This window comes from Pelodiscus sinensis, chromosome 5 (genome assembly GCF_052426305.1).
Source record: "Pelodiscus sinensis isolate ZL-2025 chromosome 5, ASM5242630v1, whole genome shotgun sequence".
In the NCBI taxonomy this organism is placed as follows: Eukaryota; Metazoa; Chordata; order Testudines; family Trionychidae; genus Pelodiscus; species Pelodiscus sinensis.
The window spans coordinates 125,945,424-126,067,319 of record NC_143056.1 but is presented as its reverse complement, the minus strand read 5'-3'; the positions used below and the strand labels follow the sequence as shown (position 1 = coordinate 126,067,319).

Genomic DNA, 121,896 nt, shown 5'->3' with positions numbered 1-121,896 from the left:
CTGCTGGCTTGGTTTTCATGTGATCGGTAGAGCTGGATTCATGGGGCAGATCCCCAACAGAGGTAAATCAACAAGCCCAGCCTGTCCTGCTAAAAGTGAAATGAGAGAGGAGCTCCAGGGCGTAGAGACGATTGTACGGAAGTTAGGGCCCAAGCCTGAGAAAGTTGGGGTTTCGTTGGCTTAAAAGTTAATGCGGCAACCAACGTATGTCAGGATCAGGCCCGGAGAGCATTCAACAATGAGGTGTTGTTAGCGCCCGGCGCAGGCAGCACGGTGGTGCTGAAGCTGTTCCCCCAATGGCTGAAGGGAGCACGTCACGCCACGGACCCCAAAGGACTTTGCAGCAGCATCATGCATCAGGGATGCTGCTGTTTTTGCAAGCCTGGGGTGGGGGGGTGGGAGTGCGGGTATCGATTCTTTGTAGCAGCAACTGCTCTGCCGCAGGAAGTGGCTCATGACAAACCCAATCTGCAAGAGGTTTGTAGCGATGCAAAGCCTGCAGAATTGGGGAGAGGTTTCCCCCCGCCCACGCTTGCTCCCCCTTCCCCTCGTGCTTGCTTCAAGCACGGCCGAGTGACGGAGCCACAGAGACGGGGAATTGATCCTCTTGCACATTTTGGCTGCCCCTTGGAGTCAATGGGTTTGTTCCCACTTGGCCAGTGCTTTGGCGGGTCTAGGATGAAAGGACGCTGAAAGGGAAAGTATTGGCTGGAGCGAGAAAACAAATAGATCCTCAGATGTATTCACAGCAAGGCTGGTTCAACCCTAGGCTACGCCAGGGAACGCTACCTAAATCAGTGGGGTTACACCCACTTATGCCAGCCAGGGTTCTGGCCCACTGACTCCAATGGGCTTATGACAATTTGCACCAGCTGAAGATCTGCCCCTAAATCTACCAGGGCTTTGTAAGGAGTCTGTTTCCAAGAACGCTGCTGTATCCAAGTGCTCCTCAGAGCTTGAGCCGCACAACAAAACAGATGTGCACCCAATCAAGACCGTACTCATTTTTCTCTTGCCTACTTTGGTGTAAAATGGTAGCAACAGAGGTAAAGCCGGAGGAATTTGCAGCACCGAGAAGCTGGTGCCAGTGAGTGATGGTCCAGGGCCTGGTTGTGATCTCTGTCCTCGCACGTTTACACTGGGGTCAGAGCATGGAATCCGGTGTGAAACTGGAACCAGACTCACAAGGTATCTAGCTGCCCGTGGGATGCTCGGCTAGCAGCCCTTACTCATGGGAGCAGTCCCAGTAAGTTGGACTCTGCTCACACTTATAGCAGGGCAGCTCAGGAGGGCCTCATTCTGAGCTCAGCTGGTGTCAAGCCAGATTGGCACGATGGGGATCAACTCTTCAGCTGGTGTAAATTGGCAGCACCCCCATTTAAGTCAACAGAGCTACAGTGGCATACACCAGCGGGGGATCCGGCTCATTGATGCCAGCAATCTCTAGCTTAATACCAGCGTCACTGAGCTCTCGTGTTTGCACGATGGGATTGCATGGGTGTAAAACTTGTGTGAATGGAGGCAAGTCGAACCCTTTGACTTCAACTGTACTGAGTCCTGAAAAAGGCTTTGATTCTTGTTTTGACAGATTAACCCTCCTCGCCCTCATCGATTTTCAGGTGGGCTAGTCTGAGCAGCTAACAGGCAACACTAATTCACCAATGCTGCTTTGTGAATTTTTACTGGGTTTAGTAAAAGCTTAGTCATGAGCCTGGGAGCTTAGTGTCATAATTTTGCTGGAGGCTGAAAACATGGGCACAACCAAAACACTGGGTTTTTGGCTCATTCTAAAAATCTGTATGCTGCTTGGTCCTGCAGAGGGGTTACCTGCCCACCTCACCTTGAGCTGTCTCTCACAAGCTGTGTTAACTCCCTGAGCTGAACAATCCTTGTATTTAGCTGTGACACGCTGACTGCCTCTCTCAGCTCTGCAGAAGAGCTCAGCATCACCTCAAAAGTGTGTCTTTTTCCCCAGGAAAAGACATGAGTTTACCCACCGGGTCTCTTGCTAGGTTTACATCATTTGATCATCTTAAGCCAGTGGTTTTCAAAGTACAGGTCGCGACCCAGAAGGTCAGGCACTGGGTCACATTGCAGGAGGGTGACCGCGCAGACGAGGCCAGCGACAAGTCCAGTTCCTGGTTAGGGGGTTCTGGAGATCCAAACGCTGCCCCTGTTGGCTAGTTCCTGGCCAATATGAGCTGGTCTTGGGCATGGGAGGGGCATGGGCAGTGCCTGCTGGTGAGAACAGCGCACAGAGCTGTTTGCAAACCTCTGCCTAGAAGCTGAACTGTCTGCTGGCTGTTTCTGGGGCACATCATGGTCTGTGGTGCAAAGACAAGCAGGAAACCTGCCTTCGCACCCCTGCCGCACTGCTGACGGGGAACTGCTGGAAGTAAGCCTGCGCCCCCAAACCTCTGCGTCAGCTTTCTCCCTCATTCCTGGCCCCACCCCACAGCCCGCATCTACTCAAAAAGATACGATTATGTTGGGTCGTGGGCATCAATGTTCTTCAACTGGGGTGCAAGAAAAAAGTTTGCAAAACCACTGTCTTAGAGTGTGTCTATCCTGGCGCTTTCGTCGCTAGAAGTTTTGTCACTCAGGGGTGTGAAAAAACACTCCCTTGAACGACAAAGGTAGCGATGACAGTACTTTGCAGGTGGGAGACGTGGTGCCCTCGATGAGGCTACAGCCCTTCCTTAGAGGTGGTTTTAGTTTGTCCCCTGAAGAGCTCTGGCCTGGCGATAAAGAGCAGACATGCCTGGCCTCTTACAACAGCGTGGCTACAACAGCGTGGCTACAACAGTGTGGCTGCAGCAGCACAGCTGCACCATTCAGACACAGCCGTACTCTGGTTGAGCTGTTCCCATCAGAATTTTGCACTGAATTGGGTACCAGCCCTTCAAAGTCAGTGGGAGTTTTGCCTGAGTGAAAACAGCACAAGTACATCTTCTTTCAGATTCCTTTGCTTATTTATGCATTAAGGCTATATTGGCCCAGATGAGAGCCAGGTGAATATGAATAACACATTCCTCAAGGATTGTTGCCTATTTTCCTGTTCACAATTTTTCTACAGACAGATGGTGAAATTCCCAGAGGTGTTTGATAGCTGGAATCTCCTTCCCGGGTGTCTTCAGCAAACAAGTCTCAGCCTGTAGATTGCAGATGAAATGCACATTGCAAAGATTCACGAGGAGTACTGTTTGCCCCGCTAAAATATAGGCATCACCCATGTGAGAGAAAATTAACCCTTTAGCATAAGGTTTATACATAAGTGTCCTACTTCAACCCTGCATAAAGGTGAATTTTACAAATTCTGTGCTTACCTGACCAAAATGTTTCATCTGCATTTCCTCCCCCCCATCTGAAACTACGGTCATGTTGAAATTAACATCTTCCGTGGGAAGATGTCAGTTCTGATGTGATTTTTTTAAAAATATTTTCTGATAGAGAAAATCAGAATGAAAGAATTCATTTTGATTCATCATTTCAAGATGAAATTACATTTTCATTTTGATATGTTGATTCAAACTTGAAAATATCATTTTGAAATGTTAATTTGACCCAAAATTAGCTGCAGTTCAATATGTAGTTTTGCTTTAGTTTTTGTAAACAATTTTTGTTGAGAGGGTTATTTTCAATTCTGGGGTTTTTCAGAGTTATTTTCTCCTCTTTGCTCCTTCTTTTTATTACAGCCCCCACTGTAAAAAGAGGTAAAGCGTAAGCATGTATGTGAACAAGAGGAAAAGTTATTTTTCACACTTTCTCTTTTTTATTATCTTCTACCTGGAAAAAATGGGAACACATTATGAAAATAGTTTTCCCCTACTTTTCACGCTGTTACTATTTTACATTTTCCCAATCAGATAAAAGGGTGAAAAAACAAAAAAGGAAAAGAAAGGGGGAAATATACCCCAAATTTGAAATGGAAATCAAACTCTATTTCCATAAACAGCAGTTAAAGTCAAAATGAAATGGAAATTTTTCATTTTGAGTCTAAATGTAAATTCCCATGCACTATCCAAAATGTTTTCATTTGAAATAAATGTAAATGGTGACTTGTCCTGAGGAATTTACCATCAGGAAATTGTTCAGATTTCTAGTTACATAATTAATCATGTTTATCCTTATTGGTTAGTTCAGGGTACACTATTAATGACAAAATCCGAATTGCATATTGCAGTAATTCACAATTTGCATTGTTACTGGATACTTATATATATTTGGAGTGGATACTTGAGAATTGAAATGAAATGTTTCTTTTGGAACTATTTGAGCTAGCAAAGCTCCAACATTTTAATGTTGGATCATATCTCAGTCAGGGGACTTTCATAAATAGTTGATAAAGGATTAAATAATGAATAGATCCTATAAGCACATTACAGATATGAGTAGCATGTGTTAGAGATGGTCATAAGTACATCAGTCACTTTTTATATTAAGAATATAAGCAACCTAGTGAGGTAGAGTGAGCAAATGTTTGTATTAAAAGGTCAAATCGAAATGTCCTTTCAAAGTCATTAATAATTTTTTATGCTAGTCACATGTAGCGTGCCTAGACCAAAAGAACTGCTTGCTTTTTTTCTTGTGTTCCTGTCTGCGTCAGTGACTGCTGAATTATTGGTTTGCCTTAACATCTAGCAATGTTGGAAACACACATTTTCTGTATGTGTACCCTCTAGCTATGGCACAGCCTTTTAATGGACTGTCTGAAAGCTGATCTGTTACAGTTTTCAAGCCAACACTAAAAAGGTTCATATTCTGTCAGGCAGAGCACATAGTTTAAGACCAAAATTCAGCTTGAGTTCAAAACAGAGTGTTTTGCAAACCTCTGTATTAATAGCACTGTTCTCACGAGAAAAAAAGCACCCCAGACAAATCACTTCAGTGAAAACAGGATATTTTTGCCTAAATTTTCCCCAGCTATGTTGGCCACTAACCCAAAAAATGTGGTGCTAACTATGCCAAATGCATGGTGAAATTGATGTAAAATTGACCTCTTTTCATTATACAAAAGAGTGAAAAGCAAAAATTAAACCAACAGACTAAAAGGTGAATAATGAAATGAATATTTTCAATTTCTGTAGCTGGAATAATATAAGATCCTAGTTAGGAAATGGGCCAGATTTTCAGATGATGTAACAGTCCAATTCCATTGATTTCTATAAAGCTTTACCAGTTTACACCTTCTTGGGCTCTGGAATCATTTAAACAGCTAATTCTGTAAGTGTCTGAGAGGAGCAATCTTTTTTCCATCCATGTGAGGAATAAATGTTATGTGCACCAAGCATACGCAAATGGGCACCACGAGGGGAAACACAAAACTAGCTATGGGCACTCGGCTAATCAGCTGGGTGGCACTGGAATCTCTCCTGAGCAGTGGCACAAGTGCACAGCTCACAGGGAACACTGGAAGGGACCGTTGAAACCTGGAATATCTGGAGTTCAGGGCTCAGCCCCACAAACTACTGGAAGTTAGGCGTTTAAAAGCGTTTGTGGCCCTGGACCCAGGTGAACAAAATTCACTTTTGATATGAATTTCAGCATCGGTGCGGTAATACAACATTAGGCTAAGGGTTTTACCTTATATGGGCTTGAATGTTACAGTGTCATGTTCAATTAGGTTTGAAATGCAGATGAGCTTAGCGGTTTATTTCCTCAGGTGAGTGGCGTATTTATGCATTATTGAGCCTGATTCTATTTTATACTGAAGATACTTTATACTGCTCTTGCCACATAAAGAGGCCTTAAACTGAGGGAAGAGCAACTACAGTGTAAATAGGAATGAGGCCCATTCGTTGTCATCGCTCCATTTCTTTCGGTAAAATAGCTTTTTTGGCCTTGATGTCTCTCTTTCAGAACCTGACATTGACATGGGTTCGAAGAGCCACGCAGACTGAAGGAGCTGGTGAGCCGATTCCAGTCACCTCAGAATTTGGATTTCCTCAACAAAGGGTAGACTGAGACCAGATCCTCACCTGGTACAAACTGATGTCGCTCTGGTAAAGTCAATGGTGGTATCTGGGTTTACCCCAGCTGGATATCTGGCCCAGTATTTAGGTTTGATGATGTTTTTTCAGTGCTTCTCTGAAATGGGGACTTAACAGATGCTAGCGCTAACAGATGCCCGTGCAGTTTTTATGCTTGCAAGGATTTGATTTTTATTGGTAAATGTCAGTAGACATTGATTTCACTTTGCGCACAACCCCCTCTCTCCCCGATAAAAAAATATTTTCATTGATAATAACTGAAACGGGCACAGGCAAAGTAAGAAAATGCTTCTTAGTTTCAGAGTGGAAACCATGTTAGTCTGTTTCAACAAAAACAATGAGGAATCCTGTGGCACCTTAAAAATTAACAAATTTATTTGGGCATAACTTTCATGGGCTAGAGCCCACTTCGTCAGATGCATGAACTGCTGCTTGAAAACTTAGTAGAAGCATATTTCGTTTATAACTTATGACAAAGAGTCAAGGTGGAGCAGGTACTATTTTTATTGGACCAACGTCTGTTGGTGCAAGAGACAAATATTTGCACTGAAAAAAGAAAATAATTTTTCAATTCACTTCATATAAGTATTGTAGTGCAATCTCTATTGTGCAACTTAGAAATGCAGAATTAGTTTTGTTATATAACTGCACTCAAAACCAAAATAATGTAAAATTTAGCAGCTTCAGGACTGCTCAGTCCTACTTCCTGTTCAGCCAATTGCGAAGACAGACAAGTTTGTGTACATTTATGGGAGATAATGCTTATTTACAATGTCACCTGAAAGTGAGAACAGGCATTTGCCTGAGATTGTTGTAATATAAATTCAGCACTTTACACTTACATTCTGTGTTGTAATTGAAATCAAGATACTTGAAAACGTAGAAAAGCATCCAAAATATGTATTATACATTTAACTAGGTGAGCTGTTATGGTTCAATACTGAAAGTAATTGTGACCTTTTTAATCTAGTTAATTTGTTTTGCATGAATTGCTTAACTGTAAATACCTTTAGCTTTTTGAATCTCAACATCTACTGTCATTAATTATTGCATAATCCCCCCATAATTTCCTGCAAGTGTGAACATTTAAATAGATAAGTTAGAGAAAAGGTATCAGTGAACAATGTTAAAGAAATGGAATGCATCCTACTTTTTCATCCCCTACACCCCTTCTTTCTTTCTTTCTTTCTTTCTTTCTTTCTTTCTTTCTTTCTTTCTTTCTTTCTTTCTTTCTTTCTTTCTTTCTTTCTTTCTTTCTTTCTTTCTTTCTTTCTTTCTTTCTTTCTTTCTTTCTTTCTTTCTTTCTTTCTTCACTACAAGCTGCTTCAGCTTTGTTGCTATTTTGGTGCTTCCTCTAGCTTTGCGGTGTAGGGCAAAACCTCTTTTGTTCTGGGGCTGCCAGACCCTCTCCGATTTGGTAAACAGCTGAAGGATGTGGCAAAGAGTGAATTTTCCACTGAGGCTGGTTTGAACTAGTCCCATCAAGGTAGGTCTCCCTCTCCCACCCCAATGCCCCCCCAAACCTGGGTCTGCAGAGCAACCCCAGTGAGCATCAGGACTTCAAAACAGCTTGATGGGGAGCAGGGTCTAAGCAGGAGGAAACAAACCCCTCTCCCTGCACACACAACAGGGGATGGTATCACAGGGGAGGGAAATGGAAACCCACAGATGGAGCTGATAAAAGAGCGGAGGGCATGGAGAGGGGAGATGTGTATCAGAGCTTAGGTTTCCAATGGAAACAGTTCCCCTGACCTACTGTGTTGGGATGTGCCCTGCCGGGTGGTGTCGTATCGTGTACTCAGATGTCACGGGGGTGGGGCTGGTGGAAAATCCTGGACAGCGAGCAAACAGGCCATTGATTCTAATGCAGTGCATGGTGCTTGGCTATATTGCACGTGGCTACCAAGTATTGCATTAGCATGCACCGCCTTGAGGTAAATACAGCAGTGCATGGAGCATTGTGTGCCACCCGCCCTAGTTAAGGTGGCACAACAGTTTCCATTCTAACCCCTCATCAATCCTGTACAGTAGATGTCGTCTCTCACTGGTGTCAAGTGATCTTAGCGTATATGCTTATAAAGGGAGCAGCAAGTGATATCCATTCCCCTTAACAGAAGAGAAGCAGAGAAAGGTATAACATGATCCAATGTCTTCCAGCTGAACCTAGACAAATTCAGATGGTGATAAAGGATTGAACATTCAAGTGGGTGCAATTAGCCACTGGAACAATTCACCAAGGGTCATGGTCGCTTCTCCATCACTGACAATTTTTAAATCAAAATGGGATGTGTGTTTAAAAGATCTGCTCTAGGGGTTATTTTGAGGAAGGTGTGTGTTATTCAGGAGGTCAGACTAAGTATTCACAACCGGCCTTAGAAGCTATGTAACTCCACAGTTGCACGGTGTCAACCTGTAGGGAACTTTTTGGCAGGAGAAGCACAAGTTGCAGGAGGGAAGAATTTGGAAGAGACACCAGGAAGTTGCTCTACCCGCACATGGCTGGAAGGCTAGCTGCAGTCGCCACATTTCTGGAAGTAGTTCTCTTAATAAAGAATCTCTTTAGTTTAGAGACAATGAGTTCTCTCCTGCTATCGTGCAGTGCACAGGACATGAAACACCCAGGACTGCTTCACTCAGGATATCACAGAACTGGGTTGGTGATCCTTGTCCATTTTTCATCATACGGCCTAGGTTAGGAGTTCTCGAGGTTAGGAGTTCTCGAGATTAGGATCACCCCACACAATCTGAGAAAAAGAGGTATGTCTACACTACTCTCCTAGTTCGAACTAGGAGGGTAATGTAGGCATACCGCACTTGCAAATGAAGCCCGGGATTTGAATTTCCCGGGCTTCATTTGCATAAGCGGGGAGCCGCCATTTTTAAAACCCCGCTGGTTCGAACCCCGTGCAGCGTGGAACGAGGTGTACCGGTAGTTTGGAATAGGAATCCTAGTCCAAACTACCTAGTTCGAGCCCCGTGTAGCCGCGCTGCACGGGGTTCGAACCAGCGGGGTTTTAAAAATGGCGGCTCCCCGCTTATGCAAATGAAGCCCGGGAAATTCAAATCCCGGGCTTCATTTGCAAGTGCGGTATGCCTACATTACCCCGCTAGTTCGAACTAGCGGGGTAGTGTAGACATACCCATGTCTATTATCCTGGAAATACAGACCATGTTCTAATGTGGGAGATGCACTGAGGGGCAGAATTAAGGTTACATTCTCAACCTTAATGTTGGCATCTCTTTGCCATGTAACCGTAGCCATCTGGAAATGCAGTTTTCTGCACTAGATCCTGTATTACAGGACAGTGTCTTGTAGTTCAGTGCATTTGATGGTGTGTATGGGAAAACCTGCCCTGGATTAGAATATTAGAAGGTAGTACAATAGAACACATTACTGTGCAATGTATCCTGGGCCTAGCACTACCACAGTGCTTTTCATTGTAGCCCATTATGATGCAGTGCACTGGCTGATGTTAAAGTGTATTGTGACAGGCTGCAGTGCACTGCATTCTGCTTTCTTCCCCAGTTAATAAAAGCATCAAAAGAATGAGATCCAACTGCTACTTCTCGGCAAGGATGGCTTTTAAATTGCATAGCTATAAGCAGAAGACTCAGGCATATTTCTCACAGCTTCTTCTACTATCAGTGCAACCCCTTTGCCGAAGCTAGTGTTGCCAGCTGCTGGCTGTTTCCCCGCCATGGCTTTCCACCTCACTTGGGGCAGAGAGAAACACCAGGGGGTTACAGCGCTGGCAGTGAGGGAGGGAGCAGAGCACTCTCACCTCGCAGGGCTGCAGCGATGGGAGGCGAAGGTGAACATGCCAGCCCTGGCTCGGCCTGAACGAATGTTGTTCTCAACGTGGCCTGTAGATGGCAGGAACAGCAGAGGGAATTTCCAGCTATGCGGCTTCTGAGACGCCCTGATCCAAAGCCCATTGAGATGAATCCTTGAGTTGGCAATGCCACAAATGGGTAGCGAGATCCTTTAGGAGCTGCCCGCCCCCGCAACCCAGGCAGGGTTAGTCATGGCAGAGCCAGAGCAATGCCAATGGGGGATTAACTCTTCAAAGTGCTGAGTGCCCTCCATTCACACAGGTCCCAGGAAGAAATGAGAGGACTCAACAGCCCATGCAACTTAGATGGGACCTGGGAGGAGCTGCAATGATCTGTCCGCTGGTCGACATGAGAGTCTGGTCCTCCTTATTCCCGCCAGTCAGACAGAGACTCAAGCCAGCTGCTGCATGGCAGCGCAGCTATTACACAGGCTGGCCGGCTGGCAGGGAGAGAGCAGGGCGACAGTGAAAGGGGAAACCGCATCCTGTGACAGTTGCATAATGACGGGGGGTTGGGGGCGGGGGGTTGTGAGTCTACATGGATGGGGACAGAGACAAGGTAAAAAAGTGCGCATTCCATCACCGCTGGTAAAGGTGACTCTGCGGTCCCCTGGCCCGTGCTTTCCCTTGGAGTATGGCACCTACACTTTTCATGTAATACAGAGAATGGCTAGAAATGGATCTGTCTGTTGGCAAGGCCTCCTTGTTTGTTGAATCAGGCCCCGTCTTGGTCCCTCGCTATTTAACACTCATTTTGCCATTTTGCTTCCATGGGATGGGAGGGATGAAATTTGAGGAAAAAGAAAAGCAGGTAAAAGAGTATAAGCAGACAGCAGCGGTAGATGCGTGGGGACAACCTGAGTCCTGCCAAATAAATTGAGCAACAGCTCTGTCCTTAACCATGGTATCCTTAACTCGGGCAACCTTTGCTGTCCACATTCTAGACCAGCTCTCTGGTGATGGCTGAGCTATGGGCAGCACTACTCGGGGAGGAGAAAGGTGGCTCAGAGCCATCTTTCTGCTTCAGTGACCTGGGGACCAGATGCTGGCAGGGGCTGTTTAAGCCACTTGTGTAATTTAGAGCAGCCTAAGGGCTGCTCTAAATGACACCAGTAAAAACAGTACTCTACAGAGACTACTGGCCCCACTCCCTCCCATCCCTATCAATACCACTCTGTATCTCTGACATGGGTAGCAAGTGGGGAAGAGCTGACATGGCTGATGGTTTGCCATCTGGGGCTTCCCATACACTGCAGGAATTTCCTAGCTCCTTCTTTAAGGCAGGTTTCTGGCTTCTTCGCCTTGCCTTGATCAGCACAGAGGGATATGGCTCACAGCATTCCGAATGGCTTTAGAAAATGGTGCCTCCATAAACCAAAACTGTCCAGTAGGAAGGAGAGAGGTTATTTCACCTCCTCGTTTGACACTGGGAAGCTGCTGCTAGAATAATGGGAGCAGTTCTGGTGCCAACCACTCAGGATGGATATTGTTAAGCTGGGTTACATCTTGGAATGAGGAGTAAGGGTAGGATCTTTAATTCGAACTACCTACTCCGTGCCGCATGTAGCCGTGGGCACGGAGTTCGGACTAAGGGGGATTTAAAAATGGCGGCGCCCAGGAACATGCAAATGAAGCCCGGGATATTTAAATCTTGGGCTTCATTTGCAACTCTGCTTGCCCTCATTACCCTACCTAGCTCGAACTAATGAGCTAGTGTAGACGCACCCTTGGAGAGGCTGCAGGGACAAGCCGTGAGGTGGATTAAGGAATTAGAAAGCTCGCCCCATAGTGATTGAGCTCCTTGAGTCAATTAGCTTCATTAGCTTAACAAAGAGGTAAGGTAATGACTTGATTACAGTCTACAATGATTTCCACGGGGAACTAATATTTAATAATGGCCTCTTCAGTCTAGCAGGATCCTATGGCTGGGAGCTACAGCTGAACGCATTCAGGCTAGCAATATGATGTACAGAAATTAACCACTGGAACAATATAGCCCCGGTAGTGGGGGGGCGGAGTCTCCATCCCTGACAACTTTTAAATCAAGGTGGCACTTTTTCTAACAGATCTGCCCTAGAGATCACTTTGGGGATGTCCTATGGCCTATGTTATCCAAGAGGTTAGTCTAGATCCGTGTTTCCCAGCCAGTGGTCCGAGTACCCTTTGGGGTACTTGAGAGAAGTCTGTGGGGTACGCCAACACATCTGAAATCTGGAGAAAACTGAATATTTAAGTTTTACAGCGCTTTATTATTTTTGTACTTTTTACACCCAAAAATTTCATCACCCGCCCGGCTACGAGTGAATTCCTTAAATAAATGTGTTGCAATGGTAGAAAAAAATTGTGTGTGTCTGAAAACTATAGGTACTGGGGGGATGTATAATTTTTTTTAACGAGGTACTTTATAAAAAAAAAGGTTGAGAAACTGGTCTAGATGACCACAAAGGTCTTTTCTGGCCTTGGGAGCTATGAAAATGCCTCTAGCACCCTCAGAACTTGAAAGCGGCTGATTTTCTCCTAACTTGGATTGTTTTCCTTTCTCCGGTGAGACCTCTAAAGCAAGCCAAGTTTGAAGCTGGACTAAATCATGTTTTTATTTTTCTAGTAGGAGCATCTCAGGAAAAGTGACATCTCCCTCCCTCCCTGTCAGATAATTTAACACCCGCACACCAATTTTTCCAGAAATAACCTTTGGCCAAGCAAACAAAAGGCCAGCCCCCAGGAAATCTGAGTGTGAATGTTTGCAAGCATCTCACTGCTTCCTTCCTCTATGGGGGTGAGGAGGGAAAATCCAGCCCTGCCCAGCTTCATCTGCATATTGATCATCTTACCCAGAATTCCACCTGCTGAATGTTGGTTTTGTTGGCCGTTGTCTCGGTTTTGACATGTAAATGTGGTAATAGACTATCGGCATCATGCTCTTACCTTTCTGCTGTTTATTAGTCTTGCACAGACTGCAGGCTCCACTGCTCCTGCTCTGAAGCCGTCTCCTCATGCACTTCAGGCAGTTCTTAGCTCAAAGCCCCTCCAACCCTTGAGCTAGAGCTGGGTTCTCCCTGGCTCTGTCTAGACTGGCATGATTTTCCAGAAATGCTTTTAACGGAAAAGTTTTCTGTTAAAAGCATTTTTGGAACAGAGCGTCTAGATTGGCATGGACGCTTTTCCGCAAAAGCACTTTTTGCGGAAAAGCGTCCGTGCCAATCTAGACGCGCGTTTCCACAAAAAAGCCCCGATCGCCATTTTCGCGATCGGGGCTTTTTTGCAGAAAACAAATCTGAGCCGTCTACACTGGCCCTTTTGTGCAAAAGTTTTGCGCAAAAGGGACTTTTGCTTGAACAGGAGCAGAATAGTATTTCCGCAAGAACACTGACAATCTTACATGAGATCGTCAGTGTTCTTTCAGAAATTCAAGCGGCCAGTGTAGACAGCTGGCAAGTTTTTCCGGAAAAGCGGCTAATTTTCCGGAAAAACTGGCCAGTCTAGACACAGCCCCTGAGTTCTGGTGCCGGTCCTCAGCCAGCTTCTCCTGCAGCTGCCCCTTCCAGTTTGCAAGGTCCAGCACACCACCCCTCTCCTGCCAGTGTCTCCCCTGCTATATAAGGAAAGAGCCAGCATCCATGCAGGTCTCCTTCCCAAAGTTCATTCCAATTGGCTGGGAGAGAGGGGTGTCTTGCCTCGCCCACTGTAGACCCTTAAAGATACGGTAAAATGATTTTCTCCTGGTTGCCTCCTGGGCAGTTTTTGACCAGCCTGGCTGTTTTTACTACTGCCTTGATGGTTTCTGGCTACAACAGAATGTTCCCCTGTGCCCAGACCCTACCTACATTTGGTTGGAATAACCTTGGTACAAAGTATGGCTTGTGAGAGATCATTTGAAAACTCACAAGTTGCTGGTCATTTTAGCCCTCGTCAACTGCATGTGGCAACATTACATGTGAAGTTACAGGATTCCACTCTATGGCGCACTTAACACAGGATCCAAACTGAGGTTTGGCAAACCGACTGGTCTCAAACAGTGTGCTCGGCTTAATTTGAATGTAAGCAGTCAACAGAGTCATCAAGCAAGAAGGGAAATAAAAGATGCTCCAGCAGGTGAGGAAAAGCAGCAGGGAACATCCGTCTCTGTAGACTGTCTCTTATCAGCTGGAAGTGTTTTTCAAGAGCAGGCCAGACACTATAAAAAGGAGGGACAAATACCACAAGATACCCCTCTCTCTCCCTTCCTGCCCATTGTGTTCATGGTGCCAGATGTGACACAGAAAGCAGCCACTGAACCGATCCTGAGAAGTTTGGTCAGTATGCTGAAAGCATATGGTTCATGTATTATGTTTGGCACCAGTTGTCTTTCTGACGTTTACTTGTTACTCATTTAAAGTCACTCATTGTAGTTTTATTGTTTTCTCTAATCCAGTGCATTTGAACTGAAGTCTCTGGGAGTGGGAAACTGTTGGGGGTAAGATGATGTGTAGGGTTACCAGGTGGCTTCAAAAAAAATACCGGAGACATTTGATCTCAGAAGGGAAGTGGGGAGGGGGGGGGGGGAGACTGGCTGGGAGGGGATTGGGGTTGGCTGGGAGGAGGAGGTGGGGGGGAAACAGTCCGTCCGTTCGCAAACAGGGCTGATGGAGGGTGGGGTGAGGGTCGGGGGCAGCGAGGCTGGCCGGCAGGGATGACACAGGCTGGCGGGAAGCAGGGCTGGCCAGGAGGGGGTCGGGGGGAGCGGGGATGGCCGGGGGGGGGGAGAGGGGGGGAATCAGCCGGCGGGGAGCAGGACTGACCCAGGCGCACGCAGATCCTGGGGTGCTGTCCGTCCCGTGCACGGTCTTGGCGAAGCACGAGCGAGTCCGGCCCCAAGGATTCCCTCCCGCCCCGGCCCCACCTTCGCATAGTTGCGTACTGCCTGGCTGGTAGAGCCACTCACACAGCGTGAGCATGTCTACCAGCCAGGCAGTTCGCAACTACGTACTGATACTCCTAATAATAAAACTTACCTAATTACAAAATACCGGACATTTTATATGCCTGGTATTTTCTCAGTTTGTTTCCCGGTCTCAAATACCAGACTGTCTGGTTCAAAATGGACCCTAACGATGTAAGAATATTATTTCCATTACAGCAAGGAACATTTTGGACCCTGAAAAATGCATATTTTGTCTGTGGGGAAAAAAAACAATGTAAAGCCCCCCCACCTACACATTGCTGGAGTTCATTCTGAATAGGAGAGCTTCAGGGCCTGCTCTCACATCAGCTGAACACATGCAGCTAGTGGACAGCCCCCTGGACTGACTGAGTCCTACAAGCGAGAGTCGTACAAGTACAATATCGGACAGAACCCCTATGCAAAGGTGACAGGCCTAGAAATGTGATCCTGAGTAAATTTGGGAGGAGCATGAAGGCCTGGGGCATGGTGAGGCCCCTGTGGTATCACAGGCTGACAAGAGGCCTAGCTGCAAATCAGGTCTCTCTCTCACAGCTCCTCGGGGCGGGCACTCAGATTGTCAGCCCCACTGATTCCAATGGGGAAGCACTGGTTTACACCATGTGGCCTTGAGTTTTACTGACCCCCAAAGCTACCATTCTTAAAAGCTTAAATAAAGAGAGTCTCCTACCAGTCCTCTAGTCAAAGCCTTTTAATCTCACAACATGCCTTGCAGTGGGGCTGCCGCTTGGAGCGCGCGGGAGCAGCCGAGTGCAGAAGCCGCACGTTGCTCCGCTATGGGCACAGAGCTTGTGCTCCCAGACTCTGGAAGATACATTCATTATTGTGTCCTTTCCTGCAGCTCTCCTCTCCCCCCTGCTCCAGGCCTGCAGGGGAAAGTCCCAGGTCCATGCTGCAGGGGATTGATAGCTAAATAAAATGCCCACTGAGCAAACCACAGGAGCAATGTCCCAGGGGGCTGGAGGAACAAACCCAGGGCTAGGAGCTGAAACTGGCTCGGCAGGTAGCCTTGATCACGTTGTTTCAACTGGCCGTGCCTCACTTTCCCCTGTGCAGGAGGGGGATTGGAATGTGCAGCCACCTGCCCGGGCCATGGGGGAGACCAACAAGTGTCTGTAGGGAAATGTGGTTGCGCGGTGGTCCCCGTGAGAGCAGCCCAGGCCTCTCAGTCTCACTCCTAGAGCTGCTTGGAAATCTCTGTCGCCACATTTCTTCTGGTGCCAAAAGGGCTCTGAGGGAAACCTTCCCCCCCGGAGGTTCCATTGAAAGGTTTGGGGGTTTCGTGAGTGTGTGTGTGTGGGGGGGGGGGGGGGGGGGAATGATTCTGTTTGTTCAATACAAATCCAGAAAGATCTCAGAGAAAAATCTCAACTAAATAATTTTTCCCTCCATTTTCATCTACATTTTCCAAGGGGAAAAAGTCCACTTAAATTCCATTTAAGCCTCAGTGGAAGGTTGCAGCCACTTGTCTCCAGTGTAGGCTTGGGAGATGGGTACAGCATGGGCAGCAGCTCTGAATCCCTCGGCACTGCCACCAGCCCTCAGCCATGCTCTCCTTGCCTGGGGGTGGGAGGGGGGGGAGACGTGCTATCCTCCATGGCCATCCATCACCCACAGTTCTTCACAGCTCCTCTTCTGTCTCAGGATCTCATTGTCGTTCAGTTCATGCAGGCTCACATGGGGCACCACAATCCCCATCTCCAACAGGGAAACCGAGGCACGGAGGGGGTGAGTCCAACAGCGAGGTGGCAGCAAGGCTGGGGATGCAACCCAATGGAACAGACCCTCCCTCCCAGCTGCTTCTGCCCACTGGGGATGAAGCTGGAGGCCTGGTGGAGGAGCTACCCCCTGTGGACTGACTCTGATTAGTCCTGTCTGCAGGCTAATCACAGGACTGGTGATTGCCGCCAGGAATCTACATCCCCAGGACCGAAGCCAGCTCCCCAGCACTCTGGCTGTTCCCCATGGCCATCGAATGTCTTGCTTACCAGCCGTAGGCTCCAGCTAGATCTCGGGTCTGCTCCCATCACCATATGTCCAAGCACCTTTCCCGGCTGGGAACAGAGCCCAGCCTCTGTCCTGAGCACTGAGAATGGAGTCCTGGACACCCTCCAGCTGCTGTGGGGAGGTCACTTATGGGCCTGACAGGTCAGGGCTGGCTGGGCACCGGCTCCTGGGAAGGGGATGTTCTTGAGTGAGGCTCTGAGGGTTTCCGTGGTAGAGGCATGCAGCACCTTCCGGAGCCTCTGGGGCTGCATTGGGAAATGCTGGTCCACTCGGGGCAGCTTCTGCAACCTGCTGACCTACCTTCCCCCTCCCCCTGCTCCTGGCTGAGCCTGGGCTACTCAAACAGCTTCCGAGCAGGAGTGCGAGGGTCAGTGGTCACCCACGGATGTGTTGTCACTGTGTTGGAGGCAGGAGGGAGGGCTGGAGGCACAGACCTGCAGTGATTCCCTGCCCTAGTAGGCCAGACCTTGGATGTCATCATAATCGCTGTCCTCGGAGGAGTCGTTCCCAGGCTCACAGCTCCCCAACGGCTGAGGGAGAGCTGGCCAGGCTAAAACAATGGATCCCATCAACTCCCATCCTTCATCCCTCCCTTCCCACAGCCACCTCCCATCCCTGCCTCCCTCCATCCATGCAGCCATCTGTCTGCCTCTGCCTCAGCGACTCCCTCCACCCTCCTCTCTCTCGGTGTTGATCTCTGTCCATTTCCTTCCCTAGCCCCCTTTTGCATTCTCGTTCTCTGTCGACTACAAGCTGATCTGAATCACGTTCTCTCACATGAGCACCCAGCATTGGGCTCAGCAGTGTTGGGAACACAGGGCCCTGCCTGCTCCTCACCCAGTAGGTCTGCAGGTCCCTCCCCACACTCCCTCCTCTACTCTCCTCCCCTTCCCTCACCTGGGCTGGAGGACATGTCCGCCGGCTGGGCTTCCTGGTGCGCCGTGCTGTGGTAGTTCTCATACCACTCCCCAGATGAGGTGCTGGAGCTGTCGGCACTGGTGGCCCCTGCTGGAGACAACCCCAGACACGTTCACCCTCTTGATGCAGTGGGTGAGAAGCACTTCCAGGTGCTTGGAAGAGGACTTGGAGCAACTATCCCTATTGGGAATCCAGCAGGAAGGGCTGGAAATTCTCTCCCATCAGCTGTCACAAGCCAGACCAGGCCATCAATCCTGATGTCCGCAGAGAAGTCCCCTCCCTGCACCGCAGGTCAGGGCATTGCAGAGCCTTCCTGGCCCTTCCCTGGCTGGGAATAGAGCCCACAGCCTGCTCCCACCAATGCCCAGAGGAGGAGCCAGAGGCTCTTGTGAGGGAATGTTGACTGGGGCTCCCTGAACATGGAGCTCACACTCCTTCCAGAGCTAGGACCAAGTAGGGTCGCCAGGTTTAACAAAAAATACCGACCCCCCCAAAAAAAAACACTGGGAAAAAAATTCTGTTGAGAAAAAAAAAGGGGGGGAGACCAAAGTTGTTGGGGGTGGGGGGGGGGGGAGAAAGGCTCCCATGGGCCCCCAGAGCCAGCAAGGATGGGCTCATTACACTGACCTTGGAAGGAGAGCTGGGAGCCACTGTTGCCCAGGGCAGGAGGGGGTGGTGCTAAGAGGTTTCCAGCTGGAGGAGGGGCTGAGTTGCTCCACTCTGGCTGCCTGGTGGTGCTGCTGTTGTAATAGGTGTTCTCGGAGGAGGAGCTGAACTCGCCCGGGGACCCTGCAAGAGAGGCAGCCAGTGGCTCCATGAGCACAAGCCTTCCCAAGCAGGCAGTGCCCCAGTCCGTCCCTCCCCGGGGGACACAGAGCGACATGGAGGGTGGGTTTACAGCCCCGCCTGCCTGCTTCATCCCCAGCATGAACTGCGCCCCTCCCTGTGCACTCCTGGGGTAGACAGATGAGGTCTGAGGGCAGCCAAGCCAAGAGGCCCCAGCTCTAACATCGCCCCTGCCTGCTCCAGCTGGGGTTCTGAGGCCCCTTTTCTGGTTCTGTGCTGCCCGTCTCCATCACCCCCCGTCAGCATCACCAGCTCACCCTCGTGGGGCCTTTGCTCCGCCAGGCCCCAGGGCTCCGGGGCCTCGCTCAGCATCTCCTGGCTAGGTGCTGGGGGGAAGCCGCTTGCGGGGAGGGTCTCGTCCGCTGGCCGGTGCCGAAGCGAATCTGCAACCAGAGGCCAAAGGGTAAGCTGGGAGATCCTCACTAACACTGCTCCCAGACCTGGCCCCTCCCGCTCCCCTTGGCCCCAGGCAACCTGCGGCCCCTGACTCCTGGATCCCACCTGAGCCCAACCAAGCCCTGTACCCCCCGAGCCCAACCAATCCCTGTACCCCCAGAGCCCTGGATCCTCCCCAAGCCCAACCAATCCCTGTAGCCTCTGAGCCCTGGATCCTCCCCTGATCCCAACCAATCCTTGCACACCCTGAGCCCTGGATCCTCCCCTGATCCCAACCAATCCTTGCACACCCTGAGCCCTGGATCCTCCCTGAACCCAACCAATCCCATACCCCCTGAGCCCTGGATCCTCCCTGAGCCCAACCAATCCCATACCCCCTGAGCCCTGCATCCTCCCTGAGCCCAACCAATCCCTGTGCCCCCTGAGCCCTGGACCCTCCCCTGATCCCAACCAATCCCTGTGCCCCCTGAGCCCTGGACCCTCCCCTGCACCCAACAAATCCCTGTACCCCATGAGTCCTGGATCCCCTGAGCCCAACCAATCCCTGTACCCCCTGAGCCCTGGATCCCCCTGAGCCCAGCCACCCCCTGATCCCAACCAATCCCTACGCTCACTGATTCCCCCAGATCCCTCTGCCTTCAGGCAACCTGTACCCCTGACTCCCGGATCCCCCTGGTACCAACCAATGCCTGTGATCCCTCCTTCCAAGCACTGTGACCCCCAACCAACCCCTGTGGCTCCTGTCGTCCCAAACCATCTGATCTCAGGCCCCATACACCCCTCTCCTCAACCCCTCTTGGTCAGGAATGAGGGGCTCTGGTGAAGCTGTGGGGAGGGGGCCCAGGGCTGGGCCAGCAGTGGCTGTGGGTGGGGATGGAGGCGCTTTAGCAGAGTTGAGGGGAGGGGGCTCAGGGCGAAGACAGCAGTGGCGGTGGGGTGGAATGGAGGGGCATGGGCAGAGCTGTGTGTGTGTTTGGGCAGCCCAGGCTGGCACAGGGCAGCGTGAGGGAGGCCAGGCCCAAGGGGAGGCAGAGCCCCCAGGCTGCGAGGCGCCCGTGTGATGCAGGGCTGCTCACTGTAGAAGGTGGAAAGCGCCACAGGCGGCTTGCTGCTGAAATCATAGTGTTCGTAGTCGGAATCGGAGTCCTCGGAGCCAGGAGCGGGCACGGCCGGCGGCTCTGCGAGGGGGACACGGAGGGAGCGGTTACCAGGGAGCCTGGACCAGGGCTTGCTATGCCCAGATCCCACGGGGGCCATGCAGCTCAGGGGGCCCTGCAGTGCCAGTGGCGGAAATGGAGCAGACGGGAATGTGGCTGGGGTGGAGCTGGAGCCATGTAAGCAGCTGGCTCTCCTGGCTCACTAGCAACCACCCATGGAACAAGGACCAGGGGCCTCTGGCCAGATACTCAGCCAGGGTGGAAGCCAGTGTCCAGGAAGGGCTGAGAGGTGGGATGTAGGGGAGGGGTCAGGATAGGTTAAATGGCAGGTTGTGGAGAAGAGGCAGTGCGGGCAGGGAAGGTGTGGGGAGAGAAAGGTAGAGAAGGGGGGGTCATAGTGTGTGGGAAGGGCTGTGAGGAGAGGGGAAGGTGAGGAGGCACAGAGAGTTAGGGTGCGGGGGAGAAGGTGGAGGAGGGGCAGAGAGTTAGGGTGCGGGGGAGAGGGGGTGGAGGAGGGGCAGAGAGTTAGGGTGCAGGGGAGGGGAAGATGGAGGAGGCACAGAAAGCTAGGGTGCGGGGGAGAAGGTGGAGGAGGGGCAGAGAGTCAGGGTGCAGGGGAGGGGAAGGTGGAGGAGGGACAGAGAGGTGGGGTGCGGGGCAGGAGAAAGTGGGGGAAGGGCAGAGAGGTGGGGGGTGAGGGGCAGAATGTGGGAGGCTGTGGGGACGGAGAAGATTGGTTACTCAGAGAGCTGAGAAGCAGGGAGAGGCAGTGGGGGAAGAGGATGTGGGGGGAGGCAAAGATATTGGGTTTGCGGGAGGGGCAGTGGGGCAGGCTGAGAAACAGTAGCTACCTTCTGCCTTGGGGGGATGGGAGGGGACTTTCCTGTAGTCATTGGAGCCCCCCACGGCCGTCTCCGGGCCCTGTGCGCTGTGATTCATCAGGACTGGGGCGGCTGACGAGGACGAGGACACGGTGTGAGCTGCAAAGACGGGGGAGAAAGGAGGTGGGCTGCTCTGGGAGGCCGTACAAGGCCTGGCGCAGCCCCAGCAGGAGACCTCACACTGGGGAGGGGCTTCCCACTTGTTCTGAATGCTCCCCGGATCCCATCTCGCCCTGGGCTCTGGTGCTGGGAAGGCTCCCCTGACATGCTGGCGGCTGCCATTTCTCGGGGAAAGAGCTCTGCAGCCACGGCAAAGCAATCCCGAGTCCCCCCAGCGATGACGCCAGCAGGGGACTGGGCCCTGTTCCATGTCACCCCACAGCTGGGTGCTGCCCATGCTCCCCCCCTTCTCCCTGCCCGACCCCAGCTTTGGCCCTGCTGCAGCTCCTGCGATGTCACCCCCTCTGCAGAAAGGTCTGTGTGATGGCTTTTCCCAGCAGACCTAGCCCCCCTCTGCCTGGCGCCCAAGTGCCCCATCTCGCTCTGGCAAAGCCCCGAGCCGCAAAGCTACCGTGTTGCTTCCTCATCCTCAGGAGAACGGTGGTGAAGGCCAGCACGGCGACCAAGAGGAGAAAGCCCAGGACCACACAGAGGAGAAGGAGAGTCTGGTTCGAGAGGAATGTGGCTTCCCAGCATAGTGGCCTAGCAGTGCCTGGCAGTGGGGCGGGTGGAGGGGAGGAGAGGGAGGACAGGGCAGGACAGACAGACAGACAGAACAAGTTAGAGAGGCAAAAGACACCGGGGATCTGTCACTAGGGCCTGGCACGGGGCCCCATCCCTCTGGGTGTCAGGGAGTTCCCAGCACCGTGTAGGCCCCCTACTTGGGCACTTTCTAGGGCCGACTCATAAATTTGACATGGGGGAGACCACAGGAAGGCTGACAGGGCTGGGTCCCTGGAGCTCTCCTTGCGGCCCCGATCCTGCTGCCTGTGCCATGGCAGGGAGGGGCGTTTGTGCATGCAGCCTGCAAGTGCATGCAGCGTGGGCCTCTGCCTGGAACAGGGGCGCTGGGTAGGGGCGCACTGACATCAGCTGCACCGGTGCTCCATACCAATGCCCTAGCTCTTGGGGCAAGCCTGCTGAGGGGAAGTGGCCCTCTTTGGCCACCCCCTGGGGAATGGGGCTGCCAGAGGGGACATGCCCTCGGTGCAGTGATACTGGAGAGGTTTGTCCAGGGGCAGGGCTGGCAAACTTCCCCTCCCACCCCAGGAGGGAAGGATCTGCCTCTGGTCCGGCTCCCTCCCCCGAGACTGGCACCACGGGAGGAAGAGAAGGGTCACCTCCCCTCCCCCCCTCCAGACACTCACCTTTCCCGTCCTGGGTGTTGGCTGGAGTCGTCATCCCCATGGAGGGCACGTCTGACATGTTCAGCAAGCCCAGCGAGCCTGGGGACGCCACAGAGAGGGAGAAGGGAAGTTAGCAGGGCTGGAGGAACAGACCCTCCCCCGCCCCGAACCCTCTCCTCTGCTCTCCTCTCCTGCCACCTCTCACATCCCCTGGATTGTCCCCCATGTCCGCCTCCTTCCCTCCCCTCTCCTCTGGCCTTGCCCAATGTCCCTTGGATCCGCTTGCACATCCGCCTCCTTTGCCCCCGTCAGTCGCCCCCATGTCTGCCTTCTTCTCCCCCGTTTCACGTGGCTCCGCTTGGGCTTGGTGTGTGACAAGGCAGAGTTACCATTGCAGACCACGCCGGCGGCCTGGGACTGGTGGCACAGGTTCAAGTTGTTGTAGTGCCATCGGCACCAGGAGAGCGAGGCCTCGCCCCCCTTGCACTGGTAGTTCATCCTGCCATGGTGTGTGTGATTGAAGCTCAGTTTGTCCAAAGAGGGGCCGCATCCCAGCCACTGGCACAGCACGTCCATCTCCTCCTTGTACCAGGTCCCGTCACACACTGTGTTCCACACACCCTGGTAAAAGGCTTCTACGCGGCCAGCACAGCTGCCCGACAGGCGCCACTTCTGGTGCTCTGTGTAGGAATGTGAGGGGGGGAGTCAGCAAAGAGGGACCAACCTCGGGATCCCCACAGTAAGGGGCAGTCTGTGCTGGAAGCATTTGGGCTCCGCTGCACCTGTTGTCTGCTGGAGTCAGGAGAGATTTACCTCTTCTCCAAGAATAATGTCACTGCCCATCCCAGACAGGAACAATCCACCAAAACAGATGGACATCCAGGAGTGCTCCAGTGGAAAGACAGACAGGATGGACTCCATGAGATGGACAGGCACACAGGAGTACTCAAACAGACAGACAGGCACTCTCCAAGTGGATGCACAGACAGACAGGCGCTTTCCAATGGATGCACAGAGAGGAGTGCTCCAATGGATGCACAGACAGATGGACAAGAGCTCTCCAATGGACAGACAAGACAGACAGGAGCTCTCCAATGGACAGACAGACAGACAGGAGCACTCCAATGGATGCACAGACAGAGCATTCCTTCAGATGAGCAGGTGGATAGACAGAGGCTCTCTGTCAGACAGACAGAAATCCCCCACTGGGCAGAGAAGGAGATGAATGCTCCACCAGAGAGACAGGTGTGGAGTGCTCCACCAGACAGGAGGACACATGTACTCTTTGGGATAGAGGAACAGACCTGAGCACACCACACCGGCATCTTCCTTATGGCCGCAGTCATGGGTCCTGTTGGCTGGACAGTCCCACAGGTGGGCTTCATTCCCCGCACAGCCCACCTCGTCCAGGTGGATGGGGCCTGTCCCTTTCTGGAAGGAGGAGGCCACTGTCGCCTCAACGGCCCAGCCACACCTCAGCTGCTGACACACCACGCTGGCGTCATCCAGGTCCCAGGCATCATCGCACACTGTGCCCCAGACACCAGCCTCCTCGACCTCCACCAGGCCCTCACAGCAGCTGCCCCCGCCAACCAGGCGCACAGAGTGGGAACCTGGCAGAGAGGGCGACAGCGAGGGGAGCCCAGCTCAGAGAGGCTCTGCAAATGGCAGAGAGGGAGGGAGAGGCTGGACGGATGGATGAAAAGGGGAGTATGGGGAGGGAGGGATCGATAGAGCTGGCCTCAATGGATGGCTCTATGGCTCTGCTTTCAAGGGCTAGATGATGGTGGGTTAAGTATGGGGATGGAGGGGTGGACGGATGGAGATGTTGGCTCCATGGAGCTGGTTTCAGAGAATGGGTGGAGGAATATGGCCTCAATGGATGGATGGATGGTGCTGTTCTCAGTGGCTGTGTGGATGGATACATGGAGCTGCTCTTGGTGGGCGGGTAGGTGGATCTGGTCTCCGCTCCATCTGTCATTTAACAATTTATCAGGGGCGTAGCATGCAGGGGCACTCACCCCGAGATACTGTGATGGCACTCACAGGCAGAAGGGGCCTGCTGGGCCCCTGATTGCTTTTAACCTGCAATGTGGGGAGGGACAAGGCTGCCGCATGGGCCAGAAACAGGCAGCTAGGAGGGCTGAGGTTTGGCCAATGGGCAGGGACAGAGCTGGGCTGGCCTCACCCTGGATGGCTGATGGGGCTAGAGCAGCAGCAGTGGAGGAGAACCACCTGCCCGCATGGATGAATTCCCATCTGGAGCTGTTGAGGGCTAACCCAGGCTCTACAGGACACGAGATGGATGTTTCTTACCTGTGCAGGTGACGCTGGCCGGCCTCCCACCGCAGCACTGCTCCGCAAGTGACATGTTGCACTGCTCCCAGGTGCTCTCCAGCCCCGTGCAGCGGATGTGCAGGGACGGGCAGAGGCTCTGAGAAGATGGGGTGGCTTCCTTTATGCGCGCTGACCTGGGTGGGCACACAAGGCTGGGGGTGGGGGTGGCTACTGCTTCCTTTGCCTCCCCACAATGCAGCTGTCTGCAGACCACGTGGGAGGCTTCCATGTCCCACATTTCCTGGCAGACTGGTATCCACTGCCCAAAGTAACGGACCTCCACGGAGCCACTGCAGGGGTTGCTGCCATTCAGCAAACGAACGGATCCCTCTCCTGAGGGGCCTGCGGAGTAGCACAGGTGATTTCAGAGAGAATCCATGGGATCCTGCATAACGAAGGGGCATGGGAAACCCAGAAGGGATGGCTGCCCCTAAGGGCTGGGAATGGGGCAGTGTTGGGGGTACATGCTGGGTGTGGGTCAGGGCTGGGGGGAGGGGCATAAAGGCCAGACATGAGGCATCACTGTGAAAGCTGGTGCATAAATCTCCAACGGGAGCAGAGGGCGTTGGCTGGTCTAAGCAGTGTGACAAAGCCCGTGCCCTTTGAGAGCGGTGTTCAATTGTTTACAGGTGAGATAGGTGCGCTGCTGCCCACGCTGCTTCCTTCCTCTTCAACCCAAATGTCACGGATGAGCCTGTGAGCACCCCGCAGTAACCTCAAAAACACAGCGCTGAGCTACAGTGACAGGCCGCTGGATTCAGCAAGGAGGAGTCCTGCCGAAGCATGAGGCGTACTGGGCAGCTGCCAGGCACAACTTGGGCACCCCCATCTCCCCGCTTTCCCTTGGCATCAGGGGGTCCCGATGCCACTGCCCATCCTAACCTGGGCTACCCCATCTCCCAGTGCTGCTGGAGCTGCTCACCCATCACAGCCTATGCTCCATCTCCTCTCTATGATGGAGTCAGCAACGCCTTCCTTGGCCGACCCAGCCTGGGTTCTAGAGACTAGGTGTCCATCAACTTGGATAAAGCTCCCCCTCCCCCTTTGGTATCTGCTGCCCCAGGTTCTGTGCCTTTCATGTAGAGAGGGACACACTGAGCACGAGGGGTAGGATTTCCCCCAGCCTGCCGGCTGTATCCTCACCTGGCTCTGCAGACGTGTTCTCGTGACTTCCAGGTGTGCTGTTCCAGGGGACAGCAGGAGACGTCGTCTTTGCCTGGACTGGAACAAACATGCTGATGGTTAGACCTTTGGTGAGAACTTTGTCAGCCGGGCGACTGCTGAGATCCAGACAAGGAAAGCATCCCAAGCTAATGTCCAGGCCTAGGCAGAAGGGCTTCATCTAGGAGAAGCCTTCACAGACTCCGGTAGCTGATCTGAACCTGCGGCCTGTTCTCCAGGCTTCTCAGCTAGGCTGATGCTCTCAGGAGAACCGAGAATGCAACTGAGAGATCTAGGGGACCTCTGGCCAATGTAGGATTCCTAGCTGTGGAAACTGCTAAGGGCTCTCTGAGCCAGGAGCTGTGCTAGGGCAAGGAGTGAGATGTAAATGCCTGGGCAGAGGGCTGGACAGAGAGAATCAAGTGAGACAGAGTAGACTAACATGGGGGGCCAATCTGAGGGGATACCCCATTGTAGCACTTTAGCACAGACACTCGCTATACCCATGGGAGAGTCTGTCTCCTCATTGTAGTCAATTCACCTATCGGAGAGGCTGTAGCTAGGTCCATGAAATAATTCTCCTGTTGGGCTAGTGCTGCAGGGTTAGGTTGCCATAGCTACGTATTAAAAAAAAATCACAACCCTGAGAGATGTAGCCATGCTGATTCAGGTTTTCAGGCTGAGGCAGGTTTTCAGAAGCTGGTCATTTCTTCCTCATCCGGTGGGAAGGCCCCAATGCCACCCAAAAGTGTTGAGATCAAATGGTATTGTGCTTATCATCCATCTGATAAGCCCCACTTTGCTGGAGGCCTTGGAGGATACCTGAAGCCTTCAGGTGACCCAGGGGATTGGATCACCTGACATGCTCCGCAAATCCTCAGAACTACTATGGGGCAGCCCGTCCATATAGGCAAACTAGGTGGTCACCTAGGGTGCCAAGTTAAATGGGGCGCCAAATGGTGGCGCGATATCATTGAGAGGTTTGGAGGTGGGGGCACCAATTGCATGGTTTGCCTAGGGCGCCAGTTGCTGGCAGCTAGTCTAGGGCCACCCCTGGAACTACTGATAAGCTCCCATGCTCCACTACAGACACGGGCTGTCCTTGAGGGTAGTAACGGGAGTTTGGCTCATTAGGGCTCAATTCTGTGCATGTGGGGAAAAAAAAGAAGAAGAAAAAAAAAAAGAAACCAAGCAGCTGGGGCTCTGAGCTGCTAGGGAAGTCATGGCAGCCAAATGGCGCAGGCCAGGGTGGAGGGGATGTGACACAGTAATCAGCTCCCGGAAAGGACTCACCCACTAAGTATCTGTAGATGTGACTTCCCTGATAAATGCTCCAGCGAGCCCTGTACTGACACAGCCTGCACGTCGACGCCCCAGCCCTTGTGCTCTGGTGGCACCGCAGCGAGCTCTTGGGGCCAGAACCTCCCCCGATGTCACTCAACTTAGTGCCGATAGCTTCACCACAGCACTGACGATTCACACCAGCTGAGGACTCGGCCCAGCATCCCTTTCTCCTGTCTCTTTTGTCTCATAACACCCTCCAGCTGGGGCCACCTCCTCTTCTCTGATGCACCCAGCAGCCAAGCTCACCTTCAGATTCCTCTTCCCCGTCCTCTCCCTTCAGCCTTGTCCCCCACTCACCACCCTCTGCGCTCCTCTCATCGCCCTTCGACAGAGCTCCTGCTCCCATCCCATCAACAAGCCTGCTCCTGCGAATGAACAATGGGATTCCTCCCTGTATCAGCCCTAACAAGCCTTTGCCAGCGCACACCATTTGGACCAGGCTGTGGGACCCTTTCTTCCCACTGGACCATTTCTCACGGCTAGGATGGGCCTCTGAAATCAATGTGCAGAACCAAAGGGGGCCTAGTAGGAATTTGCTTTGCTATCCCACCTCTTCATCCCCTCCAGCCCCCGATCTGACTGTTCATGTCTATTCTAAGCTCTCAGGAGCCAGAATCATGCTGTGTCCATGAAGGGCCTTGCACCAAGTGAGGGCCTTGAGAAATAACAGCAACTGTCAACGCCTCCTCGTGAGAGTCCATTTTACGAAGATGCAATGACAGGCAAGTTCACAGAGTCTTTCCTGTTCAGACTCTTGCCTGATCTGCAGAGTGTCTCCTCGTATCTGGCTTTGCTGTCCTGCCTCTGACAGCGTCCCCCATGTCCTATTCATACATCACCTATTGACACACATCATCTAGTCTCTGAGTAGGGGCCCTCTATGCTAGGGGAACACAAATACGAGTCAAAATATGAATAATTACAACATGGAGGAAGAGGTCTTCCTAACCGGTTCTGGGCAAACAATGCATTTTTTTGATTTGCTGGAAATTCTGAGAAATTAGAAGGTGGGGAGGTGGGTGTGTGTGGGGGGGTGATTCAGTTTGAACCAAATATATATATATAAAAAATCTGCATATCAAGATGTTAACACAAACTATTTTTCATAGATTTCAAGGCCGGGTTTGAGGGAAGGGGAGTGAACAGGCCAGCTGATGGGAGGGGGCAAAGGAGACAATTGCTCCAGGGCCCAGTGATTCAAAAGGGCCCTGTGGCTCCAGCTCTTTAAATGACCGCCAGACACCACCGTGGCACTGTGCTCCAGGAGGCTCTGAGAGCTGCCAGGAGCTGGGGTAGGTAAGGTGTGGCATGGTGTGCTCCGGGCAGCTTTGTGGGCCGGCCACCCTCAGCCTGGGCCTTTTCAGGAGCTTGGATCCAGACCTCCCCCCACCTTGTCCAGGGTGGGGGGTGTTGGCCCCACTGGGAGTGACTATAATTATCTAGTTTGACCTGCCATGACATAGACTTTTGACACAGACTAGAGAACTGCCCCAAAATCATTCTTAATGTTTGTTTTTTTTAACAAAAAACATCCAATCTTTATTCACACATTGTCTGTCTGGGGCAGAATGAAACATCTGGATCATTTAAAATGTTTTTTAAACATAAAATTAACAGAAAGTTTAAAGAAAGTCATTTCAAACAAAAACAAATTGAAACATTTTGATTTTCTCTTAATTTTTAAGGGTTTTTTCCCCTTCTAACTGAAAACCATTTGGTGAAAATAACAGACTCATGGAATGTCTTGGGGTTATCAAATTTGCCTTGTAAACCGGAAAAAGATGAAGGTGAATAACTTCACCCAAAAGTGCTCCTGACCCCGGCTGGCCACCAACGTATGCCCTGGAACAGGAGGATGGAAACCCACTCTGTAGATCAATGGTTCCCAAACTTTTCGGCATCACGCCCCCTTTTTGATTTTTGAGAAACCCTCATGCCCCGCCCCACAATAGCAGCATAAAAAAGGAACTGACCGGGGCTGAAAAACAAAAATAGCAGCAAAACTTAGGGGGGGAGGATTGATGTGGGGAGGTGGGGGCTGGGTCACCTTGGTCCCTCCCTGGAATTTCTTCACGCCCTCCCAAGGGGGCACACCCCCAAGTATGGGAACCCATGCTGGTGTAGATAATTTCATCACTGCAAAAGCTGTTCTGACAAACAATCCTTCCAATGAATTGGGGTTAGACTTGACTTGTTGGTACCATTTTAGAGGATATAAACTTGACAGAGACCAGGGAGAGGAAGTAGTGGGTGAGTAGAGGGTTTATAGGAAATAATTCATCTTCATGTTGACTGGAAATACAATTCGTGCTTTCCTGTTTGGCATCTACTGCTATTACCCTGAATCTCCAGGGAAGGACGTCTCCTTGCTTTTTAGCATTTGAATTATGTTCCTCTACCCCTTTCTTCTAGTCCAGTGCTCTGGCTCCCTGTTTGTTTAAGCATCAGGGCCAAAGCTCTCCTCCTTATTTCTAAATGGTACCTGCATTGTCTAGCTCCATTGTTCTGCTCTTTCTCTTCCCGATACCTCGTTGTTCTTTTTCACAGTCCCGGAGTTAGACCCTTCTCCCCTGCATCTACTACCAGCTTTCCTGTAACTCTCTACTGCATCCTCTTTTAGCTAAAAGACCATGCTTCCTCCGCCATACTAATGATAAAGGCTCTGAGAAATTGACCAGCATCCAAGACACTGAGAAACATTCAAAGGAACCCAGGCTGTGTTATTAAAGAAGACAAGACTGGAATATGGGAATAAGAACTCTCCTTTCTCCGACTAATCTGTCCGTTCTTCAGAGCATGACGTGTCTCTCAACGGTGGGTTTAAAAACAATGAGCTGTCTTGTAGCACCTTAGAAACTAACACATATATATTTACATAATATATATTTACACAAACCTATAGTGAAAAGGTCTCAGAGGAGCAACCATGTTAGTTTGTAACTTTAAAAAACAAGTAGTCCTGTAGCACTTTAGAGACTAACAAAAATATATTTCTAGTATCATGAGCTTTTGTGGGCAAACCCCACTTCTTTAGATGAGAAGAGTGGAGAGAAAAGGGGGAGAACCCTCACAGTTTATAACAGAAAAAGAAGGGGAGGGGAGAAGTACCTGTCAATTGTAATGCCCGTGTTGAATGGCCATATATAAAACCTGCTTTCCTTATATTCAACACTCAATTGACATCAAAAGTTAAGTATGGGACATTTCCAGCCCACTCTTAGCTTCTACAATTGACAAGTACTCCCCCCTTCTTTTTCTGTTATAAATTGTGAGGGACCCCCCCTTTTCTCTCCACTTTTCTCATCTGAAGAAGGGGGTTTTGCCCCCAAAGCTCATGATACTAGAAATATATTTTTGTTAGTCTCTAAAGTGCTACAGGACTACTTGTTTTTTAAAGTTACAAACTAACATGGTTGCTCCTCTGAGACCTATTCACTATAGGTTTGTGCCGCACCTCGCGCAACGGGGATACCGAACGAACACAAATACTAACACCACTGTATTACACACCTTCCTGGCATCATGTGGTGAGTTTCCTGGAAGCAAAGCGTGAACTGCATGCAATTGACAGCCCTGCATAAAACAAGAATCAATCCTGCACAAGTGTGGCTGAAGCCACTCCGGGGGAAAGGATCGTCTCTGAATTTTTGAAATCCCCAATTTTCGGAGTTGACACTGCATCACGGAACAGAATCTACTCCCGTAAACTCACTGCACTCAACAGGGGCTTGCGTGAGCACAAATAGGTCTTAAAACAAAATCAGGGCTCTCCCAGTATCTCACCTCTCTGCCTTGGGGTGGGGAAAGGAGGACAAAGACGGCAGCGACTCGGGAAATCGTTTTGATTCTGCTGCTGAGGGATGGAGACCTCACTTTAGCTTAGCCTGCATCCCTTTGGGCAGAATTCGGAAGTAGAGCGCGCAACTCTTCCTGGCCTCGTTTCCCTCTGCACACCAGGCCTGCTGATTTGCAAGTCAGAATTCATTGCACACACAAGGATTCCCTGAGCCCTGGGAATGACTGATATCTCCTTTCAGCTCCACTTAGCTTATTCTGGGGGTCCTGTGTCTTTCGTTTTCTTTCCCTCCCGCCTGTAATGATACTATCCCTTCCTAGAACTCTCCTTGCTCAAAGATCTTTATAAATGCCAATGAAGCAAGTCCTTCTACAAGCCAGGAAAAGCATCACTATTCCCAGGCGGGAGGCCAGGCGCAAGAACATAAGCTCACGAATTAATTAACTAATTAATCGTTAAGAGGAGCCATGACTGAGTGGTTAAGGTGCTTATTAAGATCCCCAAGGGTGTGAATTCAGGTCTGATCCCACACTAAAAGGTCACTTCCATTTTATGAAACTGCAAAATGAGTAGCAGATCCATGGGGTAAAGGCAGCCAAAGGCAGTTGGACATGGCCAGTCTTTTGTGTGTGAAACAGACCTGCCTTTAGCTGCATCGGCCCCATGATGAGCCACTGGTTCTGGGGAACTTGGACTTTTGATGCAGTGAAGACAAACTTGGAGAGGTTAAAGCCCTTTGTTCCCAAGCTCACTGCAGTCAGCCGGAACCTTTCCACTGATACCAGCGTGCGGTGGTCCACCTCTGGGAATTTGCTGCAGACCTAACAGCGAGGGAGCTTCTGACTTCCAAGCCAGTGAAGTCTCTTCAGACTGTTCTGGTTTCTCCTTCGACTCAACGGCTCCCTAGCAGTTTCAGCAGAGTCCAAGGAGTCAAGGGGGCATTTACATCAGGTAGGGATCTGGACCAATAGGCTTTGCCAGGGCTACAGAGAGGTGCTACTCAGAGTGAGTTTCTCTGAGATGCTACCCAAGCCCAGTCCTAGGGCAAGGCAGGCAAGGCAAATGCCATGAGCCCTGCGCTTTCGGGGCCCCGCGCTGCTGAGTATACACCATCCATCGGCCAGGCCTGGGTCCCGCTCATAGCGTCCTGCCTTGGGCCCCACAAACCCTTTGGCCAGGTCTGACACTACCCGTCTTCTGTAGCTTAGCTGCACAGAACAGAGTGGATCCTGTTTGCTGCTGACTTCTCTGCCCTCCCCCGTCTCATCTCAGTTCTCCAAAGCCTTCCTCTCGCTGCACTTGCATCTTTGCCTAGCGGCCCCGGGAGCTCCGAGCGACAGATCAGCAAAGCGCAGACCGAGGCTCCATTCTGCGAGGAACCTACAGGAGTTGGGAGCAGGGCCAGGCTTAGAGAAACATCGGCCTGGCTTTGACCCAGGATCAGAAGTGGGAGGTGAGATGTGGACTAAATCAAAGCTGCAGGGAATGGGAAAAAAGGGATCTTAATTCTTGAATATTAGAACATAAAAACGGCCATACTGGGTCAGATCAAAGGTCCAACTAGCCCAGTATTCTGTCTGCCAACAGTGGCCAATTCCAGATACCCCAGAGGGAGGGAACACAACAGGTAATCCTCACATAATCCCTCTCCTGACATCCATTTACACACAAACGGGGGCTAGGGACACCATTCCTACCCATCCTGGCTAATAGCCATTGATGGACCTAACTTCCATGAAGCTATCAAGGTCTTTTTTGAACCCTATTCAAATGTTCATAATATGCTTGGATATGATGAGTACCCTGCCCAAGGAAAGCCAATGAAATAAATACACAGAAACAAACATTCGCTGACAGGACATACTTACATCATATGCACCATGGAGATAATAGATCATTATCATTGATATCTGCTCTTCTATAGCCCTTTTCATATAAGGCTCTTGTATCACTTTAAATGTTTGTGTTATTTTCGCTATTATTAATTATTATCACTGGTGCTGACTGAAAATTTTCTACTGAAATATTTTTTTCAATACAGAATTGGATTTCTGACACTCATTTCTGAGTGTGTGGAAAGTTCTTTCTTAAAATATTTTTCATCAGAAACATTGATTTTTTTTTCACTGAAAACTGGTTTTCCATTTTTTGACAAAAATCAAAGTTTTCCATGGGAAAATGTCATAAATTCCACTGCGATGGTCTAGTTTGAGCTTCTGTCTCACACAAACTTTCCCAAAATAATTCCTAGAGCAGGCATTTTAGCAAAACAACCAATCTTGACAGAACAATTGGCAGTGATGGAGAATTCCCCCTAAATCTCGCTAAGTTGTTCCAATGGTTAGTTACTCTCCCCGGTACCATTTTACACCTTTGTTGCAGTCTGAATGTGCCTAGCTTCAGCTTTCAGCCACGGGACCTGGTTATACTTTTCTCTACTTGACTGAAGAGCCCATTAGGAAATATTTGTTCCCTGTGGCGGTACTCACAGACTGTGACCAAGTCACCGGTTAACCTTCTCTTTGTTCAACTAAATAGACAGAGCTCCTTGAGTCCATCGCTCTGAGGCAGGTTTTCACACCCTTAAATAAGACTCCTGGCTCTTCTCTGAATCCTGTCTAATTTGTCAACCCCACAACGGCACATGGGAATCGAGCAGCTGTCACACCAGTGCCAACTACAGAGGTAAAAAGGAGGAGCAAGGAGATGCATCTAATTGTGCAGAAACCCACAGGTGGCAAAGAGCCACTTGCTCCCCACGTCAGGGGCAAACAGGGCTCTTGCTTGGGATGGGAGGAAGTAGGGCCACCTGCAGAGGATAATTTTTGGTGGTGGGAACGCAGAGACTCAGACATTAAATGATTTGCTCAAGGACCCATACAAAATGACTGGCAGAGTCTAGTGACTAAAAGTCTGGCACTCCCAGAACTCCTAAGAACAGAGACTGGAAATATGTGCCAAACCAGCAACTCTCCATCATTTTTTTGCGGGGTTGGGGAGGGGGCGTGGTCTGTGATACATCAAATAGCTGAAAATGTATCCCGTCATCTGCAGGATAAATTTTCAGCTATTAAACTCACACAGGGCATGTCTACACTAGCCCCCTAGTAGGCATTCGAAGTTGCAAATGAAGCCCGGGATTTAAATATCCTGGGCTTTGTTTGCATCTTCCCGTCTGGGCGCCATTTTTAAATCCCCTTAGTTCAAACTAACTGCCCGCAGCTACACGCGGCAGTCAAATGTTAACTCGAACTAAGTCCTTAGTTCAAATTAACTGTTACACCTCATTCCACCTGATTTAAGGGTGTGAAAACCTGCCTCCGAGTGATGGACTCAAGAAGCTCATTCCACGAGGTGTAACAGTTAACTCGAACTAAGGACTTAGTTTGAGTTAACGTTTGACTGACGCATATAGCCGCGGGCAGTAAGTTTGGACTAAGGGGATTTTAAAATGGTGCCCGGATGGGAAGATGCAAATAAAGCCCGGGATATTTAAATCCCAGGCTTCATTTGCAACTTCGAAAGTCTACATTAGCCTCCCTAGTTCAAAACTAAGGGGCTAGTGTAAACATACCCACAATGACTGTGACTTAGATTTTAACCAAATCAGCACGGCCAGTTTGCATGTTCCAAAAACGATACTGCCCCTCCAAGAAAATCATGACACTGGCTTCAAATCCAAGAGATTTGTTTTTTAAAATCCATGTTAGGCTCTTTAGATTTGCTTTCTGGTTTACAAGCGTATTGGTCTCATTTTTAAGCTTTTCTCCTCAACTATGGGTGTAAGCAACTTACTGTGCAACAATAAATGAGAATGTCCCCCAAATAATATGATCGGGGAACTATGAGCTGAAAAACATCAACAACAGGTTTTGCAAGACTGGCAATCCAAGCATGAGAACTGACAATACTTAGAGCTTAAGGGCAGAAGGGATCATCAGATGATCCCGTCTGACTTCCTTTGTTTCACAGGCCACTAACACCTCCCACCACCTGCACATAAATCCAGCAAGCAGAACTGGAGCAGAGTAGTACAGCCCACAGGAGACTAGACTATTCCTTGTCATAGGTAGAGACTAGGAAGGACCGAGGGGCCTCAGTGCCCGCGGTCCCCGCAGTAGTAGAGAAATGATTATAAGTGAAACACTCCCAGGTAATCCTGGCAAGTGACCTGCCTGAGCATGCTCCAGAGGACATTAACCCTTCCTCCTCCCCAAATCTCCACCAAGGTCATTGTCACTTCTTCTCAACCCCATGTGGTGATCACTTAGACACTGAGTGTGAGAACAAGAACCCGCCAGCCAAGCGCCTGAGAGAACAGGAGGTGCCACATCTCATAGTCCTGTTCTGCCACCACCATCTAGTGTCCCGTCTCTAGCCATGGCCACCCCGATGCTTCAGAAGAAGGTGATAAAAAGCTTCCCAGAATACACTGTGAGGGATCCCTTCCTGACCCCTGCCAGAGACTGGCTGAAACCCTGAAGCATGAGACTTAGGAATAGAAGACATAAACCAGAACTGTGGGGCCCTGCTTCCCACCATCATAATCTACCCTGTCACACATCCATACACTCATACGTTTGTCCAGCTTGCTCTTAACATGAATTAAGTGGTTTGCCCCCCACAACTATGGGGAGGCCGTTCCAGGATTTCTCCCTCACTGATGGTTAAAAACTTTCTAATTTCTGGCCTGAATTTTGTCATGGCAACAAGAGGCTTTGGGTCAGATCCCCTCCTACGGTGTTGCACTGCCTGATTCTGTTGACGATGATGAAAACCATCTGAGGATCTGACATTGTATATATTCGCTAGATTGACTAGAAGATTTACCTGGCATTGCTCAAGTCCTTAACTCAATTAATTTTGGGTTGTTTTTTTTTTTAAATAAATTGAGAATCTACATCCCTCATCTGAATTATTGTTCTGGGGTGGGGCTGGGGAGGAGGGGTTCAGTAGGCAGGCTGCCCTGGGCAGAGAGGACAACCCCAGTCCTCTCTCACTGCAGCATCTTGGGGCCAGGTGAGAAGCAATTCTCCATGACTGCTGCAGCTCCAGTGGGCACTCCCCAGACAGAATGAGGAATGCAGTAAACTGTGCACTTTCCCCTCACTCCCTGACAAAGGGGAACAGCCTGCACTGTTCCTGTACGAATCGGGGTGGAGGAGGGATTTCACCTCCACTGTCCTCCCTGAAGGTGGGAAGTCTGGGGCTATGGGGGGAGGGGAGCATGCCCCCAGCCAGGCCCTTTCACCTGCCTGGTGAGTCAGTCTTTTTTTTGTATGTTTTTATGAGAAGCAAGCCCGTTCCAAGCACATCCCATTGTCCTGGCACAACCAAACCTGACCCTGCTTTAAGTTAGAAGAAGAGAAAGCTGCCTACCAAATTTGGTGGTCCTAGCTCTTACCGTTTAGGAGGAATTCTTGAACAAATGGATGACAGACTCTTCCAAATATATAGCAGATAGAGAGACTAGGCTGTCATTTAAAAAACTCCACCGGAGATGTTAGAACATTTGGGGGAGAAGGGGGAATCCGTGGATGGCATTCTTCTGTCTTACCGTTGAAATGTTGCAATTTTCCAAGTGGCAACAGCGCTGGCCAAAAGATGGAAACACTTGCCCATATTTTGTCAAAAGCACAAACGTTTCAGAATGTCCCACCCCATTCTAGTCACAACCCAGATGGGTCATTGTGAGCCACTTCTGGAGGGCATCTGGCCGGCCGAGAACCTCCGCATCTTATTGCAAGCGACTCCCTGGCATGCAGACAGCTGCTCTGAGACCGTCACTATATAGGGGAGTCCCTTGTGTTTGCTCTGCTCTACTGCCCTGTGCAATTCAAGAGAGTGACATGCCACAGGCGCTGATCCCGCAAACACCTAGGAACGGGCTTCACATTAACCCTAGAACAACTCAAAAGCTTGAAGTTAAGCAGGTACTTAAGTGTTTGCAGGATCGGCGCCTGGTTCATTGTGACTAAATTGCCCTTCACGCTTGGGGTGTATTTGCTAGGGGGAGGACAAAGAAAACATGAGGGGAGGCTCTTCAAAGGTGTTCAGGTTCCTAAATCCCATGAACCTAACTGCCAAGACATTTAGGGGCCTGGCCTTCAACTAGTGTAAATCAGCAGTCTTTGGTTTACACCAGCTCAGTTTTTCCCCCAGGAACTGGAATGGGGGTGGGGCGGAGTTGAATCTGTAGGGAGAATGTAGACATCAATGAGGAGTGAGGCTGTGAGGGTGACGACGAGCTGTTTGATAAATGCAAAGAGTATTGCACATTGGAAAACACAATCTCAGCTAGCCATACAAAATACGGGGGTCTTAATTAGCTGTTCCCGCTCCAGAAAGAGATGTTAGAATCATTGTGGATGGTTCTCTGAAAATATCTACTCAACGTGCGGCAGCAGTCCACAAAGCAAACGAAATGTTAAGAACCATGAGGAACGAAATGTTAAGAACCATGCACATATCTTAAATACTGTGTGCATTTTATGGTCTCCCCATCCCCCCAATATATTGGAATTGGAAAAGGTAAAGAGAAAAGCTACTAAAACAATTAGGGGTATGAAATAGGAGGCGAGATTAAAAAGACTGGGACTTTTCCGACTGGAAAAGAGACAACTAAGTGAGGCTAGGATAGAAAATCTCGACTGGCGTGAAGAAAGTGAATAAGGAAAAATGTATTTAATCTTTCACACAACACAAGAAGGATGAATTACCAAATGTAATTGATAAGAAGAAGGTTAAAAAAACCCCCAAAAAAGTATTTATCCACACAGTCAACTTGTGGAACTCTTTGCTGGGGATGCTGTGAAGCCCAAAACCATAATAGGGTTAAAAAAAGAATTAGATGAGTTCCTGGAGGACAGGTAATGGCTATTAGCCAGGGTGGGCAGGGATGTAATCCCATGCTCAGAGGCTGTCTACACTACTAGGTTTTTGAGCAGAGCGTATGGATCTTGCGCAAACGGATTTTTTTGCGCATAATAGAAGCAGCTACACTAAAAGCATTGGCAGAAAATATGCTAATGACATCGCGACTTATGCTAATGAGTCCATCATTAGCATACTCTCTGCTACAAAAACTTGTAGTGTAGACATGAGGGTCCCTAGTTTCTGCTTGTCAGACTGGACGATAGAGGATAAATCACTTGGTTTTTGCCTTTTCTGTTCATTCCCTTTCCCTCTGGGACACCTGGCACTGGCCACTGTTGGAAGACAGATTGCTGGGCTAGATAGACCATTGGCCTGACCCCAGTGTGGCTGTTCTCATGCAAAAACTATAAGAATAAAAATGTTTAACACAGAAACGCCTCAAGATAATGACCTCTCCAGAGAGCAATGTTGTGAGATAATGACCTTGGCAAACAGCACATTTTAAAAATCCTGACTGGCTAGCAAATACGTTTCCCAGTCACAAATCTAGCACTTTGGAGCCACAGCACTGAAACATTGTCCGCCAAACAAATGTTCCGTTAACGTGCCTCTCGCTTTTCCCTCCACCACACCCCATGCACTGTGGCTGCCCTGGGTCAGTGGAGATGCCAAGTTTGGAGGTGCTTTCACATGAGATCACCTGCCAGTGTGGGAGGGGGAGAAAGGGAACCTTGCTCTTTCTGGTCACTCACTCACTCTGGTCACTGCTGTTTGTTGTGGCGCTGTTCCCTCCACTCCACCACTCTGATGCTGATGGCCCTGCATCATCCCCTTCAGCTGCCACCTGCCACCTGCCACTGGGACCTCTGCAAGTTGGTCTCTTGAGGCTCCTGCTCTCAGCGAGGGAACCTCGCGGCCAGGGTAGGCCGGGCAGACTCTTCTCAGACCTGTTTTCAGCTCTAGCGGCCACTTAGCAAAACAAAAGACTCACTCTGGAGCCTAACCAACTCTATTGCCAAGCAGGAGAGAGGGGAGCAGGTCAAATAATGCCTGTGATTCTAGGCAGGTCATCAAGCAACACAGCTGTCCCCACCCTTTCTCTCCCCTGGGATCTCGCATCAAAACCGCCTGCTTAGCCAGTGCATTTCGACTGCAGGAGACACCCTCCCTCAGGACACGCTGAGCACAGTTCTGCTGCCCTTCACACATGACACAAGGGGAACAACATTTCATTATCCTGGCATTCCAGTGAGTTGTAAACAAACCCCAGGCAAAATGATTAATCGCTTGGGCCACACAGGACTATAACTAGTTGATAACTGGGGTGGGGGGCTTGGGGAAATTCTGGGAGCCTGGGGAAATCCCTGCACCAGCTGCAGATCTGACCCATGCAGACAAAGGCACATGGAGGGGCTCCCATAACCCCATGCAGGAGCTGTGGGGGCACAGATTGCATTCATACAAGGCCGTCCGTGCGCCAGGCTACAGACACGCTCTTGAACAGCATGGGAGTCCCCGCTGGGAAGCAGAGAGTCAGAATCACAAGCGCTTGCCGCACGGCAACAATAACCCAGGACACAGCCACGTCCTTGTGCCACCGCAGCCAGAGCTGAAGAGCCAAGTGGGCAGCCACATGCCCCTCGTTTACAGTGCCCTCGAGTGACAGTCCCAAATGGGGCAATAGCCTGTGTCGCCTCCCTGCTCAGAGACACTGTTGTGCCTTACATACAGGCTAAAGATGATGCGATACGAGTCTGGAAGGATGGACAAAGGACCCCGGGGAAGGACAAAGAGGACGAGGGAGTGGCAGAGGTTGCTTCCAGAAATCAGCTGTGCTAAGACAAGAAGTTACGGCCTGCGACTGAGAAAGGAGACATTGCAGCCACGGATATAAAAGCAAAATGGACTTTAGAATGGTGAGGTCAGCTGGGCCTCAAGTTCAGAACAAAGGTACTTATCCCAGCGGCCCTTGCTGGTCAGAGATTGCCTTATCCACCCTAGCTCTGACTCCTCCCCAGCGTCAGGAGAAAAGACCCTGCTCTATCTGCTCACAGGTTTCCAGGAGAAGAAACATTTCAGAAGTGGGTCCATGTGGGGGTATAAGCAGGGCCACGTTTGGTCTTCACACAATGGGACCAGAACCTGTGGCAACAATGTCTGTGCCCAGTAGCAATATTAGTGTAGTTGATCACCATGGGACACCCATGGCTCCCATTCCCAGCCTCACACGGACAGATATCATGGTTGCTGGCCTACACTCCTGGCTTCCCGTCTCCTTGGTTACTCCTGGGGTCTGGATCCCTGACCTCCAGCTGCGTGGCTCCGTGGATCTTGTGCTGTCACCCAGTTATCTCCTCCTTGCTAGGAGAGCTGCTGAGCCACAGGCAGCTTCTGGCAAGTCCCAGCTAGTCAGAGAACTCAGAAATCAAAATGTCGGGCAGGTGGCTGCAACAAAATGGCCGACCACACATCAAAAATGCTGAACTCCGGAATCTCTGAGGCCTGGCTGAAGTGGACAGGGCAGTTCACGCCTCAGAGTGCTATTTGTTCAGGCTCTCGGTACACTCAGGTAAAGCCCCCATGTGCCATTGGTTTTCTCCAGAGCCACCCAGTCTTTTGAGGTTTAGTTCTGGCTTAAGTGGTTGCCACTCCGGTAGCCTCAGGTGACAAGCTAGTGGGGGAAAAAAATCAAGCACCAGCCACAGAAATTCCCAGTGAGACACTGCCAAACAAGGCAAGTGGCTGGCAAAAACAAACTGACTAGAAGAACAAAAAAGATACCAGACCCTAATGCCCATCTCACAATAACTTTTGTGAGTATGTCACACTGAAAAACAAACAAACAAAAAACCAACAAACAACCCCCCAAAAACCAACCAACCAACCAAACAAAAATGAACAAAACAACCCCCCCCCCAACAAAACAAAAAACTAACAAAACCACCCCCCACCAAGCAGTCGCAAGTATCAGAGTCTGGGTCAACTGAGTTGGGCTCGTGTTGGGGGCTAAAAATAGCAATGTAGATGTTCTCCCTCAGCCTGGATCCCAGGCTTTGAGACCCTCCCTCCTCACTGGGTTTCAGAGCCAGATTCCAGCCTGAGTGGGAACAGCTACATGCCTGTTTTTAGCCCTGAAGCATAACTCTGAGTTAGTTAGTCCCATAAGTTTGACCCTGGAGAGCCTGATTTAGTCACCTCAGGTCTTTTTTTGCAGCGTAGCTGTACCCTCAGTCAGGAATTTCTACACTGGTGATAGAATCCTAGGTCACTAGAACTGGAAGGGACCTCGAGAGTCATCGAGTCCAGTCCCCTGCCCTCACGGCAGGACCAAGCACCGTCTAGCTCAGGGTTTCTCAAAGTGGTGTCATGGACCACTTTGAGAAACATGGTAATTGGCTGTGCTGGTTTGTTTACTTACTGGCACTGTGGCCATGGAGCCTCGTGGCTCCCATTGGCACCGGTTCCAAGGGGAGCCGCGGGAAGAGGCATGGGCCGGGCTGCCGCTTCCCATGGCTCCCTTTGGCTGCAAACGGCGAACCGGAGCCAATAGGAGCTGCGAGGCTCCGTGGCCAAAGAGCCAGTAAGTAAACAAACTGGCGCAGCCAGTTACCATGTTTCTCAAAGTGGTTACCTGGACCATTTTGAGAAACACTGATCCAGATCATGCCGTATAGACAGGAGCAGCCTGAGGCCGGCTGCGGCAGCTGGAGCCCCAGGCGGGCAGTGTGATTGGCGCCCCCGCCTGCACAGCCGTCAATGGTTGTGATGTCATCATCGGGCACCCGGGCCAGCAGCGTTCTAGGCAATTTGCTAGTTCGCCTAGGCTCACGGGTCACCCCTGCTTATAGATGTCTATTTAACCTGCTCTTAAATATCTCCAATGATGGAGATTCCACAACCTCCCTAGGCAATTTATTTCAGTGCTTAATGCCCTCTTCCCTCCGACAGGAAGTTTTTCCTAATGTCCAACCTAAACCTTCCTTGCCGCAATTTAAGCCCATTGCTTCTTGTCCTATCATCAGAAGTCAAGAAGAACAATTTTTTCTCCTTCTCCTTGTAACAGACTTTTAGATACTTGAAAACGGCTATCATGTCCCTTCTTAGTCTTCTTTTCTTGGTTCTGATGTTATCCTCACAGCCCAAAGGGTCAGAAACACTCTTCTTTTTAAATGACAGCTGGGACTCTGGAGCAAGGGGGTGACAAAGGGACAGCAGCTCTGGTGGTAACCAGGTGACATGGGACAAAACACAGAAAAGCAAAAGCAGGAAATTGCCCACTGAAGGCGAGAGGCGTATGACTGTGCAGTTCAATTCACACCAAGTGAACCTCTGGCCCACAGGCACAAATTTTCAGAAGTATCTGTGGACGCTGACGACGGCTCAGTGTGAGGCTGCTACAAGGCCCCAGATCTCGGTCATTCTGGTTCCAAGGGTAGTCTGGGCTCACCTGTTCCACACAACAGGCCTAAGACAGATCCAGTTGAGCCCCTAAAACGGGAGCATTTGCAGCAGTCAGAGTGGAAGAGCCTTTGCGTGCCTAATTACTAAACCCACTGACTTTTTTGGTGCACGGCTGACAGATTTTGCCCTTAGAAAATGGCAGGTGAATGCCCAGCCGCCTTTTGGTTTGCAGGCAGCCGCTCTAATTTGTGCCCGCAACTGATGGCGCGTGAAAAACTGACGGCACCAAAAGCAAGGCTGGTTTAAAAAAAAATCAGGTCACTTCATCCATTTCCAGATAGCCCAGCACTAGCCCGTTTCCCTGAGTGCTCTGTTCACTCCAATTATTCCAAGCAACAGCATTTCCCCCTGGGAGCCAATTCCACAGCTTAATAGATCTCATTGTTAACATCGCTTTATTTTAGGCTAAACACTCTTATCTCATTCCCTGGGGTAAGCTACACCCTGGGGGCCTTGTATCATTTTAGTTTTGTCTCCTTCCTTCTAACCTTGCTGTCTTTCCCAGTACCTTTGTTGATATAACACATACCAACAGACCATTTCATGCAGAGGAGCAGACAGCCTGGCTGAGCGACACACTCTCCGCCTGTTAATGCTTTGATGTTTATCACTAGAAATGCTCTACGCTGTCTGAATTAATTATTCTACTTCCTCACTGCAGGGGACAGAGGCCGATGGGGAAAGTCAGGGTGTTTCAACTGTGATGGGAGTGGAATGATTTTCTTCAGCCCAGCAAAGGACGCAACACAGAGAAATTGCCTGCCTGGTGTCTGAAATGGACTGTGCACGGCGTATAGGATCTGATTCTTATCCCTCGATTGCCACTCTATGTTATCCATGTCGGGATGGCCCAGTAGTTAGGAACTCGCCTGCGACTTAGGAAACCCTGGCCCAGTTTCTTATTTTCATGAGGTCCCTCAATGTCACTGTGACTCTCAATTCCCTCTCTGTAAAATGGGTACAATGGCATAGCCCCACTTCCCCCTGAGGTGTCTGTGGGAATAAATATATGAATGGCTGGAAAGTATGCAGGTGCTCTGGTGACGGGGGGCTGGATATTCGGATTTAATCCCCCTTCGCCGTAACTGTCAGTCCAAGAAAGACATTCAGCATTTGGCGCCCTCTGTATAAGATGGCGAAATATTTTTGCTCTTGTGCTAAGATGGCGCCAATGGGTGTATCAAAGTAAAGGATTTCTTCATGCAATCGTAAAGAACAGAAAATTACTGCATGTACAGGTCAAAGCAAAATGGATCCCTGGTATAACTGTTGATTTCAAGGTTTTAGACAAGGGGCTTCCATAGTAGCCTGCTGTTAATTTGAGTCAGAAAATGTGCAGAAAATGTATTATGCACGTCCCATGCTCCAGAATTCAAGATCCTTTCCATAGTAACCCAACACATAATAAAATAGAGATACATGCTTTTGTTTTATAATATGTATTTTGTTCATTGTTTCTAAGCACTTAAAGGAAAATATAAAAAGGCTTTATATTTTTATGTGCCTAAATACTTTAAAAAATCTAGCCCCAAGTGTTAGCATGAAAGCTATGTTATGTTGTTAGGGATATAAAACTCATTTAAAAGAGAGGATCGATCCTTCTTTTGCCAGACAACAGCAATTATCCACAGACAGGAGAGGATAGGTGATTTTTCTACAAGTGGCTAAAATGGACCTCTCTCCCGGTGTTAATCTCATGATGTGACATTTAGTTTAATAACAATTTGAGGAAAGAGAGCAGGTATTATTATCAGTAATCATTTCCACAGCACTGGCATTTTATACAACATATATTCCCCCCCAAGCGCTTATTAATCCAACTTACTTTTCATGGGTTGACTGACTGCTGATGTATTGATTTTGTTAAACGAGTGGTGCCCTGTTTACATTGCGATCCCTTCATTAAGTGCACCCACGTCAATAGGACCGATATAGTAAGAAACTACTGACCCTGAGATGATCTCAAGGAAGCAGATGAGAAGAAAATAATAAAGGAATCGTTGCTAAAACCGAGGCCTGTTATTATTTCTTAAATATCCAATAATGGCTTTGCTGAGACGGAATATTGAGCCTGATTCTTAGCAGGTATAAATCAACACGTTCAATGGAGTTAGATCAAGTTCCACTGTCAGAGGGTCTGGGCCCTTGAGATTTTACTGTATCAACAAGGCCATTATAGGGTATTTAAGAAATAATGACAGGGTTGGCTTCTAGCGACAATTTCCCGCATTGTCTTCTTCTGACTGGTCTCCATCTTAATGATTAAAAAACTCAGCCTGCACATGGCAATCTGGAGGAAGCAGGGGGCAAAGTCGGGCTATTGATACTAATTCACTCATCATGAGTTTAGTGCTGGGAAAAGGTTCTAAATGTACAAACCCTTCAGGACCGAATTCATCAGTGACCCAGATTCAGTAAGGGCAGGAGAGCAGCAACAGGGCTCAGCCCTAATGTTCCGGGCTTGGGAAGTCCAGGTTTTTTTCCTACCCTGGGATCTTTACTAAATGAGGGGAACAACCAGCAGCCGTTGTGATAGGGGGCAATTGTGACATGCAAACTATCTCACTGGGAAATGGAATGAGATCCCTCCCCCACCAAAAAAAGCATGTATCATAAAATCATCATAAACATACATTTCCCAGGGCCCCACGGCCGGATCACTTCACGAGGAGACGGCGCTAGGAAAAGGGCTCTGTGCCCCTAATTACACACAAGGCCACCGCGAGCAGCAAAGGAACTGATGAAGAAATAAACAGGCCGTGGCAGCTAGCACAGTAATGCAGGAAACAAACGATACCACAATAATAGGGGAATCGGTAATACTAGTCAGAACAAGAGGGTTTATACGCTGGCTGGGGCGGAGAGCCGGGTTGTATAAAGCGCCACACGCATTTGTGAGACCAGGAGAATGATAAATAATGATTCTGCATGGTTCCTCAAATTAATCAGGGGCCAGATCCCCAGCTAGTGTAAACGGCAGTAGTGCCAGCTCTTCGGTCTAGCTGTGCTGATTTACACCAGCTGTGTATCCGGCCCTTCATCTGGAAAACCTTTGATCCTCTCAGCCTGAAGGGACTGCGGTGCATGGGGAGCGGGAAGGGCTGCCCTGATGCAATCAGCTGTACACTGGGCACCCCCCGCTCCGAGAGAATACGCTCAGCTGCCTTGTTCTCACTACATCGCGCCACAGGCTGTCCTAACCATAGGTGGTGTCTGGAGAAGAAAGAGCAATGGCTGCTCCTGGTATTGGTGGTGAGACCCCCGCCGTGGTGACATAACACTTCTCTACCTCACCTCTGTCCGCGGGAGCAGCAGCCATTTCTAGAGCCATGTCTCTCCTGCAATTCCCACTCCAAGCCTGTTCCTCTGCTCCGCTAACCCAGCCACAAGCCTCTAGCCTCGCCGGCGCGGCTCTGCATTCAGTCTCACCTCCCCCTGGGCCAGGCCGATCCCCTTATTCCACCTCAGCCCAGCTCTGCCTCCAGGAGCGGGGCCAGGGCTGGGCTTGGTGAGGGGAGAGGAGCTCATCTGAACTGGCTGCCCCACAAGGGTGAGGTGCAGGTGGCATGTTAAGCCAGCTGGACAGCACATCTGCAGGTGGGAGGCAACAGGACACCCCCTGCCAGATCCCTTCCCTCACACCAGCCCTTGCTGATGTGTTTGCCAGGAAGGGAAGAGGGGGCTGGCTCTGCAGGGTGCCATGGGAGGGGAGGGGTGAGGAAGTGGGTGAAGAAGAGGAGATGGAGCCTCGTGTCTCACCCACCTGACACCCAGGCCCACCTGACGGCAGTTTAGAGACCAGAGGGAGATGCGATGAGGGGTGAGAAGTGACCACACAACAGGGTGAGAGGCCAAGATCTGACTAGCTCTTGGGCAACAAACTCCCCTCTCCCCTACAGAGAAGGTCTCTCACTCCTGAGCAGCGAGGAGGCCCATGGGTCGCAGGGAGGGAAGATGCCACCTTCCCCTACTGCGCCCATGATGCGAGAGAAGGGAAGACTTGAGCTTCCAGACCTACCTTAGCTGAGGGCCTAAGGATGCATGATGCAGAAAGCTGAGGGGACGGACCAGACCCGACAATGGTGCTTTGGCTGGAGAACTCAGCTGAGAGGCTAAACACATGGGGATCCTGGCCAGGAGAGAAGGGAATGAAGATGGAAGGAGGGCTGGGTACCTTGTCTGGGCGCCGTCAAGGAAAGAGCCATCAGGGATGCCCACAGCACGTCCATCGCTGTCACTGGCGCGATCGCATTGCGGGCTGGGAAGCCAGGGCCGAGTCCGGGCTCTTTCGCTTGCTCTCTGTCTGGTGTGTGGCTCCCACACAATCTCTCGTTCTTGTTTGCTGGCTTGTGGTTGCAGTCTCCAGGAAGCCAACTCAGCATCACAGGGGTGGGGAGAGAGCCCCCAGCACGGCGCTGAGCGGTGGCTGACACTTCTGCAAAGTGCAGTGAAGCCTGAGAGCAAAATGGGCCGCCAGGTGAAAGCAAAACCAGCTAATGGAAATGGGGTGTAGGCTGCATGTCAGGAGCCGACCCTTGGATCCTCAGAGTCCCCCACACCTGACCAGGATCCACCCAGGGTCCCCCACGCAGGCCACGCATCAGGTTCGCACTAGGATTCCCAAAGACCCCAGAATGTGTGTCAGAATTTCAGCTAGGATCCCCAAGGACCCAGCACCCAGATTTGCTCTGGGACACCCCAGGACCCCTCACGCAGGCCATGCATCAGGGTTTGCCCCAGGACGCCCCTAGGCCCCATGTCGGGACCCCAATTCAATGCTGAGGGATTCCCACACTCGGGCCGCACATCCCGATCTCCCCGGATGCCTGGCCCTGGCCACATATCAGGATTTGCACTGGCGTCCCAAGGACCCCGTGCGCAAACTGACTTTCCAGGCACACGCCCCATCTTATCTCAGAGCAGCTCTTCCTGCCATGGCTCGTTCAGCCTCTAGAGGGATCCTTGCCCCGGCACTTGGGTTTGCTGCTTCTGCCGTTTCACCACATCAGCGTCCGGGCGGGCGTCTCGCTTGTGCCAGCTGGTGCTGGGTGCTCCTCAAGAAGTAGAGCCCATGGCTGCTGGGGCGACGTGCTGAAGGGGCACGTCTGACGGCTGGTGGTGGGGTCGGCCCAGCAGGGAGCCAGGTTGGCAACCTGACAGTCTCCGGTTGACAGGAGTTGGCATTCCTGTCACAGCGCCGCCCGGACTAGCCCCAGGCTGTCAGCACCACCGGGACCACATCTCCTCCACACCCCAGCCGGGCTCTCGGGCGGTTCTGAGCCGGCCATGCCAGCGGAGCGAGGGGCACCGAGTTCTCGCGTCCATGCGCCTTCCTCTCCCCCGGGGCCGTCTGCTGCCGAGTGCATTGCTGGCGGCTCTGATGTTCCTGCAGGCCCCTCTGACTGTGGCTAGCCAGGGCTTGATGTGGGGTGTGCGAAGCGGCGTGTCGGAGGGAACTGCTGAAATGTCACACGTGCAAGACACCTGGGGCATCGGCATCCAGCCACTCCCCCCCCCCGCCAACACTATGCCTCAGAGGGCATCAAAATACACGCTCCAATGAGCTCTACCGGGCTGCCCTCTCGAGGCGGCTCACCCACATGGCACAGGGACGCCAGGGCACCAGGGCTGCCGTGCACAGCTGGGAGAGGCATGGAGCAGTGGGAGTCCTTACCCCGGCCCCAGGTGCTTTACCATTGCCCTGTGAAATAGGGAGCCACACTGTAGGGCCTGGTCTACACTAGACCAGGCAGGCTGGCATAAGGTTCGCCATCCAACTATGCAAAATATGTAGCTGGATTCGGCTTATCTTAAGCTGAGCTGCCACAGCATGTACATTGTGGGAGGCCGACGGAGCACACAGCCCCGCCAGCTTCCTGTGCCCCTTACAGAACGAGGAGGACACGACGCCGGTGGGGGCTGCCCTCAGTGTTCCATTTGGGGGTCTACACTAGATCCGCTAAATCCAACGCTAGAAGATCGACCTCCGGAGGGTCGCTCATCTCCGTAGCCTACACAAGGACTGGGCTCAGTGCAGCAGGCTTTCTTCCTCTGCCACCCCTTGTCCATCGCTCTGTGGTGATTAGTGTCCTGGGATGCGGCCCGGCGGGGCACCTAGAGCCCCACCCGTTCTGGGGTAACAGAGAGCCCAACAAAACCATCACCAGCAGCCCCCTGCCAGGTCTCCCACTTGCCAGTGGTCACACCCCTTGTGTCAGGGGCTTTCACTCCACCCGCCCCACCGCCCTGGGAGAACTCAGGCCCTGCTTGGACTCTGGGTGCCGGCCTGGGTCCCTGGAGCAAGCAGCTCAGCTCCGCTCCCTCAAGCCAGCTGCTTCTTCCCTGGGCTTCTTCCTAGCTGAGCCAATCTCCAGGCCTCTCTCAGCCCGGCTCTGCTGCACTCTCTTCCCAGGCTCTGCAGTGTTCTCACTTGCTCCTGCAGTGAGTACCATCACACAGGGCTTCCTCCCTGGCAGCCAGCCTCCTGTCGGCCTCTCCCCAGGCTCAGTGTGTCAAAGACTCGCTTTCCTCCACTCGACAGAATTCCCCCAGCTTCCCTCCAGGTGCAGCCAGATTGGCTACCTGAGTGCCCATGAACCCGATCGTTGCCAGCACGAGGTGCACACGCCACCACATCCACATCTCAGCCCAAAGCCCAGGCAGGGAAGTCACAGGAATCTACCCACTGAGCTCAGTGGCCTTTGGCTCTGAATACTTCAAGGATGTCACTGCAATAGCAGCCCTCCTGACTGGCACGCCGGCCAGGAACTGAACCAGGGAACCTTTAGCGCTTGCAGCAGGTGCTAAAAACCAAAGGTGCCCTAGCTGGGCTGTCACAGACTGAGAACTGCTGCCGTCCGGGCACAAGAGGTGGGTGGGGGAGAATCTGAAACTCACACTCCCCCGTGGTTCCATCATGTTCAGCTGAAGTGTGACGGGGTAGGTCCCCAGAGGGGTGACCTAGTCTGCCTTGTAAACCTACGTCAAGCCCACTGAGGTCAGTTGCTAAATGCCAGTGGTGCAGGATCAGACCGTAGGAACCTACAGGCCGAGCACTCGAAAGGGGACGTGATACCCGCCTACCAACTCATGACTCGTCTAGACAGGGTCGGTCTGGTGCTTTTGCTCTCCTTGCCTCCTAGCATAAGAACAAGGAGGCACTAGATGAAGGGGGAAGATCCAAAGCCTGTGAAAGGACATACTTTCCCATACAACGTGCAGCGAGCATGCATGTTGCTGAGGTTCAGAATCTAACAAGCGTCCAGACGGGACTGGATGTTTATGTGGCACTCAAGCACTTCCGGGGCTATTGTAATTAGTGATAGCAAAGCCATTGGCAGGGGCATGTTTCATGTTCCAAGGTATAAATCGATCTGTAGTAAGACCAGCGGAAGCCCTGTTTGGGAGCAAATTGACCCTCATGCAGGGTTCTTTCACCTTCCCCAGAAGCTCTGGGGCTGGTGCTCTTCAACAGGACAATGGATTTGATGGACATTGGCTCTGATCCAGCTAGGTAACTCCTCCCCTCCTAGCTTGGCAATCTGCAGGAGTGTTTGCTGTTTGCCTTCCTCTCTTTATCTAGCATCACGTCGTGGGCAGAGCTGCTCCATGGGCACCACGTCCTGGGTTTGGGGCTGAGATCCTGGACAGAATCTAGCATGTTGTTTGTGGCCACCTCTGTCCAGGGACTGGGATAGGCATTCTGTACCAGTCACCTTCACTCTGCCCCATTGTAGCACCTCCAATAAGCAGCAGGGGATGACAATGTCTTTTTCACACTATTGGCCCAAATACCTGCCCTTCTTGAACCAAACTGGAGAAGACGTCATGCCATGCTCCGTAAGATGCAGCATCCGGAGGAGAAATCACAAACTGTAATAGAAACTTTGGGGAGGAGAGAGGGACATTTTTCACAGCAGCTGTTGCTGAAATATCAGCGCCAGAGATAACAGCTCCCAGGAAGAGCTGTCTGCCAGATGTCAATCCACATGACTGTGTTGCCATACAAACCAACTGGGAGTAATGTGGAGAGTGAGCTTTCCTGAGGCACGCTGTCAGCCGGGGACGGACAACGTTGCTGGCATTTTGCCGGTGACAGGGGGCTGTGGCAGCACTATTTACCCATGGGGGGCAGAGGGACTCAGGCAGGATGGGAGAGCTTAGAGTTGGAACGACTTCAAAAAAAAAAAACGACAAGGGCCCGATTCTCAATTGATGCCCATCAACAAGCGCTGACTTCTGGGGGCCCGTGCTGATGTGCAGCCACAAAGGGCCTGCTTTCAGGCTTCTTGCTTCTGGGCATAAGTTAATGGGGGCTGGGAAGGCAGTGGCCCTACAACCGCCAGCAGTGGAGGTCCTGGCCTTTTTGAAGCAGCTGGCACTGGCCGGAGATAGCACAGAGGGCTCTCTGCCCTGATCCAAAATGGCGGAGGGAGTCTCCTGTGTGTTGGCACAGCGGGGGGCACTGGGCCGTGGGGTGGGAAAGGAAGGAGGGAGGAGAGGCCCTTTCTGATGTGAAAATTAAGGGCTTTGGAGAGCCACTTGATTTGCAAATGCCATAGGGCAGGGGTGGGCAATAATTTTTGATGGGGGCAGGGCCACGCCAAAATTTAGGTAAGTGGTCAAGGGCTGCACTTTTCTATGGAGGGGTGCAGGTTCTGGGATGGAGGTTGGGTGCAGAAGGGAGCTCTGGGCAGGGGTGCAGGACAGGGAGCGGGGTCTGAGAGGGAGTTTGGGTGGAGGGGGTTCGCAGAGCACGAAGCTTCCCCATCCCTCCAGCACAATGAGGCAGATGGATCAGCCAGCTGCTCTGAGCCCTGGGGCTGCTCCCCGCCTGTGGGTCCTGTGGGGGTGGGCCACACTGAAACATCTGATGGGCCGGATCTGGCTCCTGGACAGGATCTTGCCCATACCTGCCATATGGGCAGAAGGCTGGAAAGGGCCTTTGTGAGAGCTGCATGGCCATGCTCACAGCCGCGAGGGGCCGAGCAGCACGCGGGGCAGAAATCCCATTAGAAAAGGCTCATCCGCAGTTCCAGAACTGCCTCGGTGCGATGGGGACAGACCGTGTCCCACGCTCCGAGAGGGGTTGTCCCGCAGGCACACGCCTCTGCAGCACCGTTTCTGCTCCTTCTCCGAGGCTGTGGCCAGTGAGCGGGTGGAGCTGGAGTCATTTGCGGCCTGCCTCTCTAGCTCCGCGGTGGGAAGTGGCTAAGCGCAGCCCGTGTACCTGGGCTGGGAGGGGGAGAGGCCCAAACTCCTTGGCATGGGCGCACAGTGCCGCTCAGATCAGCAATGAGCCAGATCCGGCCTCACACGGGGGCAAGTGGCGCACACACGGAGTCACACACCGCTTACCGGTGGTAAGCTTGGAGACCTCCTCCATGGTCCCTTCTCAGACGAGGGCCTGGGGTTAGACTGCAGAATAGGTCAGGGATTGCCCCAAATATTTCCTCCCCGCCCCACAAAGCCGATGGGCATTGTCAGGATGGCTTCTCCTTCTGCTTCCAAATCTCAGTGCTGCATCGGAGTGGGACTATGAGGCAGTAGGACGCTTGAGGGGAGGAAACCCTGGGGGCTGAAGGGGTTTCTACTTCCCATAAAATGGCGGAACAAAACCCAGCGTCTGGAAGCTGGAACCAGACAAAGGCTAGGGTTTGCCAGATGGTTTCAACAGAAATACCGGATACCCTTGCCATGACATCACCATCTACATCCCATCTTATTTAGAAAATACCGGACATTGATATTTTCTCATTTCTATTTTCTTAATTTGTTTCCTGAACAGAAAGCTCAAATACTGGACTGTCCAGTTCAAAACCGGACACCTGGCAGCCCTCACACTATTGGGTTTTATCGGAAAAAGCTACGCAAATTGAGCTCTACAATTTGGTAGCTTTTTCCAATTGTTCTTCTGGAAGAGGCTTTTCCGCCATTTGGCCCTGTCTAGATGGTGCCAAATGGCGGAAAAGCCTCCTCTTTTGAAGGAGCCCTTATTGCTCGTGAAACGAGGAATACAGGGCTCCCTGAAAGAGTGCGTTTGCTCTTCTGCAAAAAAAATCGGAAGAGCAAACGTGTTCCTGGACACAGTGGGGTTTTCTGGGATCCCGGAAAACTCCCGCAGTGTAGACATAGCCAAAGTGAGATGCTGGAAGGCGCTTTGGTCACGATGAAAGTTTTTTGGCCTCTGTGCTGCAGTGGGTCAGACCAGGCCCCTCTTAGCTTGAAAACTCTTATGAATTAATTGGCTTGTCTTCTATTCTCTGGCTCCTCCCCCTGGGTGTGGCTTGGTGGGGTTATGGGCTAAATGCCTCTCATTGGGAGCTCGGTCCTTGCACCCGTTCGTGTTTGGTGAGAACGTCTCTTGGGCAAGAGCTACTAGAATGAGCGATTGTTTCCTGTTTGCCTGAATGTCCTTTGCTACCGAACGCTGGTGGGTTTTTTGTAAAAGGAGTTTAATGTCTCTCCCCCACAATGAGTGATTCATGGTTGTGATGGGAGGCCCTGTCCCTGGACAGTAGCCCCTCTGCTTCCACTCCTCCTGGCTTTAAGAAGGCCAGATACTGTGGGAGGGGGCAGCAGTGCTGCCTAGTGGATAGAGCACTGGACTGGGACTCATGGGAGAGAGGTGGGGTCAAGACCCAGCTGTTCAAGACTGTGCTGCAGGGTGACCTTGGACGAGTCACTTTACCCTAGCGTGCCTCAGTTTCTCTATCTGGGGCTAATGACAGTGAGGGCCTTTGCAAAGCACTGTGGAGAGCCACTGATAAGAAGTGTGAGGTGTGATGGCTGCCCAGAGAGAACCCTCCTGTGTGAAGTCCGGAGAAAGGGAAAGTTTGAGGAGGGCTTGGAAAAGCGTGAAGAGGCGTGTCCCTCGGAGGGCGGGGCAGCAATCCCCTGGGAATGGGGAACCCAAGGGATGGAAGTTTCATTTCTGGGCAGTGAGGTGTCATATGATATCTCTGTTCAGCCGTGAAATGGGGAAGTAGGAGCTGGCCTGAGAGCGCAGAGAAAACACGCCCAGGAAGGGTGAGATAGAGTCTGCCAGGGCAGAGAGAAAGCCAGACAGCGGGTGGGAAGGGAAGGCCTAGCCCCCCCGTCAGACGGAGCAGGGCAGGCAGACAGACGGAGCACAGGCGGAGAAGGCCGGGGGAGCAGGAGAGACCCGTGCGGAGCCCAGGCAGGGTGGTGCATGGCCCGCAATGCTGCCCAAGAGGAGCGCCAGCCCCTGCTGCGGCAGGAGGGGGCCCCAGCTGGGGGTTTATGGGCCGCCTTCAAGGGCCGGAAGGCAGCCTGCGCGGCCGTGCTGCTGGTGGAGATCCTGGAGCGGGCGGCTTTCTTCGGCATCGTCTCCAACCTCGTCCTTTACCTCAACAGCAGCAACTTCAACTGGGGGGGGTCGCAGGCTTCGCGGGCCACCCTCCTCTTCTTGGGCGCCTCCTACCTGCTCTCGCCCGTGGGGGGCTGGCTGGCCGACGTCTACCTGGGCCGCTACTGGACCATCGTGCTGAGCTTCCTGCTCTACGTGGCGTCGGCCTGCCTGCTGCCCGCCACGGCCTCCTCGGACGGGCGGCTTTTCTTCTGCGGGGAGATGCCAACCTACGACTTGCAGAAGTCCTGCCAGAACCAGAGCGGTCAGTGCCAGCAGTCTGCGCCCGGACAGTACTGCGCCCCCCTGATGTACACCGGCCTGCTGCTGCTGGCCCTGGGCATCAGCTCCGTCAAAGCCAACCTCACCCCTTTCGGCGCTGATCAGGTAACAGGCATGCCCTCCCCTGCACGCCGCCGGGGTCAGCGAGCCGGAGAGCAGTACGTCCAGCAAGCGCCCAAAGAGATCCCCCTCGCCCTGGCTAGCCCCCAAAGGGTTAACATTGCACACGCATGCATGAGCGTGCACGCACAGGCAATGCATTCAATTGCATGTGCACAGCCTCTGCATGCAACCGGGCACCCACAGCCAAGCTTGCCCATTGTATCCCCGCGCACGCCCATGTAACGACATCGGGCCCACCCCTGCTTGCACAAACGCAGCCACACAAGCAAGTGCAAACACTGACACTCTCCTGGGCAAGCACACGGGTGCGTGCACGCCCATGCATGCAGAAGTGCACATGTGGAAACAGGCACATGCCACCCCACCTGTGTGCACACACGCTAACACTTGCCCACGAATGAGGGGGCCTTTCCCTATCATGCGGGGGGGGGGGGGCTGTTTCTCTCTACCTCCACCCCCAGAGGAGGATGGGGATAAAGTCCCCTCTCTACCACCCTCGACTCCAGGAACAAGCCAGAACTCCCAGGCCTGGCTGGGGGTAGGTAGGACCTCCCTTGGGTTGATCTTGCCTCCCCAAGCACAAGGGAATAATCCTCTGTCTCCCCACCCCCGCAGTGTGGAAGGTGAGGGGTCTAACTGGGGGAAGGGGTTTTTTTTTCCGGTCCCGAGGAAATGGAGATGGGGGAGGACTGAAGGGCGGAGGGAGCAGGGAGGGGAGGACAGGAAGGAGGGAGGCTGCGTCTAGGTTAAGGATGGGGGAGGAGGGGAGATGAGTTTCCCTCCTCTTTATGTTTGTGGCTCAGGGTGGCCTGGCACTTCCTGTGGGGGGCAGCCCCTGAGGTGGGCCTGGGGGGTGAGTGCTCCCCTGCCAGGCCGAGGGTCTGCTTGACTCCCCAAAGAGCAGGAGAGATGGGAGGCCACCCCTGCCAGGGATGTCGACTTTCCTTCCTCACAACCCATAAAGGGTTAATTCCCCCCTTTTCCCATGTCCTTTGGGCCCTCTCCCCCTCTTCCCACGGGAGGGGGGCAGGGGATGAGTCCCAACCGGCACTAGCGGGGGAGGGCCCGGCTTACGCTTCGCTGCCTTGCGTCCCGGCAGGTGACTGACCGTGGCCGCGACGCCACACGGCGCTTTTTCAACTGGTTCTACTGGAGCATTAACATCGGGGCGGTGATCGCGCTGCTCGTGGTGGCCTTCATCCAGCAGAACATCGACTTCCTCATCGGTTACACCATCCCCACCGCCTGCGTGATCCTGGCCCTCCTCGTCTTCCTCGTGGCTGCCCCCACCTTCATCACCAAGCCCCCCACGGGCAGCCAGGTCTCCACCATGCTCAGGCTGGCCTTCCGGGGCAGGTGCCACGGCCGAGCGCGACGCACCAGGTAGGGTGGAGACCAGCCGCCCCCAGCCCCTCTCGGCCATGCTGCGCTTGCCTCCTCATGCCATCTGTGCTCTCTCCCTTCGCGGCAGGCTGGGCCCTCTCCAGTCGGAAACCCAGGACCCGGATGTCCTCCCCGATGGCAAATCGCAGCCCTGGGCCCCTTCGCCAGAGGAGGATCTTGCCAACTTCCAGGTGATGGCCAAGATCCTGCCGGTGCTACTGACCTTCATTCCCTACTGGATGGTCTACTTCCAGGTAGGGAGCCGGCAGAGCAGCTACACTGGGGGCGTTGATGCACAGAGGGGGCTGGCAGTGGGGTCGGTATTGGCTGTCTTCACGGAGCTTGGAGTTGGGGGTGAGTACTGTCAACGCTAGTGAGACTCTCTGACCCAAGGGTGGTGGGGGCTGCAAACAGGAGCGCTGCCTCCAGGGTACCCCGTCCTGGCCAGAGCCGGCTCAGCCTCGCTGTGCCAAAAATAATCCACAAAAGCTTCCTCGGAACGTTGCCCCTCCTTGCTTGAGGCTGGCTTCATCCCATGAACAACGCAGAACAGTCCCTCGAGTGTGTCCCACAGCTCCTCAGCCCCGGCAGCTGCTCCCAGTCCTGTTGGTCTGAGTCTGCTCTTCAGCAAACAACTGTCCTCTCCCCTCCCCCAGCCTAAGGTTATCCTTCCCCCCGTAAGAAGTGCCTGGGCTCTCCCTGAGTTGTCCTGTCTCTGGCTCCGAGAAGCCAGCAGCTCATCTCCCTGTCTGTAGAGCCCTGCAAATCCACAGATGTGAATGCAGATATCCATGGTTCAGTTTTGCAGATACAGATGTGGATGTGGCTGCAGATACAAAGTTGTATCTGCACAGGGCTTGACTGATCTACTACTCTCTTGTCCAGCCCCTGTTAGCATAAGAACGGCCATACCAGGTCAGACCAAAGGTCCATCTAGCCCAGTATCCTGTGGCCAATGGCAGATGCCTTAGAGGGAACGAACAGAACAGGCAATTATCAAATGATACCTCCACTGTCACCCATTCGCAGCCTCTGACAAAGGCTAGGGACACCTTTCCTACCCATCCTGGCTAATAGCCATTGATGGGCCAACCATAAATTTATCTAGTTCTTTTGGAACCCTATTAAAACTCCTGGTCTTTGCAACATCCTCTGGCAAGGAGTTCCACAGGTTGACTGTGTTGCATGAAGACAAACTTCTTTTTGTTTGCTTAAAACCTGCTATCTATTGTCATTTGGTGGCCCCTAGTTCTTATGGGAACAAGTAAATAACTTTTCCTTATTCACTTTCTCCACACCAATACTGATTTTATAGACCTCTGTCATATCGCCCCTCAGTCTCCTCTTTTCTAAGATGAAATGTCCCAGTCTTTTTAATCTCTCCTCATATGGGACCCTGTGACGGACCGGGCCGTGTCTGGGCACAGCTGAGGGCATCCGCTCAGGGCGAATTGCTCAAATCCGGGGCTCCTTACAGCCCCCCCTGACTGGTGACCTCTCCAAATAGGCCACAAACCAGTCTCACAGAGCGCTTCAGCTGCCTGCCTGAAGCCTCCCGAGCAAAACCCCTCTGACACCCCAGCAATATCCATGCCCCAGATGGCCCCGGGCCTATACACAGGTGGGGGGTCCTAGCACCCAATCCCACCTACCCCAAACAAGTTCTGTCCGGTTCCAAGAAACCAGCCACAGATCCCTGGTCAATTTACCCTCTGAACCTTGCCCACAAATCACACTGGGCCAATCCTTTAGAATGTATATCTAAAGGTTTATTATTACAAGAAAGAAAAGCCTGAGAGTGAGGTTATTAAAGTACAGTACGTTACATGCACCGAATCTCCCAGTTCTCAATGCAGGCTCTAGCAGAGATGTTGCAGCTGCTGGTTTAAAAGTTCTTATTGCACATCCTACGATCAGGATGGGTTCACAGGTCTTCCGGGCTCTTCAATCCCTGCAGTGCTGCCTCTGGGATGAAGTGCTGAGCTGAGAACCAAATGGCATCGACCACATGGCCTCTTTATACTCCTTCCTGGCCTCTTCTAGTATGTAGCAGGTCACCTGGTCCTCAGCCTCTCTGTGTTCCCTGCTGGCTGCTCTCAGGACAGCCCCCACTCTTTGGGTGTGTCTTTGGCCCATTGAGAACCATTGTTCCACAGGTAATTAGCATGTCCACAGGCTCCACAGGCTCGGCCCTGCCCAATGCTTAACCACATGCAGGGAAATCTTCAGTTTCTACACAGATTACAGATCTACACACACAGACATTATATACTCACATAAACAGTGTACACAGGATCAGAAAACAACAAACTCCCATTCAATACCCCACATGGCTCCCTTTCATATAGATTTCTGGGGCCAACACCCCCACCTAGGGGTGCAGCAGCGATCTGGCTGCTTCCCTCCAATTCGGCAACGTGACAGACCCATTCCAAACCCCTCATCATTTTTATTGCCCTTTTCTAAACTTCCTCCAATACTAAGATATCTTTATTTTGAGATGAAGCAACCACATCTGTATACAATAATTCAAGATGCAGGCATAGTCCAGCAACCTTCTGCTGCCCTACCCAGCTTTATGTAGCCCAGAGGAGTCACATGGCCCAACTTGACTTTCCCCACCTGGATTGGGGCGTAAGCCATGTTCCAGGTGGCTCTGAGACTCATTTCCCCTTAAAGGGCTAGCCACCTGGCCTGGGACAGGGACCCCTTCTGGAACTCCGTGGTTCCTGGGGCAGTCCTTACTGGCAATACCAAGGTCAGGGGAGGCTGCAAAGGAGGAGCAGGCACTTCCAAGCAGGGCCGCATTATGACTTTCGTGGGCCTTAGGCACTTTTGCCTTTGGGGGCCCCTCCCACCATAACAATATCAATATTAAAATTATTTTTGATATCACTTTAAATACTTCAACATTTTATTTTTTTTCTGTTTTAGGCAAAATTTAATAGATTTTCGTGGGCCCTAAAAGTTTCATTTTTTTCTGCTGTGAGAAAAAATTTAAAACATTTTCTTCGACCCTAAAAGTTCATTTTTTTCCTTCTGATTTTAAAAGAAATTAAAACATTTTCGTGGGCCCCTAAAAGTATCGTAGGCCCTAGGCACTGTGCTTAATGGATAAGTCGGCCCTGCTCCCAAGGCTGATGGATAACACTGATATTAATCTTCCCAAACGGTGCTTCTCATCCTCTACACTGGTTATCAAAAAGCAAAAAAGAAATCACCCAGCCCCTTTTATTGCATGGCAGTTCTCTGGCTCCCAGTCAGCACCTAGGTCCTGTACAGTGAGACGTGATTTTAAAACTCTGCTCACTTGTACAAAGGGCCAGCCGCTTTACCAGGCCCCAGTAGCCTTGGGCCCAAAATACCATGTTGCCAGCCAATCCTTTAGTGTCTAAAAGGAAAGGCGTATTATGAAGAGAGAACAAGAAGAGAGCTTGTTAAATGGCAAAGCAGTCACATTCGTGCAAAAACTTCAAAGGCCATCAGGTTCTTAGCAGTACTGGTGAATCTGCTGGCTTGAAAGTCCTCCCTGGAACACTGGATGGGTCATTTGGTCTATTGTTCAGAGCTTCATTTATAGAAACGTGCCTCCAGAGGTAAGAAGCAGGAATGAAAACAAGATGGAGAAGATGCAGCTGTCTTTTATATTCCGTTGCCAGGTGGCTTCCACTTCCTTTGTCCCTAACACAACCAACCAACCAACCACAAACAAACCCACAAAAAACCCACCTCACTGACGTGGCCCCCAACTGAGAAGCAGGGAAAAAAAGACAGTCGCCTCACGCCCCTCAAGCTCCAGCTCCATGGGGGGGGGGGGGGTGCCAAGGCTCAGGGAGGGTGCAGGAACGAGCTGGGGTGGAGGTACAGGGTCTGGGCGGGAGGGAGGGTGCAGGAATGAGCTGAGGTGGGGGGAGTTAACCGGTTAACCATTCACATCCCTAGTCTCGCTGGGAGAGAGGGTGCAGGAACGGGGTGGGAGGGTCTGGAAGGAAGGGAGCAGGAATGGGGCACCTACTCTCAACCTGTGGAACTCCTTGCCAGAGGAGGCTGTGAAGGCTAGAACTATAACAGAGTTTAAAGAGAAGCTAGATCATTTCATGGAGGTTAGGTCCATAAAAGGCTATTAGCCAGGGGTAGGAATGATGTCCCTGGCCTCTGTTTGTCAGAGGCTGGAGAAGGATGGCAGGAGACAAATCGCTTGATCATTGTCTTCAGTCCACCACCTCTGGGGCACCTGGTGCTGGCCACTGTGGGCAGACAGGATACTGGGCTAGATGGACCTTTGGTCTGACCCAGTACGGCCATTTTTAGGTTCTTACCTGGCACAGCTGGGGGGGAGGGTGCAGGTGTCTTTGCGCTCCCTGCCACTATCAATTCCCAGCCCATAGGAGCAACAGGGGCGGTGTCTGCCCAGAGCACTTCCTCCCCTGGGCCGGGCAGAACCCATGAGCCAGATCCGGCCCTGGCTTGCTTTGCAAAGCTCGCAGCTCTCCCCCACCCCTGCAGTGGGAAGCTGGCACTGGGGGAGAGTGAGCCCTGAGCGGGCCGAAAGTTCCCCTACCCCACCTTAGAGTTCTGCCCCTCGGCATGCCCCTCCATGCCTTGCTGAGTCATAAGGCGCAGCCCTGGCCTTCTCTCAGGGGCTGTGTCTAGACTGGCCAGTTTTTCCGGAAAATCAGCCGCTTTTCCGGAAAAACTTGCCAGCTGTCTACACTGGCCGCTTGAATTTCCGCAAAAGCACTGACGATCTCATGTAAGATTGTCAGTGTTCTTGCGGAAATACTATGTTGCTCCCATTTGGGCAAAAGCCCTTTTGCACAAAAGGGCCAGTGTAGACAGCTCAGATTTGTTTTCCGCAAAAAAGCCCCGATCACGAAAATGGCAATCGGGACTTTTTTGCGGAAAAGCACATCTAGATTGGCACGGACGCTTTTCCGCAAAAAGTGCTTTTGCGGAAAAGCATCCGTGCCAATCTAGACGCTCTGTTCCGAAAATGCTTTTAATGGAAAACTTTTCTGTTAAAAGCATTTCCGGAAAATCATGCCAGTCTAGACGTAGCCAGGGGGTCATGAGTAGCTGAAGGGCCACCAAGCAGACTAGGCCATGTATCACCGGACTGTGGGCGCCCTCCGGCCACACAGCACCCGTTTGTAATACACACAGATGGGCACAGCCGTAGCCCAAACCACACCCAGATACATGAGCTCAGCATCTTTGCCCGGGGATGCTATTTTTTGCAGAGCTCTGACATGGCCCGTCGGGCACAGCTTCTATAAAACCGACACTCCCAAGGTCCTAACGTCTCCCCCACCTTCCCTCCAGCGTCACACCTTCCAAAGAGTCCCTCTTCATTTCCTTCCTCGCGGGTCCGCCCCCTCTCTCGGGGGCTGGGGCACTGCTTAAAAACAGTGGCCATTGGCTGTTGGTAGGACCCATTCCCCCTCTCCCAGGGCCCCACACCAGTCCCCCAGTCCTGGGTAAGGGTTGGCAGAGTTCCCTGGGGTGGGATGTCGGGGGTTCAGCCCATCCCCTCCTGCTGGGCATCTCTGCCCTACTTCAGGGGGCAGGAGAGGGGATCAGCTCCCCGGGGCACCATGGCAGGCAGTGGGGGTGGCAGATAATGACACCAACTTCAAGGAGTGGGGGAGGAACCGTGCCCCCTGGTGGGGGGAGGGGGGTGAGTTCACGGGGGAGAAGCCCCAAGAGGTGTGATGGGGGAAAGGCTGTCCCTCAGATCTGGGCCCCACATTGACCCCCTCCACGTTACATTTCAGATGCAGTCGACTTACTATCTGCAAGGCCTGCACCTCTTCATCCCCAACATCTTCCAGCACAACAGCACAGGCAGCAGCTACGCGGTGAGGGCCCAGCTCCGCTCCACCTTGCTGGCTGTCAGCATTGCTCAGGGGAGGAGGGGTCAGGGGCTTTGGGGAAGGAGGGGAGTGGGGGTCGGGCTGGTGGAGGCACAGCAGGAGCAGGGGCAGGGCCTGGGATGAGGGTACATGTGGCCTGGGCCCCGCACCCTCCTAGGGACAGCCCTGGCTGGGGAGTTTCCAGGACTGGAGGTTTTGAAGAACAAGCTAGACAAACATCTGTCAGGGACGGTCTAGGTCAGTGGTCTGGGTCTAGGACTGGGATCTAGGAGCTGCCCCCCAGGAGCTGCTTGTGCAGAGTGTGCATGTGGAGACAGACTGGGGAGGGGGATGCTGAGATGTCCCCTTCCCCCTGCCCTGCGCTCTATCTCCACAGAGTGAGCAGAGCAGGGCCTCGGAGAAGGGGAGGGGACGGGGGTGGAGCAAGGAGGACTGCCGGCAGCTCTAGGGAAGTGATTATTCCCCTTTATCTGGCTCTGGTGAGGCCATATCTGGAGTATTGTGACCAATTCTGAGGCCCCCACTATAGAAGGGATGTGGATGCATTGGAGAGGGTCCAGCCGAGGGCAACCAAAATGATTAGGGGGCTGGAGCACATGACTTATGAGGGGAGACTTGAGGGATTTGGGTTTCTTTAGTCTGCAGAAGAGAAGAGCGAGGGGGGATTTGATAGCAGCCTTCAACTTCCTGAAGGGGGTTCCAAAGAGGATGGAGAGAGGCTGTTCTCAGTAGTGATGGATGACAGAACAAGGCGCACTGGTCTCCAGTTGCAGTGGGGGAGGTCTAGGTGGGATATTAGGAAAAAACTGTTTTACTAGCAGGATGTTGTAGCACAGGGATGGGTTCCCTAGGGAGAGGGTGGAATCTCCATCCCTAGTGGATTGTAAGCCCCATCTTGACAAAGCCCTGGCTGGGATGATTAAGTTGAGATCAGTCCTGCTTTCAGCAGGAGGTTGCACGCGAGGATTTCCTGAGGTCTCTTCCAGCCCTGCGATTCTAAGGATAGTTGGGTTTGAGGTAGATCCTGCATTGACTTACATTCAAAACATGATCTTGTGCTTTGGAAGGTTGGAGACCATGGGCCTAGGTAGGACTCCGCTCTGTCTCAGTGCAGGGGGCCGGGCGGGGAGACCTACTGGGTCTGTGATTGTCAGACCCTCCCCCCACCACAGAGTGCTGCCAGCACGGACCTACAAGCCCCCCCGCCTTTGTTCCAGATGCCGCCCACTCATATAGGGGGATGTCCCCAGCCTGGGCAGGGAGGCAAGGTCCGGATACCAGCTTCCCCTAGCAGCACAATCCCTGCTTTGTGACCCGCCCAGCCTGAGCTGCATGTGATGCTGCTTGTGGTCACCAGCCTGGCTGGAGACAGAACAGAAACTGTCCCAGCTGCTTCCGCTTCTCCTCAGGCCTCGGGCAGCAGAAGGGAGCAGGGGGGCTGGAGCAATGTGTATAGTGGGGGCGCTAAGAGTCACTGAACCCTGCTGTAAACCCTGTGTCTGGTGGGAAGAGCCAGAGGGTGTGGCGTTCCTAGCACCAGCCTACAGGGAGGGGGGAGGAGGAAGCAGGGGTCAGTCAGGGCTGGGAGAGGGAGGAGGTTCACAGTTAGGGCTTTCAGATGCTGTAGAGTCATTTCTCAAGGGGGATGCCTAGTTCTGTTAGCCCAGGGCTGGTTCTGACCTAGTTCAATCTCCTCAGATCCCCGGTACCTGGTTCTGTTAGCCCAGGGCTGGTTCTGACCCAGTTCAATCTCCTCAGATCCCCGGTACCTGGTTGTGTTAGCCCAGGGCTGGTTCTGACCCAGTTCTCTCTCCTTAAATCTCAGGTGCCCAGTTCTGATAGCCCAGGGGCTGGTTCTGACCCAGTTCTCTCTCCTCAGTTCCCTGATGCCTGGCTCTTGTTAGCCAATGTGGTGGTCCTGCTGGTTCTGGTCCCGCTGAAGGATCGAGTGATTGACCCGTTCCTGGTGAGGCGGAAGCTGCTGCCCTCGGCACTGAAGAGGATGGCTCTGGGCATGTTCTTCGGTCTCACCTCTATCATTGTGGCAGGTAACACCTGGTGCCAGGCTGGAGCGGACTGGCAGTGTGGGGGATCCCAGAGGGGGGGGGGGCTGATAGACTGACGCTGCCCTGATATCAGGGGCCAAAGACTCCCCTATGGAGAGCTGGGACCGTCCCATTCTTAGCACATGTGGGGGATGCCACATTGACCCGTCCTGCCCCTCCTCGGCAGGTGTCCTGGAGACCAAGAGGCTGCAGTTTGTGAAGAACAACCAGACCATCCAGCAGCATATTGGTGAGGACATATACACAGCTGCCTCCCTGCCCATCTGGTGGCAGATTCCCCAGTACCTGCTCATTGGCATCAGCGAAATCTTCGCCAGCATTCCAGGTAATGGCACTGGGTTTGGGTCCTGCCTGCCAATGGAGCCCATTCACAATAGGGCAGCACGGGTGGGGTGTGAAGCAACCAGGGCTGGGGCTAGGCTGAGCACCTGCAGCCAGGTTGAGAAATAGCCCCTCCCGCCATGCTGGATGGGGACAGAGAGCCGCAAGAGCTGTGGTATCTGTTCAGGAGGTGAGTGGCTCTAATTTTGGGAAGCTAAGTAACGTGCAGCAGCAGTCAAAAAAGCAAACAGAAGGTTGGGAATCATTAAAAAAGGGATAGAGAATAGGACAGAGACTATCTTATTGTCTCTCATAAATCCATGGTATGCCCACATCTTGAATATTGCGTACAGATGTGGTCGCCTCATCTCAAAAGAGATATATTGGCATTGGAAACAGTTCAGAAAAGGGCAACAAAAATGATTAGGAGTTTGGCACAGCAGCTGAATGAAGAGAGATTAGCAAGGCCGGGACTTTTCAGCTTAGAAAAGAGGAAACTAAGGGTGGCTATGATAGAGGTCTGTAAAATCATGACTGGTGTGGAGAAAGTGAATAAGGAAAAGTTATTTCCCATAACACAAGAACTAGGGTCACCAAATGAAAGTAATGGGTAGCTGCTCTAAAACAAACAAAAGGAAGTTTTTCTTCACGCAGTGCAGCGTCAACCTGTGGAACTCCTTGCCAAAGGATGTTGCGAAGACCAGGACTTTAACAGGGGTCAGAAAACAACTAGATAAATTCACAGAGGATAGGTCCATCAATGGCTATTAAGCCAGGATAGGTAGGAATGGTGCCCCTAGCCTCTGTTTGTCAGAGGCTGGGAATGGATGACAGGAGAGGGATCACACTGTAATTCCATTCTGTTCACGCCCTCTGGGGCATCTGGCATTGGCCACTGTCGGCAGACAGTATACCAGGATAGATGGATCTTTGGTCTGACCCAGTGTGGCTGCTCTTATGTTCTTAATGTAAGGCTTGAGCTGTAACTGGAGAGGGGACCGAGAGGTTCAAGGCTAGGGGTTGGGTTGGGGTGGTCGGCTCATCACTCAGCTGGTATGTGAGCAAACAGGCTGTTGTTTGAGCCCATCCCCGGATGGCTTGAAGCAGTACTGTTTGCCCTGGAAACACTGGCATCCTTCAGAGCTCCCTGCTCTCCCCCCAGGCCTGGAATTTGCCTACTCAGAGGCCCCCAAGTCCATGCAAGGAGCCATCATGGGGCTCTTTTTCTTCATTTCTGGCGTGGGCTCGCTCCTGGGCTCGGGGCTGCTGACTCTCCTCTCGGTGCCAGAGCACGGCTGGATGCACTGTCCCGAGGACTTCGGTGAGTGTGAGGCCCCGGGGGCGAATACGAAGCAGAAGGGAGAGAGGCAGCCCCAAAGCGGGGTGGGGAAGGGGGAATGTATCCCTGGGGACAACAGGGGGTGCCCCAGGCAGGTTGGGAGATGAAGGCCAAAAGTGGAGACCGGGCCTGTCTGACTGCTAGGTGGGGGAGCGTTGCATGCTGGGGATTCTGGCACCTGTGCCAGGGCAGATAGGTCCCTGGGGCTGGGGACGTGGCAGAAAATGGTGTACACGGACTGTGAGGGGGTCCACCTGGTGCCAGTAGGGGGTGCTCTGACAGGTGTCCCCCCCTTGTTTCCCCAGGGAACATTAACAATTGCCACATGGACTATTACTTCTTCCTCCTGGCTGGGATCCAGACGGTGACCTGCGTGCTCTTTTTCTGGATTTCTGTTCGCTATGAGAGGCAGCCGCCCCACAACTGCCGCGCCTGTGTGGGCCCCGAGGGGGACTGAGGGCACCCTACCCCTCCTCCAACTGCCCCTGTCCACTCTGTGACTTGGGCTGGTGGGTGGAGCTGTGCCCAGGCAGGACAGCTGGATTAGCACCTTCTCTGGAGAATGGGGAGGAGGAAAGACCCTCCCTAGCAGGACACCAGGTGGGGGGGTAGGGACAGATCCACAGGGGCTGCTGTAAGTGGGAGGAGGAGGGGAGCTCAGGGCCTCCTCCTTTTTCCTTGCTGGAGGCCCTTGTGAAATCTAGTCCTGCCTCCTTGGCTACCCTCAGTCGAAGATCCCCCCCAGTACCCAGAATTCCTAAGGACGCCCTCTCTTGCCTGGGTCCTGACTTGCCCCATCACCAGTAATGGGTTAAATCCACAGGCAGAAGGAACTGGACATGAAGGGCTGGGAGGATGAATCCCAGATGGAAGATTTGCACCATGCTGTGCATGGGGGCACCGTCTCCTCAGATTGCACAAAATCAGGCTCAACTGGGCAAAAGCTGGACCTGACCTGATAAAATGGCCGGTGGGCCCTCCCCACGGCCATGGCCCTCGTTACAAAGTAATGCCAAAGGGGCTCGTCGGGGAAGAGGCTGGCCGTGGTGGGTTTTGCCTGGCTGGTCTCTTGAGATTGGTCCAGGTAGAGGTGGTTGGTAAAGATGGGCTTAGAGACTGCAGGCGTGGATTTATTCCGGTTGGAGGAGTGCACTGGTGGTGCGTAAAGGCATTCCCAGCCCACAGCACATGGTGGGGAAGACAGAGGGGTAATTGCAGTGCCTTGAAGCGCTCAGCCGGCAGCCTCCACTATGGGGGATCCCCCATTTGCAGGCTTAAAGGCATAGATTCCTGCACGAGACGCCTTCGGCAGGGCCAGTGAGGGAACTGGCCGCTGCTTTTCTTGGCAATGAAAAAGGAAGGATCATCGGGGCAGGCTGTGAAACACGCTGGAGTTGCCAGCAGAGGGGAGAGGAAGCTGGGGCAGTGGGGAGGGGGGGGGGGGGGCAGGGAGAACCCTGCCACTTGGCCCCAGCCCTAAGGGAAACTTTCCCTTTTAGGAAAAACTTAAGAAACAACAAATAGTCTGGTAGTACTTTCCAGATTACCAAAACATGCAGATGGTATCATGAGCTTTCGTGGGCACAGCCCACTTCTTCAGGTCATCTGAAGCGATCTGTGCCCCCAAAAAACTCATGATCCCATCTACATGTTTTGGTAGTCTGGAAAGTGCTACCAGCCTGTTTGTTGTTTCTTAAGTTTTTCCTGTTACAGACGAACTTGGCTACCCCTCTGAAACTTCTCCTTTTTAGACGAAGGGTGTTCGGAAAAGGCTCCTTCTCTCTGTTCGGCTGTGTGGGGTGTGAATTTCCCACCTCCAAGAGGTGACCCGGTATATGCCTGTCCTTGCTGATCTCACAGCCAGCATGATAACATCTTTGTAGAGATGCCTCTCCTCACCCTTTCAAGCCTCTAGTAACAGGCTAGTGTTAAGCCACTGCTGTACTGCCTGGCTACGTCTACACTGGCAGCTTCTTGCGGAAGAACTCTTTTGAGGAAGAGTTCTTGTGCAAAAACTCTTCCAGAAGAGAGTGTCTACACTGCCATGTGCTTTTGCGCAAGAGCATCCATGCCAGTGTAGACGTTCTCTTGCGCAAGAAAGCTCTGATGGCCATTTTAACCATAGGGCTTTCTTGCGCAAGAAATTCACGTTGCCTGTCTACCCCAGCCTCTTCTGGAAGAGCTGTTGCACACGAGGGCTTATTCCTGAGCGGGAGTGTCAGAGTTCTGGTGCAAGAAGCCCTGATTTTATACATTAGAACGTCAGTTTACTTGCGCAAGAACACGCGGCCAGTGTAGACAGGCAGCAAGTTTTTGTGCAAGAGCAGCTGCTTTGGCACGAGATCGCGCCAGGGTAGACACAGCCCCTGTGTTCTCAGGCTTTGCCTAGCCCAGGGGCAAGTTAGAGCAGCCTTAGGGCTGCTGATTCATAAGGTGCTTCCCGTGGCAAGCAGGTAGCAGCCATGGCCGACCTTGGGATTTACGCGGCACTGTTAAACTGGTGTCCCTATGCCCAACGGCAGCCAGGGTGGAGGAACGATGATTGTTTAGATTTTATAGTCTTCAGCAACACACTAACGAAATATTTCTAAAGCAAATTTTAAATGAAGGTCCTGTCGTCTATCACAGTAAATTCAGAAGCTGACAGTGTGCACCCGGGGCTGGCAAATGCCTGTTAAATGGCTTCATGGCCACTTGAATGGCTCTTTCCGCTCATCGGTCGGGCAGGCGTCTTCACTTGTAAGTTAATTAGATCCTCTCTGGAGGAAGCAAAGCCACAGAACAGGGAGAGGCAGGAGGGTGGACACCAAGACCCAGTGGTGCCCCAAATGTTCCTATGCAACTACATATTCTGCGTGTGGGTAAGGCCAGCCCTGGGAATAGCCACATGTAATGCAATCCAGCCACGCCCCAAAGCCGGCTGGGAGCTAGGCTCTTCTCCCACTTCCACACCAGCTGGGGAAGTCCCTCCCTGCAGGGGGTATGCTGAAGGGCCCACCCCTCTTCCCTTGTACAGTCCAGTGGAAGAATGGCCTGTTAGGGCAGATGGGACAGAAAATGAGGCAGAGACTGTAGGACCATGATGTCCAACACACTAGCCACATGTGGCTATTTGGCCAATTGAGTGTGGCTAGTTCACTATTAGCAGTAGCCGGAGTGGCTACTGCTTCAGAACTGGTTGGACATCACAGCTGTAGGAGTTTGACAGCAGGGGGAAGCCAGAAGCGGCTTCTCTTCCCGTCCCCCAGGGATGCTCCGAACACAAAGGCCAGGAGGAAAGGAACGCCCCTCCCCCATCCTGCCCAGAGGCTGGAGAATTTGGTTTTTTAAATATTTTATTTTTGTAACAACATAAGAATTAAAAATCTTCCATAAATAAAGGACCCGCCGTGGCCGCCTCCCGACGCTACAGGTATAAAATGTCAGTCGTACAAAATGAAGGCAGGGCTGGGGTGAAGGAGACGGGCTGGCGCCTGAGGGGCAGGGGACGCCCACCCCACGTGGTGGGCAGGGGTGGGGAGACTAAGCAGAGGGTCAGACCACAGGGAAGGACACTCGCCATGAAAAACCACCACAATCAACACAACGTCGCAACGAGAACCAAAGCAAAACAGGAAGCCGGCCCCGGCGCGCCCCTCGGCGGCTTGGAAGCCAGCAGGGAAAGCACCCCCCGGAAGCTGGGCAATGCCAGGACGCTGGGTTCAATCGCAGACTCCTTCCAGGGAGATAGTAAGAGACAGGCCTCCGCTGGGGCCCAGGGCGGACCTCCAGGACAGAGAGCGCGTCGGAGTCAGTTCTATGGCAGGGTGCAGGGCTGCAGCCCTAGGGCTCATCCCTAGAGGGGAGAGTCCTGCCCCCGGGGCAGGGTTCTCCTAACACTGACTGGGAGGGAGCAGGTTTGGGCAGTGGATCCCAGGGCAGACCCCTGGGAAGGCAGCCAATGAAAGGGGAGACTGGTCCCTGACTGCTGTGCCCTGTGCGGTGCCAGTCGGGCACAGGGGCCCGAGGTCAGGAGCTGCCCCGGATCCGCTCCATGTAGCTCCTCAGCTCGTCGGGGTCCCGCAGCCCCATGTCCTCGCACACCCAGCGGATGTCGTCCTCGCTGGCTACTAGGATGGACTGGACGGTGGGGGCGGAAGGGGGTGGGGGGGATGCAGGGCCCTCAGAGGCCCGGGGGGAGGCAAAGGTCACAAACTCCACCCGCTTACGCCTGCCCCCTGGCGCGCTCACCTCTTTCCGGGACAAGGTGCTGGAGGGAGCCGGGCTTCCTGGAGCCACAGGGAAGAAAGTGCTGGCAGAAACTCCCCCCTCAGGCCCCATGACCTCCAGGGGCCTGGCTTCTCCTCTGCCCCCCTCCGTGCCCGGGGGAGTCCCGCAGCAACGACAGCTGCCATCCTTGGCGGCGGCAGAGGGGTTGGGGGTGGGATCGGGGCTGTGCTGTGGGTGCTGGCCGCGGCGATCCAACTGGCGGTTCAGCTCCTCCTGGTCGGTGCCCAGCCATACCCAGTTGTGGGGCTGCTGGACGGAAGAGGCCGGGCCGGGCCCGGCGTCGGGGGGCTCCTTGCGCTGGTAGCGCAACACAAAGACCACGCAGTTGACGAGGAAGATGAAGATGGCCAGGCAGAAGACGCCCAGGAGAACGTACATCCCGATCTCCAAGTCCGTCACCCGCTCCGGGGCCTTCACCATCTCCTCCTCCTCCTCCTCCCCAGGCCTGTCATCCTCAGAGGAGTCACCACCCGGGGGTCCCTCAAACTTGGTCAGGTCGGGTCCCACCCCGGCTGGGGCTCGCCTCTGAGGCCCCACCACAGTCTGCGTAGCGGCTGCCGTCACCGCCTCCCCAGACATGGCCCCCTCGGCTCGCTGGAAGGGAGACTCGGGGTGGGGATCGTGGGGCCGTGGGCCATCGGGGGTCGGGAGCCGCCGGCTGACGCCCACCTCCAGCCAAGCGGTGCCGGTTGCCAGCGGTGCCCGGTGTTTGCCTTTGCGGCAGGAGTCCGCAGTGTGCAGGCCCAGCTGCAGGAGGGGGCCCCGGCCCGGCCCTTTGGCCACAATCAGTGGGCGAGCCAGCTCCTCATCCGGCTGCACCCAGGCCACGCCAGGGTCCACTGAGGAGATGGAGAGCGCAACGTCCTGCCAGCCATAGAGCTCCACTGGGGCCACGGTGTGGTCGGTGAACACCAGCCAGACACTGATTGCTGCTTCCTGGATGGGAAATCAAGGGCCACAGGGTTCAGGCAGGGGTGGGGGCCAACGGAGGGCGTGAGAAGGGAGAAACCAGTAAGCCCTGTGCTGCCACCATTCTACTTTGCGTGGGGGCTGGTTACACCAGGCCCACTCCCCAGCTGCCCCCAGCGGCGTGCGCCTGACTCCCATGCCCACCCCTGCCTGCAGTAAGGAGAGACCCGTGCAAGGTCCAACCCTGAGGGCCCTGCTGGACGCCGGGGTCTCCACCCACCAGGTCATAGACTCAAAATCACAGAACACTAGAACTGGAAGGGACCTCGAGAGGTCATCGAGTCCAGTCCCCTGCCCTCACAGCAGGACCAAGCACCGTCTAGACCATCCCTGACAGGTATCCATCCAACCTGCTCTGAAATATCTCCAGTGATGGAGATTGCACAACCTCCCTAAGCAACTTATTCCAGCGTTTGACCAGCCTGACAGGTAGGGTGTGTCTAGACTACAGGGTTTTATCGACAAAACTATACCTGCCTCTACACCACAGTAAGTCGACAGAACGCGGCAGTTTTGTCGATGGTGGTTAACCTCATTCTACGAGGAATAACACCTTTTCTCGACAGAGTTCTGTCGAAAAAAGGCGCTATTGCATCCACACTTTGCTTTTTCAAGAGAGCATCTAGACTCTCAAAAAGCGGCTTTGCTTTGTCGACAGAACTGGCTGTAGTCTAGATGCTCTTTTTCGACAGTATCTGTTGACAAAGCCTCTGTCGACAAAAGCCTGTAATCTAGACGTACCCCTAAAGTCCAACCAGGGCCCAGCACCGGCAGGGAGGAAGCTGCAGTTTTAAAGGGCTGGCATTCCTCTGCTCACTCGGCCCACATGGCTCCACCCCGTGTCTCCAGCCCTGCACTCTGCCCCCCACCCCCGAGCGCCCCTCTCACCTGCTTTGGGGAGTGCAGGGCTGTGAGTGCCCGGCAGGTGGCCGTGAGGATGTCGGGGTGTCCTGGCTCCATGCTCAGGGCCAACGAGAGGCCCGATACCAGCTGGGCCTGCAGCTCCAACACAGCCACCTTCTCGTCGGACACCACCAGGGTCTGCTCGCCCAGAATGGAGTCTGAGACGGGGGAGCGAACCTGCACAGGGGGACGGGGGGGAGGGGAAGGGGGGAGACAGGCACTAACAGCAACTCTGGGCAGGACAGAAAACCTCTCCCAGGCACCCCCTATTTCCCTTGGTTCCCGCAGGTTCTGCCACTTGCCCCCTGTGCCTCCCCAACTCCAGCCACTCCCTCACTTCTCATCTATTTCCCACACTTCCCCTGTGCCACTCACCCCCTGAGCCTCCCCCAGCCACCCCCCATCTCCCACGGTTCCCCCGGCCAAAACCCGCCCGCCATCCTCTTGCCTCCCCCATAGCTTCCCTGGGGCCCCCACAGCAGCCCTCATGCCCCCCTCTCACCGTGTGCCTCACATCACACCATCCCTCTGCTCATCTGTCCCCCTACCCTGCTCCCATGCCATCCCCTGCTGCCCCACGCATCCCCCAGCTCCCCCTCCCCAACCCCCATGCCCCTCCCCCGTCTCCCTGGGCACCCCCCGGCCCCTACCTCCACGGACGTCACTCCCGGCTCACGGCCAATCACCACGCTCCCGCCCTCCAGCGTGGCCACGCGGGGGTCCTGCACCCTGGCTTGCCCACCCACCAGGTGGGAGACGTCCAAGAGCCAGTCCGAGCTTGGCATGTAGGTCAGGTGCCGGCCGCCGTCCAGCGGGTGAGCCACAAAGTGGGCCAGGAAGCGGACGCCAGCGCGCTGGTACTGGAGCCGGCAGCCACGAGCTCGCCGCTCCCCCTCCTCCCCGGCCTCCTCAGGCTCCGCCAGGCCGCTGCTAGCAGAGGAGAGAGAGGCAGTCTCAGCGGGGAGTGCACAGGCATGGGGCTGGGCAGGCAGCCAAGAGTTACCCTATCCCAGGGCCATTGCCTCTGGGACCCTGCCCCCTGCCAGCCTCTGCCCTGCCACAGAAAGCCTGCCCTCTGTCCCTCGCCCCCAGCTCCTGGGACCCTGTCCTGCCCTCTGTCCCTCGCCCCCAGCTCCTGGGACCCTGTCCTGCCCTCTGTCCCTCGCCCCCAGCCCCTGGGACCCTGTCCTGCCCTCTGTCCCTCGCCCCCAGCCCCTGGGACCCTGTCCTGCCCTCTGTCCCTCGCCCTTAGCCCCTGGGACCCTGTCCTGCCCTCTGTCCCTCGCTCCCAGCCCCTGGGACCCTGTCCTGCCCTCTGTCCCTCGCCCCCAGCCCCTGGGACCCTGTCCTGCCCTCTGTCCCTCGCCCCCAGCCCCTGGGACCCTGTCCTGCCCTCTGTCCCTCGCCCCCAGCCCCTGGGACCCTGTCCTGCCCTCTGTCCCTCGCCCCCAGCCCCTGGGACCCTGTCCCCTGCCACGGAGAGCCTGCCCTCTCTCCCTCCACCCCCAGGACCCTCCCTCCCAGCCTCTGCCCTGCCTCAGAGAACTTGCTCTCTGTTCATCTGCCCATAGCCTCTAGGTCCCAGCCTGGCCAGCTTCTTCCCTGCCATGAAGAGCCTGCCCCATCTGCCTCGTCTCTGGGACACCCCCCAACCTCTGCCCTGCCATCAGAGACTCTGCCCCCCACCCCATCTCCAGCCTCTGCCCCATCAGAGATTCCCTGCCAGGAAGGGGGAATTTTCTGTATGAAGGCGGGAGGTGCCTCAGTTTCCCCCGAGTTCCCTAGGGAGTGGTAAAGGGCCCTTTGCTCTCAGGGCAGCTGAAGAGAGGTCGAGGTGGGTGTTGCCCCACGTCCGGGCCTTGCTCCCCAGCGGAGTCTCTGAGGGCACAGCTACGCTGTGGTTAGGCGCCCGTGTCTGGTCTGTGCCAATGGACTCGGGTCTGCAGCGAAGATGGTTGGGCAGAGGCTGCGCTTTGCAGGGTCCCCAGAGCCTGGCTCCAGCCCAGACGGAGACATGGAGCTTGAACACTGGGATCCACTACAGCGTGGCTGGGCTCCCCGGAAGAGCTTTGGCCTTCATCCCTCTGTGCTAACCTAAGGCCAGTGTGGTGTTCCGGCTAGGGATGTTAAGTATCGGTTAACTCAATAGTCCAGTAACCCCATGAATTTTTATCGGTTACTTGGGTCGTCTATAGTCCCCAGGGGTGGGGCAGGCAGCCAGCGCGCTCTGGCCCCCACTCCTGAGGAGCCCCCCACCCCGTCACTCTGTGCTGCTGCCTCTGTATCAGAGGCAGCAACGCGGGGTGCCAGGTGGGAGCTGGTCCGTGAGGGGAGCCAGTTTAAAAACCAGCTCCCTGTGCAGACCAGCCTGTCGCCCCGAGCTGATACACAGGCAGCAGCGTGGTGTGGCAGAAGCTCCTATTGAAGGGGGGCTGAGCTCCTGGATCTGGCGCAAGCCAGAACTGAGACCTGGATCCTAATACACTTCAAATGCAGAGCTGCAGCGGGGAGAGGTCCTGGACCCGGTATGAGCCAGCATGGAGCCAGGTTGCTGGCCAACCTGCTAAAAAGTATACTGGCAAGACAGGGAGGGGTGGGGGGGTGGAAACGCATGTCTATAGCATTAACCTATAAGCTTTTGTTTCTCAGTTCATCGACTACGCTATTGCATCCCTCGTTCCGGCGGGCTGAGAAACCCGGCTGCTCTGACAAGCCTGCCTGGGGTCCCTGCCCATGTGTGGGGAGGTGCATTAACCCCCAAGGGTGGACAAGCTTCCAGCAGGATGCGTCCCGAGAGGGCTCGCTGAACGGAGCCCACGGTGCGGAGCAGGAGCGCTGTGGGCCCAGAGCTCCAGTCTGAGGAGACAGCGAGGCTGTGCGCCTGGCAGAACGAGACCCTCGAGGGTCTGGCCCCGTGAAGGGGTTTCCTGCTAGAGCAGGGGTGGGGACTGCGCACAAGTGAGACGCAAACACCACAAACAAAAACCAACCCACCCCCTCACTGACACGGTCCCCCGCTGAGGAGACAGACGCTCCCCACATTCCCCTCACACATCAGAGCCCAGGCTAGCAGACTGTGTGCTTCAGCCCCAGGGGCAGGAGGGCAGAGGAGCTGGAGCACCCATGTGGGCTCCCAATGTTGGGGGGGAGGGGGGATAAACTTCGAGACTTGGGGGCCAGATCCAGGGAAGCTGAGGGCCACATCTGGCCCGCAGGCTTTAGGCTGGTCACCCCTGTCCTAGAGACTGTTCTAAAGCCAGGCCACAGCGCCGATTGTGGGGACTCGTGACACCCCTCCCCCGGCCGCTGCCCCATCAGAGCATCTGGGGCTCTCCCTCTCCCGTTCTAGTCCAGCCAGGTTCTTATACTCTGCCCCTCAAGGTGGCATCTGCACGCCCCCGAGCACACCCTCCAGTCTGGGCATCATGCACCCAGTCCCGGCACCAGCTGCCTCCTCCGAGCCGTCTCTGCTGGCCTGGCCTCAGCCCCCTTCCCGCCCGCCCACCAGCAGCTCTGATCCCTGCACTAGGGAGGGAGCCCGCGGGACTGACCTGTCCGGAGCGGTGCCAGGCACCCTCCAGCTGCGCACCTGCTCCAGGGTGGTGTCGGTGAGCTCCACGCGCAGGGGCAGCAGCGGCACCCAGACGGTGAAAAGCAGCGAGGCGTGGAGCCGGCGGAACCAGAAATCGACCCGGGCCCCGCGGGCGCCCCGGTTCTCCTTGCCCCCCACGTAGACGGAGTCGCACCTGTCTGCCACCTGCGGGCCAGGAGGGCGTGGAAATGCGGACACCTGCTCAGACACCCCCATCCCTCTGCCTCCCCCCTGCCAGCCACTGGGGACACTCCAGGAGCCAGGGAGAGGGTGTGGGCAGCAGCTAGCAAAGAGGAAAGAGAGCAGAAGGGGGCCAGCACCTCCTTACCACAAAGTGATGGAGACCACCCAGGGGCTGAGCCCCAAATGGTGTGGGGAGCCAAGGGCACTTGGTTACGGAGCCAGAGCTGGAGGGGAAAGGGGCTGGGGCCAGTGGGGATGTGGGGAGGGGACCGGAGGTGGCTGGTGGAAAGGTTGGGCTGTGGATTGGGCTTGAGGGAAATGTGGGGGGCTGAGAGCCTGAAGGGGGGCAGCAGGGGGCTCAGGTTTCTGTGCTGCCCCACTGGCTGACGACCTGGTCAGTAGTCCCACCAGACTCCCATGTAAACATTGACCTGGTAATCCCTGCTCCCTTGCCAGCCTGAAGGGTAGGGGGAGAGCTGGCGTCTCAGAGGGCGAGGACAGGGCGTGCTGGCCCATGAGGGCACCTGAGGGTGGTGAGAGGGAGCTGGCGTCTCAGAAGGCAAGGACGGGGGGTGATGGTGCAGGAGGGCACCTCCCTGCGGGGCAGTGCGCGGGTCACTTGTTCCTCACCTTCAGGACCTGCTTGTTGGCAGACTCACACCCCATCTGCTCAGTGACCTCAAACACAGCTCCCCCTGTCTCCACAGCAACCAGCTTCACCGGCACCGCCTGGGGGATCCCTGTCAGGGGGGCGGTGTTCACAATCTCCTGCTCCTGGGGAGACCAAGAGGGGATACAGAATGAGACCTTGCCTCCGGGGGGAGGGGCTGCCCGGCGTGGGGACAGAACCACAAGGCCTTACCTTCACCAGCGGCACCAGCGCCCGGACGTCACGCTCCGCCACCTGGATCTCCCACACCATCTTGTCCTTCTCCGCCTCGGGGTCCTGGCCGGGGTACTCCACCTGCCAGGTGACGGGGCGCGTGGAGGCCAGGCCGCTTGTGCCGTTCTCCACTGCCAAGTCCAGGTAGAGGAACTCAGGGAAATCTGCTGCCCTAGACGGAGGCAGGAGGGAAGTGAGGAGGAGGAGGAGGAGGAGGAGCAGACGACAGATACGGTGTCCCCATGGGGCTGTGGCATCTCACGCCTGCTCCATCCCAAGCCAGACAAATTCCACCCAGACACAAATGGAAGGCGACCAGAGAGAGCGACTGTCCAGTTCAGCTGCCCATGATACCCTCCTCTGATCTGATTGGTCAGGATCTGGGGGAGTAGGAACAGCTATCCTGTCCCTAGCCAATGGCATCAGACTTGTAGTCTGATTGGCTGGATGCCGGGAGAATAAAAACATAATTGCGTGGCCTCCTGCTTCCATTCAACTGGCTGACACCCCGGAGTATATTCCTGTCAGTCCCCCCGCACGAGTCGCATGGTTCCTTATGTCCTGCCCACCTGGCCAATGCCCGGGAGCAGGGCCGGCCCTAACCAATTGGTGGCCCCGAGCGACCGCCTGGCTTGCCCGTATGGTTGCCAGATGGTTTAAGAGACAAAAAAATTTGTCAAGCAAAAAAAAAAAAAAAAAAAAAACCAACCCCAACCAACCAGGGAAAATTTGTCAAGCGCAAAAAATAAATAAATAACAAGGCTGGAGTGGATTCGGGAGGTTGGGCTGAAATACAGTTGCGGCCTGACCCCTAAGACAGGCTCTGTTGCCGGCCCCTTGAAAATGGCGACTCCAGGCAGCCGCCTGGCTTGCCTGCCCCTAAGACCGGCTCTGCCCGGGAGAAGAGATGTCAGTCGATCTCCTCCACGAGTTGGGTGATTCTTACCTCCAGTCCAACTGGCCAGCGTCCAGCCGGCGACAGGTGACCAGAGCAGTGTGGTGCTTGGAGCCCTTGAACTTGTCCAGCTTGGCCGTCCAGGCCTCGGGGACGGCAGGGCGGGCAGCTAGGACCTGCAGCCCCTTCTTCACCTTGATCCTGAAAGCAGCACAGTGCTGAGTCCCAGCAGGGACTCCTGAGGAGACGTGCCCCACAGCAGAGACCCTTTGAACTCCATGGGGAACCATGTGAGGCCAGCCAGGGCGTGTGTCACAGGCTGGGTCCGTACATCCCACAGGGTCTCACCTGAGGGTCAGCAGGTTGGCAGTGAAGTTCTGCTGGAGGATCAAGGTGGCCGTGAAGAGTTGCCCCGGCCGCAGCGCCATGTCGGGGACCCGGATGTGCACGTTGTCGTCCAGCCGCACCTCCTGGCGCCGCGGCGGGTCCGTGGCTCGCAGCTCCACCGCGGCCACATAGTGCAGCCTCTCTTTGGTGCCCTCGCTGCCCGGCCGGGGCCTCTCCCGTGGCCCTGCGTGGCCGCACTCCACGGACATGTCTCCTGGCCCCAGGCTGTAGTACAACTCGGCTCGCTCGGGGGGCCCGGCCGGCTCCGCAGCTCTGCGCCGGCTGTGAGAGGAGGGGGGGGTGGCGGAGAACCAGCGTGGGGGGAACGCCAGCTCCACCACGCACACCCCCAGGGGCGCCTGAGTGGGAAGAGCAAGGAGCAGGCTCAGAGACCAGGGGTCTAGTCCCAAAGTCTCCATCACACCCCCAGGGGTGACACCAACCTCTGCTCCAGCCTAACCTACACCGTGCTTCCCTTCTCAGCACACAGCAGCCCACTTTTCTCCAGTCCTAGATCACCTGGACCCCCAAGACCACCCCCTGAAGATGAGCTAGCCTTGTCCCAGGCAGCCCCCGACCCCTTCAGGACACGCAGCCTTCATCTTCTCCATGGTGAGACTGGAGGAGGCTCCGAGGGGGTGGGGTCCGGTACTGACCTGGAGGCGGCAGGCTCCGTGGGCAGCCTGCGTGCGGTGGAACGCGTGCAGAGAGACGCAGGGCAGGTCGTGCCGTCGCGGCAGCCAGTCCTGCCCCTTGAGGTGGAAGAGGACCCTGGCAGAGGGCTCGGCGGGCGACACGGCGCCCTCGAGGGACACGGTGCGCACGTCCCAGGCCGAGGCGCCGTCCCTGAGGTGCGGATCGGCTGCCGGCACTGCCTGGCAGGGGGAAGAGAGACGCAGGCTGAGCCCAGGCAAGGCAGGTCCTGCAGGACAGGGAGGAGCCCCACTGAGCCCAGAGGGGAGCGCCTCCCCCGGGGGGTGGGCGGGGTTACCTGCTTGGCAGTGAAGGGCAGGTAGGTGGCTTGGACGACAGGCTTTGCCGTGGGCGGGCGACGGAGGAGGAGGTAGGTCTCAGAGTGGGAGCCCAGGGAAGTGTTTCCCGGCAGGTACTGATCCACCCGCTGCAGCCGGAAATGGTCCGGGACGTCCAACACCTTGAGTTCGGCTGGCAGGTACACCAGGTCGGAGGGGTCCGATTCGCCGTTCACTGCGGGGAGAGGAAAAACTTGGGCTACTGCCAGCAAGCCTGTACCCCCCACCCCTCCAGGGCACACGTCCTCCCCACGCCCAGCCCCTTCCGAGGGGAGGAGACACAAGGACTGGGTGTCACTAGGATCTGGAGCGTCACAGTCCCCAAGCTATTCAAGGGGGTGGATGAAGCCTGCCCCCTGCTGGAGAAAAGGGGGCTACATGATTTGTATTACAGCAGCACCTAGAGCTCCTGCTGAGATCAGGGCCCGGTTGTGTTGGGCACTGCCCAAACACCCAACTAGAGACAAACCCTGTCCCAGCTGAGATCAGGGCCCCATTGTGCCGGGCGCTGCCCAGACACACAGTGAGAAGGGCCCTGCTCCAAAGAGCTCACAACATTATTATTGCTCCCATTTTACAGGTGGGAAACTGAGGCACCGAACGATGTTGAGTGGCTGCCCCAGGGAGTTTCTATAGCAGCACTGGCCTTTGGACACAGACCAGCCCTGGGCATTAATCCAACCTCTCTCACAACCCAGGCTCTGGATGCAATTCCCTGCCCTGCAGCTAAGACTGGCTGATGGAGTTGGTCCCTTCGGGGGGTGCAATCCTGACCTCACGACAGTTAGTGGGAAAGGTGACAGGAGCTGTAATGGGGCCAGGCTTTCACCCTCTGAATCTAAGAAAATCTTTGTCGAGATGCGTAAGGCCAGACCGTCTACGGCTCAGCGGCCAAATCAAAAGTGCTCAGCAGAGATAAACATTTCCCTTCTCCTAGGCTCTGTCTGCCCTGTCTCTTATCCTCCTAGTTCTGCTGGGCAGGAACTGTCCCTTCTGTGGGCATATGCCATAGGGATATAATAGGATATCCGTCCACACAGTTAACCGATTAGCCTGTGCTTAGCAGTTACCACGAATGGTAACATGCAGGCTCCTGCCCCGCTCCCGGGGACCTGGCTGCCACCCTGCGCTGCTGGCTCGAATACAGCCGGCTCTCTGGGAGTGGGGCAGGAGTTGGCTTAAAAGCTGGCTTCTGGAGCATACCGGCTCCTGGGGAGCCAGCAGCCGACTCCCTGGGAAGCTGGCTGCAGCCCCCTGCTGCGGATGCGTGTAATTTTCAGCAGATACACGGTTACCCAATTACCCACTTTTTAACATCCCTAACATGTAGCACCTTGCGCAAAGGAGTCCCACTATCTCACTTGCAGGGTGTAAGTGCAATTGTAACACAAGCAGCCTTGTGCTTGCTCCGTTCTTTGAGATGTACAGAGCCAATTAAAATTCAGATGTTTCTCCAGGGCTTCCACAGACACTGGGAGTTTCAGTGGGGCTCTGACATGATAAGAGGCAGGAGGACCAAAGCTGGGTGCCTAAGAGAGGAAGGGGCCTTGCTATCGCTCTTTGGGGCACAGGCTGTGTTTTTGTTCTGGGTCGGTACGGTGCCAAGCACATCAATTGAACACACAACACAGCATGCCAGTAGAGCCACCTACTTTTTCCCCGTATGTAAAAAAAATACGGTTGATTCCCACCCACCTCCTGCAAAAAAACAAAGCTTCAAAGTCCCTACAAAAATAATGAAAATAATCGAGTTTTTCCATCAGCCAGGTTTCCAATAACAAAAAAGCTGATATATAATTTTCAATAAAAAATACAATCACCCCTCCCATCTAAAAACAAAATGCCAAAACACTACACCGTTTGCAAAAAGAGTTATTTTATTCTTCACCCAGCTCTAGAGTAGATGCCTTTTGTCAAAAAAGATGCCTGCTCCCGTCTGCAGAGACACAGCTGCGGCGCTGAGCCCCGTGTGAGGACAGGAGGGACGGTGGGGAGAAGGCCGAGAGGCTGGGTTACCACTGCCTAAGGGAGGAGGCTTGAAGCGTAACGGCTATAACCGCGACCTCCTGAAGAAGGGGTGTGGGGGTGCAGGGCAGCCATCCAGCAGACAGGCCTGCACGTGCACGTGCAGGGGACCCCATGATGCTACCCCACATGCCCTGCAAAGGACAAGTGCCATCTCAGCAGAGGATTCTGGGAATGTGCGGCCCCTGCTTAATGGCTCCCTTTGGCCCTTCCTGAAGACACCTCAGCGAGGCTGCCAGGCAGGGGGCCCAGTCACCCGTGGACCCCAGCTCCTTAGCGTGAGGTGGCCTGGTCCAGGAGAGGGAGCCCTCAGCCCCATGCCATTCCAGCAGCGGGTGCTGTGTGTAAAGCCAACCCAGTCTTATTAATGAGCGGGAAACTGGCTGCCCAGCATTGATCGGTCTGAAGTGTACGGGGGAGAGGGGGAACTCAGAGTCCAGCCCTTTGGCCCCAGCAGTGGGGCAGGCAGACCCACCAGCAGAAAGGGCTGTGAGTCAAGGCCCTAGGTCTGTCTCTCAAGCCCTGCAGCTTTGTACATTAACCCACCGGGCAAGCTTCCCATCTGTGCCCAATCCACAGCCCTGGGCTTAGCTCCTGCTTTTACCTCTGACGGTCCCCGATTCAATCACCAGGGTCAGTTCAGAGCCGGGACGAGCTGCAAGCCAACAAAGCAGTTGCATAGGGCCCCAAGCAGCTCCCCGGTTCCCTTTTATTTTAGGGGGCTGTATGGGGCCCCCTAAAATATTCCTGCTTAAGCCCCCAATGGGCCAACGAGGTACCGGTCACAGATCACGGGGGCAAGGGGTCAGACGTATGTGGTAAGACACCCCATGACGGTTCTTCCAGACAAGCCAGCTCCAGCCACACACAGGCTTGGAGCTCACCAATCCTTCCTCGCCAGCTGGGACGACACGTCGGGGGTCCCCAACCCTGCACCCCCATCCGCAGCCAGATGTGACACTCAGCCAGCCAGTAGAGTAGGTTTATTGGTTCACAGAGATGCAGCGTAGCTTAGGGTCGATGTTAGCACAGAGCCAGGGCAGATGGCTCTATTCCTCTCGGGGGAGGAGGGCCTTCACTCCCTTCCTTGGTCTAAAACTTCCTCCCTCCTCCTAGCCCAGCAGAGACTGACTCACCCCAACAGTCCCTGCTCACTTGCCCTCCTTCCAGGCCCAAGGTGCTATAAGCGGTCACCTGGGCCTCAGGATGTGAGAGACTGCACATACTTCCCCAGTGAGTCACACCCAGCCTCCCCCTCCTCATGCAGCTACAGGGCCTGGGGAAACTGAGGCATGCGTGCGCGTGCACACACACACACACACACACAGACAGCGTCACTACAGAGCAGCATAGGAGAGTAGGATCACATATAACCCCCTAAGACAAACGGTGAATGCAACACCAGAACAAACACAGGATTACAAAAATAGACAGCGCCCCCACTAGGTTACACCAGCACAGCCAGCACCAAGATTTCTGCTTCCCCCCTCAATCAGTCAGCCTACTGAATGCTGCTTTCCCTTCTGCTGTGATTCCTTATCACGCCTGCCCTAGACCCTGTCCCCCCGGGAAGGGAGCAGGTGGCTGAGAGATATTGTGATACTTCCCCTCTGCCCTCCGGTTCAGCACATCCCAAGATCCAGTGGGTGGAAGTGGGGGAGGAGAAACAGGTGGGTTCATCACAAGCCTGGTATCTGCCTCCCACAGGCAGTGACCTCTGCCATCTCCCCTCCCCTGGCTTGATTGGCCTGCTAATTACATTGCACTCTCCTCAAGCTGACAGCTCCAGCCTAGCTCCCTGCCTCCCATATCGCCCTTTTTCTTGGTGGGCCTGGCTCCATGCCTCCCTTCCCAGTCCCCCCTCCAAACCCACCCCTTCCTACTCAGCCCAGGGCTCCTTCTCTCTCATACGGCCCAATCTCTTCCCAGTTTGGGCCCACAGAGGTCAGGAGTCACCATGAAATGCTGCAATCCCACCGCAGGCACCAGCCCCATGGGACAGAACAAACCCCTCAGAGATGGCTTGCTCTGAGCACCAGCTCATGTAGTACCTGGGGACCCCAGAAGCTCCCCATCACATGTGGGACCCAAAGGACCAGGAATGGACCCTGAAGAATCAGGAGCAATGCAACAGAGAATCATTTGGCTCTGGGGACCCCCTGCTCCGCCAGATCTAACACACTGTCCCAGCATGGGGGCCACCAAGCCCTGCACAGTTTGACTCCCACTGCACATTGAGTGCTGGAGGGTGAGCATGTCAGAGCTGCAAAGATTCGGGGGGAGGTGGCAGAAAGGACTGGGGAGGGTGAGTAGCGGTGAGACTAGTCAGTGTACCCCAGGGAGCGTTTTAACAGAGAGATGCATTAGCTGGGGGAGCAGCCTTGCAAGGGATGGGGGGGTCAGCTCCATGGCTTCAGACCTTCACAACCTCTGCCTGGCCAGGGCCTGCTCTGCCCTGTCCTGCCCTCAGGCCTAACTACATCAGAGAAGATTCACTGGCTTCCTCCTGGGGGGAGTCTTGGTGTCATTGCTCCAGCCTGGGTTGTCCTGAGCAGGGGACCCAGGGAGGGGTGGGGTCTCCCTGGCTTGGCACGACTCAGAGGAGCTGGGGAGAGCAAGGGAGGAGCTTGGTACGATTCAGAGGAGCTGGGGAGAGCAAGGGAGGAGCTTGGTACGATTCAGAGGAGCTGGGGAGAGCTCAGGAAGAGCTTGGTACGATTCAGAGGAGCTGGGGAGAGCTCAGGAAGAGCTTGGTACGATTCAGAGGAGCTGGGGGGAGCGCTGGGACCCTGGCTGGCTCCTGAGGAGGGCCTGAGGTTCCACCAGCACCAGACTCTAAGGGGGACGTGGGGCGGGGAAGCCTGCGGGGTTACCTGCTGTGACCTACTGGGAAAGACAAGGGGCCTTGCTGCCTCTGAGCGGTACAAGGCGGGACCACTGGGCAGGATGGATTTTAGGAGAGGGCACAAGTTCCGTGAGGCTCAAAGTCACGTCGCTGGGGCAGGAGTCACACTGGAAGAAGGAACATGGGTCCTGTAAGGACCGATGGGGCTCGGAGTTAGGTCAATGGGGCCAGGGTCCTCCCTGGATCAAAGAGAGCATTTGGGCCCAGTGGGATCACAGCCAGGTGACTGGGATAGGGCCCCCCCGGAATACACAGGGCGCACTGGTTCTGTGGGGGGTTGCAGCCAGGTGACAGGGACAGGGCCCCCCCGGAATACACGGGGCGCACTGGTTCTGTGGGAGGGTCGCAGCCAGGTGACAGGGGCTCCCCGCCAGGTGACAGGGGCTCCCCGGAATACATGGGGCGCACTGGTTCTGTGGGGGGTCGCAGCCAGGTGACAAGGGCTCCCCGGAATACACGGGGCGCACTGGTTCTGTGGGGGGTCGCAGCCAGGTGACAGGGGTTCCCCGGAATACACGGGGCGCACTGGTTCTGTGGGGGGTCGCAGCCAGGTGACTAGGGCTCCCCGGAATACACGGGGCGCACTGGTTCTGGGGGGGCTCCCCGCCAGGTGACAGGGGCTCCCCGGAATACACGGGGCGCACTGGTTCTGGGGGGGGTCGCAGCCAGGTGACAGGGGCTCCCCGCCAGGTGACAGGGGTTCCCCGGAATACACGGGGCGCACTGGTTCTGGGGGGGGTCGCAGCCAGGTGACAAGGGCTCCCCGGAATACACGGGGCGCACTGGTTCGGGGGGGGTCGCAGCCAGGTGACAGGGGCTCCCCGCCAGGTGACAGGGGTTCCCAGGAATACACGGGGCGCACTGGTTCTGGGGGGCTCCCCGCCAGGTGACAGGGGTTCCCCGGAATACACGGGGCGCACTGGTTCTGTGGGGTCACCGCCCCGCTGGGTCCCACGGGGGACAGGGCGTGCACGGGTTTTGGGGGGCTCGGAGCCGGTTTGCCGGGTTCCCTTTGACCCGCCGGGCCGGGGCGCACTAGGACAGCTGTCCCGGCTGCAGCCCATTGCGGGGGGGTGTCTCCGCGGCGCTGCGGGGTACCCGAGGGAGGGACGCGCCCCGCACTCACCTCTCGCCGTCTCCAGCGCCAGCAGCGCGGCCAGCAGGACCAGGCAGCCGCGGCCGGAGGCCAGGGGGGCAGCGAGCAGCGGGGGGCCCATCCCAGCCCGCCCCGGGGCCATGGGGCTGGCGCGGGGCTCAGATCCCCCGGCCCGCACCATGCCCGGCCCCCGAGCGCCACGCCGCGCCCCGACCGCGCCTCCGTCTGCGGCAGCCGGCAGCTCGGGGCTGCAGCTCCCAGACAATAGAGGGACGGCTTGGGAGGGAGCACATGGGCTGCCCGCCTGCCGCCCCGGCCGGGTCCTAAACCCCTCGGCTTCCCAGCCGGCATTCTGGCGCCCGGGTACAGCGCCTAGCACCGCAGGGAAACAGGCAGTGCCAATCCCAGAGGAACAGCAACAGCCGGGGCCTGGGATGGAGCCGAGGACAGAGCAAGGGAGAGGACAGGAGCCCGAGAGGGAAAGCAAGCGGCAGAGAAGAACAAGTTAGGGAAGGACAGGGCAAGACAGAGGGCGAGGGAGAGATGGAAGGAGGGAGAGAGAGGACGGGAGAAAATGAAGGAGAGAAGGAGCGAGTGAGGGGAGAAGCAACAGGAAGGGGGGTAGCACAAGGGACGAGCAAGAAGCCATTGAAGGAGGAGAGCAATGGGAGGGCAGCCAGGGCTGTTAGCAGCGGAGCAAGGGGCCGAAGGAGCCAAGGATGGGCAGAGAGAGGCAGGAGGGGCCGGGCACGTGAGCTAGAGGCGGGGTTGGGGCTCCCCTGTGCTTCAGAGACTGGAAGCTGTTTGGGGGAAGGCTACCGTGCTGTGTGTACAGGCTGGCAGTAGAGAGCCTGGATCCTGGATGGGTGCTGGGGCCCCAGCATCATGCAGGTTATAAAGGGAACCTGTTAGATCCAGGCAGCAACAAAGAGAGAGGGCAAAAGAGAGAGAACAGGAGCCCCGAGTGCAACACAAACAGAAAGAGAAAGGACAAGAGAGCGAGAGGCAGCAAGGCAGAGTGGTAGGAGACAGAGCGAGGGAACGGGGAGGTGGACAGACTGACAGAGACCCTCAGGGACAGGCAGGCAGGCAGATGGAAAGAGAGGGCGGGGGGGGGAGGGAGCCCAGCCTCCAATTCAGGCCTTTGGTGACTGGTGCTTTGTATAGAGCCGGACAGGCTGGTGGGACAGAGCGAGTGGATTCCTGAGCGTGCCTTAAGCCTGTTGCCCTGCGGCTCGCTAAGCCCAGCTGCATCAGGGCCAGTCCCAGCCTGCCAGAGCCTCAGGCACCCGAGCAGTGCTGGGTGCCATGGAGAGCTCACACGCAGCCCTCTTGCTCCGACTTGCCTCCCTTCATAGAGAAGAGCCAGCCAGCAGCATGGAGCTGCAGCCGGTCAGCTGTGCCCTGGGGCTCTGGGAGAGAGGGGGCTGGCACGGACCCCACTTCACTATCACTCTATCGGGATCTGCCATCAGCCTGCAGCAGAGAACAGCTGGGTGACCCTGAGGGGGAGACTATGGAGAGGCACTGGGGGATCGGAATACAAGGATAAGCAAATGAGAGCATGGAAGGGAGGCTGTGTGAGGGCAACAGTGAGTCCAGACACAGCAGCTATAGGATCAGGAGCAGACTCGCCAGACATAGCCCCCACCCCTTTCTGTTCTCTGGCCCTACAGAGAGTAATGGGGGCTGGGCCAGGGGTAGGACTGGAAGTGTCAGAGTTTAGGCTACAAGGCCCTCAGATCAGTGAGCCTGGCCTCCTCTACAGTCCTCGCTAAATGCAAACCCCAAGATATTACAGCCTGTTGAAGACACAGCAAGTGTGTGCCAGAGGCAGGGTCTAGCAGGGAGCGAGATGGGCCAATATCTGAGACATCCCCCCCTTTACCCATCCAGCCTGCAGGGGCAAGAAGATGGGGGTCCCACCTGGCTGTTGGCTGCCCCCAGTGCTGTGATCACACCCAAAGCTGGGGGGAGCTCTGAGGCTCCAGCCTTCCCGCTCCCTTGGTGCTGGATGGTATCCCCACTGCCCCATGGCGTGTCCTGCCCTCCCCAGCCCCGGGGGGACTGTAACGCACACAGCCCCTGTAACCTGCCCTTCTCCTACAGAGCAGGGTGAGAATGGCAGCACAACATCTCTCCCTGTTCCCCATCATAGCCCGTCCATTCCTGGAGCGCCTGGGGGATCCACGTGGTCAGGGAGGAGCACAGGCAGCTTGGAGGACGTTAATCCCCTCCCAAGACACTGGGACGCCGTTGTCTAGAACTCCAGATTGTAACATGAGGCACGCTGGCAATCCCTTTCCCGACAGCTGGGCCCAGAGAGAAGAAAGGGCCTAGCCAGGGCGTTGGCAAAAATTCCCCCGCCCCTCAAGGCTCTCAGCTGCTGTCCTTGCCTAGCAGCCAGCCCTCCTCCGGCACCTTCCCTCCCCCCACTGCCAGGGCCCCCCTCTACTCTCTAATATCCCACTGCTCCAGTCCCCACTTCCTGCTGCATCCGCTGCTGGCAAAGGCTGGGACTGGAGTAACCCAGTGTTCACCCCCGTACTCCTGTGCACTATTCCCACAGCACCCCCTGCTGGGAAGGACTGGGACTGCAGTGTTCCTTCCAGGAGCAGAGGAAGAAAGAAATCCAGACTCGCCCACGGGCTGGACAGAACGTGGTTCAGTAGATTTTATTTGGAACCTGATAACAAAATGGCCTGTTTAAAATAGAATGGTCAAAACACAGATTGGCAGCTGACAGCACACACCCAGCCAGGCCCGGTCCAGCTTCCTGGCCTCAGCTCCAGCCCCAGGGGACAGAACAGCTCAGCTCATCACCGCCATGATAGGAGGGGGCTGCACACCCCAGAGCTTGCAGAGATGCTCACCCTAGCTCTCATGGAGTGAGCACAATACAAAGAGCAGCATAGACGGGGTAGCGGGAGCTGCGGAGGCTCGCTGGCTGAGTCTGTACCCCAGGAGTTCAGGAGGGTGTGTAACTCAGCCGGGTCCTCTCCATGACTGGCCTGTGCATGCTGAGCGAGAGCCAGCGCAGCAATCCACACGGACTGAGAATCAGCCCCCTTGCTCCACCTTCCCATGGCGCTCGCGGGAGGATGAACAGGAATTGCTCTGCACCCCTCCTTTCTGATCGGTTGGGACCCGCTCCTCCCTGGGTAGATGAGCACAAAGGTCGCCCTCCATGCCTGATGTGGCAACGAGACACAACTCTCACCCCGGCTCTGACAAATGTTGGGGGGACTGCCCTGCGCCCCTCCTGTGTGCTGTGCGTCTTTGGCTTGGACGGTGTTGGGGGTGGTCCTTAGAAAGGACCTGTAAACATCTTCCCACGCACACGCAGTTTCCTCTCCTGCCCCCTCCCCCCCCCCCCCACAACATCCACTCGTAGCATAAGAAGGCACTGTTGGCTTGATCAAGGCACTTAGGGAAACCCTGCCCCTGATCACCAGAAATCACCCCCTCCTGCAATGGGATATGGTGCCCCTGCCCCCACTCCCAACCCCCTTTATCCATCCAGCATCTCCGCTCCAGCCAGAGTCCAAGGGAGCAGCAAAAGCTCAGCACCTCTGCACATCAAGCCCTTTGGACCCAACCCTCTTAGCAAGGCTGGTGTTGCACTAGGGGAGCAGGTGGGGACAGGAGGAGGCGGAGGTGGAGGGGGAAGTGGGCACAGGCAGTGGGTGAAGAGGAGAAGCCCTGGGAAGGGGACAAGAGGGAAATAGGAAGGGAAAAAATTCAGCATCAAACCCCACTTGGTTCCAGACTCACCAACACCAAAGTGGCCCCTTTAAGCCCCAGGGGAGATGGCAGGAGTGGAGGCATCCTCGCCCCTCCCCCCCAGTCACTCCTGGGACCACGATAGGCTGGGGAAATCACATCACCCCCGGCGAGATCCCTTTTGGCTTCCCTGGGTCCTAGGGTGGCTGGGAGGGGGCAGCCTGCAAGTGCCTGGGGAATGGGGGGATGTAAATTAGTGCATAGGGATGGGGCCTATGAGTCCCTAAGGACTCACAGTAGGAAGGGGCCTGAGAAGGGCCAGGAGGTGGGTGAGGTCTATGAGCATGCTCAGTGGGGAGGAGCCTGAGAAGACCCACGAAATAGGTGGGGTCTATGAGCAAGCACAGTGGGGAGCGGCCTGAGAAGGGCCACAAAGTGGTTGGGGTCTATGAGCATGCAGTGGGTGGGGCCTGTCCCATGGGAAGGGTTGTGAGCACCCATGGATGGAGCCCCTCATGTGCAGAGGGTTACGGCAGCTGCGGGTTGTGGGGTGAGAGTCTGTCGAGGGCTGGGAGGGGCTACTTCCTGCCCCTCACTCATCCTGCTCCACGTTCCACGGGGACCCCCGCCTCTGCCGGCGCCGCAGCTCCTCCACTTGCCACTCCAGGTTGCGCACCTTGGCCTCCAGCTGGCTCCCGGAGCGGCGTGCGCTGCTCAGCCGCCCCAGCAGGGCGTACAGGGTGAGCAGGCACAGCAGCAGCAGGGCCTGCACCGAGCGGTTGGGCACCGCTGAGACGATCAGCAGGAAGCAGCCCAGGAAGACCACCACCTTCAGCCCCCACATGACATGTCCCAGGATGGCCAGCACCAAGCCCAGCAGCTGTGAGAGCAGCCAGTAGCCCACCACAGCCACCAGGCCCCACAGCAGCAGGGTCTGTACTTGAGCAGGGCCCAACTTAAGGGGCTGGACCACTTGATCCCCTGGAAAGGGAAGGAGGAGAAGGAAAGCGATTAGACATAGGTGAGACCTGATGCTTTACTGACCCCCTATGACTGACCTATGGGGCTGAGGTAACCCCCACGATAGCCACCCCAATTAGGGACGTGAATGGTTAACTGGGTGATGCTTACTGGTTACGGTTATCTGGCGGGGGCCCGCCACAGGCCGAGTTCTGCTCCACGGCTTGCCACAGGCGGGGGTGCTCCAGTCCCACTAAAGCAGCTCCCATCTACCCTCATTTAATGGGTTGAACATAACGTTTAACTGGTTAATTAAATAGGATCCCTAGCCCCAATAGGGCTGGGCCAGGCTAGGCCAAGTGATAACGCTTGGGCTGGAAGGAGGATCTCCAGCCCAACTAGGCAAGGACAGGTTGCTCCTCAAGAGAAGGGCATGATGGGGGAGGGAGGGGGAGGACTGGTTTCAGGAGGAACTCCTTCTGTGCTAGACAGAGAAACAGTGGCGACTCCTAATCTCCCCTCACAGGCTTGGGCAAGGTCTTCCCTGGGGTGCCGAACTAAGGGCGGCATGTGTGAAGTAACCTCATTGTGCTGGAGGGGGAGAGCTGCTTAAGAGACATAACCCACCCCCACCAGCCTGGAAGGCCCCTCTCTCCTTTCCTCCCCACCAGACCGGAAGGCCCGTTTTCAAGCCATCAAATGCAGGAGGGGAAGGACAAAGCTTCTTCCCTTTCCCCCTACTGCGGGACGGGCACAGAGTGCAGATTGGGACACACCTCTCTTTGCTGTGGAGGGCAGGACTGGACTCTCATGCTCCAAGGAGAGAGAATGATAAAAGAACAGACCAGTCCCCACACTGTCCTCGGCTGCATGCAGGGGAGGGACATGCCCGGAGGGCTCAGTGTCAAACCGTGGATCAGGCACTGAACTGGGGCGCAGGAGACTTGGGTTTTATTCTTAACTCTGCCACTAGGCTGCTGGGTGATCTTGGCCACCCTCCTCATTCTCTTTATGCCTCTCACCCCTTCCCCTCCTTTCTTCATCTGAAGAAGTGGGCTGTGCCCACGAAAGCTCATGACACCATCTACATGATTTTTTACTCTCTAAGGTGCTGCTAGACTATTTGTTGTTTTTCAAGTTTTTCCTGTTACAGACTAATTTGGCAACCCCTCTGAAGCTTTATTTACTCAGTTTAGACTGTAAACTCTCTGGGGCAGGGTGCATCTCTCACTGGGCGCCTCTGGGGTGCTGCCCAAACTGGGCCCTGATCTCAGCTGGGATCTCTCAGTGACGCTGGTAAATAACAACTTACCATTGACCCCGAAAGCGCTTAGGATCTGCCCTGCAATTCCGGACAGGGTGATCAGACCTGCCGAGATGCCGGAGGACACAATCCAGAACACGGATGAGACGTTCTACAGGGAAAAGAGAGCAGGTCTCAGACTCCGCCTAAAAGCGCCGAGATACCCCGGTGGGAGAGAGAGGACACAGGGCCATGGAAGAATGTAAGGGAAGAGTGTGTGTGTGGGGGGGGGGGGGGCATGTTCCTCCTTTGTGTCTGCTAAAGGCACCAGGTCAGAACCTCCTGCCTGATTGGGCTGAGAGCCACTTTGCTGCCTGGGCAGATGAGGACACATCAGGCACATGGGAATCCCCACAGGATGTGGTGCCTGGCTGGGTGAATGCAGCCTTCCCTGCCAGTAAATGGAGCAGCACCTGGCATCGGAGATGTGGCCACGCTGCCTTGTACAGGAAGCCCCATGTGCCAGCTGAGCCCCTCTCCATGCCAGGGTGAAGGGGAGACCTCGCCTTCGCTTACCATTTGCAGAAGCCTGAGAGGCCCCAGGAGGTCCCTCTCCCCAGCTGTAAAGGAAGGAGGGATGGCTGGGCTGTGGGGAAAGGATTGGGGCTCATTCCTAGCTCTGCCACAGACCCCAGTGTGACCTGCAAGCCACTGCATCTCTGCAGAGCCCAGCTGTAAGAGGGGGAGAGCAAAGGCTATTCCTCCACACGGCCTTAGAGCCTGTCTGGAGGCTTGGTGGCCTTTCAGATCAACCCAGATCCTTGCCTCTGAGAGGAGAGGCACAGGGGTGAAAGGGACCTGCAGAGCTCCCATCACAGGGGAGCCTAACGCAAGCTCTACACTAGCAGCTCCCAGTGTAGGTACAGTGCTATGGTCTTTCTTGGGGAAGTGCCACAAGGCTTTGGCTGTTCCTGACTGCGAGGGCAGCCTCTTGGGGCCTTGGGCAGCCCCTGAAACTGCTCTAACTTCACCAGGGCCTGAAATAGTCCCCTCCCAGGAAAACCACACAGGTGGTGCGGGATCCCCCTTCCCACCATCCACTGGGCCTGGTGCCAAGCTCAGCATGGCTGCAATTAGGGTGGACTGATTTATATCAAGCCAATTTACATCAGTAATTTGGATCATCAAGTGGAAAGCCACGGTTTTAAATCAGTTTTAATTAACAGTTCCACTTGTAGTACAGTTATTTTCTAAAGAACAGAAGTGTGTTCTTCTTGGTTGAGCTACCCTTCGAACATGCTGATTTATAACTACATAGAGCCTCGACACTACATTTGGTACATCTGTTTGTTCCCTAGTGCGAAGGCACATGGCAGTGGCTCAGAATCAGAGGCCAGATGATCTCAACACCCATATGACTAGATCAGATTCTTGCTCCTAGTAGCACAGCCTGCGTCTCCCGCCCTCCCTTAATACATGACATGACCTGTTCTGCCACATGTAGAAAGCATGATTTCAAGTGAGAATTTTACCCCTTATTCTTTATCTAGGAAAGCCGTCATTAACACATTTTCGCGAGAGGCTCAGGGCTACAGCAAATTGATTTTTCATTTAAATGTTCTAAGAGATGACAAATGTGGGTCTTAATATAGTTTGAAATTCAGGATTTTAACCAGATTTTTTTAAAAAAATAAAGAAACTGATCTAAATAAATTAAAAACATCCAGTTGAAAAACCAAAAATAACCCATACAACTATATCCAGCTGATTGTAATCCAGCCCAGAGCAAACAGGCTACCTGTGGCTCCTGAATCCAAGATAACATATTTCCTAAATACTTGTATCTCACAGGGTACGGCTAAACTGTGGGAGGGGTTTCGGAAGAAGTATGCAAATAGTGCTAGCATTTTTCCCCCCGAAAGAGGCTTTTCCGCCATTTGGCCCCATCTACATGTGGCCAAAAGTCGGAACCCCCCACTTTTTCAAAAGCCCCCTTCTTCCTCATAAAATGAGGCTTACGGGGGCTTCCAAAAGAGGGTTTTTTTTCAGAAGAGGTGTAGACGGAGCCAAATAGCAGAAAAGCCTCTTCCAAGGAAAAAACCTGAAGAAGGTATGCAAATGCGAGTGCTATTTGTGTATCTCTTCTGAAATGCACCCCCCCCCCCCCACCAGTGTAGCCATACCCTGTGAGACACAAGTATTTAGGAAATATATGCCAAACCTTCAGCTAATCAGATGCCAGCGCATCCTGTTTCAAAGTTCCACTGGTGTCAGTGTGCCAGTCCCTCCAATGCACAAGTTGGTCCGGATGTTGATATCACACTCACTTGATAAGATCTTATGCTCTGAAGTGCTACTGAACCAGCCAGCTGGCTCCATCACCCCAGAAGGAAAGAAAAAAAGGAAGCTCCTTCTGTCTAACGTGCTTTTGCAACCCCCTTTACCATAGTATCTGAGCTCCTTGCAACCTTCAGTGTATTTATCCTCACAGCCCAAACAGGGCTGGACTGTTGTCCCCCTTTGATAACTGGGGAGCTGATACACAGAGAGGCTACAGGACTTGACAAAGGTCACCAAGTGAAAGCTGGGGCAGAGCAGGGAATTCAATCCCGATCCCTGGGCCTCAGACCAATATCCTAACTGTGGGACCATCCTTATGCTCTTATCCTTTCTGGGCACTTATCAGCCCTTAATAAAGCAAAGTCTCACCCACCCCCAACCTTGGGAAGCAGCTGTCACTCGACTGATCGGATAAGCAAGAGGTTGCAAGGAGCTGCTGCCAGAAGAGCTAGGAATAGAACTTATGTCTCTAATGGCAGAACCAAGACTCTGGCACACATATTGCCTACTGGCAGAGCAGCTGGCTGAGTTGAACTAAACTTCCCTGGTCAGAAATCCCAGGGGTTGGGAGGGGAGGGGAAGAGGGAGAAATACCAAGCTTCTAGAAATGGGTAAGCTAGGTTTGACCAATACAGGCTGCACTGGAAATGGATTATACAGGTTCAACCTCTCTAGTCTGGGACCCTTGGGAGCTGACTGGTGACCAGAGAAGGTCAATATTGTTTAGTGGCATTACCAGCACTTCCACTGCTTACTGGGCTCCTAGAAGATATTTAGGGGTAAATTAGAGCTGAACAGCACAGAACATTGAGAGCCAGAACTGGTGGCTGTAAACAAACTTTATGGGACTGCAGGAAACGTGGCCACACCCATGAGAACTGGACATCCAGCTAACTAAAATCATGCCAGACCACGGATGTTGCTGGACTAGAGAGTGCCAGACTAGAGAGGTTCAGCTTGTACTAGCCTTCTTCTCAGTGTATGCACATCATGCCGCAGGTGGCACGAGACTAGGATTCATCACTGAATTTGGTCCGCTGCTTGGGTCATTAGCTTCCCCAGCCCAGGGCAGATATAGACAGGGAGTGCAACCTGAGCAGTGATTCATACCTCCATGTGCCACTTATTTTGCCTAAAGTATGTAATAAAAAAGAGCTAAGTGGTGGCGATAGTATTATCTAATCACCTGCCATCACTAGATCTCACAACACTTCCCAGTATCATTTGCCTCATTTTACAAATGGGGAAACAGGCACGGGGGGATCCTTGCTCAAGATCACCCAGTCCAGCTGGGAAGAGAAACCTGGTCTCCTGAGTGCCAGTGGCTGCTCTACCCACTAGACTATGCTGCCTTCCTACATTCGCCTCTTATGACAGCTCTGACAATGCTCAAAGTTATTTCAATTGATCCCAGAGAGCAGTCAGTCAAGCACCCCACACAAATAAATACAGCCCCCCTTCTTTCCTGATTCAGCTAGGATTCCAGCCTTACCTCTGTCACGAGTTGAAGTGCATCCTGGCCAATCCACTCCTCCAGAGTCTCCCTCAAGCCCTGAGCCAGCTGGGACAGGAAGTCAGAATGGACGGCTGCTTTCCAGGTTTCGCCATGAGTGCTGGCCCCAGCCACATGAAGGAAAGCGATTGACATCAGGAGAGCCATGGCTAGTCGGAGCAGGGCTTGGCGGCAGCATGAGGACTTAAGATCCCGCCCAGTCATTTCTCTGGCTCTCCTCTCTGCCCCAGGAGTCTCTGCCAACGGAAAAGAGAAAGATGACTAAAGGCACAGAGCATAACGAAGTGGGTCTTTGCCCACAAAAGCTTATGCTCCCAACACTTTGGTTAGTCTATAAGGTGCCATAGGACTCCTTGCCACTTTTGCAGATTGAGACTAACACAGCTACCCCTCTGATACTTAACAAAGTTATAGAATCCCTGTGTTTCTGTTGGCCCCAGGCCAGCACCGCAATGTCAGGAATGTCAAGCAGGCAAACAACATCCCAGCGACACCAGGGTAACTGTGATCTCGCCTTTTAGTTGAGAATCAGCCACTTACCAATACCCACTTACCGGCTTCCTGACCTCTCCCCAGGCTTCCCTCCCCCCCACACTCCCCTGTAAACTGCCTAGCCTCCTGGAAAGGATGACTCATGTTTCAGCCAGTGAGTGAGCTGTGGTTATGCAGACAGACAGGGCATCAAGCCAGTCAGAGGGAGAAATTCAACACCCAAGCCCCACCCTTCTGGACCCCCAGGCACTCATAGCATGTGGAAATGAGGTCAAAGGTCAAACCTGCACCCATCTTAGGCAGTGATCACATCACACACAGCTCTGGCAGAGCGAGCTGACAGTGCTTGGGCGAGACTGAAAGAACAGCTGGGTGCTGCAAGCCTGCTGATGGGAAAGGAGAGTCTCTCTGTGCTTCAGGGGCAGCGCTGAGGCAAGCGCCAGAAATGCCATCTTTGGGAACAAGTATTAGATGAGGTAGCCGTGTGAGTCTGAATCTGCAGAAGCGGCGAGGAGTCCTGTGGCACCTTATAGACTCACCGAAGCGTTGGAGCATAAGCTTTCGTGGGCAAAGACCCACTTCGTCCCATGCACGCATGCCACAGGACTCCTCGCCATCTTTGGGAAGAGTCACAGAAACTCGGCCCTGGGCTTGCTCCCGGCCTGCTGCCAAGGCCCCGCAGAGCAGCGTGTTTGCAAAGGCGGCGAGGGCAGCCCAGAAGCCAAGCTCCCCTGGCAGCACAGCGGCTGCCCCCTCCTGCCACCCCAGAACCAGGCGCCTTGGCCGTGGCTGCCACGGCGGAGCCCACAAAGCCTCTGGGAAGCTGCTGTGGGGCGCAGGGGGGATGCTCCAGGCTGGGCACCTCACCCTGGCTGCCAGGCCCCAGCACCGCAGCTCACCCTGGGGGTGGGGGCGGGGGCAGCTCTGCCCAGCTGCTGGCCAGAACGCTGGGCGCGCAATTCAAATCTAGCACCTGGCGCGGGGGCCGCTGGGAATTGTAGTCATAGAGGTGTGTGAGTGTGTCCCCGCGCAGAGCATTGTGGGAGTTTCAGCCCTGGGCGGCACCCAGTGCATTCTAGGAACGAAGCGCGGCATGCCGGGAGTGGCAGTTCCAACCACCTCGCCCCCTCCGGAAATGCCCGAGCGGCAGCCGGAAGTTGCCGAGCTGCGCCTGCCCGGAGCATGCGGAGAAGAGTTCCGTTTCCGGTGGGGGCGGGGCTGTGGAGTCTGCCGCGCTTCTCTGGGGCCCCGCGTGAGCGAGTGGACGCGGCGCGAGGCCGGTCTCGGTCGGGACGCAATCTCTCTCTCTTCCCCCCCCCGCCCCCCTTCTCCTTCCCGGAAACGGGGCCCGTGACCCGGAAGCAGAACCGGGACCCCTAAGGAGACGCCGCCATGTCCCTGATCTGCTCGAGTGAGTGACGGGCCGGGGGCCGCGGGGGGAGGGGCCGGGCTTGAGTCGCCCCCCGGTGACCGATCCTCCCCGCGGGCCCGGTGTCTCTGCAGCGGACCCAGGAGGAGACTGCAGAGCCCCCCCCGCTGGGTGTCCCCTGGGGGCCCCGATCCCGGTTCGTGCCGAGCCGAGCCCCTCGGCGCCCGAGTCTGCACCTGCGTCCCCTGCAAGGCCGCGGCTGCCCGGCCCGTGTCCCGGGAGGCGCAGCGCCTGGGCTGGGCAGGCTGAAGCACAGACAAGCCCCCCGCTCCCGGCTCACCGGGCTGGTGTGCCGGGGCCAGGCCGGGGGTGTCACAGCCAGGCGGCGATGGCCGGCCTCACCCGATACCCATTTTGCAGCGGGGTGAATTGGAAGTGGCCTTTCGTGCGGGGCGGGGAGGGGGGGAGTCAAGTGCAGCTTGAACCTGCACCTTTTAGTTGGGCACCTGAGCCGCTCTGCCACGGTGCTGAGAACTAAATAAAGGTGCGCGAGGGAGGGACTTAAGATATCTGGATGAAAATCTGCATGTACGGTTTTCAGTGCTGCTGATCCTACCAGTTCCCGTGGAAACGAGCTCAGAGAGCTTTCCATGGTAGCTCCTTCCCCTTAGGCACATAAACCGTGACAGTTACACTTCTGAGTGTGTCTCACATTTTTTGCCCTGTACAAATGTAGGTACTGCTGGTCTGTGCACATCTGACAGCTTGTGATGTATAAAGCAAGTCAAGCTTTTGCAGCTTATGCTAGAGATTACATATAACAGCACAGATGAAGAGCCATGGAATTCATAGTTAGGTTAGATTCATCATTAACTGCCTGATCTGCCCGGAGGGAGACCTAGCTACTTGTTGAAAGGCATATGTGTGTCATTCAGGGACTAACTAGGTTATTAGAAAACAGACCTTGGACAGAAAGATGGTGCACAGAAGCTTGAATCAATAAAGATAAATGAGGATGATGACAATAGCTTACATATAAACAGGGAAGGCATGGTAACAGTGCTATACATGTAGAGGCTGTAGGAAAGATTGGTCTGTGTCTGTTACCTTTGTCTTGGAGCTTCTCTGTCTTCTGGTAAGCAAGGGGTTTGTGTAAGGACCTAGGTTCTTTTGTTTGTCCACTTGTCACCACTGCAATCTTTTTATTTTTTGCAGTCTCAAATGAGGTGCCAGAGCACCCTTGTGTATCGCCAGTCTCAAACCATGTCTATGAGCGAAGATTGATTGAAAAGTACATTGCAGAAAATGGGACTGACCCAGTGAACAACCAGCCACTGTCTGAAGAGCAGCTGATAGATATCAAAGGTATCAAGCGGTGGGGAGAAGATTTAGAGGTGTGACCTGGTCGAGTCTCACCAGCTGTAGGAAGTTGGGTAGATCATCACTACCATCACTTGGCCTTCTGACTAAGCCTTAGCTTCCACTGCTCACCAAGCAATTGCCTGGTGGGCCAGGAAGATATGATCATTACAGAAAGGCTACGTCTAGTTTTCTGTTAAAAGCATTTGCGGAAAAGAGCGTCTAGATTGGCACGGACGCTTTTCCGCAAAAGTGTTGGGGAAGAAAAGACACCAAGAAAATGTAGGAATCCTTATAAAAGGGGCAAATCAGTATTGAGTTTAATCATCTACATCCAAAATCTTTAGCATGTCCCTAGTGTCCTCTTACCTCTCAGGCAAAGTCTAAAAATTCCTGGGGAAGTAGGCCAACTTGGTGCCTCAAACTCTTCATATTTTCATCCGCCAAAGACTTTGGCTCTCCTCTGGCCCCTTTCTGCCTTCAGCCCTTTTGAATGCTGCCTTTTCCTCTTCTCTCTTGTTGGAATGATCTGGGTTTGGCTTGTATAGGCCCAGATTCCTCCCACTCCCAGCAGCCTCTGAGAGGACTTGTTAAGTAGAGTCAGCTGCTTGGGGATTTCTGTTCTCCTCTGGGCAATTCACACTGTCACAAGAGATGTATCTTGGGGATTTTGGGGCTCTGCTGAACCTTGTCGTTGGCAGGCTACTGCATTGGCTGAGCCACTAGCCTGATTGGCATGGTAGGATCCAGGATGCTCACGTCAGAGATACATTAACATCCTCATTGTCTAATGGGTCTCTTCCGCCAGTGGCTCATGTAGGCTTAAAGCAGAGGATCAAGTAAGGGTGCAGATGGATCTGGATAAAGGGATGGGTGAATGGATGTGTTTGAGGGTGGAGAAGAAGTAGAGAGGCAAGAGACAGGAAAGGAGATTAATCCTCACTGCTGAGGCTAACAGGTCCACGTGCCCCATTCACAGTTGCCCACCCGATCCGGCCCAAACCACCTTCAGCCACCAGCATCCCGGCCATTCTGAAAGCCCTTCAGGATGAGTGGGTAAGTGCCCTCGTGGGGAGAGATGGGGTGGGTGTTGGGGCAATGGAGAGAACAGGTTCTCTTCTGATTGGCTGGGGGAGGTGGGCTGCCTTTTTTGCTCGCAGAGGTTGGGTGGGAGGAGTCCCCCACTCTACTTACCCAGGTAGGCAGAGCTTGCTGAGCTGGGGTGGACAGAGCATTGAGTTCTGGTGGGCTCCCTCACCATGCGGCTCCTCCCCCAGGATGCCGTCATGCTGCACAGCTTCACACTCCGCCAGCAGCTGCAGACCACCCGCCAGGAGCTGTCGCACGCTCTGTACCAGCACGACGCTGCCTGCCGCGTCATCGCCCGTCTCACCAAAGAGGTCACTGCTGCCAGAGAAGGTAAGTCGGGGAGATGGCACTGATTGAGGATAAGGCTGCAGCACCATGGGGACAGTCTGAGGGGATTCTAATTCTAGTGCCCTGGGAGCCGGCGGGGAGGGGTGCAGCTTGTGGAGCAGGCAGGAGTCAGCGCCCAAGGGAAGAGGTAACAAAATCTCTGCGCCACTCCTGTGAGTCTGCAGTTGGCACCCATGTCAACCCTTCAAACTGCTGCTTGTGTCTCCACAGCGTTGGCGACTCTGAAACCCCAGGCTGGCCTCATTGTCCCCCAGGCTGTGCCGTCTTCCCAGCCCAACATCACGGTGAGTCCCTCCTGCGTAGCTCTCTCCGTGCGCCTCCTGTCTGTGCTGTCATGCCTGCTGTACTCATGGGCTTCTTCTCTCCCCAATCCAGGGTGCTGGCGAGCCAATGGATCTGGGAGAGCTGGTGGGCATGACCCCCGAGATCATCCAGAAGGTAAGGAGCCCTCTGTTCCAGATTCGCCCTTCGCTCCACTACAGGAGCAATTCTCTTGTCCACCGTCCCTGTCCCCCATGTAGTTGCTCCTTTTTCATCTCCCTGCCTCATCTGTTGCACCCTATCGCTGCATGGTGCAGGTTGTCAGATGCCAGTCTTTTTGCTGACAAGTGTCTCAGTGCCTGAGTTCATTCTCTTGTTTTCCAGCTTCAAGACAAAGCCACGGTGCTGACCACGGAGCGTAAGAAGGTGAGTGGCTGTTCCCCAGTTTCTCTTCCTTCCCTGCAGTGGGGGGCAGGATGTAGGGGCTTTGAGGTGGGAGGGTGCTCTCCTTTGGGGCAGGGGAAAAGAAGCAGGAAAGTAGGAACTGTTGTTTTGGAGGTCTCTATGGAGGGAATTTCTCTGATCCCTGGGGTGGGGTGGCAAAGCAGGTCAGGGGAGGGATGCAGGGGCTTGGTGCTCTCCCAGGAGGATGCTCATTTCTCTTTGGATGCTCTCCTTGCTGTAGAGAGGTAAGACGGTTCCAGAGGAGCTGGTGAAGCCAGAGGAGCTCAGCAAGTACCGGCAGGTGGCCTCACACGTGGTGAGTTCTCTGATGCAGAGGGCTGCAAGCTAACTTGGGGCCTCAAAGCTTGGTGATGCCTGTGAATGCTCAGTCAGGCTTCCCCCAATGGCACAGTCCCTTATGCAACTACCTGGGGCTGTGCTGCTCTTCAGAACCTGGGCACGCTTGGTCCCCGTCCTGGAGTGGTAGCGGGGACGCTGTGCTGCTAGGGATCAGTCACTGCTTCTTCCTCTTGGTCCTCTGAGGCTCTGGAGTCTCCTCTCGGCAGCTGAGCTCTAAGCCCAGCACCTGAATCCTGAGCTGCCTCCTGCCTGCTTCTCCCCTCCTTGGCCATCAGCGCTGCTGCTAACGGACAGAGCTGAACAGGTGCTGGCTCTCAGGCATTGCGGGGGAGGAGGGGATAGCAGCGTGCAGCGCAGGCCTGGGTGAAAGCAAAGAGCCCTGGTGATTATGGCATCTGAACCAGTCTCGAGGGGCCCTTCCTGCTCAGCAGTGGTTCTGTCTGACACCCGTCTTTGTGCACAGGGCTTGCACAGCGCCAGCATCCCAGGGATCCTCGCCCTGGACCTCTGTCCTTCCGACACCAACAAGATCCTCACCGGTAAGGCAGCTGCCTTGGCGCCAGCTTCTGCCACCAGGCTGGCAGGGATGGATGGTGGCCTCTGGGAGCCACTGCTGCTGTTTGCCAGAGGGCAGGGATGTGGGTCAAAAGTCTCCCTGTTTGCTGGGCACACCGCTCGTCTGGCTTGGGCTGGTCCGGAGGGGTGGAGGGCAGCAGAGCTCTCTCTTTCCAGCTTCTGGAGATTGAGAGTCCCCATCAGTTCCAGGGGGCTGGATGTTGAGGGGAAATGGGTCTCTGGGCCCCACCCATCTCTGTTTGTGTTCTAGGCGGGGCGGATAAAAATGTCATCGTCTTTGACAAGAGCTCGGAGCAGATCCTGGCAACCCTCAAAGGGCACGCCAAGAAAGTCACCAGCGTGGTGTTCCATCCATCCCAGGTAAGGGCCAGTGCCAGCTCCCGCCCCATTTACCTTATGGTGTAACATCCCAAGGGGATGGATTGCGGGGTCTCCAGGCCCATAGCCCAGTGTACGACGGACTTTTCTCCATATCCCTGCATGGGGAGGGGAAGGCTTCTGCTGAAGCCGCGCCTCAGCATTAACGCTGTCTCACTCCTCCCACTGTCGATGTTCTGACCGCCAGGCGTGTTCTGCCCTCACATCTAGGAGCTGGTGTTCTCCGCCTCTCCCGATGCCACTATCCGGATCTGGTCGGTCCCAAGCGCCACTTGCGTGCAGGTTGTCCGGGCCCACGAGAACGCCGTGACGGGGCTGAGTCTGCACGCCACCGGCGACTATCTCCTGAGCTCCTCTGATGACCAGGTGAGACCTGGATCGCCCCAACCTCTCCTTGCCCCCCGTGTTGTGGGAGCTCATCTTGATCAGCGAGGTGGCACAGGCAGAAGCAGCGGAGGGCAGGCTGCTGTGGGAGGCACTCACGCCTTGTCCTCTCTTTCAGTACTGGGCTTTCTCTGATATCCAGACGGGCCGTGTGCTCACCAAGGTCACAGATGAAACCTCTGGCTGTGGTAAGGGTTCGGTATTGGCAGGGCGGGAGGGAGGCGGAGGCTGGCTCACAGGGGTCACTGTGCTTCACTGAATTTTCGCAGTGGGGTAGCACATAAGAAGAGAAGCTTGTTAAGAATATTTGTTTCAGAAATAACTGTGAAATATGTTCACTATTAACCTTAGGTTACATTTCTCACTACCTGCATGTCGATCTAGTGGATAGTCTAAGAGGTGTCTAACATATTTTAAAAATGAGCTTTCTGTAATACTTCTAAAGAAACGATACGTTGGAAAAATATTTTGTCCTAGATATAGGGCTGTCAATTGATGTGCGGTAACATCTGCGATTAAAGCAGGGAAGGATTAATGCGTTAATTTTTTTAACGTGTTAATCGCAGGCATTAATGCCGCACTGCCCCTTTGAAGCGCTGCTCCGGCACTTCCAAAGGGCAGCACGTTAGGAGTCGGGGATGCGCTGCCTGCGATTAACGTGGTGCTGCCCCTTGGAAACACCAAGGCGGCCTTTCCAAGGGGCAGCTGCACTGAGCCTGGGGTCAGCTGAGAACTCCAGCTGATCCTGGGCTCCCATGGTGCTGCCCCTTTGAAATGCCTCTGCAGCACCAAGGGAGCCCAGGATCAACTGGAGGTCTCAGCTGACCCCAGGCTCAGTGCAGAACCTCAGTGCACGCGATTACATTCTTTAATCGCTTGACAGCCCTACCTAGATAATCTTTCTGTATTCACCCTGGGTAAAAGGCTGCAGGAAGGGCCATATTCTGTGTTACACAAGGCCTAGGGAACCTGTGTTGGGGAAGGCTGGGAGGGGGCCTTGCTTTCTGCTGTGTTCTCCTGTTATCCCAGTGAGATGTGATCCTCACTCGGTCCTTTTTTGGGTCTCTGCAGCTCTCACCTGTGCTCAGTTCCACCCTGATGGGCTCATTTTCGGGACGGGGACTATGGACTCTCAAATCAAGATCTGGGACTTGAAGGTAGGGCTGGCTGGGTGTGCCCAACAGCTTCCAAGTCTGGTGCTGGAGGTTTCTAGGCTCTTACGCATATTGGCACATCCAGCTTCATGGCTAGGAGCATGCTCAGACTGAGGTTGGGTCCCTATATACATTGTAGGTAGAGCATGGGGCTGCTAGGGCCTCCTCCTTTATGCGCTAGGATCTCTGATTTCATTTAAAGAAAAATGTCTTTACCCCTTGTCACAACCACTCCCCATGTGACTGGCGCGGAAGCGACGCAGCAGTGGCTGCCCGAGCGTGCAGAGAGCCTGAGCCAGTGAGGGTGAAGTGACCCATTCAGCTCAATGATGTTTGCTCTGAAATGATGCTGCACGTTGGCATTAACTGTGTTCAGCGCTAGTCGAAGCACACAGGGAGAGAGGGGGTAGGAGTTCACTCTGGAGAGCTTGCCAGTTGACTCATTTTGCTGGGCTGAGTAGGGGGAGCTTGGATATCACATGTCTTCCACTCTGGCCCCGTCTGATAATGTGCACAGTCCTCCTAAGGGGGCGTGTGTGTAGGTGCCATAGCTTGGGTGGTCTCACCAGGGGAGAGTCACACTCTAGCCAGAGCCTGCTAATGTGAGGAGTTGGACTCATAGCACACAGGGGTGTGGAGATGGCTCCTGTCCTCTGGATCTGGCTCTGTTAGGCTGGATCTTCTGTTCCCACAATCTGCTGCCCCCGGTCTTTTCCCAGCTGGCCCAAGCTGGTCACTGTCCTTGCCTGCCAGCAACAGGTGACTAACTCTCTGTCTGTCTCAGGAACGCACCAATGTGGCCAACTTCCCGGGGCACTCTGGCCCCATCACCAGCATCGCGTTCTCCGAGAACGGCTACTACCTGGCCACGGCTGCTGATGACTCCTCTGTCAAACTCTGGGATCTGCGCAAGCTCAAGAACTTCAAGACTTTGCAGCTGGACAATAACTTTGAGGTGCGTGCGACCTTCCTGCTGCATCAAGCCCTGTCCTTGCTTCCCCAGCCTCTTCCTGATGAGAGGATCCAGCTGAGGGGTGTGGCCTGGGGGAATTCTTCCTCTGTGTCCTTGTTGTGTGTCCTCATCTGGCTGGGCTTCTCCCTGCACCAGGGATCCCAGTGTGTGTGTTGAGAGGAAGGGGGAAGGTCCCCACTCAGAAACTGGTGTCTGGTAGGTGAGCGTGCAGGGGAGGGTGTTGCCTGCATAGACACAGGTGTTGTGTGTGCGAGAGAGAGATGGGTGCCCGCTGCACCTGGCAGCCTGGGGATGGAGGGAGAGAGCCCTCTGGATCTGGCACAAAGTTGTGCCCAGGGCTTAGATCTCACTCTTCTCTGTAGGTGAAGTCCCTCATATTTGACCAGAGCGGTACCTACTTGGCCCTGGGCGGCACAGACGTCCAGATCTACATCTGCAAGCAGTGGACGGAGATTCTCCACTTCACAGGTGAGGTGCCCAGCTGGGAGACGCTAACAGGCCTGTGCTGGTATCCTGGAGTGGGAGAACAGGTTGCTCCTCTCCCTGTGTCCCAGAGATCCCGTTCCCAGGGAATGTGCAGTGTGGTATGGCCCTGGGGTGGAGGGGAAGATGATCTAGTAGGATGAGTTGCAAATGAACCGCGCAGTGTCTCTCCCCTAACCGCCTCTCATGTCTCTCCCCACAGAGCACAGTGGCCTGACTACAGGTGTGGCCTTTGGCCACCATGCTAAATTCATCGCTTCCACAGGCATGGACAGGAGCCTGAAATTCTACAGTCTGTAGCCTCTGTTCCCCAAACATGGGGGATGGGGTGTGTTCTTCACTGTAGTGTGGGGATTATTGTGGGAGGCAAGGGGGGGGGTAACATGGGCGGGTTATCATGGCTTTACTTTGGGGTATCAGGAGGAGGCCAACCTAGTGCACTCCCTTCCCTGTACTCAAAGGCTTTGTTTTTCCAGTTTCGTGTTTGTCTTTCCAGCTTAGACTTTGTTCTGTGATTGTAACAAACGAAATGGAACCAAACCCATCCACCGATGGACAACTGTGAATGAGAGGCTAGCCTGGGGAAAAGAGGGGGTGACATAGGAATGGGAGAGAAGAGGGGGATGGGGAAAATGTGTGTGGTTTTTTTTTGTAAGCAGCTATCTAGTTTCATTAAAAAAAATAAAGAATGTTGAACCATCTAGGGGTGTGGGAATTGTGTGCAACTCCTCCCAGAGGAGCTGTGGGGTAGAGCTTGGAGGGGAAAGAACTGGGCCTTCTCGGAGGAGATCCAAGGCCAGGAGGGGCTATCCTGCTATCCCCATCATCTCAAGTGCTTCTGTCAGTGCTGTTTGAATAGTGATGACAGGAAGAGAGGTGGGGGCCTGCATCCGGCCAGCTTGCCCCATCTCCCCACCGTTCTCAGCTGATTAGAGTCCTGCTGCATGGCTGAGCTGTGAAATTTAGCCAACCCCATTGGAGTTTGTGGGATAGCAGCTGTTGCACTGGACTTGCTGTAGCTTCATAGAGACAGGCTTTTACTATTTCTCATGTTCTCCTCAGCTAATGACCTCAACAACTCCTTTAAGAGTATGAATCCCCACCTGTCATCTGCAGAGGAGGCACAGAATGCATTGCAATTTCATGTGACAGTAAACATGGCAGAGGTCACAGCAGGACTAGGACTGGAGGGTGGCAGATCTGAAGCCTCAGTCCTTGTTTTAACCACCAGATGAGGCCACTAACAGTTCCAACTGAGTAGTAACTTATTTGTATGGCAGAGGGCACTAGGGGTACGTCTAAACTACATGTCTCCGTCGTCGGAGGCATGTAGATTAGTTTATTCAAAAAAGGGAAATGAAGCCGCGATTAAAATAATCGTGGCTTTATTTTAAATGTAAATGGCTGCCCCACTCTGCCGACAAACAGCTGATCAGGCATGAAAACATGCCTGCACAAGGAGCCCCTAGAGACTGCACTGTGCAGGGGGCTATCACGTGGAAGTGGACAGGATCTTTTAGAGGTGGGACTAGATGCTGCCAGCTGTTAGCTGCTGTGCCAAGCCCCCAAAGCCAGTCTGGTGGGAATAGTGAAGACGGGGAGCCAGGTTTGGCCCCTATTCCTTTTCCAGAGCTCTCCCCGCCCTCCTCCCCTTCCCCCCCCCCCCCCCCGCCTTCTCTAGATACTGATTCGGGAGAAGTCAGGCTGTGCTTGTGGTGTAAGATCTTAGTTGTACAACATGCCAACTTCTGGTAGTTAGGTCCCCAGAGATAGTGAGCTGAGGTTGGCATACCACTGCCTCACATCACTCAGACTTACTTGTAGCAGCCCCTGCTGGACAAGTGGTACTGCAGGCCTCCCGTTGAGAAGAGTGACAGGTAGATGCGCTACAGAAAATGTATGCCTGAAATCCACAAGCAAGGAGCTAGTTAAGTGTGGCCAGGCCCTCCCAATGTACTGAGCCAGCTGCTGTGCAACTGCTGCCTCCTAGAGAAAACCTGCCTGTGACACATGGTTGGGGATGGAGAAGAGGCGCATTTACCCTAGTGCTAGCAGTCCTACTTTCTCAGACACGCCCCTAGCACAGATACAGGCGTTTCCATTGCTATGGCTAAGAGTTTAGGAAAAGCCTTCCCGTGAACTTCCAGGCAGTGGTGTGGGGTTATTGGAATGAGCAGGGATCTTGGCTGCCTGTTATTCAGTCAGGTCCCATTGCAGTTCTTGGGTGTGAACTGCAAGAACTGAACTCATGTCTAGTGATCTTTTAATACTCTTTAAAAAGGTTTAGTTAGTAGTTGGCTATCAGCCTGGGTTTTGGGGTTAGCTCTTAAGCCATATTCACCTGGCTGTAGGGCTGGCTTTTTGACGTCAGAAGAACCTTTCCATTTATAGGAAAGAGATTAGTAATTTATTTGGTACATGAATGAAGGCCTGAGGCTGGGTTCCTTAAAGGAACGGCTTTGTTTGCACTTCTGAGGCACCAGTGAGCCAAAGCAGAAGCTGTCTGGCTAAATCTCAGTGATGGAATTTCTGCCAGCTATTTATCTACCCCTTTTGCTTGAAGTGAATCCTAATTGAATGGCCTCACCTGGTGCCTACTGGGATCAGGCTCAGAAGCCTTAGACTCAGGAGAGAGATTGGCAGTTTTAAAAGGTTATCTTTGAGGACCAAGTAGGGAAAGTGGGGTTAAGCCTGTATAAGTGAGGCCAAACATGCCTGCACAAGGAGCCCCTAGAGACTGCACTGTGCAGGGGGGTATCACGTGGAAGTGGACAGGATCTTTTAGAGGTGGGACTAGATGCTGCCAGCTGTTAGCTGCTGTGCCAAGCCCCCAAAGCCAGTCTGGTCGGAACAGTGAAGACGGGGAGCCAGGTTTGGCCCCTATTCCTTTTCCAGAGCTTGTCTGAGGCTTGCCACTTTGGCACTATGCCCAGTGGAGTTGGGCTTAAACCTACCTGAGGACGGCTGGAGTCTAAGACATCCAGGGAGAGGTAGTTTCCATCTTAGACCCAGGCGAGGAAGGAGAAGTCTTATAGGTCCACCCAGCAGATTCTCTGGCTGCCCCTGCCCAATGCAGATCCCATTCTGGGCAGGGCCTAGAGCTTTATGCAGAAGAACAACTCAATCTCTTCAGAAGAGACAGCAGCTGCTGGCGGTAGGCTCCTTCCAGACAAAGTCCACCACACTCAGTTAATGTGGGTCACAATTTTATTTTCCTACTTGGTTTGACAGTCATGATGGAGGTGTTGGGATCTTGTCACCCGGCCCCTTCTGCAGAGCCGAGCCACAGCAATGAGGGAGGTCACTGGTCCCAGGGAGAGTGCACAGCCAGAAGCACAGGAGCTGGGTCCAGTCTGGAGGCAGGCTCTGCGGGAAGAGGAAGAGGGTGCTAGGCAATACAGTGGATGTGCGCATAAACGATAGTGCAGGCAGGAGTAAGGATCCCTGCCCTAAAGTTACTACTACCCATTAACAGTGGGTTGGGCCTTCTCCCCTTCCATGTGTTCTTGCACCTGACCAGCTCAGCGTACCAGGCAAGCATCTGCACTAGGGGAGACTTCTGTTCTTTGCAGGATTCCAGCAGAGGGCAGCACTGATCCTGCCTACACCAGGGCTCTGTGTCCCTGGCTTGCAAATCAAGGGGTTCATGCCCCAGTGGGCTTTGGCTTGCTTCAAAGAATGGGTTGACCCTCCATCCCTCACCACATTTTTTTTGGTGGGGGGGAGGAAATGGGATGAGGGAAGGTCTGATTCCCAGGAGTGGAAAAAGATAGTACAGCAGTCAACATAGCTGGGATATTAACAGCAAGAATGATTGATCATCTGTGTGTTATACATTCCTGGGGCCACACATGGGCTACATCTACATTGGCAAGATTTTGCGCAAATACTTTTAATGCAAGAGTTTTTGCGTTAAAGTATTTGTGCAAGAGAGCATCTACGCTGGCACGTGCTTTTGCGCAAGAAATGCGCTTTTGCGCAAAACCATCCGTGCCAGTGTAGACGCTCTCTTGCGCAAGGAAACTCCGATGGCCATTTTAGCCATTGGGCTTTTCTTGCGCAAGAAATTCATGTTGCCTGTCTACACTGGCCTCTTGCACTAGAACAGTTGCGTAAGAGGGCTTATAGCTGAGCGGGAGCATCATAGTTCTTGCACAAGAAGCACTGATTTCACATATTAGAACATCAGTGTACTTGCGCAAGAATTCCCCGCCAGTGTAGACAGGCAATCATGCCAATGTAGACGTACTACAGGGAAAGTAGCGTTTCAGGCTACTACAAGTATCAATAAGACAAACAGCCAAGAACGGCAGGCCAACTCACCTGGGTAGTCAGACGTGCTCTCGGTGTGACCCAGGACTCTCCTGGAAGATCAGCGTTCCATGAGAACGCACTAGGTCCTGGGGCTCTGTCCCACTGCCAATATGCAGAAACCGGTGGCCTAGAAGATGGAGAGGAGAGAGAATTAGGGAGTTCTCTAAATGCTGCACCCTCCACCTGGTATTGGAGAGCTTTTGATGGGGCCACTCTAGTTGGCGTCTGCTCAGTATGTGTGGAGCAGTCCTCCTGAGATGGTCATTGGAGGGTTGGGATCAGGTGGGAGGCAGCAATTTTAACCCCCATTTGAAATCTGCTCTGGGGATTCTAGTGGCCCATTATAGTTCCTATGGGGGTGGGGAGAAGGGTGCAGTCACCAAGTAGATACCATCTATCCTGGGCACTTGCTTCCTATTGCAGAATGCACCGAGCCAATCTAGCAGATCACACTTAGCATCTCTGGCTGAGTTGACATTGCAGTGACTAATGGGACAGTTAAGGCACTGGGTGACATGCCCCCATGCTGTACCCAAATATTGAGGTGGAGAGGAGGAGTAGGGCGGAGCACTCAAACCCAGATCAATGGCAGACCTTGCCACTGGTACACAGAAACTTACTTATAGCAGCCCCTGATGGGCACATGGTCTGGCAGGGCTCCAGCTGGGAGGGGTGGCAGGCAGAGGCACTGCAGAAGAGGTACACCTGCAAACCACACAAGTGGAAAATGAATTCGTGAGCAGCTCTGAGCCGGCAAGTAGTAACGCTGGTCACTGGCTTCCCTGCACATAGGCAGCACCAAGGGAAGGAATTTGGATCTTTAGCTCCAGAACTGCTAGCTGCTCCATTTAAACCATGTGATAGGACTCGTGTAGCTGCAGTAGGGACAGTCTTCACGGGCCGCTGGTCATTGGAAAGCTGCTTCCCAGAATACACTCCATCCAGCAAAGGGCACTAGGTTATGTCCACAGTGAAGGAACCAGACATCTGGGCTGTGTCTACACTGGGCCACTTATTCCGGAAAATCAGCCGCTTTTCTGGAATAAGCTGCGAGCTGTCTACGCTGGCCCTTGAATTTCCGGAAAAGCAACGACGCTCTACTGTACAAAATCAGCTGCTATTCCAGAAAAACTATTCTGCTCCCGCTCGGGCATAAGTCCTTATTCCGGAACACTGTTCCGGAAAAGGGCCAGTGTAGACAGCCCAGTAGTCTTTTCCGGAAAAAAGCCCCGATTGCGAAAATGGTGATCGGGGCTCTTTTCCGAAAAAGGGCGTCTACATTGGCCACAGACACTTTTCTGGAAAAGGGGCTTTTCCGGAAAAGCAGCCTGCCAATGTAGACGCTCCTTTTCCGGAAAAACTGAAAACGGAATAGTATTCCGTTTTAAGCAGTTCCGGAAATTCATGCCAGTGTAGACACAGCCCCCAGGTGTAGCAAATTTAGCATCAGGTGTGGTTAGCAAGTGGATACTCCCTCCAATGCAGGTGAAATCCTGGCAAGCATTATCCATTAGGTAGCTGGAGCTAGGAAGTTAACTGGGAGTCTCTGCATCTCAGATGTTCATCACTGTTCATATACAGCAGTGGTCCCCAACCTTTTTAACCACAAGATCACTTTTTCAATTTAGATGCAATGTAAGATCTACCTCAAACCCCACAACCCTTGCCAAATACCCAGGTTTCTTCCCCCCATTCTCTGAGATCCCTCCGCTGCTCCAGCCCTTCTCCGAGGCCTCACCCTGCTCGCTCCCCGAATCTCATTCATTTTCACCAGGCTGGGGTTGGAGTCCAGGCACTGGTCTTGGGCAAAGGGGTAGAGCATGTGGGAGGGGACACTCTGAAGGTAGGCTGGGTTCTGGAGGGGACTAAGGGGCATCAGCCTCTGAAACACAGGGAGGTGGGCTCGATCCCTATACCCACATGGGCAGCCAACATCTGCTGCCCCCGGGATGGACCTGGCTCCCGCATTAGGAAGGCAGGATAAGGGACCCGCAGGAGGTGGAGTGGGATCTCAGAGTTAGGGCATCAGCCTCTGGAGCACAGGGTGATGGGGTCGAGTCCTGCCAACACAGGCTGCCCCAGGGTTGCCAATACCTGGCTCCTGTATTAGGAAAGCAGGATAAGGGACCTGCTGAAGGTAGGGAGGTGGAGTGGGTTCTGGAGTGGCCTAGGGGATACTGCATTTGCCTGGGGAACACACACTGTGTGAGAGTGACAGAGATTTGCATTTCCAAGCTCCCACCATCCTCTTCTCTCTGTGTGGAGACAGGGTACAGGAGTGGGGGGAGAAGGACACCCTGACATCAGCACCCCCCTCTTCTCCCTCCTGCATGACAAGCAGGAGGCTCCCAAGGGGAACTCCAAGGCAGAGAACAGGAGTAGAATGACAGTAGAGAAATAGGCAACTGTAGTGCCAGCTCTTAATAGCTTCCCGGCCAAACCAGTCAGGATCACCTGTCAGAGGCTCCAAGATCTACTGGTAGATCCCGATCGACTGGATGGTGACCACTGATATACAGCCTGGATCCAGCTAGTTAGGGGCAGTGTCCCTAAAGCAGCTATGATGCTGTTCCCATTTTGGGGGACGACTCAGGGCCAGATCCAAGCAATGGTCATTTAGAAGCACCAGAGACTGTGTAGAGACCCTCCCTCCCCCTCTGTTAGGGAGTCATCTAAATGCAAAGGTGGGGACAGTAGTTGGAGAGGGGCACAAAGGGCGCAGGTCACTGCCTGGCCATCCTCACCAGTCCATCAAGCACCATCTGGGAGGCAGAGTCCACAAAGGCAAAGGTGGAGAGGACGAAGCGCTGGTGATGGGTCGGGAAGGGCAGCTCAGAGGAGGCCGGGCCCACGGGCACAAGCTGGGTTCTGTAGTTGTCTCCCAGAAACGGGCACCTGGGAACAGAGGGGAAGGTTTAATTCTAAAAATCAGCTGGCCACTGCTCGAGCGCACCAATGATCCCTTCACCTCCGGCCACTCACCCGTCCACCAGGATGGGCCACTGTGGCTGCTCCAGGGGGTTTGCACTGGGGGTGGCCCAGCACTGGTGCAGAACCAGGACCAGGGCGGGGTCTGTTCTCTGCAGGATGCGAACCTCCACGTAGATCAGGTCTCTGAGCACCTTCAGCACAGGGTAGTCTCCCTCCTCAAAGTAGGATCTGTAGCTCAGGTCTGCAGGGGAGAGCAGAGCTGAGAGACTGGGGCCCTCCAGGGGCTGGGATCTCTGCCCTGGAGCGAGGGGGGCTGCCTACCTGTGGCAATGCGCAGCTCAAGGTGGAGGGGTCCTTCCTGGGTGACTGGAGCAGGTGAGGGGGGCAGGAAGATCTGAACCTGCAGTGGCAGGAAGTCACTGGCATTGTAGATGCAGCGAGCATGGAGGCTGCAGAGGAGAGAGCAGAGGGAGGAGGCTGATGCTCAGTGAATTCAGACTGAGCCAAGGCTGCGTCTGCCTGTGAGTTTTAGCACTGGAGACAAACAGAATCAGGCCCAGTGAGTGCCTGCAAGGGAGGCATTCAAAGCTGCTGGAAGGGCTGAGGCCCGGGTAACCCCAACGGAGGAAGTCACAACGTCTCCCTATTCAATGAAGCAGCCTATTGCCTTCCCCTTCAGATACGGGGAAGGTTGGAATCATTTCTCCCACACTAGCCAGGCCAACTCACATGAAGGGGCTGTCCCGGGTGATGGAGCCACTTGGCCCCGTTCGGATGTCGATGCCAGAGATCAGCTGGTTCTCATAGATCAGTTTGTCCCCGATCACCTGGCAGGTTAGACATGGGGCAAATTAGTCCCCCAAGGCCCTTAGCAGAGCTCTCACTCTGAAGTCCTGGGGGCATCTCCTCACCTGAGCTGTGGTGCCGCACTGTGTGAAGGGAAAGTAGAAGATCACAAAAGCCTCGGTCTTCCTGATGGGCTCACACCCAGTCTGGGCGTAGGCTAGCCGGACACTGTCCAGAACGATGGGGTGGGCAGACATGTCCCTGGAGACCACCAGAATAAAGTGACCATCCAGGAGGCACTGAATAGTGACTGCAAGACAGGGGAGCAGGTTAAGTCCAGAGGACATAGGACAATAGATCTGGAACACTAAGGAGCAAGAGTCCTGGATCTCACCCTGGTTTTTATGGGCATTGTTGTTAAGGTGTGCATTAATACTTCACATGCCTTGCAGAGGAGGCACTTGAATCTGGCAGAACCAGCAGGTTCTGGGCCAGACTAACCCACAACGTAACTCCCTGGAGCTAGAAAATTGGGTTCCTAGTGAGGTGGCAGATATCGGTCATGTAGGATCCACATACACGGCCTTTTCCTTACTCTCAGATCTGCCAAGGCCAGACAAGGCTCACTGGCTGCTTTCTTCCAGAAAAGTCTCAAGGTCGGAGCAGCAAGGCCACTCTCCGGAAAGTAACCCAGTCTGCACACAGCTGACAGTGACCGCAGTCCGGAGTCAGGCCACATTGCAGGAGTTTCCATCGGAGGGAGTACTAGAGCAGAAGTTGGAGGGCAGCCTAGGTCACCACTTACTCACGTGGCGACCTCTCCTAGCAGGTGGCTGTGGTCTAGACTGGAAGCCCAGCCACAGCGCCAGCACCGATCGCGCCCTTGCAATGTGCTCTGTAAGCCGTCAAAATGAGGGGCACATCTAGTGCCGGGACCCGGTTCACACGGGTGCTTTACAGCACTAGAACGTGCTGCACTTGCTGGTGTGTGCACGCGCTTCCACGCTTGAGAACATTTACTGCAAACCTGGCCTGAGTGTTGCCAGGCTTTCCGGGGCAGAGCACCCAGGCTCGGTCTCTCCCCACTTCCCCCCACACGAGCCAACATGGGAGCAGGTCTCCTACCTGTGTTGCCATAGTAGCAGGGAGTTGTTGGGTCCGTCTCATCGTAACAGCAGCCAGCCTGCATGCAAGCAGTGTAGTCTGAGGCATCCGCACAGGGGATCTTTCCAGCCCCCACACGGCACTGCTCCTGTGTGACATGGGCACCTAGGGCGGCAGGGCTGGATTAGGGATTGCTGTAGGTCTGCCCCAAAAGCCTTTGGACAAGCCAGCCAGTTCAGCCATTTGTGCACAACATTGCTCCAGCTGCCAAGTCCCCAACCCCTGAAATAGCCCAGTCATTCCACTATCGTCACAGCACAGCTCGGCCCAGACAGGCCTCAGAAAGGCGCAAGATGTGACCTGTCATCTTCTTGGCATTAAGCAAGGAGCCGAGAGAGTGTGCTGTGGGATCCCATGGCCCTTTTCTACTGTCATGTGGCTTCTCTCCCATCTCACAACTCTCCCCCGCCCTCCTCGCTTCCCCCCCCCCGCTTCCCCAACCACTCATTCTGAGCACAGTCCCCGGAAGGACACAAGCTGTGGTGCTGACTGACTTGCTGGACCCCTCAGCCCAGAAGAGCCTCGGTCAGCCTCCCTCAGGCATCCCACATTGCTGCCCGGATTGAGGCACATATAGCTCTGGCCGGTGCCCTAGCTACAGTGGCTGGGACTCCTGAGCCATTTTCAATTGCTGGGCCCTGGGGCAGTTGCCTTCTTCCGTATCTCCAGACCCTGTGGGGTGGGGGAATGGAACAGTGCCACCGAAGGCTGCCACACTGGATCATACATTCGCTAATGGGAAGCTGCATTGACCACACTCTCAAATTCACTCCACTTAGAAGACAGACCTACCTATATTGCTTGGGAGCACGGGCCCCGGATGCACCAGGCCAGGTGGGCGCACCAGGCCGGGCTGCGGCACGGACCCCGGGCGCACCAGGCCGGGCTGCGGCACGGACCCCGGGCGCACCAGGCCGGGCTGCGGCTCGAACCCCGGGCGCACCAGGCCGGGCTGCGGCTCGAACCCCGGGCGCACCAGGCCGGGCTGCGGCTCGAACCCCGGGCGCACCAGGCCGGGCTGCGGCTCGGACCCCGGGCGCACCAGGCCGGGCTGCGGCACGGACCCCGGGCGCACCAGGCCGGGCTGCGGCACGGACCCCGGGCGCACCAGGCCGGGCTGCGGCACGGACCCCGGGCGCACCAGGCCGGGCTGCGGCTCGGACCCCGGGCGCACCAGGCCGGGCTGCGGCACGGACCCCGGGCGCACCAGGCCGGGCTGCGGCACGGACCCCGGGCGCACCAGGCCGGGCTGCGGCACGGACCCCGGGCGCACCAGGCCGGGCTGCGGCACGGACCCCGGGCGCACCAGGCCGGGCTGCGGCACGGACCCCGGGCGCACCTGGCCGGGCTGCGGCACGGACCCCGGGCGCACCTGGCCGGGCTGCGGCACGGACCCCGGGCGCACCAGGCCGGGCTGCGGCACGGACCCCGGGCGCACCAGGCCGGGCTGCGGCACGGACCCCGGGCGCACCAGGCCGGGCTGCGGCTCGGACCCCGGGCGCACCAGGCCGGGCTGCGGCACGGATCCCGGGCGCACCTGGCCGGGCTGCGGCACGAGCCCCGGGCGCACCAGGCCGGGCTGCGGGACGAGCCCCGGGCGCACCAGGCCGGGCTGCGGGACGAGCCCCGGGCGCACCAGGCCGGGCTGCGGCTCGAGCCCCGGGCGCACCAGGCCGGGCTGCGGCACGGACCCCGGGCGCACCAGGCCGGGCTGCGGCACGGACCCCGGGCGCACCAGGCCGGGCTGCGGCTCGGACCCCGGGCGCACCAGGCCGGGCTGCGGCACGGATCCCGGGCGCACCTGGCCGGGCTGCGGCACGAGCCCCGGGCGCACCAGGCCGGGCTGCGGGACGAGCCCCGGGCGCACCAGGCCGGGCTGCGGGACGAGCCCCGGGCGCACCAGGCCGGGCTGCGGCTCGAGCCCCGGGCGCGCCAGGCCGGGCTGCGGCTCGAGCCCCGGGCGCACCAGGCCGGGCTGCGGCTCGAGCCCTGGGCGCACCAGGCCGGGCTGCGGCACGAGCCCCGGGCGCACCAAGCCGGGCTGCGGCACGAGCCCCGGGCGCACCAAGCCGGGCTGCGGCACGGGCTCCGGGCGCACCAGGCCGGGCTGTGGCTCGAGCCCCGGGCGCACCAGGCCGGGCTGCGGCACGAGCCCCGGGCGCACCAGGCCGGGCTGTGGCACGGGCTCCGGGCGCACCAGGCCGGGCTGCGGCTCAAGCCCCGGGCGCACCAGGCCGGGCTGCGGCTCGAGCCCCGGGCGCACCAGGCTGGGCTGCGGCACGAGCCCCGGGCGCAGCAGGCCGGGCTGCGGCATGGGCTCCGGGCGCACCAGGCCGGGCTGCGGCTCGAGCCCCGGGCGCACCAGGCCGGGCTGTGGCACTAGCTCCGGGCGCACCTGGCCGGGCTGCAGGACGGACCCCGGGTGCACCAGGCCGGGCTGCGGTATGGACCCCGGGTGCACCAGGCCGGGCTGCGGCACAGGGTCTGGGCGCACCAGGCCGGGTTGTGGCATGAGCTCTGGGAGCACCAGGCCGGGCTGCGGCACGGCACGCATGGTCTCCTCTGGCCTTAAGTCATGTTCAGTGGCCTTGGGGCAGATCATGTTCAAATCGTAGGCAGCAGCGACAGTCCCGGTGCTCTGCAGCTCCTCCACTCGGATCCTCAGGTGGTTCCGGCCATCCTGCAATGGCAGTAGCAGGGCAGTCAGTCAGCAAGGTTGTGTACTGGAGTGCCTGAACTGGTCATCTCCATCTCTTGACCAGCAGCTGGTGACAGCTATGTCCTGTGGAGCAGGCTGGGAACATAAGCTTTTTACAGGCCAGTTCCAAGGACTGTTTCCATGCTACTCTTGACAGCTGAGGCAAGGTTCCCAGCATCACCATCTTATTGCTAGAGACGTTTAGGAGCACCAAGAATCTCACCTTCCTGAGCACATGACAGCCGTTGTAGCCTGCTGAGAAGATCACAGAGCCTTCCCTGCCAGCAGTGACCCAGTGGAGGCAGATGGAGCAGTTGGTTACTTCAAAGGGAGTCCCAAACTCATCTGTGGAGAGAGTGACACACCCAGGATAGGTAAGGAAGGGTTAAGACAAGAGAGGAAGTGTAGACAGAGAGAGGAACTTTTGTTATGTCTACACTTGTGGCTTCTTGCACCAGAAGGAGCTGTCTACACTGCCCCTTCTTGCGCTACGCCGTTTTTCCTGAAAAATAACTGGCGTAACAGCATTGCGCAAGAGGGTTTTTCTTGCGCAAGAAGGGGCAGTGTAGACGGCTCCTTCTGGCGCAAGAGCCTCTTCCGCAAAAACGGCGGCTCATTAGGTCTGCAAATGAGGCCCGGCAATATTCCACGCTTAGCCTCATTTGCATATTTCTGGCGCAAGACGCCGTGAGTGTCGACATCACCTTTGAGATGTGGAGCTGGAGCCCCACGACTTTTTATTGCATCTGATCTAGGACTCCATCTGACCCCATCCCAAAATGCATGATCGTCTGCGACCCTAACATCATCCCAATGCAAGGGGCTCACAGCCAACAGACAGTGAGAGCCGGCTGGCCAGAGCAACTCAACGCTCCCAATTCACTCCTATCACAATCTGGATCTAAGTGCTGTCATGCAAGGCATGGCTAAACATGTAAATACACCGATCATTAGCACTATGGCACGCCAAGACCATTTTGAAATTAGAAATTACATTTTAAACGTTTATGCCAGGCCAAGCTGGAGTCACCCCTTCCCAGGGAAAGGAAAATGGTCTGCCACCCACGTGAGTCCACTCCTAACTCTCCCGAATATAAGAACTCACTGAAGATGCGGCTCCTTGTGTGAATGGGTCTGTTTTACTTTCAACCTGAATCGTGTCAGTTCTGCATTGGATGCCGAGTGCCCCTGCGTGGCGCTTGCAGAACACATGGTTGCCCGTTATCTTGCTGCGTGTAACCAGAGCTGATATGGGCCAGGCAGAGGCAGGGATGCAAGAAGCAGAGATGCCGAGCCACAGCTGTTTTGCACAGACACTGTGAGGCACAGCAGCAGAGCCAGTAAGGCAGCCAGGGTTACGGTGCAGACAGTGAAAGCCTCACACTAGTCTGGACTGCACCCAGAATGGGACGTGGCATATTGGGCACAGACAGCAGCAGAGGATGGGGAGTCCCAGACATATGCCGCCTCCCATACAATGCCATGGCCCTGTGACACATCACCCTCATCCTGCCAGGTGGGAGGCACAGTCAGGCCATTGGACAAGGCAAGGGGATTTGCAGGGGGGAAGGCTGACCGGCACCTTAGATGGAGAACACCTGCCTCCAGAAACCTCAGCATATGAGTGTCCAGCCAGACACCAAGCAGCGCTGGAATAGCTGCCTTAGGGAGAAAAGCAGAAGCTCCCACCGTGTAAGAGATTTCCAATAAGGCTCATACATCTCTATTGCACACGGAAGGGGGCAGACAAACAGGAGGCTACTTCACTTTCTCGAGAAGTAGCCAGGCAGCTACTTACCCACAACTTTGAAGCGGACGGGGCGGCCCTGGGTGGGAAAGACCAGCAGCTGCATCCCATAGTCTCCACACTCATACTCATACTGCAAGACAGAGAAACTGACCCCGTGCAACTCCCCCTGCCCCAGGGCTGCCCCCAGCAACCAAAGCAGCACTAAGCCCCCAAAAAACCTACAGCCCCAGCCCATGGCTGAAGGGCACTCAGAAAGAAGCCCTGCCCAACAGCCACTTCTCCTAGCCAGGGAGGCTGTGGGACCTGGCTTTATAGGGTGAGCGGAGGGGAGTGAACCAGATGAGCAGAGAGGCTGTGCCTGGGAGCTGCTAGCTGCTGTGGAGGGGCCGGGTGAAAAGTGCAAAGCTCAGGGTGAAAGGGAAATGGAACCATTTCAGTCCTAACAACCCCTCAGCCCTAAGAGACCCCCTCCCCCCTCATTGAACCCGCCTGCCATGCTACATTTGGGGATCTCCCTGCCTCAGGACCCACCTCCCCCACTCTTCTTAGCTCTCTCCCTGCCCCTGGCTCTTGCGCTCTTCCCCAGGGTCCCTGACACCGTGGGGCATGGGCAGAGGGACGTGAAACATGGGCCAGGCATGTGCAAACACTTGCTCCTGAGAATGGGGACTTTAGACCTGCCCTGGTGCTGACGGGCGCCAGGCAACCAGCAAGCTTCCCCTGCAGCTCTGCCAGGGCCCTGCAATCCCGGCCTGCAGTGTCTTTCGCGAGTCTGGTCTCGGCTCCCTCTGCGCGGGCTCCTCCGCCGTGGCCTGGACCCCTTGCCCCATGTGCCTGTCTCCGGCTCGCAGTCTGACTGTCCCTGCTTGGGCCCAGAGAGGGGTTTCGGCTCCTTGATCATCAGTGCTAAAGCCCTGTGAATCCCCCCTGCTGGTCCAGCCACTAGCGATGACAGACGCCCGTGTTCCCCTCACGTGGGTGACATGATCACTCTGCGTACTCTGTGCAGTTCTGGACCTGGGTCTCTCTGGGGCTCATTCTAGTGCTTTGGACCCTCACTGCAACATTAGCGACACCTACCTCACCGTGGAGAGGGTCCGGTCCGGTCTGTGCTGGGGGATTAGCAGGGAAAACCCAGGTGGTCAGAAAGCAGCAGCGTTCATTCAGTAGGGGACGGGTCACCGCTCTCTCTGGAGCAGCTTTGAGCTGATGCTCAGGGATGGAGCCGGGACAGCGTAGGCTGCTGGAGGCGCCGTTGTTCTCGTGAGTTGGGAGGCTGAGGCTCCGGTTACTGATGCTGCTTTTGGAACCGCTGTACGGTGCAGTGGATGGGCTGATGGTGTGGGCTGCAGCAGCTCATTTCTTATCAAGCTTCTCTCATGGACACCGGCAAGTCCCAGTTCCTCTGATGGCACCCTAGTGCTTAGTTGCACGAGAAATATGGAGACAGTATGAGAAGAATTTCTCTTCAAGGAGACAGGTTAGATCTCCCCCTGTAATGTCTGTGCTATTTCCTGTCCTGCATTCACCAGGATGCAGGGCCCTCCCCGGCACTTTGCATCTGTCCTCCCATCCCTGGGGCCTATGGCACCTTCCGTTACTGCTAAGTAGAGCAAGGAAATACTTTACAAGGTCTGCAGCCCTGATGCAATCACATTAGATTCAATGGAGGGCTAAGGGTTTGGGGCTGGTGGTTAGGGGTTCTTTACCACATTTACTTTATTTTGTGTAGAGGTCCTCTTTCTTAAAATGAAATCCTGTGCGGATGCCAGCAAGTTGTCAGAGCCATTCTGATGGCTACCCAAAGTGTTGGAGCAAAGCTTTCGTGGGCAACCACCACAAAATGCATCTGACGAAGTGGGTCTTTGCCCACGAAAGCTTATACTCCAACGCTTCAGTTAGTCCATAAGGTGCCACCGGACTCCTCGCCGCTTTTGCAGATTCAGACTAACACGGCTAGCCCTCTGATTCTGATGACTGTATTTAGAGCATGAGGAGGTGACAGACAGAAGCAGATAAAATCCCTACCCAGATATCATGGCCGCTAGATTGAAGTGACTACAACTCAAGATAAACTGCAGTTGGAAGAAGTAGGAAGATTGTTTGAATTTGTGTTGAGTGAAGAAAGTTTAAGTTTGATTTTCCCGACTAGCTTAGAGTAGAGGAAAACTTCTGAGATCCCTCCCTAACCACAATAGAATTACTGAGCCTCAATGATGGTTTCCAAAGAGGAGCATGGATGCTTGGGATAGAGGAAGAATAATACTAGGCTGGATGAGAAGGATGCAATGGGAGAAAGGCACAAGAGATTGCTGTTGCCCCTCTGTCTTCTCAACTGCTATGTGAGATGAAGGCAGATTTTTGTGCTAATCCATCTTTCTTGGGAAGAAGCGTGATTTCATGCAGAGATGGTTAAATCAGTGCAAGGAGCTGCATGGGCAGTGGCAGAACATTTTTGTATGCGTTACAGCTTCTGCAGCAGGAAGTTCTGGTCTAGAGTGTTTTTCAAGCAAAACAGCACACAGCATAGTTGAGCAGCACTAAGGTGATATGTGAAGGCTCTTAGAGTGAAGATCAGGGTGTCTGATACTTTTTTTGGTCTGAGGAAGTGGGTCTGGCCCACGAAAGCTCATCATCTAATAAACCATCTTGTCAGTCTTTACAGTGCTACATAGTCCTGCATTTTGCTTCACGACTAACACGGCTACATTTCTATTACTATGGTAGTTCTGTCTTCTTCTAGACACATTACTTACATTAGGAGCAGCAGGATAGGGAAGGCGGGTCAGAGAAGTTGCACTAGACATCCAGCAGACAGAAGGCAATAGCAGCCGGGGAGTGGGGGAGGGAGATTTCTGAAGTCTGCCTGTCCCAGGGGACAGTGTGAGAGAAGAGCAGCAGTCAAAGGTGCATGCTGGAGTGGCAGAAAGAGTCAGGCCAACAGCAGAGGCTAAGAAAGAGGGTGGAGAGAACATTGTGCCAGAGGAAGCTGAGGTGCAGTTGTGGGGCATCCATGGAGCCTGGACTGAGTCTGATGTATGTAACCTCTAAACTACCAGCCTGTCAATAGGGGCTACACAAAAGGCAGCCAGTGACTGGAAGGACTAGAGTCAGCTCCATTGGGGATAATCAGGGATGGAAAGCAGCCAACAGAGGTGCAGTTAGCAAGAGAGAAGGACCAGAGGATGGTTACAACACAGTGAGGAGACAAAGGGCTTCCTTAAGGAGCCCTTGTGCAAATGATCATAGGACAATCTAGAGCAGAGGTTCCTAAACTTCTCATGATGTCCCCCATTTCTGATCTACAGCTGCCTGCCCTTTTTCCATTGCTGGTACATTCTTCCTGCAATGAGGTAGTTCGAAATAGGGCTTTATTTTGAATGCCCATTTCACTGCCGCGTGTAGATGCAGGCAGTTATTCTGGGCTTGTAAGTTCCAAAAAAATGGCTCCTGGCTGTGAAGATGCAAATTAAGTGTGGGATATTTAAATCTCAGGCTTGATTTGCCATTCTGAATGCCTACATTTGCAGCCCTATTCCAAAATAGGCTGCAAGCGTAGACATACCCTCTGTTAGCTGCTGTGCTAAGTATCAGAGGCCAGTGTCATAGGCCCAGATACAAGCTTGTGATCCAAGTCTGGCCTGTTCCTCTTCCAAAACTTGGCAAGCCTCAGACATTTTGGCATCATGGCCAGTAGAGTTGGGCTTTAGCCCTCCAGCTGACCTCAGGTAGGTTTGTTTCCATCCTAGACTCAGGGGATGGATGAGAAAGCTCTTATTGGCCCACCCAAGCAGGCTCTCCAGCTGCCCTTGACCACTGCAGATCCCAGGCAGGGCAAGGATAGAGCTTTATGCAGGAAGGGGAGGGCCCTCCTCTTCTGCAGGGATGGAGCCAGCCATCTGGCTCCATCTGCCTTCCAGACAAAGTCCACCACAAGCCATTATGCTGTTCATTCAATTTTTATTTTCCACCTTGGTTTGACAGTAAGTCACGATGGAGTCTTTGGGATCTTGAAACCCAGCCCTTTCTCCTGCAGAGCAGAGCCACAATGATGAGGGAAATGGCCACCCCCAGGCAGATCACAGCCAGAAGTAGAGAAGCCAGGTCCAGTCTGGAGGCAGGGTCTGTGGGAGGAAGAAGAAGGGTTGTTAAGGCAAGAGACCATGTGCCCACATCCATGGCAGTGCAGGCAGGACTAGGGATCCCTGCCCTAACATTATTGCTACCCATTAACAGTGTGTTGGCCTTCACCTCTTCCATGTGTTATTACACCTGATGAGCTCTGCTTGTCAGGCAAGCAACTGCATCAAGTCACTCTTTAGAGACGACCTCTGTTCTTTGCAGGATTCCATCAGAGGGCAGCACTGAGGCTATGTCTACACAGCAGCCTTATTTCAGAACAGCTGTAGATGCAGACTCTTGTTGCAATAAGATGTTCTTCTGAACATGTCAAGACAGCAAGCTGGAGGACTTGCTCATACTCCTGTAACCCTCCAACTTCCCTTACTCATCCTACTATGAGGAAGACTGCTCCACCCCAAACTTCCTGCTATGTAAACAGCACCAAGAGAAGCTATTTCAACTTCAGCTACGCAACTGACATAGCTCGTCTCAGCTTTAGCC

General features: G+C 54.5%; 7 protein-coding genes across 12 annotated transcripts in view; 2 read left to right on the top strand and 5 right to left on the bottom strand.

The window, feature by feature from the left end:
- Positions 1–14,816: 14,816 nt before the first annotated feature.
- On the bottom strand, positions 14,817–47,765 carry CD6 (CD6 molecule). 3 transcript variants are annotated; one of them, XM_075928401.2, is made up of 13 exons: positions 46,463–47,765; positions 25,794–25,871; positions 24,630–24,992; positions 23,618–23,926; positions 22,703–22,993; positions 22,335–22,412; positions 21,539–21,679; positions 20,938–21,066; positions 20,006–20,107; positions 18,791–18,916; positions 18,315–18,476; positions 17,667–17,774; positions 14,817–17,319 (listed from the first exon to the last, which is right to left on the bottom strand). In XM_075928401.2, exons 1-13 carry the CDS (start codon positions 46,668–46,670, stop codon positions 17,222–17,224), a joined length of 2,193 nt encoding a protein of 730 aa, XP_075784516.2. In that variant the 5' UTR covers positions 46,671–47,765; the 3' UTR covers positions 14,817–17,221. The 3 variants fall into 3 exon arrangements, with proteins under 3 accessions (XP_075784516.2, XP_075784515.2, XP_075784517.2); XM_075928400.2 differs by having other exon boundaries at positions 17,667–17,777; positions 46,463–47,764; XM_075928402.2 differs by lacking the exon at positions 20,006–20,107 and having other exon boundaries at positions 17,667–17,777.
- Positions 47,766–53,248: 5,483 nt separating this feature from the next.
- Positions 53,249–68,229, top strand: SLC15A3 (solute carrier family 15 member 3). The gene is made up of 8 exons (XM_006110321.5): positions 53,249–54,043; positions 55,161–55,444; positions 55,533–55,698; positions 61,219–61,302; positions 63,197–63,365; positions 63,550–63,708; positions 64,867–65,025; positions 65,349–68,229. The coding sequence occupies exons 1-8, from the start codon at positions 53,480–53,482 to the stop codon at positions 65,498–65,500; spliced, it is 1,737 nt and encodes a 578-aa protein (XP_006110383.3). The 5' UTR covers positions 53,249–53,479; the 3' UTR covers positions 65,501–68,229.
- Positions 68,230–68,360: 131 nt separating this feature from the next.
- On the bottom strand, positions 68,361–84,452 carry TMEM132A (transmembrane protein 132A). Of its 2 annotated transcripts, none has more exons than XM_075928399.2 (11): positions 84,212–84,452; positions 78,116–78,330; positions 77,781–77,999; positions 77,086–77,483; positions 76,789–76,938; positions 75,822–76,014; positions 75,590–75,733; positions 74,736–74,941; positions 71,835–72,111; positions 71,170–71,361; positions 68,361–70,248 (listed from the first exon to the last, which is right to left on the bottom strand). In XM_075928399.2, the coding sequence occupies exons 1-11, from the start codon at positions 84,360–84,362 to the stop codon at positions 69,052–69,054; spliced, it is 3,342 nt and encodes a 1,113-aa protein (XP_075784514.2). In that variant the 5' UTR covers positions 84,363–84,452; the 3' UTR covers positions 68,361–69,051. The 2 variants fall into 2 exon arrangements, with proteins under 2 accessions (XP_075784514.2, XP_075784513.2); XM_075928398.2 differs by having other exon boundaries at positions 71,835–72,114; positions 84,212–84,451.
- Positions 84,453–86,841: 2,389 nt separating this feature from the next.
- TMEM109 (transmembrane protein 109) lies at positions 86,842–94,608 on the bottom strand. 3 transcript variants are annotated; one of them, XM_014574163.4, is made up of 4 exons: positions 94,501–94,608; positions 93,940–94,196; positions 90,177–90,279; positions 86,842–88,885 (listed from the first exon to the last, which is right to left on the bottom strand). In XM_014574163.4, the coding sequence occupies exons 2-4, from the start codon at positions 94,162–94,164 to the stop codon at positions 88,497–88,499; spliced, it is 717 nt and encodes a 238-aa protein (XP_014429649.1). In that variant the 5' UTR covers positions 94,165–94,196; positions 94,501–94,608; the 3' UTR covers positions 86,842–88,496. The 3 variants fall into 3 exon arrangements, with proteins under 3 accessions (XP_014429649.1, XP_006110342.3, XP_014429680.1); XM_006110280.5 differs by having other exon boundaries at positions 94,515–94,586; XM_014574194.4 differs by having other exon boundaries at positions 94,365–94,504.
- A 1,030-nt stretch (positions 94,609–95,638) lies between these two features.
- On the top strand, positions 95,639–104,331 carry PRPF19 (pre-mRNA processing factor 19). The gene is made up of 16 exons (XM_075928394.2): positions 95,639–95,863; positions 97,037–97,186; positions 98,160–98,236; positions 98,458–98,599; positions 98,828–98,901; positions 98,993–99,055; positions 99,263–99,304; positions 99,564–99,638; positions 100,146–100,221; positions 100,509–100,618; positions 100,847–101,002; positions 101,139–101,208; positions 102,092–102,177; positions 102,959–103,129; positions 103,510–103,615; positions 103,833–104,331. The coding sequence occupies exons 1-16, from the start codon at positions 95,845–95,847 to the stop codon at positions 103,928–103,930; spliced, it is 1,515 nt and encodes a 504-aa protein (XP_075784509.1). The 5' UTR covers positions 95,639–95,844; the 3' UTR covers positions 103,931–104,331.
- Positions 104,332–106,830: 2,499 nt separating this feature from the next.
- On the bottom strand, positions 106,831–117,599 carry LOC102443930 (uncharacterized). Its single transcript, XM_089778740.1, has 12 exons — positions 117,322–117,599; positions 115,747–115,868; positions 113,618–115,505; positions 112,787–112,930; positions 111,787–111,971; positions 111,605–111,702; positions 111,197–111,324; positions 110,927–111,116; positions 110,689–110,839; positions 108,565–108,649; positions 107,954–108,071; positions 106,831–106,996 (listed from the first exon to the last, which is right to left on the bottom strand). The coding sequence occupies exons 1-11, from the start codon at positions 117,506–117,508 to the stop codon at positions 107,962–107,964; spliced, it is 3,288 nt and encodes a 1,095-aa protein (XP_089634866.1). The 5' UTR covers positions 117,509–117,599; the 3' UTR covers positions 106,831–106,996; positions 107,954–107,961.
- Positions 117,600–121,213: 3,614 nt separating this feature from the next.
- LOC106732265 (zona pellucida sperm-binding protein 1) overlaps positions 121,214–121,896 on the bottom strand; it is an 8,001-nt gene continuing 7,318 nt past the window's right edge. The window contains exon 12 of the mRNA XM_025187329.3: positions 121,214–121,397. Coding sequence (XP_025043114.3) covers positions 121,234–121,397 — 164 coding nt within the window. The 3' untranslated portion in view covers positions 121,214–121,233. The remainder of the gene's footprint in view (positions 121,398–121,896) is intronic.

Coding starts and splice junctions, on each gene's coding strand:
- CD6 (XM_075928400.2), bottom strand. CDS start 46,670: ATGCTGAGTTGGCTTCCTGGAGACTGCAACCACAAGCCAGCAAACAAG. Junction 21,680..22,334: donor CAACACCCAGGACGGGAAAG/GTGAGTGTCTGG, acceptor CCCCACTGCCAG/GCACTGCTAGGCCACTATGC. Junction 21,067..21,538: donor GAGGATGAGGAAGCAACACG/GTAGCTTTGCGG, acceptor CCGTCTTTGCAG/CTCACACCGTGTCCTCGTCC.
- SLC15A3 (XM_006110321.5), top strand. CDS start 53,480: ATGGCCCGCAATGCTGCCCAAGAGGAGCGCCAGCCCCTGCTGCGGCAG. Junction 54,044..55,160: donor CCCCTTTCGGCGCTGATCAG/GTAACAGGCATG, acceptor GCGTCCCGGCAG/GTGACTGACCGTGGCCGCGA. Junction 63,366..63,549: donor CACCTCTATCATTGTGGCAG/GTAACACCTGGT, acceptor CCTCCTCGGCAG/GTGTCCTGGAGACCAAGAGG.
- TMEM132A (XM_075928398.2), bottom strand. CDS start 84,362: ATGGTGCGGGCCGGGGGATCTGAGCCCCGCGCCAGCCCCATGGCCCCG. Junction 78,000..78,115: donor TGCCCTTCACTGCCAAGCAG/GTAACCCCGCCC, acceptor TCCCCCTGCCAG/GCAGTGCCGGCAGCCGATCC. Junction 72,115..74,735: donor CCTGGCACCGCTCCGGACAG/GTCAGTCCCGCG, acceptor CTCCTCTGCTAG/CAGCGGCCTGGCGGAGCCTG.
- TMEM109 (XM_014574163.4), bottom strand. CDS start 94,164: ATGACTGGGCGGGATCTTAAGTCCTCATGCTGCCGCCAAGCCCTGCTC. Junction 90,280..93,939: donor CACTTCAACTCGTGACAGAG/GTAAGGCTGGAA, acceptor TTTTCCCTGTAG/AACGTCTCATCCGTGTTCTG. Junction 88,886..90,176: donor AAGCGCTTTCGGGGTCAATG/GTAAGTTGTTAT, acceptor TTCCCTTTCCAG/GGGATCAAGTGGTCCAGCCC.
- PRPF19 (XM_075928394.2), top strand. Junction 98,237..98,457: donor AAGCCCTTCAGGATGAGTGG/GTAAGTGCCCTC, acceptor CTCCTCCCCCAG/GATGCCGTCATGCTGCACAG. Junction 103,130..103,509: donor AGCTGGACAATAACTTTGAG/GTGCGTGCGACC, acceptor TCTTCTCTGTAG/GTGAAGTCCCTCATATTTGA.
- LOC102443930 (XM_089778740.1), bottom strand. CDS start 117,508: ATGGGCTGGGGCTGTAGGTTTTTTGGGGGCTTAGTGCTGCTTTGGTTG. Junction 111,703..111,786: donor AGTGCGGCACCACAGCTCAG/GTGAGGAGATGC, acceptor CTAACCTGCCAG/GTGATCGGGGACAAACTGAT. Junction 108,072..108,564: donor CCCATCAGGGGCTGCTATAA/GTAAGTTTCTGT, acceptor TCCATCTTCTAG/GCCACCGGTTTCTGCATATT.